This window comes from Dromiciops gliroides, chromosome 1 (genome assembly GCF_019393635.1).
Source record: "Dromiciops gliroides isolate mDroGli1 chromosome 1, mDroGli1.pri, whole genome shotgun sequence".
NCBI lineage: Eukaryota > Metazoa > Chordata > Mammalia > Microbiotheria > Microbiotheriidae > Dromiciops > Dromiciops gliroides.
In genome coordinates this window covers 237,275,732-237,419,910 of record NC_057861.1, presented here as the reverse complement: position 1 = coordinate 237,419,910, position 144,179 = coordinate 237,275,732, and the positions used below count along the sequence as shown (strand labels likewise).

General features: G+C 37.2%; 2 protein-coding genes across 3 annotated transcripts; one reads left to right on the top strand and one right to left on the bottom strand.

Moving 5' to 3' along the window:
* Positions 1–33,398: 33,398 nt before the first annotated feature.
* RBBP8 (RB binding protein 8, endonuclease) lies at positions 33,399–113,812 on the bottom strand. 2 transcript variants are annotated; one of them, XM_043978949.1, is made up of 19 exons: positions 113,502–113,812; positions 105,944–106,130; positions 97,452–97,494; positions 93,188–93,283; positions 73,934–74,046; positions 72,255–72,321; positions 67,888–68,057; positions 63,486–63,590; positions 60,687–60,784; positions 57,863–57,975; positions 55,666–56,554; positions 55,449–55,575; positions 54,275–54,366; positions 50,737–50,842; positions 47,206–47,367; positions 43,292–43,361; positions 41,304–41,400; positions 37,031–37,172; positions 33,399–33,816 (listed from the first exon to the last, which is right to left on the bottom strand). In XM_043978949.1, the coding sequence occupies exons 2-19, from the start codon at positions 106,050–106,052 to the stop codon at positions 33,719–33,721; spliced, it is 2,697 nt and encodes an 898-aa protein (XP_043834884.1). In that variant the 5' UTR covers positions 106,053–106,130; positions 113,502–113,812; the 3' UTR covers positions 33,399–33,718. The 2 variants fall into 2 exon arrangements, with proteins under 2 accessions (XP_043834884.1, XP_043834885.1); XM_043978950.1 differs by having other exon boundaries at positions 33,402–33,816; positions 55,945–56,554; positions 113,502–113,809.
* Positions 109,385–114,067, top strand: LOC122747710 (collagen alpha-1(I) chain-like). Its single transcript, XM_043993593.1, has 3 exons — positions 109,385–109,479; positions 113,064–113,183; positions 113,311–114,067. The coding sequence occupies exons 1-3, from the start codon at positions 109,385–109,387 to the stop codon at positions 114,065–114,067; spliced, it is 972 nt and encodes a 323-aa protein (XP_043849528.1).
* The last annotated feature ends 30,112 nt before the right edge of the window (positions 114,068–144,179 follow it).

The following is a 144,179-nucleotide window of genomic DNA, read 5'->3' as shown; positions in this document are numbered from 1 at the left end:
CTACATCCTTGGGTACTGAAACAACTAGCAGATATGATTTCTGGATTGCTGCAGAGCCAGTTCAAAGATGGTGGAGAACTCAGGAGGTACCTCAGGCGAAGTAAAGGAAATATATTCTGATTTTCAAAGACAGAGAGAGAGAGAGAGAGAGAGAGAGAGAGAGAGAGAGAGAGAGAGAGAGAGAGAATGAATGAGAAAGAGAATGAATGAGAGAGAGAGAATGAGAGACAGACATACACAGAGACAGAGAGACAGAGACAGACAGAGCAGGGGAACAGAGACAGAGACAGGGGGAGAGAGCAGAATCTATAAACTATAGGCCAGTGAACTTGATTTTGATTCCTGGGGAAATTGCAGAAAACTTTATTAAAGTAGTGTAGTGAAAAGGAAAAGTGATGGCTCCTAAAAACCATCATGGCTTCATCAAGAACAGTTAATGCTAGAGTAACCTTAGTTCCTTTTCTAACAGGGTTACTTAACTAGTTGATCAGACCATTATCTAGATTTTAGCAAAGCATTTGATAAATCGTCTCGTATAAAATTTGTGGAAACCATGAAAAGATTTGGGCTAGCTGATAATTTTTGTCGTTCAGTTGTTTCAGTCATGTCCAATTATCTTGGAACCCATTTGGAGTTTTCTTGATAAACATCCTAGAATGGTTTGCCATTTCCTTCTCCAGCTCATTTTACAGATAAAAAACCGAGGCAAAGGGTTAAGTGACTTGTCCAGCTTGACACAGCTAGTGAGTTTCTGAGGCCAGATTTGAACTCAGGAAGAGGAGTCTTCCTGACTCCAGGCCTGGCACTCTATCTACTGTACCATCTAGTTGCTCTAGATGATAATGCAATACATTTTAAAATACTTGAATGGTCCAACTCAAAGAGGAAGATCCTCCAGGGGATCTTTGTTTGGCCCTGTACTTTTTAACAGTTTTATCTGTGACTTGCATAATGTCACACAGGGCATCTCTATTGAGTCTATAGATGGCATGAAACTGGAAGGGATAGCTTACACATGGTGGATGAGAGTTGGAATAAAAAAAATCATGACAAAATTATCTTGAGCTGAATCTAATAAGATGAAATTTAGCGGGGGAAAAGTTTAAAATGTTATCTTTGGATTCACAACATTGACTTCAGAAGTATAAGATTAGGGGGCAGCTAGGATAAAGCAGAGACCCTGGATTCAGGAGGACCTAAGTTCAAATCTGGCCTCAGACACTTGACACTTAATAGCTGTGTGACCCTGGGCAAGTCACTTAACCCTCATTGCCCCACAAAAAAAGTATAAGGTTGTCTAGTCAATTTGTATGGAAAAAGATGTGCCTGTTTTAATGCACATTAAATAAACATTGGATGGATAGATGGATGGATAGATAAATTGACTGTTATTTCCAGATCTTTGACTATCATGCTACCATGTGGACAGATAGCATTGGCACCACAAAGTAGCCAGATGGTATAATGGATAGAGTGTTGAACCTGGAATAAGAAAAAAATTGAGTTTGAATCCCGCTTAGATAAGTATCTGTGTGATTTACTGTCTGACTCTGGACAAGTCACTTAATGTTTTCCCTCAGTTTCCTCATTTGTAAAATGAATAGCTCTTACTTCACAAGGTTGTGGTAAAGATCAAATGACATAAAAGATATGAAACACTTTGCAAACCTTAAAAGGTTTTATAAATGTTAGTTAATATTATGTCAACTGTGTGATATGGTAGTCCAAAACTAACCAATAGAATTATGGACTTCATTTAGAGAGGCATAGTTTCCTGAAATAGGTAGGTGATAGGCATCCTGCACTCTGCTCTGGTCAGACCACATCTAAAATATGATGTTCATGATGAATACTGAGTGCAGATTGAAGCATATTTTTATATTTTATTTTTCTTGCTTTTTTGTTTGCAATGTAGCAAAATATGTTTGCAACATGTAAATATGTTTTGCACAATTTCTCATGTATAATGGATATCATATTGTTTGCCTTCTCAATGGGTGGGAGAGGGCTTAAGGGAAGAAGAAAATTTGGAACTCAAAATAAATAATGAATGTTGAAAAAAGACAAAGGATTATGTTCAATTCTGGGCACTGCAGTTGATGACATATAATCATAAACTGGAAAGTGTCCAGAAACTAGAATAGTGAAGCACTTTGAGACCATGCCACATGAGGATTGGGTGAAGTAACTGGGGGGGGGGGTGATCTGGAGAAGAAAAGACTGGGAAGGGAGGGGAACATGACTGCTATGTTCAAGTATTTGAAGGGTCGGTCAACAAAGGGATGATTCAACTTGTTCTATTTCATCCCAGAGGACAGAACTGGAGCAATGGGAGAAGTTGTGAAGATTAGGCTGGATATCTAGAAAAACCCAAAGTGGTTTTTATCCCAAAGTGCCTTGGGAGAATAATAGGTTTCCCCTCAATGGGGTCTTTCTAGCAAGGTTGGATGGTCAGTCATTGAGCATGTTGTAGTGGGAGACCTTTGGGGGGCTTTGGGTGGGACTAGATAGATGCTGAAGTTCTCACACACACATACACACACACACACTCTTTAAACCATTCTGTATGATCTTGGGAGATGAATTCATTTGGAATAGGCTTCTAGCTAAGACTCTTCCAGCTTAATGTTAACTTCCCATCCATTCTTGTCAATCTAATAGGGGTTAAAAGACCACATACATAAAAAAGACCATACAAGATTGTGTTAGCCTCAATTGAGCTATGGAAATCTCTGCCTGCCTCCTACTCTGCAGGGCTCCACAATTTACCTTCTCTCTGTCTCCGTAATGTGAAGGATGGGCTGTAATTCTTAAGTTACTATTACAAAGGACATGCAAGGAATACCAATTTCTATGAGATTCTTGAAAAAAATAAGCTCTAAAATAAAATTTTCTGGTCTTAAGAAAGAAGAATTTTCTTCTCTTCCTTAGCCTTCTGAGTGATTAAAACTTTACCTGGGATTGAAGAAAAGGTGAAAAATCACTTGATGCAATCACCTACTTACTGTTTTAAATTCCTTGAAGTCAAATGAGTCTTTCCCCCAAGTGGCAGTCTATTGTGGTTAAAGGAAAGGAGGCTTGGATGTTGGTTTGGGAGACCTGAGTTCTAGTCAGAATTCTGCCACCAACCTGCTGTTGGTGAGCAAAGATTTAGCCTTTCTGCATATCAGTTTTCTCTCAGGTAGGCTAGACTGATAAATGCTGGTTGATTGACCAACTGACCATTCTGTGATTCCATGATTCTAACTTGATGATGAAATAAGGTAAGAGGCAGCTGAGTTCAACATTTATTACACACTTGATTTGTGCAGTACACTGTTAGTCAACTGGCATTTTTGAAGTACCTACTTTGTGCTGAACATTATGCTAAGTGTTGGGGATACAAGGAAAGACAAAAATCACTGCTCTCAAAGCGTTCATGGTCTGAGAGGGAAGCCAGCATCCAAACAGCTACAGACATCTAAAGTTTTTGCAGCGGGGCAGCTAGGTAGTGCAGTGGATAAAGCATCAGCTCTGGATTCAGAAGGAACTGAATTCAAATCTGGTCTCAGGCACTTGACACTAGCTGTGTGACCCTGGGCAAGTCACTTAACCCTCATTGCCAGACACAACCCCCCCCCAAAAAAAAGAAAAAAGAAAAACAAAAGAAAAAAGAAAACAATGAGTTCCATTTTAGACATGACTAGTTTAAGATTTCTATTGTACAAACAGATGTCAAAAGGCAGTTAGATATATAGGAATGAAGGCCAGAGTAGAGTTTAAGACTAGACATGTAGATCTAAGAATCATGGGCACAGAGATGATCATTTAAATCATGAGAACTGATGAGATCACCAAGTGAGATATTTTATAGAGAGAGACTCCCATGATTAATGAGTGTGATGTGGGTAAATAAGAGGGAAGGAGTCAAAGAAAGAGAAATCAGATAGGTAGGGGAAGAACCAGGAAAGAGCAGTGTCACAAAAATCTACAGAGAAGAGAGTATCAAGGGGAAAAAGGCAATTGACAAGGTCAGTGGGGATAAAAAGACAAATGTGAAAAGGACTGAATAGTGAAAGCTGACTACATCTCCTCCTCCCTCAACCTACTCTCTGGCAAACAGCTAGAAGCTCCCTTAACTTAGGCTTAAATACCCTGGAAATGACAACATATATTTTGCTAGAGTAGCCTCATGCAACATTGCAAAATAGTGGTCTATGAGTATAGGTGTGCGATGATTTAATTATTTAAAAGATTCAGGATTTCATCAGTGAGGCTATTCTCTTTAATAATAGGAAGGGATAGGGGAAGGTAGGTGGTGCAGTGGATAAAGCACCAGCCCTGGATTCTGGAGGACCTGAGTTCAAATCTGGCCTCAGACACTGGACACTTACTAGCTGTGTGACCCTGGGTAAGTCACTTAGCCTCAATTGCCTTACGAAAATAAAATAAAAGGAAGGGATAGGTATAGGGACTTCTTATGGCAGAGATAATAATCTCTTTATGTTGTGTCCCCTTCCCTAAATGATATCTCTTAGGTGACTAAGCCCCCTGTGATGACCTCTCTGAACTTAAGACTATTCACAGAATCCTGTTTTGGGAGCCAGAAAGAACCTCAGGAGTCATTAATTTCAATCAGTGCCTGACTAAGAATTCCTCTACAGTATAATCCCCAAAGTCGTTGTTCAGCTTCTCCTTGAAGTATATTGGTGAGGGGGACCTAATATCTCCTGTCAAACTGAAAATAAATGACCAAAGAGTCACGGAGGTTGTGCAACAACTTTTAACTCTGAAAATACCAGAGAGTTCAACAGAGGTTATATAGCTACTGTTAACTCTGAAAAATAAAACAAAACAAAGAGCTTATACAGTTATAAGCAAAAAGCATTCTTTATTCTGTTGGAGGAAGAAAACTAGACATGTGTACCAAGGTCTCCTCTAGGAGGAGAACCAAGGTGGTGAGGCTAAGCATTGATACATATAGTCGTGGCTAGACAAAGAGCCAGGCAGTAAGGTGTAGCCATCACAATGAGGGGGTAACAGCAACAATTGGACAAATTTGCCTAGTGAAAAAGTCTCTTCATAACAGGACTTCATGACCTGAATGTCATTCCTGCCAGTGCTTGTCTAAGCTCAGGGACCACCTGGGGCTGGCTTGAGCCAGTTTGGTGATTTAGCTGTAGCAAGTTCATCTAAAGAGTAAGCCCAAAGGATTGTTGTTATGCCAAGCTCAGGACACAGCTTGCTTGCTGGGCCTTGGCTTTGGAAAACAAGATGTCTTCTAATAGTAAGAAAAGAGAGGAATTGGGGGCAGCTAGGTGGTGCAGTGGATAAAGCACTGGCCCTGAATTCAGGAGGACCTGAGTTTAAATCCAGCCTCAGACACTTGACACTTACTAACTGTGTGACCCTGGGCAAGTCACTTAACCCTCATTGCTCTGCCCAAAAAGAGGGACGGGGGAGAGAGGAATAACAAGAGAAGTGGTCTTGGGGTGGGAGTCCTGACACTCCCAAAGCCCTTGGGAATTCAGTCCTAGAGCTCAGAAAAAAGATGATCTCAAATATACTTCTCTATGGAAGTGTTGTATCCCCATAGTGGAATATAAACTCCTTGAGTGCAGAGAATATTTTAACTTTGTCTCTATATCCCTATCACTGTGCTTTAAACATAGTAGGTATTTGTAGAACTGAACTAAATCTAGAAATCTGAAAGTTTTGCACAAATAAAAACAATGAAGCCAGAATATGAAGAGAAGGTACATAGTGGGGGCCGGGGTGTTGGGAAAAAAATTCTTTACATTAAAAATCTTTGGGTGGCAGTTTGGTGGCTCAGTGGATAAAGAGCAAGCCCTGGATTCAGGAGGACCTGAGTTCAAATCCAGCCTCAGGCACTTGACACTTATTAGCTGTGTGACCCTGGGCAAGGCGCTTAACCGTCATTGCCCTGCAAAAAAAATCTTTGGTAAAATCTGACATCCAGAATCTATAGAGAAATTGGTAAAATTAAAAGCCATTCCCCAATAGCTTCCCCAGAAATTAATGACTAATATGGAAATGTTTTACATCATTGCACATGTATAACCTATATTTGACTGCTTACCACTGCAAGGGAGGGAAGTAGGGATAGATTTGGAACTCAAAACTTTAAATAAAAATGTTTATTAAAAAATCATATATTAGTTTTCCCTTTAAGGTTCTGGAGGTAACTCTGAAGGGTTCTGGTTTCTAATACTATCATTCATAAACCTCCCCCCCCAATCTGGTGTATTCTACAATAGTCATCATCCAGTTGACGTGAATTGGCTTTTCCAAAGAAAGGAATATTCGCTGAGAAGGTATAGCTAGTTTGGAAGTTATAAAACATTCCCAGACTGCAAACTTACTCTCCCCTTGCAAGGTCCTTAGGGAGAATGGGATCAAGCTTAAAGTACAAAGGTAGTCAGGCACAGATGTAGAGAATATGTGGAGCTGAGAGACCCTGCCAAATTCACTTCTGTGTGTGGCATGGCTGATGGATGAGTTGTTCAGCTCACTCTCTAGGTCAGTTCAGCTGGCTCCTTGAAGACTGTGGTATTTCTGCTGATGGGCCAATCCACTATCGGGCTGGGTCAAACAGCCCATTTTGCCTGGAATATTCATTCACCTAAGAGCAAGAAATAAACCCAGAGAAAACAAAAGAGAGGCGCCATGTATTTGGAGACACATGAATACACGGAGGCCCTGTAGATTAAAAAGGGGTCAGTTGCTCTTCTCCTGAACCCTGCTCTCCTGACTCCCAGCAGTTCTTACCTTATAAAATGAGAGAGAAATAGGAGTTGGGGTATGTGGTAGAAATCTTTTTCTATGTGAACTCAGTTCTGGCTTGATCCATCCATGGAAATACCACATCCTGTAAGGAGAGAGCCCAGCCAAGCTCCCTCATCTATTGACCTCCTCAGTCATCAGTCCTTCTATAGACTGAAGAATCCTTGTCACCACACAGCACCAACCTCCCAGTCACTACCAAACTTGCATGTATTGGATTAGAACCAGGCAGGGAATACCACACATTCTCTGTATATCCCACCAGGAAGGGCAAATCTGAGCATGCCCATTGGCCGATCCTCTCATTACACTGTCCCAGAGCAAGAGTGACTCGCCTGAGCTCTCCCCCAAATCCCTCCAAATCCCTTCAAATAATGGCATAAGAATTCCTGGAGCAGCAGAACCCACAAAAAGACAGGGTGAGATAATTTTCCAGCTAAAGCAATGCAGAGCAAAGGAACAACAACAACAACAACAAAAGACCAATATGCAAACTAACTAAAACTACTTAGATGAAGACAGTTATATGGCAACAAAATTCAAGTTAAATACAATGGACAACAGCATTACTAGCTTGCTAAAGCACACAATCTACTTTTAACAAGTGACAAAACACACAGATTTGTATAAAGTCACAATCATAATTCTGTGGGGTTTTGTGCTTAACCTTTTTGGGATTCAAAAAAATATCTTTTGAATCTGTTCTTTTAAGACAAACTCTATTAGCAGTTGAAAGCAGTCTAGGCAGGAGCCAGAAGACAGAGAAGAGTCCTTCTCTTCACCTCTAGAGAAGGAAGGAGGGGATTATCTTTTCTTCCTAGTTAAGAAGCATTTGAGCCACAGTTGAGGGAGTAGAGAATCAGACTCCAGACAAAGATGTAGAAACTCTGGGCTGGAAGCAGCTTTAAGGAGTGAGCCTTCCAAAGGAGATTAGCCTTAGGGCAGTAAGTGGTCCAGTGGATAGAGAGCTGAGCCTGGAGTCAGCAAGACCCAAGTTCAAATCCAGCTATGCAACCTGGGGCACATCACTTAACCTCTATTTGCTTCAGTTTCCTTAACTGTAAATAGGGGAAATAGCCTGCCTTTCAAGGTTGTTGTGAAGACTAAATGAGATACTATTTGTAAAGCACTTAGCATAGTGGTCAGTTCTTAGTAGGTGCTATATAAATGCTTCTTTCTTATTCTTTCCTTGACAATTGAAAGTCATTCTATAAAGGCAGCTAGGTGGTACAGTGGATAAAGCACTGGCCCTGGATTCAGGAGGACCTGAGTTCAAATCCGACCTCAGACACTTGACACTTATTAGCTGTGTGACCCTGGGCAAGTCACTTAACTCTCATTGCACTGCAAAAAAGAAAAGAAAAAGAAAGTCACTCTATAAAAAGAAGCAGATTTTGGAAGTCCAGCTAAGCAACTCATCAAAGATGCTTTGCCTAGTGAGATGCTTCATGAGGGTTCCCCCAGAGAAAAAGTTCCTATAGTATAAGAATCATGAGTTACGTGGCCACATGTCTTCCATATGTATGTGCCTTACTACTATTGTGTGCTAAGTTTATGTCCACTCATTGAAAGGATGTCCTGTTTGTCTTTTCAGAGAGTTCCCTTTCCCTCCTTCCAAGTTTATGAATAACTGTGCTTACTATGTTTTCTAAGAGCTAATTTTGTCTTTTGGGTGACTGTTAATAGGAAGTACACCAATGAGGACTTGTGAACTAGAGGTTTAGGAGCAAATACATACTGGATACTTCTAGAACTCAAAGTAATAGTTATCCTGTAGGGACCTACCACTAATGTTAAGTACCAAAAATTGAGAGAATAGGCCAAAGATATAATAAGTCTAATACTTCTCAGAAGCTGATTAGGGTTAGGAGACTGGAAAATATTTTTTTGCCACAACTTTCAGGGTATAGGAGTCTTGGGCTTCTTTTCAGAGGTCTAGGGTCTCAATAAACTTGAGCAAAGAAACATTTGGGGGAAGAGAGAGATACAAACATACAGAGAGAGAGAGAGAGAGAGAGAGAGAGCTCTATCTCATCAATGAATATGGCTTCCAGAAGCTGCTAGTCCAATCACTCTATAATCTGTCTCTACTTCAGATTTGATGATCCTAATAAGGTCAATTTCACACAGTGCTGGAAAGCATCTGGTATTCCTGTCTCCTGTTCTTAGCATTCATGTTGTCCCAATCACAACAGCTAGAGGCCCAGGATTTGGCTATAGCAGCAGTTGTGCACATAGATATCATTTTGAGCAAATCCATGGATCTCTCTCTGTGCACTACATGGCCCCCTGAGTGTGTTACTTTCTCTTTCCTTCTCCATCCTATACCTTTAAATTTCCATTAAGAAGTCTTTTTAAGGGCAAAGGAAACAGATGCTGAAGGATGTCGGGGAAAAGGATGCCTGTATCCACTGTCTACCTTCCTCAAGGATGATCTATTATGCATAGTCAGTCATTAGTAACACTGGTCACAAAGGGTTCCTGAGTAGTTTAGATGTTGCTGGCCTCTTTCCTTTTTAAACTTTTAATCTATTCCATCCATATTGAAGTCACCAAGTCACAAAATCGACATTGGGTGGTGAATCATATTGAATCCTTCATGGAAGTTCTCCACTTATTCCTCCAAAGAGTATGAAACAGCAGTTATCTTGATGGTGGTCTTTTTGCTTATAATCACAATGAATTCTGCCAAAGTGAAATGATCAAATGTCCCAAATGCTTCTTGATGCCTTTTAATACAGGATTAGGCTATCTCCCATGTCTCACCGATTGACCTCTCCAGGCAGAAATTTATTTTCTTCTTTGTCTTCTGCTTTCATTTAATGCCCCTGTACAGTATATTGCAGCAACTTCTTGTTTACTGGAAAAGTCTCACTTATTTAGAGCACCAGCAATTAAAGAATGCTTGTAAACAGTCTGAAAATTGTGTGACTCTTGGTACTTTCTGCCTCATTTTTTGATTTTTCTGCCACCATTGTTATAAAAGCACAAAGAGACTGAAGGTCATTATATTCCTTTTTTTCTTCCTTCCCTTTCTAATTCCCTCTCTTCTTTGTCCTCTCTTTTCTTTCTTCATTCTTTTCTAGTGGGGCCTAATGAATAGAGTCCCAGACCTGGAGTCAGAAAGACTTAGATTCTAGTTCCACATCAGATACTTATTATGTGATCCTGGGATAGTCACATAATCTCTGTCTCAGTTTTTTCATCCTTAAAATGGGGGTAAGTCATAGCACCTACCTTACAGGTTTGTTGTGGAGATCAAATGAAGTAATATATGGAAAGCATTTTGCAAATATTAAGGTGCTGCATAAATGTGAGCTATTATTATTATTATGGTAAACAAAGAAATGCTGTAAAAAGTACAGCACATTAGATTGCAACCAAGTCCATTGATGCACAAAGAAAGGGAAAGGAAGGAGGGAAGTCTAAAAGATGGCAGGAGGCCATCCAATGTGACAGAAACTCCCTACTCTCTTTGTTCCTCATGGCTGTCTTTACAATAATGAATGCTTGGCTTGTTTAAATTGGTTCTGAAAAAAGAGAGGGAGAGAGAGAGAGAGAGAGAGAGGGAGAGAGAGTCAAATAGATTGGTCACTAATTACTGGCTTAATCAGCCATGCAATTTACAGAATCCTTTTTTAGAGAACTGGAAAGGGCAGAATCTTTACAATATCACACATATTTCCTTTGCTTCTAATGAGTGCCCCTGCCTTTGATCTGAGAGTTGCTGGATAACAGACAAGAGTTAGAAATGACAAAACAGGGCAACCAATGTTATATTAAGCATCAGTTTCTTCTAGTGCTCAACTGCAATTTGTGGTGCCCCTTTTTGAGTAAAAGTGGCATTGTGTGATGTGGGCAGTACCCACAGAAACACAGCTCAGATTTCAGTATCAGAACCATTCACTCACGTTGACACTATCCAGTCTGTTTACCAAACAGCTGGCAGAGTCCCAGCTGATGAGTTACTGCGTTCCCCTCAGTGGATGGATTACAAAGTCCTATTGATGATGGAGGGGTAAAGAACCGTTGACAGTGTTTGGCGAAGAGTGGGTGTTCTCAGAGGCCGAGAAGAGCAGCAGGGCTTGCTGGCCATCTTCCATAACCAGGAGTTCTTACCCTGAATCAGACTGGACCAATATGTGACATGGATCTAAATGAATCAATTTTTTAAAAAATGCTAGAAATAATCCATTCTGAGACCAAGTTCAGCCATTCCTCCAAGGAATGAATTATATGACATTATATTTTCATTTAAAATAATATTGCTCCTTGGTAATTCAGTGACAGCTTCTCCTTGCCAAAGAGTAAATAACAAAAGCACAGTACAAAAACAGAGAATAAAATGCATATACCAAAATTGTTCTTTCCCTGAAGGAAAAAATTGTAATAGTCAAATTCCATTGACCAGATCACTGAGTAATGGCCAAAGATACAAGGTCACCATGACCAAAGTCTCTTGTCAAAAAAAGATGTGCAGACAGAGCTAGTTTCTCTGCTGAGGGATGCATCTGGTATATATATTTAAATCCTCTGTTACCACAGACTATACTGCTATTTTAAGCACCTGGAGAAAAGTAGGAATGTAGGATTTACACATCATTATCTTTAGTGACCAGCTCAAATAGTCTTTCCTTTTTAAAGCAATTACCAGCTGTGTGACCTATTGGGTCCCCAATTCAATGGTATTTGCAGCTTTATTGCTAATTACCCAGCTCCTTCTTTGATGATGACATTAGATAACATTACAGAGAGATCTTGGTATTATAAGCTCCTTGAGTCTGGAATTTCAATTTCCCCACCTGTATGTCTCATGCTATATCGACTCCCCCAAAGTGAGAAATAGACCCTAAACAATCCTCTCTAATATGAGAATTGTGACTGGGTGCTCAAACAGCAAAGTGCTGACATTCCTGTTCATTTTCCCTGCAGCAAAGTTCCTACAGGGCTAGGTAACCTGCTGCAAAAGCAGACTCTAAATGTGGACAACTGGGGAGAAAAATCCCTGAGGTGCTTCCCCAGTAAGCTCAATTTATGCACTGATTGAGTATCTATCTTCTCTGACCTCTCCTCTATGGCTGCAGGTGTTACTTACACATCTGTAAAATAATCCAACTCATCTGAAATTTTTGCATTGGGAGAAAAAATGCTTCCATTAAATTTTTTTCTGCAAGTTTTTAGTTCAGAATATAGTCCAGGCTTTATGTGTTCAAAATGAGGGAAATGCCATTTTAGAAGACTCTGTTAAGTCAGTGTTAAAGGAGTTGTGGAAAGAGGAAGAGATTAATGATGGATATTATTGGAGTAGCTGTGAATTGGTTCAAACATTCCAGAAAGTATTTTGAAATTATACAGAGTGATGAAAATGTCCCTATCCTTTGACCTGGAGATCCCACTACTAGTCTTGTGTCTCAAGAAGGAAAATGAAAGGAAATCTTCATAGCTTTTACATAAAATGAAAGGAAGTTCTCATAGCTTTTATACCACTTATTTATACCACTTTTGTGGGGTAGTAAAGAACAGGAAACAAAGTCAATGCCCACTTATTGAGGAATGGATAAACAAAAATGTCACCTCTGGATGGAATATAATATTACTGATCCCAAGGAATTGTTTAAATGACCATCATCTGGTTACACCAGCATGTCTTTCTTGGCTACTGATACCATCATCTTGTTCATGTTGGTTAGTGTAACTGTTAAAAAATGATGAATGTGATGATGTAAAAATTGTATTTTGTTTTTATTTGCCTGTCTCCTACAAAAATAATAAACAGATCAGAGAAATTAATTTTATAATATCTCCTACAATTTGTTTTGTAAGAAAATAATGGGCTTTTGCCAACACCCAAAAGCCCCTGATAGATCTGAACTAATTAGATTGACTGAGAGTGATTGACTTCGCTGATTAACCCACTTAAAGTTAATTCAATTGAAGCCACACCTGCCTGATTCTGAAGAGAGTATTGTTCTCAGCTCACCTCAACGCAGGATCACCCTCAAGTCCAGTGAGCCAATGGATCTGGGTGATGCTAGCCAATTATCTTGAAGCAGTGTGTCAGGACTGTCTCTTCCAGGGATGAAGGAAGGGGCTTGGACACACAAAGTTCAGTGTTTGAATAGGCTGTTGGTGGGTGAAGTTGAGGACACTAGGTTAGATAGGTCTTTTCCTGGTTTTCTGACCCAGGTGTTCTCTTTTTCCACTAATAAATGCTTAATGCCAAAACTTGGTGCTAAAGCCTCTAATTTATAAGTAAACCCTAGCTAGTTTTCCCTACCCTTGGAACAGGAATAAGGTGACTACACATTTAGTTTTACTTGTCACAGTTTCCATACCTGTCATCCTACCAAAAAAAAAAAAAAACAGATCAGAGAATATATTTCCAACAGGAAAAACCGGATCAGAGACAGACAGGAGAAACATAGTCTAATTTATTTGTCCCAAGAAGAAAAAAGCATGATCCATGCTGGAGACCCCTTCCTAAGAAGGAGCTCAAAGACTCCCCCTTTCTGAGAGTATATAAAGGTTTCTTTTCATTCACCGGTTACAGGGTGTTGTCAGTTTCATCAGCATGTTACAGATCAACACAAAAGCAAATACTGGAACAAGAATGAATGTAATGCAAAGCAGTTTTAACAATTTCAGTTATAACAAGTATGTAGGAAATACAGAAACACTATGATAAGATTACATGATTCCAAAAAGGAGTTTGGCAAGGATGAGGATCCCCAGATGCCCCCCACAAGATAGGGGACTTACTATCCTGGGGAATGAAGTCAGTAGTGACTTATCTGCTAGCTATCTGAGTTCAGTTTGAAGTTTAGTCAAAGGGCATTTTGATCCTATTAATCCAGGGTTTCATAGAATACTCTTGGATAATAAGGCAGCTCCATCAAATCCAGGTGGTCCATACATTTATCTTAACAATGAATAAAGAAAAACACAGAAAGATTAATATGAACTGATACAAAGCAAAGCAAATAAGTCCAGGAAAACAATACTCATCATGATTACAGAAATGAAATGGAAAGAACAACAATTACAGAATTGAAATTGAATGCTACAAAATTACAATGACCAAGCTTGTTCCCAAAGAAGACATATAAGAAGATACATCCTCCTGCTTCTTTGTAGAGGTATAGGATGAGGGGTATAGAATACAGCATATAACATTATGTTTGTCCAATATGTTGGTTAATTTTTTATATGCTTCAAGAATGATAATATTTACTTTATCCCCTAGATCTAAGTCATTTGTACATTCAAAACTTCATGACCCATTGTACTCTGTACACAATAACATTGCTTATTTTTCTCATACATACACTGAGTATAAATAAACTACAAGAAAGCTTTTAAAACTGTATTAATATTATGCTGTGTAAAAAACTTTAACAACCTACATTCTATGTAAATATCCTGACTAAAATGTTATTAGTTGTGCTATGAGTCTATGTCTATGCAGAAAAATAGTTGCACAAAAGAAAGCTTTTTCTGTGTACCATGGTTAAAATTATTAATATTTTTTAGTACTTTTGTTTGCAGACTACCTTCTGCAAAGGAAAGACGAATACACTGCTGCCAATTAAACCCCAAACCCCAAATGACCCCAAAGCCATTCTAGTTTGATAGGAATAAAACTCAGCAGAAATGTATTACTTTGCTCCAGGACAACAGTGTTACCCAAAAGCTTTCTTCATGAGGGTAAACTGCATTTCAGGTCCTCATTTGGGGTTTAAACGGCACACAGAGAAGAGACTGGGAGGTTTGTCTTTTTGTTTGTTTGTTTTGTTTTTGTTAAGTCTCCATATCCTGCTAGCATTGCTCTTCCAGACAAGGGAGGGTGGCATCTGCTTCTATTTTAAATAGGAGTGATAATCTGGGCATTGAGGAATGGATAAACAGCTGCTTATCTGTAAATATAGCTTTTAGTTCAAGGGCCATACCCACAGGAGGGTCTTCGGAGTCATCAAATATCAAACTGATCCCCAAACTCTCAGGGTTGGGGTTTACAATCTCCATCATTAATACCTTCTTGCCTGGCCTCATCCCACCTTTAATATGCCCACAAAATGATACCATCAGTCTTTTGCTTGGACAGAAGATCCCAAAGTACTATTTAAATGCCCATACTCTAGTTACACCAGCATATCTTTCTTGGCCACCAGTCCTGTCATCTTGTTCATGTTGGTTAATACAGCTAATTTTCTTCCTTCTTAAATTTTTTTTCTTTTTTCCTTATTTGTTTCTTATAAGGGATAGTTATTTGGGAAGAAATGGAGAAAGGATAAAGTGGTGAATGGAGCTGATCTAAACACAAAAGCTGTCAATAAAATTTTATTTAAAAAAGAAAAGAAGCCTTTGATCATAAAAGCAATGTTAACTTAACTAAATATGAGTCTTGGAAACCAGAATGAATTTTTTGTTTTAGTTGGACAATGTTATAACACCATTTTTTATTGACTCTGACTATGTTATTGGGTGTCTGCATGGAACTATAATAATAGCCAATGTTTATACATCGTTTTAAGGTTTATAAAGGTCTTTATGTTTATTTTCTCCTTTGAGGGTCTATTCACCAGATAGCAGTTTACATCCAGTAATAACAATCTCTGCTTTAAAGTTTACAAAGCAATTTTCTCACAACAAACCTTTGAAATAGGTAGTAGTCTCATTTTTATAGGTGAAGAAACCATGATTCATAGAGAGGAAATGTCAGATTTGGGATTCAAATTCAGGGGTCCAGACTCAAGTTTCAATGCTCTTTCCACTACACTAATTTGGATTTTACACACCCAACTCTTTCTGACCATCCAAGTTTTAGGAACTTCTCTGAATAAGCACTTGCAGACACTTACAGGATGTTGTTGTTCAGTTGTTTCAGTAGTGTACAACTCTTCATGAGCCCATTTAGAGTTTTCTTGGTAAAGATACTGGAGTGGTTTACCATTTCCTTCTCCATCTCATTTTTCAAATGAGGAAATTGAGGTCAAAAGGTTTAAGTGACTTGCCCAGGGTCACACTGCTAGTAAGTGTCTGAGGTTGGATTTGAACCCAGGAAGATGAGTCTTCCTGACTTTAGTTCAAGCACTCTAGCCAAAGTGCCACGTTAGCTGTATTTTGTAAAACAAAAACATGTGGTGGAGATGGAACACTAGGCATTGCTGTAGAGCATGGGTCGGGAGAAGTTCACTTTCCCCTCTCCACCAGGACCATGTAAAGTTCTAAATTGTATCTTCTGAGCCATCTAGGGATCAAGTCTTTCTGCTTTAGTCTCCCCACCCCTTCCTGATCCTTTTAGTTAAAAAGGAACCTCTGATACTGGGCCATCCTCTTTGGTGGCTCCATGGCTCCAAATGGGTCATTCTTGTAGGGAAATCTGAATGAGCCTCAAATTCAGGTTTTAAGGTTCTGCTTAGGAGACTGTGACTGGATGGCCTGGGGAGAGGTTCTTAACTTCCTCCACCATAAGTGCAGGGTCCTAGCATAGATAGACTGTGAAACAGAAAACCTCTCAATGCCATCCCTCAGTCACATTCTGATCTCAGGTAACAATATATCTTTCTCAGCCTCAGTTTCCTAATCTATAAAATGAGTAGGCTGGACTTGGCCTCAGTTTTCTTATCTATGAGATGGGAACATATGAGATAATAGGTTGTAAATTCTTTGTAAATCTTCAAGCTGAATAAAAATGTCAATCGTTTGGGTTTTTTTTTTTTTGCTAGTGCCTTTTATTAACAGAGTGCCTTTCTCAGAGGACCTGAAAATGTCTTAAAGAAAGGATTGTGGGGGCAGCTAGGTGGCACAGTGGATAAAGCAGCAACCCTGGATTCAGGAGGACCCGAGTTCAAATCTGGCCTCAGACACATGACACTAGCTGTTTGACCCTGGGCAAGTCACTTAACCCTCATTCCCCCACAAAACCCCCCAAACAAAACAAAAAACAACAACAACAACAAAGAAAGGATTGCATTAACTCTCACAGTAGTAAAAGATTTTTTTTAGTACCCTTAATCTACTTGTATGATATAATTCTTCTATTCAATAGAAGATCAGGAAAGGTCTAGCTCTTCCTGGGATGGTGACAGGGGCTTCATTTTTCAGATTTAGTCTCAAATCTGTCTAGACTGGACTCAGCATCAAGCTGGTTTCTGCCAAGACCCAATTCTGATGTGCAGGATCTTCATTCCAGGGAAACACTCACCCCCTGCCTAAGCCTGGGTGATGAGTGTTGGACTATAATCTTGAATAGTACTAGAATGGCTAATGCCATCCAACAGGAAAAGTGCGCTTTAGTGCCCTCTTACCCAGGTGCCTGATGACCATCACTGTGGCATCTCACCTGGGCTTGCCCACCTTGGCAATTCTCCACAGTCCAGGCAACACACCACATACTTAGAAAAACCACTTAAAGTCAAGTCCTATCTCTGGCATTTTCTAGCTATGCCATTCATCACAACCTCCCTAAGACTCTCTTTGGTCAATTGTAAAATGGAGGCCATAATTCAACAAAGAAATTCAATTCTCCAAGTACTTATTGATCCCTAACAATGACAGGCAGTGTGGTATAGTAGAGCCAATCTCAGGAAGACCTGGGTTCAAGACCTGCCTCTGATACATCCTGGCTGTGTAACCAAATCACAAGCTTTTGGTGCTTCCAGGCAATTCTCTAAGACAACAAGTTGCAGGGAAGTTGACCATGTAAGTTGGTAGAGAATTTCCACACCTGTAATTCCTTCCACCAATGAAATCAGCAGCTAGTCTGGACTGCACACGCGTGCGCGCGCGCACACACACACACACACACACACACACACACACTCACACACACCCTGATTCAGCCCAAATTCCTGGAAAGCCATTGGCCATCTTCATGCCAGCAACACCTCCAACTGTACAGTCTGCTCCTCTGACAGGTGACTTCACCCTTGAACCTTCATTTGAGGAAGTACCTGGACCAGCCGGGTTTACTCCAAACCCGATTCATCCTATGGCTCTTGGGACTCCTTCCAGACCTTCTCCACATAAGTACCTCCTTCCTCTCCTTTTCAGTTCCCTTGTATGTGCTGTCTTTCCCCATTAGAATGTAAACTCCAAGAGGGCAGGGACTGTATTGCTTTTGTTTATTCTCAGCACTTAGCATAGTGCCTAGAACACAATAAGCACTTAATAAAATGCTCACTCTCAGGAGAGCCTATGCTTTCTCTCTCCCCCCCACTTCTCTCTCTCTCTTTCTCTCTCTCTCTTCTTCTTATTCTTCTTCTCTGTCTGCTGTCTGCTGTCTGTCTGTCTCCCTCTCTCCCTCTCTGTCTGTGTGTGTCTTACGTTACATGCTGGAAATGCTAAGATGAAAAAATGTCCCTGCCCCCTTGAAGTTTATGGTCTGATGGGGCCAGGGAGAGGGAAGACATGTACACAAATTAATATCCTGTAAAATACAATGGAATAAGGGCAAAAGGAGGTGGGCTTGGGTCTAGACCATCTAGAACAGAAGACCATAACTTTAACATGGGCACTTGGGGAAGTTGCCTTGAAGAGATGGCACCCAGAGGGACCTTGAAAAGGAAAAGAAAATTTTCAGCAAGCAAAAATGTCCTGAGAGAATGTTCTAGGCACTGGCAATAGCCTGCACATATCTGGAAGAGAAAGAAGGTATGATGGGATCCAGTAATCATCTTGTTTGGCTATAATGTAGGGCAAATAAAGAGGAATTGAGTGAAGTAAGGATAAAAATATAAAGCACTGACCTAAGGAAATTGTATTTTATCCTAGAGGTAATAGGTAACCAAGGCACCTGGGTGGTGCAATGGATAGAGCACTGGGCATGGAATCAAGAAGACTTATTTTCATTTCATATCTGGCCTCCCACTTGCTGGGGTATCTTGGGCAAGTCACTTAACCCTGTTTGCTTCGGTTTCCTCATCTTTAAAATGAGCTGGAGAAGGAAATGCCAAACCCCTCCAGTATCTTTGCTAAGAAAACCTCACATGGGGTCATGATTGAAACAGCTGAATAGCAACAATGACAACCCTGGGCAAGTCACTTAACTTCTGTTTGCCTCAGTTTTCTTTTTTTTGGGGGGGGGGATGTTTGTTGGGCAATGGAGGTCTCAGCCCAAAGGGTTTTTTGGCTCAGCTGAAGCAGAGGGGGAAGGGCACCAGCACCTCCCACACAGAAGAGACCCTGAGGGCCTAAGGCTTTCTAATCTCAGCCTAAAGGTAGGGTCCCCAAATCAAAATACATTTCCACAGCTCAAATCCCACACCCCCAAGCAAACTTTAACCAACCATCCTCTTTTTTCTCTTCAAAACTCATGTGGCACTTCACAGAATCTCAGAATTGGAAAATACCTCAGGAGGTGTTTAAATCTAACCCATACTTCAATGGGAGTCTCCTTTATAACATCCTTGACAAGTAGTCAGTATCTGAAGACATTGGGGTATGGGTGGGGAGAAGAACCCAGTACTTCCAGCTCATTCTTCTTTGGGAGGTTAGAAAGTGACTTGAAATCTGATTCTGCAACTTTCCCCTATTGCTATTTATTCTGCCATCAGGGGTCAAACAAAACATGTCTAATCTTTCTTTCCCATGATAACCCTCTTGAAGACAACCATCAAGCCCTCTTGAGTTTTCTCTTGTCCAGGTTAAACATATCTAAGTCCTTCAATGGATCCTCATATATCATGGTTTCCAATCTTTCCCCAGACTGGTTGCTTTGCTCTTATTATATAATCTCATATTGTGTTCTTTTTACACATGCATATAAATATACATAGGTGGCAGCTAGATGGCACAGTGGATAAGAGTGCCAGATTTAGAATCAGGAAGATCTGAGTTCAAATTCATCCTCATACACTTACTAGCTATATGACCTGGGCAAATCATTTCACCTCTGTCTACCTCAGTTTGTTCGTCTGTAAAATGAGTTAGAGAAGGAAATGGAAAACCAGTTCAGTATCTCTGCTGACAAAACTCCCAAACGCTAGCCGTACCGAATCTGAAGCTATACTATAAAGCGGCAGTCATCAAAACTATTTGATACTGCCTAAGAAATAGAGTTGTTGGGGCAACTGGGTGGCACAGTAGATAAAGCACTGGCCCTGGATTCAGGAGAACCTGAGTTCAAATCCAGCCTCAGATACTTGACACTTACTAGCTGTGTGACCCTGGGCAAGTCACTTAATCCTCATTGCCCTGCAAAAAAAAGAAAAAGAAAAAGAAAAGAAAAAGACAAAAAAAGAAATAGAATGGTCAATCAATGTAATAGGTTAGACCCAGGAGACACAGTAGTAAATGACTATAGTAATCTACTGTTTGATAAACCCAAAGACTCCAGCTTCTGGCATAGGTACTCATTATTTGACAAAAACTGCTGGGAAAACTGAAAGATAGTATGGCAAAAACTAGGTATAGACCAACATATTACACCATATACCAAAATAAAGTCAAAATGGGTACATGATTTAGACATAAAGGGTGACACCATAGGTAAATTAGGAGAGGAAGAAGTAGTTTACCTCTTTGATCTATGGAAAGGAAAACAATTTATGTCCAAAAAAGAGATAGAGAATATTATGAAATAAATGCAAAATGGATGATTTTGATTATATTTAATTAAAAAGATTTTTTACAAACAGAAGCAATGCAGCCAAAATTAGAAGGGAGGCAAAAATCTGGGAAACAATATTTACAGCCAATATTTCTGATAAAGGCCTCATTTCTAAAATATAAAGGGAACTAAATCAAATTTGTAAGAATGCAAATCATTCCCCAATTTAGAAATTGTCAAAGGATATGAACAGGCAGTTTTCAGATGAAGAAATCAAAGCTATCTATTGCCATATGAAAAAATGCTCTAAATCACTGCTGATTAGAGAAATGCAAATTAAAACAACTCTGAGGTACCACCTCACACCTATCAGATTGGTTAATATGACAAAAAAGGAAAATAATAAATGTTGGAGAAGCTGTGGAAAAATTGGAACATTAATGCATTGTTGGTGGAATTGTGAACTGATCCAACCATTCTGGAAAGCAATTTGGATCTATGTCCAAAGGGCTATGGGCATACACTTTGACCCAGTAATACCAGTACTAGGTCTGCATCCCAAAGAGATCATAGAAGAGGAAAAAGGACCCACATATACAAAATATTTATAGCAGCTCTCTTTGTGGCGGCAAAGAATTGGAAATCGAGGTAATGCCCATTGATTGGGGAATGGCTAAACAAGTTGTGGTATATGAATGTAATGGAATACTACTGTGCTGTAAGAAACAATGAGCAGGCAGATTTCAGAGAAACCTGGCAGGACTTACATGAACTGATGCTGAGTGAGATGAGCAGAACCAGGAGAACATTGTACACAGTAACAGCAACATTGTATGATGATCAACTGTGATAGACTTGGCTCTTCTCAGCAGTGCAATGATCCCAAACAATTTCAAAGAACTCATGATAGAAAATGTTCTCCACATTCAGAAAAAAGAACTGTGGATTCTGAATACAGATTGAGCCATACTGTTTCTACCTTTTGGCTGTTTATTTTTTTTTCTTTTTTGAGGTTTTCCCCTTGTGCCCTGATTCTTCTTTCACAATATGATTAACAGAAATATGTTTAATATTATTGTACATATATAACCTATATCAGATTGCTTTTTGTCTTGGGGAGGGGGAAGGGAAGGGAGGGGGGAAATTTTGGAAAATAATAAAATACTTTTATGATTAAAAAATAAATATCAGCAGAAAAGGAAGAAAAAAGAGAAAACGCCCAAAGGGGTCATGAAAAGTCAAACATAATTGAAAGGACTAAGTAATGATTATACATATATACACACATATATATGCATATATACATATACATATATATCCTGATTCTCCTCCCACCCATCTAACAATTCCTTTCCAGTGTTCTTTGCTAGATCTTTATCCATATTATGCCTATTAACCATAGGTTTGCCCAAAGCCTTTGTCTTGGAACCTATCATCTTTTCTCTCTGTACTCTTTCACTTGGTGACATCTTTAGTTTTGATGGGCTCAATTATCATATCTGTGCAAGTGATTCTCAGATCTATCCATCTATAATACATACACATATACGTACATACACAAAGATATATACACACACATATATAGTGGTTGTTATTCAGTCCTACTTTTTGTGACTTCATGATCCCATTTGGGGTTTTCCTGGCAGAGATACTGGAGTAGTTTGCCATTGTTCTCCAGATCATTTTACAAATGAAGAATAATACAAACAGTTAAGTAATTTACCCAGCTAGTAAGTATCTGAGGCTAGATTTGACTACAAAAGATGAGTCTTATTGACATCAGGGCCCACACTCTCTCCACTGTACCACTTAGTTGCCCCTTTGTTTATAGTAGGAACTCAGTAAATGTTTATCAATTCATTTTGACCTTGCAAACCTCTTCTTTTGGTTTCTGTGAAATAAGGTTGCATGGAGAAATGAATAGGAGAGGCATAGGAAGAATTAAGCTGAAGAAGAAGAATGATATGTGAAAGAATTCTGGAGGGTTTCAGAATTGTGATCATGAAGATCAGAGCTTTAATTTGTGGAGAAGAAATTTGGGAGGACTTTAGTAGCTGAAGAAAAGGATGGCTAGAGCGGAAGGAAGGAAAAACACTCAAGTTGAAGTAGGAAAAGGATTCTGAGCAGGAGAAAAATAAAGAAAATCTAGCATGTTAATGGAGTAAAAGGGAAAAAATCTAATTTGGAAAAAAATTAGAGACAAATGGAGGAAAATATAAACCTAACTCTCATAACTTTAAATGTAAATGGATTAAATAATTCAATGAAATGAAAAACAAAGTGATACATTGGATAATAAAATGAAACTCCAAAATCTGTTGCTTACACATGCAAAAAACAAAGACATTCTCAAAATAAAATGAGGCACTGAAGAATGATCAGAAAAAAGAACTGAAGGACCCAAGACAAGTAGAATAAAATGACTGAGTAACATAAGGCAAGGGTTTTAGTAGTACACAGGAAAGGAAGTTGGGTAAGGTGGTCAAAGTACTACAAGTGAAAAGATTCTAAGAAGGTGAGGAGAATGGCAGTTCAGGACTGGTGACCACCACAAGCAATTTGTTACAGCAGTGGTCCAGGAGAACTATTATCAAGAATGACAATGAATTGAGGATCTCATTTCTAGAAGAATAGAAAGCAAGGGGAATTCTCTTCATTTCCCAATTCACTTTTTTGGGGGGTGAGGCAATTGGGGTTAAGTGACTTGCCCCGGGGGGTCACACAGCTAGTGAGTGTCAAGTATCTGAAGCTGCATTTGAACTCAGGTCCTCCTGAATCCAGGGCCAGTGCTCTATCCACTGCACCACCTAGCTGCCCCTCCCAATTCGCTTTTTTTTCCTTTTTTTTTTTTTTCCTTTTTTGCTGGACAATGAGGGTTAAGTGACTTGCCCAGGGTCACACAGCTAGTAAGTGTCAAGTGTCTGAGGTCGGATTTGAACTCAGGTTCTCCTGAATCCAAGGCCTGTGCTTTATCCACTGCACTACCTAGCTGCCTCCAGCCCAATTCGCTTTTAATGGACAAATTCAATGGCTTATTCTTGGTCCTTATCTTTCTTGACCCCTGTGCAATATGTGGCATTATTGACCCTCTACTCTTGGCTATTCATGACTTTTCTGGGTTTTGCTGACACTGTTTTGTCTCCTGATTCTCCTCCCATCCATCTGACAATTCCCTTTCAGCGTTCTTTGCTAGACCATCATACATATTATGTCTACTAACTATGGGTTTGGCCAAAGCCTCTGTCTTGGACCCTATCATCTTTACTCTGTATACTCTCTCACTTGGTGACATCTATAGTTTTTCTGGGCTCAATGATCATATCTATAAAAGTGGTTCTCAGATCTATTCATCCATTTATTTATATCCCAGATACATTCATTCCTAGTATTTTTTTTGCAGGGCAATGGGGGTTAAGTGACTTGCCCAGGGTCACACAGCTAATAAGTGTCAAGTGTCTGAGGCCGGATTTGAACTCAGGTACTCCTGAATCCAGGGCCGGTGCTTTATCCACTGCACCACCTAGCTGCCCCCATCCCTAGTATTTTGCCTGAGCTTCAGTTGCATATTACCAACTGCCTGTTGGGCATTTCAACCCAGATGCCCTATAGGGATTACAAAACCAACATGTCCAAAACAGAATTCATTAATATTCCCACCCAAATCCTTTCCCAACCTTCCCAGTTACTGTTACTATGGAGATGGGGAGTGGGCATGGTATGTTGTATTTTTCATTTCTTAACATGAGTCATGTCATTTTAGAATAAGCCTCCATCTCATATACACAGAAAATCATTTCTAGTAAAAAAAATAAACCAAACAGGGGGCAGCTAAGTGTCACAGTGGATAAAGCACTGGCTCTGGATTCAGGAGGACCTGAGTTCAAATCCAGCCTCAGACATGACGCTGGGCAAGTCACTTAACCTTCATTGCCCCGCAAAAACCCCCAAACAAACAAACAAAACTAAACTAAAAAACTAAAAAAAAACTAAAAAATAATCCAAAACCCTCAAACAAACAGAATCTTCCATGTCTCAGGTTCTTAAGGCCAATGACAGACTAACAGATTAGGATGTTTCTGTCTTTTCCATAGGAACATAATAAACTACCCCCGAGGTCAGTGGCTGACTGGTTGTGAATATAACATAACTATATATTTTCTCTGTATTATAAATACGTGTGGGAGATGGCTCATATTCAGAAGCCTACTTCCCTCTTTGGAATTTCCCTTCTCTGTGAATTAACTGATGCTTAAACGTGCCTTGGTAGGTAACTATTGGTAGAATAAAACTTTTTATTGACTTGTTTCCTAAATTGTAAAGAGTACCCTAGAAATTCCAAGAGGTGGAAGTGAAGATGAGATGTACAGAAGATGGACCATCATGTGTGAGGTATAGCAAATAGAACAATAAAGCTAGAACATGAATGGAGGAATGTATAAGAAGAGTCAAATAACCTATGGACTTTTGAAAGACAAATAGAGGAGTTTATATTTATCCTAGATGTAATAGGGAGCCATTAGAATTTTTTGAGTATGGGGGTGACATGGTCAGACCTATGATTTAGGAAAATCATTTTGGCAGTTTTATGGAGAATGGACTAAAGTGGGGAGAGATGAGTTAAGAAGACCAAATAAGACTATTGCAATAGTCCAAGAAAGAGGTGATTAGAACCTGAACTCCGGTGGCAATGTGTGGGTGGAGAAAGGAGATATTTGAAGGATAGGTCATAGCAATTCAAATGACATGATTTGGCAACAGATTTGGATAGGAGTGAGTGAAAAAAAGGAGTTGAGGCTCACGGTGAGTTTGTAAACCTGGATGACTGAAAGAATAGTCGTGCCTTCTATGGTGTCATGGTAGGAAAATCTCTTCTTTATGATTTAGAGTATAAGTCCATAGGTACACTCTTTCCTGTATCACCTTGGTTCCTGAGGATAGTTGGTTCAGACTTAAGAAATTTCCTATATATAGCATTCACCCCACCAAGTTTACTTCCAAATGCAGAATGGCCAATGGATGGATGAGTTGACATTTCTGTTGCTGCTGGGCTAGATAAAGCAAGTCATTTGGGTTCTAGCTAGGAAATCCCAGCATGCACTCTAACTCCCAGACTCTGGGGGTTTGCTTCCCTGACTTTTTGAAGCTCACAAGGTTATAATCACTCCCAATCACCTTTACCTAAAAAAAGAAAGAACAAATGGGAAGAGGAAAAGAACAAAGGCCCATATATTCATGGGTCATAGGCAGGAAGGAGATAGAACAAAGAGAGGCCCAGGTATGGTGCACTGCTTTCTTTCTTTCTTTCTTTCTTTCTTGGCGGGGCAATTGGGGTTAAGTGACTTGCCCAGGGTCACACAGCTACTAAGTATCAAATGTCTGAATTCAGATTTGAACTCAGGTCCTTCTGAATCCAGGGCAGATGCTCTATCCACTGTGCCACCTAGCTGCCCCAGTGCACTGCTTTCTTTTAGTTTCCTTGTTCAAAGTCAAGAGGTCCATATATATCTGAACTTTTCTAATTTTCATGTGTTACGACTAGAGGCTGTAAGGGCTAAAATTTTAGCTATACTGTCTAAAATATCTAATAAGTGGTCGCCAATAAAATATAAGCTTTAGCAAGAGTATTTAAATGTTTAAGCATTTATTAAAGAGCAAAAGAGCATTAGGATCAGAGAGAAAGGTAAAAATCTAACTATTTCTAAGAGACCCTATCATCCGACCCACCATGACGAGGTCAGGAACCAAAAGAGAGAGAACCCCTCTGCCAGCTTCCATTTCCTACTTCGTGTCCTCCTCCCAGAAATGGGAGGCTCCTCAAGTTGATTGACTGGTAGCCTTGATAGACAGTACCCACGAGCAAACTTCACTTCCTGATGCTAAGGACCTTGATCACATGGCTTGTCCTCAGAGGCCTTCACCTAATGGCGGAGCTTTTCTACAGTAAGTTTCCAGCAGGTGGCATCATTCCAATTGTTATAAGGCAATGTGTATAGACTGCTACACTCAGATGCCATCATTATTGAATGATTCTTTTAGATGGTTTCTGAGATCTTCCTTCACAGATACAAGTATCTTCTGCAACTTCTTTCAAAAAGTTCCAGAGGCCATGTGGTGGATTTTGTGTATTGCTGCTCTGGCATCTCCCATATACCACTCTTTTTTTTTTTTTTTTTTTTTTGCTGGGCAATGAGGGTTAAGTGAATAGCCCAGGGTCTCAGCTAGTAAATGTCACGTGTCTGAGATCAGATTTGAACTCAAGTCCTCCTGTGCTTTATCCACAGTACCACCTAGCCGCCACCCCCTCCATATACCATGCTTGCAGAGATAACACATTTCTCCTCTTATTCTGCTATTTCTTCAACCAGTCCTTCCATTCTTTGAGTACTAGGGAGTCTCCAGAGTAAAATTCCTCTGGACCAGTCTTGGAGTAGGAGAAATCAGGGTGTTGGAGGCATTTTCTGCTCCTACTTGCTTCTATTCTCCTGTATCCTTCTTTACAAGCTTTATGAATGGTTAACATATCCATATGCTGATTCCCAGTTAACTGGCTATAATATAATGCCAGTATCTTGAATAAGCTGGAGTTGGTCCCAATCAATCAGTCAACATTTATTAAGCAACTACTCTGTACCAGGTACTGTGCTGGGCAGTGGGGATAAAGAAAGAAGCAAAAGACAGTTCCTGCTCTTACAGAGCCCAGGATCTAATGGCGGGGGGGGGGGGGGGGGGGGGGGGGGGAGGGGGGGGCGGAGATAATATGCAGAGAAATATATACAAAGCAGGCTACATAATGGATAAATATGAAATAACAGAGAGAAGACGCCAGAATTAAGAGAGATTAGGAAAGGCTTCCTGTAAAAGATAGGATTTTAGTTGGAACTTTAAGAATAACAGGGAAGTCAGTAGGTAGAGTTGAGAAGGGAGAGCATTGTAGTCATGGAAGACAGAGCTGAGAGATGGAGTGTCTTGTTCATCACACAGCCAGGAGGCCAGTGTCACTGAATCAAAGACTATGTGTTGGGGAGTAAGGCATAAGAAGACTGGAAAGGTAGGAGAATATGAGGTTATGAAAGGCTTTGAATGACAAATGGAGCATTTTGTATTGGATCCTGGAGGCTCTAGGGAGCATTGGAAGTTATTGAGTGGGAGTGTGACATGGTAAGACTGATGCTTTAGTAAAATCATTTTGGTGGCTGAATAGAGGATGGATTGGAGTGAGGAAAACTTGAGGGAGGCAGACCCACCAGCAGGCCATTGCATAACCAAGGTATGAGGTGATGAGGTCTTGTGCTGCTACAGTGGTGGCAGTGTCAGAGGAGTGAACAGGATAGCTATGAGATGTTACAGAAGTGAAAGTAAAAGGTTTTGGCAATAGATTGGATATGGGGGTGGGGGTGAGAGACAGTGAGGAATCAAGGATAACTCCCAGGTTGTAAGTCTGAGGGAATCGGAAGATAATGTAGCCCTCTACAGTAATGGGGAAGGTGGGGGTGGGGGAAAAGATTAAGGAGAAAAGCTAACGAGTTCTGCTTTAAATATATTTGTTTAAGACATCTACTGGACATGTAGTAAGAGAAATGTGAAAAGCAGTTGGATGTGAGAGATTGGGGCAGCCTGGGTAGATTTGAGAATGGTGGTAATGGCAATTAAATCCATAGAAGCATCTGATGAAATCCCCAAGTGAAATAGTATAGAAGGAGAAGAGACAAGGGTAAGGAGAGAACTCTGAGGGACACCTAAGGTCAGAGGGTGGGATCTGGAAGAGCATCTAGCAAAGGAGCTTGAAAAGGAGAAGTCAGGTTGGAGGAGAACCAGGAGGGAGTGAGGTCAGAAGCCAGATTGTAAGGGGTTAAAAAGAGAGTGAAAGGAGAGAGCACCTATAAGTAGTTGGCCTTTTTTTGTGGAGCAATGAGGGGTACGTGACTTGCCCAGTAGTTGGCCTTTTCAAGGACTTTAGCTATAAAAATAGAAGAAATAAAAGACAGAGTATGAGTCCTGGTTTTTCCACTTATTGCTTGAGTGACCTTGGGCAAGTCACCCACCTGTCTGGGCTTCAGAATCTTCAGAAAGATAAAATGAGGGGGTTGGACTAGAGAGACCTCTAAGGTCCATTTTAGCTCTCAGTTTTTGCTAATATGATCCTGTGTTGAACCTGTGATACCCGTGGGACCCTTCTCATTTTGCATATGTACTATTTTTCCTTTAAAGTATAGCTCAAAGTTGGACCTCCTCCTTGTATCCTTCTGATGTAGGTCTGTATACTCCCTTCTTAGGGCTCCTGTAGTCCTCAGTACCTACACCAGTATTAGATCCACTTCCTTGCTCTTTACCTTGTATTGTTTCATTAAATACTTTCTATCTTGAATTTGATATTTGAATTTTTTCTGGGTTAATCTAGTAGAGAGTTAATGGAAGTGAGAACTCAGAACTGTGAATCTGAATGGATGAGAGACCAGAAAACCTCCATTAATCAGGAGACAGGCAAAAGAGGTAGTAGACTTGATACTAGTTTTATGCATAGATGAGGCAAAATACTTTTTTCTCACTATGTGTTCACGTCCAACAGTGATTACATCAAAAGCTCATTTTCCCAGTTAATTTTTAATCATCTGGGCAAATAAAATAAAATAAAATCTTAACCACCTTTATCATTATAGTCATACAGACAGGGAAGTTTTCCAAAAATAGCTCTTTCCTGACCTCTGGTGGTGTGATGTATATCTTCCAGAAAAGTCAGGCCATTTATTTGATCAACATGTCAGGAATATCCGGATGAATAACCTACCTCAACAGATGGAGATGTATTTAAGAGCTCAGTTATAAATTGTAGCACGAGAGCACTTTGTGTATTTTGGAAACATAAGCCTAGATGAGGCAGGATGAATTTAAGAAATAGTCTTGGTAGGGGCAGCTAGGTGGCGCAGAGCACCGGCCCTGGAATCAGGAGGACCGGAGTTCAAATCTGGCCTCTGACACTTAACACTTACTAGCTGTGTGACCCTGGGCAAGTCACTTAACCCCAATTGCCTCACTAAAAAAAAAAAAAAAAAGAAATAGTCTTGGTGCTTGAATTTACTGTGCTGATGACAACCGCATAGTAAAATATTAATTAAGTAACAAACACTATATGAAATGTTAGCATTTTCCATAACTGCACTGACATTGTCTTTGGGCTACTATATTTGGGAAGGAAGGAAGCATGGAATAAGGATCAATGCCTGTCTTGGGTTTTTGTTTCTTCAAGACTTGGTTTCTGAGAGACTGCTTGACAGATTTGTCTCAATTCAGACATGGTTCTACTTGGCAGTGCTGAATTATTTAATTATTCATATGCTTTTTTTCCTCCACGGTTTTATTCACATCTTATGATGATTTAGATGTAATTCTGGGTTCTTGAAGGCTATGTGGGCCAAGCACAGACTGGCAGGATCTGCCATATTGGAAAGATTTTGAAGATGTTCCTAGCAACAGACTCTTTTCTCCCACCAAGGACCAACCTAGTTAAGAATGGAGAAGCTCATTACCCATAGGCTAGCCACTTGGTGATGAATTCTTTGGCTCATGTAGTCCATCTCACTGAAAAACCCCTGCTTCCCGTTAGATCCTTCATGTTGTTTACAAATCACTTCAGCCTCAAAATCATGGTTAAATAGTTTCATTAGATTTGGCAAAAGCATGGCAAAATCAAGAAGTGTTAGACCTGTACTATAATAAACAATAATCAAATCACCTTCCAGTACCAACCCACCTTTCATTTTCACTTTGTTCAGTCTCTTAAACTGAAAGAAAACCCCAAAGTTTAGTATCTTATGATAGATCTCAGTCCTTCCACTAAAATAGAAGCAGAACACAGGCAATTAACTCACACTGGTTTTCCTATAGCAGATTGAGAAGCACTGGAATGCATTGATTTTTTTTTTTTTTATCCCAGGCAAATGAATGAATGAATGAATATTATTAAGCAACTGCTATGTGTCAGGTACACTGGGAAGTGACAGATTGAAACAGACTGCAGGGTCCCTACTTCCATGCTGTCATAGCTTGTGGAAATTCTACATTGCATCCAGTTGGTCTGGAAGGCAGAGGATGAGGCACTGGCTTTGGAATCAGGAAGACATAGATTCAAATACCATCTCAGATACTTATTATCTTTGTGATCTTGTGCAAGTAGCTTAGCCTCTCTGTGCTTCAATCAATTCAAGTTAACACACATTTACTGTCTACCATGTGCCAGGCATTGGGTTAAGGGCTGGGTTCAGCTTCAATTTCCCCCTATGTAATATGAGCCGGTTGGCCTCAATGACTTCTAAGGTCCCTTTCAGTTCTAAATCTATGGTCCTATAAATTATGTACCTGTCTATCTCTAAATCCCTAGCACTGCAAGGAGTACTGCCTCAAATACCCCCAAGTCATCGCCTGACTGCAATGAATCTAATGAGACAAATTAGCTTGGAGGGGAGCAGGCATGGCTGTGCTGTGGCCGTTTCCATTTCTTTCTTCTTTGTTTCTCCTTTAAGCCCTATGATGTTTCTATAGCTTTCACTGAATCTGTAAGTCCATCCAGTCCAGGCTGTGGTAGTGTTGAAGCCAACAGATAAGTGTCCATTATAAGGGACTTATAGGGACTGGTAGTCCCTATGGAAACACTGTACCCTCACAGAAACATTCTTTGTATCTAAATTGAATCTCTGGTCCCATGACCAGTGAATGGACATGCAACTGGAAGAACTGAATCTTATCAATCTCATATCAATATTAGAAATATTCTTACTAAACCAGAAGACCAAAGGAAGTTGCAGCTAATTGGAAGGTTAGCTCATAGATTCTCCTTGGAGAAGCAAATAAAGGTGTTACAAGAACTGGTTTTATTGTATATCCTGGGCAATAAGAAATACTCACGGGACATTTGGCCATCTGGTCATGTAGAATTCAAGAACATTTGCAGAAAGATCACCATGAAAATTATGGCAGATTACATACATCTGCTGTACATGAGGAGATAAAGAAATTCAAAGGACCGAAATCTTCCAAATTTTATGTGTGCGTGTGTGTGTGTGTGTGTATGCATACATATACATACATATGTGTATAAATAGTAATTTTGGTGTAAAGATGGGAATAGGGAGGATGGTGAAAATGTGGAAATACATGATATGGGACAAATGATAGAGGCTAAAGGCTATAGACTCTACAGAGGTTTCATATTATTTATCACAAATATTTTATTTGAGAAAAGAATCAAGAGGCATTGGGCATAATGAACACTAAATAGCATCATGAAAAAAATGAAATGGTTTTTATTTTAAAAGTCAGAACTGACTAGTTACTGATGGAATTGTCATTTTCAATTAATTTTCAAATCAGAGGCGTGGAGTGAATAGAACCAGTAGAACAATTTATACATAGGCAACATAGGTAAAAGAAAACAAAAATTTTTAAAGCCATTAATGAAATGAAGGATTGACTGAGAAGACCCATGATGAAGCATGTTATCCATCTCCCTCCAGAGAGGCGATAGATTCAAAGTATAGAAAGGGCCATACTTTTTTTTTTTTTTAGTGAGGCAAGTGGGGTTAAGTGACTTGCCCAGGGTCACACAGCTAGTAAGTGTTAAGTGTCTGAGGCTGGATTTGAACTCAGGTACTCCTGACTCCAGGGCCGGTGCTCTATCCACTGCACCACCTAAGCTGCCCCAGGGCCATACATTTTTGAACATGTCCACTTTGTGGATTTGTTTTGTCTAATTCCGTTTATCATAAGAATTTTATTTTCTCTCTCCTTTTTTGATTTGGGGAAGGGTTTGGGAAAGGGAGGGAGGAGTTAGCAATAATGGCAAATATAGATGCCAAAAAATAGAGGGTCGTTGAAACCTTTTTCAAAATGTAGGGAAGACAATAGTTGAAAAAGAAGCATGTAGAAGCTGGACAATTGTGAAAATAACACATAGAATTTTATATACACACACACATATGCATATACACGCATGTATGCACACATACATGTTTATACACATATGTACATGCACCTGCACGTATACACACATCCATCTATCCATCCATCCATCCATCCATCTATAAGTAGAAGTTCATGGTTTTGAAACTCTTGCCCTTCTAAAAGCCCAGCCTTGGGTTATTCCCACTATCTGGTGCCTTCTCAAATACTGCTGCATGAAGCTGAAGAAACATTGCAAAACCATGCTAACTGGATCTACTACAGGTTTATGTTATATAATCTCAAATGGGTCTTCATTGTGACAAGGTAATCCTTTTTTGTATCTCCCTAATTAATTTACCATCCTCTCCACAATGACTTTTTCAAACCCTTTCAGCCCTCCTCAAACCTTTCATGGCTCCCTTTCCTTTTACCCTCTCAGCTGAGACCTTGTTTCATATTTTGCTGAAAAAATGGAGTCCATTCACCAAGAATTCCCTTTTCTCTTTTGTTTCTCAATTCAGCACTATTCAGACATTATTGGCCACTATCTCCTTTATGCTCTTTTCATGTTAAGAGGGTACCTTTCCAGCTTGGTGTATGTTACACAATTTGCTTAGCCATTTCCCAAATGACTGCTGGTGCCCCCTTAGCTTCCGGTTTTTTGCTACCACAAAGAGCTGCTGTGTTTTTACTGTTGTCATGTGAGTCTTTTTTTCCTCATACTTGGATCTTTGTGGTACAGAATTAGTTTAAGTATCATTGAGTCAAAGGGTCTAGTAATAGTCTAGTAATTTGGGGGGCATAGTTTCAAATCTAGGACCTATTTCTAAGCATGTTCTTTTATTCTATTAAAGACTCCACTTGATCTAATCTTATTTATCATAATTGGCTGTGGTTGTCACCCTCCACTCTGTCATCCCCCAACTTTTTTTGTTAATGTATAAGCCAGTTATCTGAGTGTAAGTGTTGCCTTTCCAGTCTTAGCTTAGATTGGGAAGGAGGAAGGAAACAAGCATTTATTATATGTGCCAGGCACTGTGCATAATTCCAAATTGAAACTGAAAATAGGAATGCACGCAGGAAACTTGAAGTCAAGCCTTCAAGAAGGCTATTTTGGAAAGTAACAAGTCAATAATGAAATCTATCACAATCTTTTTTATTATATTTAGATATTACAAAAAAACAAAGGATAAAATCCACCCCTTTAAGTTACACAGTGCAAAATGGAAGCACCCCTTTGTTTCAAAGGTGCAAAATCAAGAAAAAATGCGTAAGCACAATAAATGTACTTAAAATTATTTTAAATAATATTTCCTGATATATTGTATTTAAATGATATATAAATCAGGGTATTGCAGATTTGAGAGGGGAACAAATGAGTTTTTTATTCCAACTTTAACTATAAATAAATGATGAATTTTGTTCTGGCACCTTATACAATTTCCTCGATATCTATGTCTTCTGTTCTTTGCCTTTTGGAGAAAACATTGCATTGTAAGGCTGCCGCCTTTTGGGACGTGGACAAGGATCAAGATCTTCCTTAATGTACCCTGAGGGGAAAAAAAAAAATCAGGACTTTCAAAAAATAACTCATTGGGTTTTTTTTAAATTAATAAAGTATTTTATTTTTTTTTCTGTTACATGTCAAGCTAGTTCTCAACCTTTGTTTATACAAGCTTTACAATTTCAGATTTTTCTCCCTCCCTCCCCCTTCCCCTAGACAGCAGGTAATCTGATATAGGTTATTTATATATATATAAAATAACATTAATCCTATTTCTGCATTAGTCATGAAAATAACTCATTGTTAAGAAAGGTACAGGCTGCTAAAATCTTATATTATTTGCATTTTATTTTTCCTTTAGCAATTTAGTTCATAAACATTTCTTTTAATACATTCTGAAGTATATTCTATTGTGCCTAATCTTGATGTAGAGGTGGTGGTCTTGGTTTTCTGAGACTCTACTTATGGGAGAGAAATTCTGATAGGTCTTGAACCAAGCTGGAAAGGTTTTGAAAATGGGCCTTGTGACGATGTATATATTGAAGCTCAGCTTAAGTTCAGATTATTGCCAGGTTGACTCAGTTATACATTTTTTAGCTATAGAAACTCTCAAAGATCATGTAACAAGTCATAGACATCTGAAGTATTCTGAGGTATGAAATACTTCCTACTTATTAAAGCTACTATTTGAAATTGTCTATAAACAATAAATGAGAAAAAAGAGCCAACCAACAACAACCAAACAAAAAAACAACAATGAAGAACCTGGTCCAGTAGTGGGGAACCTCTGGTTGATGGGCTAGCCCAAGTGCTTGGCCTGCCTTTATTATCAGTGTCAAAGAATCTCAGAATTTAAAGAGACTTGAAAGGTCATCTAGTCCAACTAATTAATCAAAACCGAAATCTTTACAATATTCATTAGGCTTCTGCCTGAAAATTGCTCATTCTAATTGATAAGACATTTTTCAATACAGCCACTTCTCTACAATAGTCACCAGCTGGTTCTAGCTTGTTTACTCAGGGAACAAGCAAAGTAAATTTAATCCTTCCACACATAACCTCCTTCAGAATAGGGATTGTTTCATTCTTTGTACTTGTATCCTTAGCACCTTGGTCCCTAATAAAAACTTACTGATGAATAATTAAAATATGTGCAAACGACTTCCTTATCTTTTTGAAGTCTTTTCTTCTCTAGGATAAACAAACCTGGTTTCTTCAACTTATATTTGTTATGATTTGGTTTTATGACACCTCAATCAACATTCTGGTCACCTCCCACTGGTTGTCGATATCCTTTCTAAAATGTGGTGCCCAGAATGGAACTCACGATCACTGATTATACTGTGGTAAATTCTATATAAGGCAATGATACTGCTCTGGCCATGATGCCTAGAGAATGATTTCCTTCATGTGAAAATGTTATACCTTTTATCTTATAAAAACGAAGACGATATGGGCAAATAAAGAGCTATGAACAGCTGCCAATTACTGAAGAACTAACTTAGAATTTACAAGGGTATGTGATATGAGGATAGGTAATAACTTATCCAAAGCTACAGAAAAGGGCTGGGTCTGACAAAATATGTCTACTTAGAACTTACTCAGACTATCTTTGTTTCCTTGTAGATACTCTGTTTTCTTAAGGTCTCTTCTCCCCTTTACCTTTTCCTGTTTTTCTCTCCACTGCCTAAATTTCTAGACAGATCTATTTTAACTTTACTAGTTGGCTCCTAGTTCTTTGCATTTGTTTTTAGCTCAATCTACCTTTTATTCCCTCTGACATTAAAGAAATATTTGCATAGTCATTTATCAAATAAGTTGTGTAGCTATTTTGACTTAGAAAAGAAGATAGGAGGGTCCCACTTAACAAACTCAACCTAAGAATCACTTTATTAAACTCATGATGGAATTGAGAAGACTTTCAAGATCTTAAGTCTGTTGACCAGTATATTAAGCCAAAGTGACTGTAAAAATTACCTTTACTTCTTATCTTTATGCAGTTTTATTCTACTGTTTTGTGGACAATGCTCTTATATAATGAGTGATAGATAGACAGATAAATAGATAGACAGAGAGATAGTAGAAAGGTAGAGATAGACAGACAGACAGACAGAGACAGATAGATAGATAAAACTGCAAGGGCCATTAGAGGCCATTTAGTCCAATTATTTTATAGATGAGAAAACAGAATTCTCCAGAATTTAAGTGATTTATCAAAAGGCACACAGGTACCAAATTGTGGGCCTGAGATCTGAATCAAAGACTTCAAATCGTAGACTCACTTATATAAAAAGTAAGCTTTCTGTGCACAAAATCTTAAATGATGATTTCTCTATAAATGTGATTATAAAATAGGATACATATTTAATTGTATTTTGACAAAACATTTTATGCTGCTGTCCACAATGAAATCACACTACAGTTTATAGAAAAATAATGCAGAAGTCTTTCTAATCTCAGCAATTTGGAACAAAATCCCTGTTAGGTTTCAAGATCTCTTATGTTGGAAAAGCTGCACTTAATTTGAATTTTAGATATGTTCACTAAAGACATAAAGCTATATCAATTCCTAGATATTCTCTTCCTCCATTAACATCCTTTTTCCAGTGCCTTACTTCTATAGAAGGGGACTCCTTTTTTTAAAGGTGGTACTAGTAGATGAAAAGTTGACAATCTTGACCAAGCTGGAAAGGCTTCCAGTGTGGGCCTAGAGATAACCATGTCCTGGAGAACAACCTAGCTAAATTGAGAGCTTTACCACTGAAAGACTGGCACTAGATGGATATTTTTTTTTTTTTGGCTTAAATACACTGGTTAACAGACTTAAGACCTGAAAGTCTTCTCAATCCCCATCATGAGTTTAATAAAGTGATTCTTCGGTTGAGTTTGTAAAGTGGAACGTTCCTCCTATCTTCTTTCCAAGACAAAACTTGTGAAACTACAAAGTTATGGAACAGGTGTGACTGAATTCTAGTGGAGGACATCTAATGGCAAAGTAGACAGAGTGCTAAGCCTGGAGTTAGGAAGGCTCATCTTTCTGAGTTCAAAACAGGCTTCAGACACTTACTAGATGTGTGACCTTGGGCAAGTTACTTAACCCTGTTTACGTCAGTGCCGGAGGAAATGGCAAACCGTTCCAGTATCTTTGCCAAAAACATCCTAAATTAAGTCACAGTTGAACAACAATAGAGAGGAGGACACATTAATGTTGGGGAAATCAGATTTTTGAAGCTTGGAAGCAAGTAGTCATATGTTCTCACCTCTATCCACACAAGTTTGAGTTGAAGGAAACCCAACTTCCCAGAAATTTTCAGGTGTGTTAGGAGGAATATAGCGGAAACGGTGTCTTGAACAGGAGGCTAGTTTCTTTTCTCTTTCTTCTTCTGGAATATCTGCATAATACTAATAATAAAGATTAGTAAGTTTTTTCTCCACCCCTGAAGTGGGCATCAGTGTCCAAAAGCAAATGGCTCTTTAATATAGGAAATCAACATTAGGAGAACACTCTCAATGTTTTGTGTTCTTCAATGTTATTTTTTAAATTGTTCTGTTTTAGGGTTGAATGTTTGCAGTTACTAAGCCTTTCTCCAAAAGCTATATATAGTTTTCAATTACCAATGAACTCTATTCTTGACAAACTGCAATGATAAAAACCTCACATATGTGTATATATGAAAATCTTACGTAAAACACTCAAAAAACAGACTTAAAGATATTAATATTTTATTTTAGCAGTTTGAAGACTACATATGATCAAAAAAATGTATTGGGAAAGGGCCTTAATCATTTAGTTCAAGCCTTTCATTTTACAAAGGTGAAAATCAGAGGCAAGACTTGAAAAAGCAAGCCTCTGAACTCTCAGTATGGTGCTCTTTTCACAATCACAATGCGTTTGTGTGTGTGTGCATGTATTTTCATGTATATATTTTAAAAATTTGCACAGATGAGATTTTAATACACAACAATGTCAGTGTGCAGGAGAGAAAAAATTATGGGACGGACTGTAATCAGAGTGACATAAAAAGAAAAATTAAATGGAATGAGAGAGAAGCAATAATAGCATTGCAGAGAAAGTATGATACTGAAGTTTGCCAGAAACTTACTTGTCAGTTCTCCAAATTTTAAGTACTTGGGAAGCTGATGAAGAGTAGCTTAAATATATTCTTTAGGATTAAAATGTAATGCTGACAATTTCAACAAAATGACTTAAAAGATTAAGTCTCTTTAAGCTAGGAGGAGCTTAACCTGTTTATATTCCTGTTTATCCTGTATATATCTTGTTTGTACAAAGTTGTATGCATGTTGTCTCCCCTTTAGAGGGTAGGACAGGTTAAGTGGCGAAGTGCATAGTGCTGGTCCTGGATTAAAAAAAAAACTCATTTTCCTAGGTTCAAATCTGGCTTCAGACACTTACTAGCTATATGACTCTGGGCAAGTCACTTAACCCCACTTCAGTTTTCTCATCTGTAATATAAGCTGTAGAAAGAAATGCCAAACCACTCTAGTATCTCTGCCAAAAAAAAAAAAAAACCCACCCCAAATTGAATAAAAAAGAGTTGGACATGACAGAACAAATTAGATTGTGAGCTTCTTGTGAACAGGAACTGTCTTTTGTCTTTCTTTGTATTCCCAGAATGTACCACACTGCTGGACACATAGTACACTTTTAAAATGTTTATTTACTGTCTATGTCTTAGCTATTACAAAGCTGCAGAATTTTGAAAACTTTTTAAACATATAGCCAAATGCTCAACTATGGGCTAATGAAGAGAGATTACAAAGATAGAAAGAAATTGAACCCCAAGTCCCACACAATCCAATTATATGTAGTTTGTCTATGGAATTAGCCAGCTAAACTGGATCTTGCTGAGACCCCTATAGAAAACAATGAATATACTTCAAAACAGGGATGTCTAGAAGTCTACATTAAATCTTTGTTCTGACTCATGCCATGAGAAAATAATTGGATATAGCGTCATATTTATATTGACTCTTTAGTATTGTACAGAGATATGCTATGAGAAAAAAAAATACTAGGACAATGAAGATAAAGACTATTCACTGCTAATGACATTTTCTAAGCTGGCAAAAAAAAAAGTTAACAAAAACAAATGGGATGCAAAATGGGATGATCTATATGCCAAAATGAATTGGTGCTAGACAGTTAATCTAAAAGATAGCAACTTCTGGTTGATATAAAGTTTTAAAAGAAGAACCAAATCAATCCCAAATCAGCTGATGTGGGGTTCAAAAAGGGTATGTACTTTTACAAATTATTATTTCATTTCATCATCACTTTTTTCCCCAATAATGACTTTTGTAAACATTTTATTGTGTTTATTTTTACATTTCAAACCTTTACAGATTACTCCTGCTTAATAAGATATCTCTCGTAACTAAGTAAAAAAAAGTAGGTAAAACCAATAGTGACCTCATCTGAAAGTATACTTGACAGCTCATTTCTGTACCATCCCTCCCTCCTCTCTATTAAAAAAAAATGAACAGAAACCTATTTTCTCTTGTTCTCAATGAAAAGAAAAACAAGTTTCTTGTAACAAATATGCATAGTCCAGTAGAACAAATTCCCTCAAAAGCTGCATACAGAAATATATGTCTCATTCCAAATCCGAATCCTTTCTGTAATGGATAAAAAATGTGAATAATGGTTTATATAGTGCTTTCTATGAGCCTGGCACTGTGCTAAGCATTTTTTACAAATATTAGAACATTTGATCCTCACAACAACCCTGCAAGGTAGATGCTATTATTACATACAATTTACATTTGAGGAAACTGGGGCAATGGAAGTTAAGTGATTTGCTCAGGGTTACACAGCTACTAAGTGTCTGATGCTGAATCTGAACTTAGGTCTTTACTGATTCCAGGCCCAGGACTCTTCACTGCAGTTACTAGCTGCAGCCTTGTTTCATCATTGGTCCCCTGCAATCATGAATATTCATTGTATTGATCACAGTTTTTCAGTTGTTAAAGGTATTTGTAAACAACTATAGCAATATTCTTATTATTGTATAAACTGTTCTAGTTCTGCTCTTTTCATCTTTAATTGGTTTATAAAATCCCCAGAATTGTTCTTCTGTTTTTTCTCACTTCACTTTGTATTAGTTTGTAAAAGTCTTTCTGAAATCACTGATTTCCTCCTTTCTTATACTACAATACAACTTATTCAGCAGTTCCTCAATTGTTGGAAATTGTCTTAGTTTCCAGTTGCTATCACAAAATGAGCTTTTTGTGGTGGCAAAGAATCGAAAATTGAGAGGATGTCCATCAACTGGGGAATGGCTGAAAAAATTGTGGTAACTGATCGAGATGGAATACTACTATACTATAAGAAATGACAAGCAGGATGATTTCAGATGATCAACTGTAAAAGCCTTAGCTACTCTGATCAAGACAATTCCAAAGGACTTATGATGAAAAATGCTGTCCACCTTTAGGGAGAATTGACAAACTCTGCAGGTAGAAGTACACTTTTTTAAACTGTATTTTTCTTGGTGTGTGTGTGTGTGTGTGTGTGTGTGTGTTCTTTTGCAACATGGCTAATACAGAAATATGTATTGCATGACTGTATATTGAGTATATAGTATATTGCTTGCTTTCTTTGGTAGGTAAAAGATGAAATGACTCAGGAAATAAAGGTTTGCTCTAATGAGCATGTTGATTTTTTAAGCAATGCGTGGCAATTTCCGAACAAACTAGGTTCTTTCCATACTCAAACTTTCATCAAGATGTCCTCAAATCATATGTAGATGACTCTCATATAGATTTTGTATATCTGGGAGAGAAGGCATATAATATTGCTAATTTTTTGTGTCTCTTGGCAACTTTTTTTTTTTCGCATTAAAAATGTCTAACCTTTTTTCCCATGCCTTTGGTATCTTTCCTTCATTGCTTGGCATATAGTAGAGAGTTTAATAAATGTTTATTGTATTGAATTTTCCTATAATAAGATAGTGATACCTGCTTTAAGGTTTGTAAAATATATTATTACTTAGATCACCAGAATGTGAACAGGTGTTGTTTTCCCTGGTTTAGAAATGAGGACATTGAGGTTCAAAGTGACAAAGAGGCCTACCTGTGGTCATACAACCCTGAGAACCAGGTCTCTCCTTCCTCTAACTCTAGTTTTTGACTACAGGGCATTTGTTCTTCAATGTGACAGGATAAACAAACGTTACTAACTTGATGAAAATGATTCTCAGGATAAAATTCCCTATCAAGGCTCAGTAAGATTTAAATAAACATTTTAGTGGGTTTAAATCCTGCCTCAGATACTTACTAGCTATGCATCCTCAGCTAAATCACTTAAACTCTCTGGGCCTTACTTTCCTCATCTGTAAAATGAGGACTTTTTCAGTTGGGGAGAAAGTTGAAGGAAGAAAAAAATAAATATTTGTAAATTGTAAAAATAATCTATATTTTAAAATTCCACTAAAAATTGAGGGAGTTAGATGGAGATAAAGGTACTCTTCAGAAAAACAGAGCAGTGACCGGAAGTGTCAAAGAATTACTTACAATTTCACATTCTTTACATGTGTGTCCAAGCAATTTTCTCCTCTCTTCTTTTTTCCGTATCACCTCAATGTGAGGGAAATTTTGCAATGTGGTCTTTCTGAAAGAAACAAAAAAATCAGAAAGGAATTACAATCACAATACTCACTACAAATACCTTGGCATGTGGTGACTGACACCATAAAGACTTTTACTTAGGGGAAACATATAAATAAATAATAATGGACCTTTTTATAGCACTTGATGGTTTGCAAAATGTTTTACATATATTATGTTTACATATATTATTGTTTGTACAGCCTTTTACAGATGAGAATAAAAAAATAAAAGAATCCTAGCAAAATTCAGACACTCCTTTCATTTGTTCATTTTTCTTAAAAGGAAGAACTCATGTCTCCTTCCAGGTATTATAGTACTATAATGGAAAAAGATAATACTAATGCTGTCCCTTCATATTCATCCCTCAGAGTGAAGGCAATAATTGGTATACAAGGTAAAAAATCATTGACTATTAAAAAAGGAATATAAAACCTGGGATTGGAGTTCCCAGCCAAAGAAGAGAATGTTGTGTCTAAAGCAACGTATCCACACAAACTATATAAATTTAAGGCGTAACTATATGTTTTCTCTGAAGGAAATACTACCCTCTTCTAAATTCTTTAAGATAACAACTCAAATTTCAAAAGTATTATCTCTTGAAAAAAGTGTTCCACTTTGAGGAGCAATACTAGAGGATAAAAGCCACTGATGTGTACACAAAACAAGAAACAAGTAATTAAGTATTTGGGAGGAAGAAAAGCAATCCATAAACACAAAAGTGTGCATAACTAGTACAACTGTATCTCACTTGAAGAAACCAAAATATGAAAATCAAAAGATGAATGAGAGAGTGGCTTCACATTACAAAAGAATTATTCGTTTTAAGAAGTGAATTCCCAATAGCATTTTATTGTTTGATTTACAAAGAATCAATTTTCACACAACTCAGATATGTTATCTATTATCTATCTAAGTACTTAACTGTAAATTATTCTTACTCTTATTTCTTTCAAGGAACACAAAGTGATGCCTTACAGAGAGAACTCTGGGCTCCACTGGAAGGCTATTTGAAAGATATCCTTGAGTGAGGGAGCAAAAACTTAAACCCTAGTAGATTTTTAAGTTAGTAGCTGCCATCTTCCTACTGTCTCCTTCTACCTTCCAAGTGGGGTTTTCTGGCATATCTGGGCACAGAGCTAGTAGCAATACCTGCCTCCTCCAGCCCCACCCCTGGCACTTGGACTCCATATCCCTTTTAAGTTCTTGAAATTACAGAACCCAGTTGACTGAAATCCTTTGTTTACTAGAAAATTTGCCAATAATATAGATGATAAATTTGTTTTTAGCAGCACACATGCATCTTATATTTTAACACCGCTTATTTCCTTTTTAACAATGTATATCAATTTTTTTTCCACTCAAGAAAAATAGTGTATGAACTGAATGACAGAAAGAATGATTCAATATGCGTATTATGTGAATTGTGCAAAATTAATAGAATTTTAGATTTTTACCAAAAGATGGAATAGAGATATTAGAACACATAATCTGGTTACTGAAGGTTAAAAAGTAAAATTTTCAATTGAGAAAGACTACATTGCTGAAAATTCCAGGCAAATTTTCATACAATTTGATAATCTTACAAATAGCAGTATTTCAAATGAGAAAAACAATTGAATAAAAGATGCCTTGTACCATAATGAAATGGAGAACTACTGCTGATGCCAAAAGTAATAAACCCTCTCTCCTATAAAGTTGTTTCCTTTTCTCTGCTTGACTTTCCTTCTTTGTAATGCTGCCATGAAATGAACTGGATGTTTTCTGACATGCTTTTCTTCTTCCATAAATAATGACTTTCAGCAGTTGAAAACAACCTTCTTCCTAATAGAAATAGTTTTGCAATTCTTACATTTACCTTCTAACATTACCAATGTCCATCAAGATGAATTTACCTTTCGTCATCTTTAAAATAAGGCTCCACAAATGCTTTTTGTTTGACTTTATCAGGTATATCTTCATGACCTGTTTAAAAAAAAAACCAATGAATAAGTCATAAACTGTGAAAATTAGAAGAAATTAGTAGAATTCATAGCTATAGAGCTAGAAGGAACAGATGATGCTATCAAGTCCAATCTCTTCATTTTACAGATAAGGCTGAGAGATATTAAGTGACTTTCCCCAACTCATGAAGGTATTTAAATGACAGAATCAGGATTTGAATCCAGGCCTCTGCCTCCATTTGTCTACTTGATTGGGTGTCATGGTCTCATGCAAAGTACAAATGGATTCAAATTCTATAGCTTGGTTCTTTTTTTTTTTTAACTACAAAGCACTACTAGAACTACTTGTGCCTAAAATCAGAAAGTATATGTGAAAGGTTTTGAACCTTAACAAGAACTCTGTAAATTTAAGGTTATCATCATTTTCTAGTATTACCTATTTGGAAGAAGAAGAAACACTATCTCTTTTATTTCCCACTCCTGAATCCAAAAGTTTTTATAAGTAACATTTAAGATATGTTAGAACAGAAATATTCCTCTTAAAAGGAGAAAAAACATTTTCATCAGGTAAAAAGAAAAAAATTAGCCGACAGAATAAAGATCAAAGCTCATGGATCCTGTTGCATAACTGCACATGTATGACTTATACTGAATTGCCTTGATTTCATAGGGAGAGTCGAGGAGAGAGGGCGAAAGAAATTTTAGAACACAAAGTTTTTAAAAATCAATGTGAGGGGCGGCTAGGTGGTGCAGTGGATAAAGCACCGGCCTTGGATTCAGGAGTACCTGAGTTCAAATCCGGCCTCAGACACTTGACTTACTAGCTGTGTGACCCTGGGCAAGTCACTTAACCCCCATTGCCCAGCAAAAAAAAAAAAAATCAATGTGAAAATTAATGATAAGCAGAAGGAGTTCAGAGAAACCTGGAAGGACTTACATGAACTGATGCTGACTGAGAGGAGCAGAACCAGGAGAACATTGTACACAGTAACAGCAACGATTAGAGATGATAAAGCAGGAGTGAGGAGGGAAAATGAAGTTGACTAGAGGTAAGAATGTATATGTTAGGGAAGACTAGGAGGTAAGGGTCAAATGAACTAGATGGTAGAGAGCTTTGAATGCCAGTCTACAGAGTACGGACTTGCACCCTCTCCCAAAATAATAAAGAAATGACAGAACTCAGTGTAGATCACTCTTCAGAAGTATAGTGGTAAAAGGAAAAGACAAAAAAAATTCTTTTTGGTTTTTAGTGGTACCTGTTACCAGTGATATAGAAAGGTTTATAAACACACACACACACACACACACACACACACACACACACACACACACACACACACGCAATAACAAAAACCAAAAGCTTCCCTCAATTTTTTTTTTCCCCAAAAAAAGGCTTAAATTAAATACCATTCAGCAGGTAATAGGAAAAATGTTGAAACAAAGAGCTATGACACTGGTAATAGCCTGGAAGAAAAAGTGAGACGCCCATAGAAGCTTCAAAAGTATCAGAAATGAGAAATTAATATGGTTTAACTAAAATCAATCAGATGCTTATACTAAGGTATCATAGAGAGCATATATGTCATAAATACTAACACTTAAAGTACACGTTTGTTTGAAATATTAACATTTTTTATTTCCCTAGCTTTGCAGCATTTCCTAAGTATATTTTTACATGAATGAAAAAGTCAGATAACTTCTGTATTCCACTTCTTTGGGCAAATGCTCAGACTGATGGTTTTGCTTTTTATATCTCTATAAAACTAAGTATCCATTTGTGCCCATGGCATGCATGCAAAATGTCTATAGGAGGCATTTTTAATACAAATGAGAAGCGTAAAACATTATCAGTTAGGGCTCAGAGCTATGGTCCCTATTCCCTCTGCCTGACAGGCCAAAAGAGAATAAAGCTGTTTTTACTTGCTGCTCAAGTTAGAAATTCTGAATGACTTTTCCTATTAAAAAAAAAAAAAGGTTACACTTAGTGGTCAGGTTATTTAGTACTACCATGAAAAGGCTTTCGAGGGGCAGCATGGAATAGCAGACAGAGAGGCAGCCTTGAAGCAAGGCAGACCTGGGTCTGACCTTTGCCTCTGCCACATATGTTGGCTGTGACTCTGGACAAGCCATTTAGCTTTTCAGTGCTCTAGGTTAGAGGTACCAAACACATGGCTTATACCTGGTAGCTCAAACCAGCAGAAAATGTAATTGGGAAATATTTAACAAAATAAATAAAACATAATAAAGCACAGATAACATTAATATGGTTTTTCTAAGTTAATATGGGGTCCCCAGGGATCCCCCAGTACAATTTAATGGCTCCCATTTTGTATTGCATTTGTCACCAGGGAAGGTAATTCTCTAAAGCAAATGTCACAGGGGTGTGAATCTGGAATGGGGGAGAGAATTTCCTCCTCTAAGAGTTCCCTATACCAAAGAAATCATCAGGCCAGTCCCAATCCCTGTGAAAAGTCCTGGGCTAAGGTCCCAAACTTACTATATAGGTGAACTTGGAAGTCATCTCACCATTCTCTGGCCTTCATCAGTTAAATGAGGACAGTAACACTTGAACTGCCTGTCATGCAGTATCATAGTGTTGTTTTGAGGAAAGCATTTATAAATAATTATGGTTGTAAAGCCTGTGGACTTCTTATTGTCATTTTTTTTGTACTACAGAAATATGAGGGGGCAGCTAGATGGCGCAGTGGATAGAGCACCAGCCCTGGATTCAGGAGGACCTGAGTTCAAATCCAGCCTCAGACACTTAACACTTACTAGCTGTGTGACCCTGGGCAAGTCACGTAACCCCAGTTGCCTCACCAAAAAAAAAAAGAAAAGAAAAGAAAAGAAATATGAGTTATGTAAGCTTTTGTGGGATGCTCTAAAACCTGCCCTGTATTTCTATAGGAAAATGCTTTGAGTTCCACAGAAATTACTTAAAAATGAACTTCTGGAATGCAGCCTACTTGTAAATTTGATGTTACCTGCTGATTCACCAGCTTCTTTTAAAAAATTAAGCCTTTAGATGCCTTTAATTCTGTCTCCTCTTTTTCGATTTTCAAAATATATACCTGGGGCTTAAGTATGTTCTCAATGATTTAGAAAATTTATGCTAAAAGTGAGGTCTTAGTCTCATAGCCTGCTACAGGCTCCTTGTTGCTCACAGACAGGTTAGCATGTATCTCAGTGATTATGCTTGCTTTATTTTGGAGAGAAATCCTTTTGCAAAAGAAACCAGTAATTAACTCTGACTTGTGAAAGAACCTTTTCTTCAAAAAAGATGATCATGTTAGTACCCACACTACTTTCCAACTATTCTTGTTGGCTAAATAGCTTAACAAAGGTCTCGCCTGAATAGATGTAATCTTAAAATTGAGAAATGATTCAGCTTGGTCTCATCCCATATTAGATTGAAGCTGTACTGCCTTAGAAAATTCCAATTCAGATTACCTACCTATAATTTCATTTAAGTCTATAATATTCCCTTTTAACATCTACCCCATCTATGTAAATGTTTCCCCCCAAAAAAGATTCTAAGCCTACTTCTAGCCCTAATTACTTTAAGTAATAAGAGTTTCTGAAATGGGAGAAGACAGGTCTAAATGATTTATCTTTCTTTTTCAAAATCTCTCCCCATTCTCTTTCCTACTCTATAACTATTAATTTAGTTTTGACATGAAATTTTAATTTATTTTAAAAATCAATTCGAATGAGAAAAGTGATATCAACAGCTAAATGAGCTACTATACAAGTTTCTTAATTAGAAAGATCATTTAATTAGCACATTAGTTTCCAGCTTCTACTACAGTTTTCATGAACAATTGATTAAAAGACAAGCTACCACCTTAAAGCACCAACAGACTTACTGTTTAGTTTCTTTGCAGCAACTGATAATTCTTCATCTTCTACTTGGAGATTTTCTTCTTGCTCACACAATGGAGAACTATCTGCCAAATAGGATTCGTATTCTTCACGTGTTGACTGATCAAACAATTCTGATAGACTATCATTCACTTTTCTTTCTCGCTCTATGGAAAAGATAAGTTGTTTTTAGGCAATAAACAATTCATTAATACATAAGGGGTAAGGAACACAAACTCTGAATGCCATGGAGTTTCATCATAAAGTTGCCAAAGACATGAAGTTTTGAAATGTGACTATAAAATGTCTCACAGCCATACTAAAAGTATCTTCATTTTTTAAATAGGGATAGTTATAAAATTTTTGGATTTTAATTTTTTTTCTCTTTAAATTACTAGGCACACAGCTGGTTGGTGTGAGCTGGCTGTAACATATAACCAATGAACAACAGGAATAAGGAATAATCTAAGAACTGTCTAAGAGGTAGGTTGTTTGTGAAGGGTAAGAAATGATGGAAGGAGTGTCTAAGTATTCCAGTGGTACTCCTGTGATATCACATGAAAGAAATAAAGGACTCCTGTCCGTTAGGTGGACCCTTTATGGCAAACTTATGGAAGGTCATGGTCAAGAGTCACATAAGATAGGCAGGCCCAGATGTTTAACACTCTGCATCATTGGAGGGACCTTCCAAATGAAGGAGATCAAAGACCCATTCAAGTATTAAATGACTAGTTCATGTGTGATGCATGTTGGTAGATCAGATTTTCATGAGGCTAGGTACTCTCTTCAAGCCTTCTCGTTTTCCCAGAGATCTTTCATATAAAATAACTCCAAGGTATTAGAGGGTTTTCTCTTGTTCACTTATTTTCTTGAGTGTACAATGTACCAAAAAAGCTGCCCCTCTCTATTGTCTAAAATTCTTACTACATAAGCATTGTAACTCTTTTTCAACTCATAACATATTTTTATGCCAATTTTTGTACACAAAGCACTGTTGATAACATGCTAAAAACCAGCCTGTGCTCATCATGTAGCTTTCTATCACCCTCTGGCTTAATTATAAGGTTAATTCTTTTGAAACTGTGGTGATGATTCCATTATCTATACTCATTTAATATTAATGATGGTAATTTTTATCAGCAAACCATTTGGAATCACTGAAAGCACCATGTCCCAAAAGCAATGCAGTTTCATTTTTTTCAAAATTCTAACTCAGTTCTGGGCCTAGCTCATTGTCCCTGTTCAGCTCCATGCATGTTGACTGGGGGGGGAAAAAAGACCATTTGCTGCCCAGATGTTTGTCAGAGATGAGGCAACGTGCATCTTTTCAACCCCTTTATTTTTTTTCTTTTAATGTGGATGGTTAAACTTGATCTCATTTCCAAATTCTCTCCTCTCTTGCCCCTCTCCCACCAGATTGAGAAGGACAGACACACATTTTCACATTCTCATGTTATAAAAGAAAGAAAAAGCAAGAAAAACAAAGGGAAAGTAAATATGCTTCAATCTACATTCAGAGTTCAGCAGTTCTCACTCTGGAGGTGGAAAGCATTTTTCATTGAAAGTCTGCTGGAACTCTTGTGGATCACTGCATTGATTAGAGTAGCTAATCTGAACAACAAACTTCAAATAAATTGGATATATTTTTGTCCCAAAGATAAGTTTGATACATAAAATCATGAAGATTGCTATTATTTAAACATGCATTCATATTTTCACTGTCAAGTAACAGAATTATTAAATCATATTATTAGAAGAGACTTTTGAGTTTACTGAAGTCAATCTTTCACCAAATATAAGAATTTCTGGGCAGCTAAGTGGCACAGTGGATAGAGCACCAGCTCTAGAGTCAGAAGGACCTCAGTTCAGGTTCAGCCTCAAACACTTACTAGCTGTCTGATCCTGGGCAAGTCATTTAACCCTGACTGCTTCCTAAAAACCTCCCCCAAACCCCAAACTCAACAACAACAACAACACCCAATGTAAGAATTTCTTGTGTATATCTCATCCTTTACAGTCACTGCTTAAACATGTCCAGTGATGGAGAGTGAATATTTAAGACTTCTAGTTTTGGCTGCTTAACAACTTCAGCTGGAAAGTTCTTCCTTATATCACATCAGAATTTTCCTCCTTGAAGCTTCCATCTGCTAATGCTAGAATTCACCTTTTTGCAACTACATAGTAAATCTAGTGGTTTTTGTATGACAGAGCCAAAATGATCATTTAAAACCTGAACTGACATATTCTGAAAACTCTTTGCTTCTCTGATCATATAATCAGCCTTTAAATCAAAGATGTTAAACAGTCACTTGGCTGTCTGTTCCAAGCAGTTAGATACCAGATATCATATGTACTTGGCTATTCTCTAGCAGGAGATTTAGAGTTGTAGATAGATATAACCAAATGTTATACATTTACACATTTTGAATCACTCAGGTAGATGGTTTTGGAAAATAATTGGTGAGATATGAAATGAAGAAACAAGAAGTATGAGCAAGACTCTAGTTGCTTGGGGTTTTTTGCTTTACATATAAGGCAGAAATAGGCAATCATGTGGAAAGTGATTTAGTTTCAAAGCTCCTCAACAAGTTGATAACAGTTCAGTAGCTCTACTAATAGGTATCCCTTTCTATTCCTCAGTTTGAGATGTATGGGAGCCCTTGAGTGGGGAAGCTATGGTGGTGGTGGTAGCAGTGATTTGGGGCCATACTGTCCTATCAATGACTGACTTGCTGAAATAGCAGTGATGTAAAGGAAAGAGTGAAGTGATCACTACTCCATTCCAAAAGATTGAAAAGTTTCAGGTGAGGAGTTAGCTAGCTCTACATCAGAGTGGAGCCATTCTTCTTTTCTAAGTAGGGGAATGTAACTGGAAAAAGATAAAGCAATGCAGCACCTTCCTTAGAATACTGGCTTACTTGCAAATGCCACAGTGGATAGTGTTTGGCTTGGAGTGAGAAAGACTTTAGTCCTTAGGCCTTAGTTATTTACTAGTTTTTTAAGTTGCTTTGCCTCTACCTCACACAATAGATGTTTAATAAATGTTTGCTCCTTTCCCTTTCAGGCTTATTTAAAAAAAGAAATTTATAATAATGTTTTAATCCACAAAAAATATAAGCTTCTTATAGATGTTAAGAGTCAGTTTCACAGCTCTTTTTGAATTATTCAAAAGGCTCTGAGTATTTTTGAAAAATAATAAATATTTTTATTTCTGGTTTTGAGTTTCAATCTGAGTAATTTCTTAAAAAGCAATATAACAATTTTAGGTTTAAACATATTTCTTTGATGAAATCTTCCCCAAACTTTTTTTTAATATGACTAAGAGAATATGTAAATCAAAAAAAAAGAGTAAAAAAGATTTATAGTGGTCAATTTTTCTTCATTTGTAAAATATGCTGATTGGACACGATGATCTTTATGGTTCCTAAAATCCTATCATCAAATTAAATCCCATCATCCTGTGATCAAGCAACATGAATGCAACTGTACACTCTCTTTTACTTCTACCCCACCCCCACCCCCAAATCAAACCTTACTTGGACTTTTCTGCTCCTGCTTCTTGATTTTTAAAAGCACAGTTTCACTAATCAAGGTACAATCCATGTCCATAGTCTCGCCTGCTAATCTTGATTGACTACCATCCTGAATAAATATAAAAGAATTCACATTTTAATCAACCATCCCTTCAAAACTTGTGAAATATACACAGCTTACATTTATGATAGAGCTGTTGTTTATCAGCTCATAAGAGCATAAAGTCCCTCAGGGGTTTCATGAGAAATACGTACCTATTAATTTTAAAGGTGTCTTTCACTTGTAAAACCTAAGGTTCTCCTGCTTTACCTGTTCTCATTTTCCTCAAAATCTGGTAGCTGGGGGCAGCTAGGTGGGCACAGTGGATAGAGCACCGGCCCTGAAGTCAGGAGTACCTGAGTTCAAATCCGGCTTCAGAAACTTAACACTTACTAGCTGTGTGACCCTGGACAAGTCACTTAACCCCAACTGCCTCAAAATAAATAAATAAAAAAATAAAATCTGGTAGCTGTCAGGGGCAGCAAGAATCATATTAACAAACTAAAAATCAATAACTAACAAACTAAAAATAATTTCTTAAATGACACAAAACCCAAATATAAAACAAAATGATGAAGATTCTTCATTCCTGGTTTTTACTTTGAGCTTTTGTATTTGCAGCATTTAACACTGGTCAACTAAGAATTAAAATGTTATCCACAAACTTATCTTGTAAACTAATTAAAGTCATTTTTCTAAAATTGCTGCTTTGAGGGGGCAGCTAGGTGGTGCAATGGATAGAGCACCGGCCCTGGAGTCAGGAGTACCCGAGTTCAAATCCAGCCTCAGACACATAACACTTACTAGCTGTATGACCCTGGGCAAGTCACTTAACCCCAATTGCCTCACTAAAAATAAATAAATAAATAAAATTGCTGCTTTGTGACTTAATAATATGGTTCATTTATATGTCACTGTAGGTTTTACAGAGTACTTAACTTGCAAAAACCCTGTGAACTAGGTAATGGATATATTCTTTTCCCACATGGGAAACATTGGACTTGGGAGTCAGAAGACTGGGGTTCAGATGCCAATTCTCTAATACCTATGTAACCATGGATACTTCACAAACTCTCTGGGCTTTCATTTCCTCTTTTATAACATGAGGAGATTTGAACTCAATGACATCTGTTAGATCATCTTTGTCAGCTCTGAATCTGTAACCCTATGAAATGAGACAATGATAGCCCTGAAATGGTAGTGACTTTCTGAAGATGACACAGCTGGTTTCTTGGGTGTGATGTGAGCCCAGAGCTCTATGCCAATATTTCACTTGCAAAGCTACACTGATAGTTTTTCAACATAGGGATTTTATTTGGGGGGGAGGGGGTGTGAGAGGCAGGGCAATGAGGGTTAAGTGACTTTAAGTGACTTGCCCAGGGTCACAAAGCTAGTAAGTGTCAAGTGTCTAAGGCCAGATTTGAACTCAGATCCTCCGGAATCCAGGGCCAGTGCTTTATCCACTGTGCCACCTAGCTGCCCTCAACACAGGGATTCTTAACACACTGCAAACTGTTCTTTCACATGTTACCCAATTTAACTCATGAAAACAGCATGAATTAGGTCACATGGCTCTTATTTTTCCTATTTTAGAAATTCAATGAATAAATATTTAATAAATTCTTTTCTGGGTGTTAGATAAGGCTATAAAGACAAAAAATGAAAAATGATCCTTGCTTTCAAAGAGCATATACTCTAGTGGGGAAGAGAACATGTATTCAGATAAGTAGATAGAATTTGAGGAGGAATTAAAAATGAGGGTAGGGCTTTCAACTGTTCTGCCAAGGGCCCCTTCATCTGGTGAAACTGATGGAGTCATTCTCAGATTAATGTTTTCCAATGAATAAAATAAAATAGGATTTCCAAGTAATTATACCAAAAGGTAGTTATCAAAAAGTCTAAAAAAAAGTTCATGGACCCAAGTTAAGAACCCTTGAACTAGGGTAATCAGGACAGTTTTCCCAAGACCAAAAGTCTTGAAGATTCTAAGAAGCAGTTTAAGGGATGCATTCCAGGCATGAGGGACAGCTTGTACAAAAGAATGGCTGGTGGGGAGGGAGGGAGAAAAATTTTAAACTGGAAATCTTATATAAACAACTGTTAAAAACTATCTCTACAGGGGGCAGCTAGATAGCACAGTGGTAAAGCACCGGCCCTGGATTCAGGAGTACCTGAGTTCAAATCCGGCCTCAGACACTTGACACTTACTAGCTGTGTGACCCTGGGCAAGTCACTTAACCCTCATTGCCCTACAAAAAACAAAAACAAAACAAAAAAACCAAAAACTATCTCTACAAGTAACTGGAAAATAGTAAAATACTTTTATTTTAAAAAAAATTAAAAATTAAAAAAACCCAAAAGAATGACTGGAAGTTGGGGGAAAAAAATACCAAGTTTCAGCAACAGCATTTTGGAATATAGGAAGATGCTGGATTTGAAGTCAGAGGACCTGGGCTCAATTTTTAGCCCTTTAACCTTTCTGCGCCTCACTTCCAAGGTCCCAAAGTGTTAAGTAAACAAGTTTAGCTGGAACAGAGTACATGAAGGCCAGTGCAGCAAAAATAAGTCTTAGGATAAGCCATCTAATTCCATTTTACAGATAAGGAAGCAGGCCCAAGGATGTTAAGTGGTTTGTGCAAGGCGATACAGGTAATCATCAGAGACAGGATTTGAACCCAGGTACCCTGACTCCAGAGGCAGTACTCTTTCCATTATACCATACAGACTCCCTAAAGCTGAAACCAAAGGCTGGAATGAGATTACAAAGAACTTAAATGTCAAACAGAAGAGTTATTTATTTTAGAAAAGTTATTTTATCAAAGAGACATAGGCCATTGAAAATTCTTAAGCAGAATGATATTATCAGAAAATTATTTTGGCACTTGTATAAAAGATGGATGAAAAAAGCAAAAACCGGAAGCAAGGAATTCAGCTAGGAGGCTGTTAGAAGAGCATATGTAAGGTAATAATGAACTGAATTATGGAGAGAAGGGGATGGAGATTTGAGATACTGTAGGACTGTGTGAAAGAAGTAGAATTGGTGAGATCTGGCTTCTAACTAGATGGGGGCATGTGGGAGAAAGAGAAGAAGGAAAGAGTCAATTCCAAATTTGCAACAATTGGTGACTAGAAAGATGTTGGTGCCCTCCACAGAAACAAATAAATCAATTCCCTTTTAGAAATGTTTGTGGTAACAATATAGATATACATGTCTATCAGGTAGATATTAATATGGGACTGTAGCTCAAAAAACAGATTAGGACTGGATATATAAACAGAGAGATACTTATACATAGAGATGATAACTGAAGCCTTTGGAACTAATATAATCATGATGAGATTACAGAACAGGTACAGACAGAAAAGAAGAGCATCTGGAAATAAGGAACTGGGTTTACAGAGTCAATCAATCAGTAGAAGAATCAAAATTGTAGAGATAAGGATCCTTTCCAATAGAAATAAGCAAATAGAAGCAAATTTGCTTTCATTTTGTTAACTTACCTTTGTATCTATTACAGTAATGTCCATTTTATATTGAGAAAGATCTGCTGCTGGATCTATACTCCACTGGATATTTTCCAAGGATGATTTATCTTAGAGAAGAAAAAAATTATAATTAAAACCTGAATTATGAATTTGCTTCACTTTAAAATCAGCATATTTAACATATGTGTCTAAAGTTGGTAACATAGTAACTTTATTCTAAAGAACTAAACTGTAACTACAGATTAGAATCTGGTAAAGCTATAATCCATCTTAGTGTCCTAAATTTTTCACATTGGAGAATCTAGTTCAACCTCTCTCTTACTAGAAGAAATTACTAAAATTAGGTGTGGCAAAGGGAAACTTGGCATGGGTTAAATCACAGGTCTATTCATTTCTCGCTACTGCTCAAGAAGCTCCCACGTCTCCTTTTTGCCTCTAGAATAAAATACAAACTTGTGTTTGACTTTTTGGTTCTTCACAATTTGGCTCCAGTCTACCTCTACTTCATGCACATTCCAGCTGAACCAAATTTCTTGCTGTTTTCCCTAAACAACAGTCCATCCTCCCACTACCACGTCTTTGTGCAAGCTGTCTCCATGACTGGAATGCACTCCCCGTTCATCAAGTGCTAGCTCATAAAGGATTTCTAACTGAAACCCCCTCCCCCAAGTTGCTAGTGCTCCCCTCACCCCCCAAGTCTCTTTGTATATATTTTGCCTTTACTCAGTAGCATACATTCTCATTCTCTGAGCAGAATGTAAGTTCCCTCAGGTTGGGAACTCTTCTGTTCCTACTGAGGCACTTAGTAGTAGGTACTCAAAAACTGCTTGTTGCTCAATTGAAAAAGTACAAGAAAGGAACAGGAATATCATGGAAAGGATGACATTGGTGAAAATGAATAGGTATGCAAAGTAACATTTCATCAAACTATTGGGCGATTGTGCTTTAGTATTTCCAGGAAATGTACTTTGTGCTGGATCTTGTTAGGAAGTATCTTGCATTGAAACAAAATACCATTAAAAAACGAACATTTTTCAAATGTAGGAAATGAGATGAAAATGCAATTAATGCAAGTTCCTTGTAATTCAGCTAATTTAAGGAATGGGAACTACTATTTTTGTTGAAAGTAACATTTTAATGTTTTTTTTTAAAAGAAGCTGAAAATATACTTTAGACAATATCCACATACCTTGATTATCTTGTAGAGCTTGTGTTTTAGTTACTCTACAAGGATTTAACTGAAGAACTGAGGCAAGTTCACAATCTCCATGTCCCATCCTGCCTTTCATTTTTATTGGCTCATAACCACCAGTAACCTAAGAATAGATGACAGTATTAGGACCTGAAAGGAATCCACAAACATTCATTTAAAAACAAATCCCTACACACCTAGTACAACAATATACCTTCAGGCCATCAAAAAGACACTCTGACTCCAGACTTTTATGCGGAAGTAGAGGGATTTTGAAGGCAGGATTTTCTTCTCTTATTTGTAGCGGTGTTTTTTTATCTGGGGATGACTTATTGCGGGACAGGAAGATGTGTTCCTGGAAACAGGGGTCCTCTTGGGACTCTCTGCTTATTATGCAACTCCTGTTTAAGTTTGTGCGAATAGTGGAAGAGCCCTTTGGTGTGGGTTTCAAAGCATCATGAAGGGCCATTTGCCTAAATTGGTTTCTACAAACCTCATTTCCTTGGCTTTTCTCTTGACGGTGGATGGTTGAAAATCGATCTGATAGATCCAGGGGCTTGTCCATTACAGAGTCTCCATTGACGGAAGGATGAGTATCCCCTCGGAAAGGAAAAGCATTTTCTTTATCAAAAGAGGTTTGGGAACAGCGTCCACTTTCTTCTTCAGTCTTCTTCCTTTTGGCTCCTCTGCCTCCCAGTGGTTTCAATGGCACAAAAAGATCACTTTTCTCAATAGCTGCATCTTCTGGATTATCAGTCTCAACCTGTGCACTTACTGACTCATTTATATTCTTTCTCACAAGCATTTGCTTAATGGAAGAAGAATGATCAATAACAGTGCTTGCTTGAGAACCAAGATTAAGGCATGTAACAAGGCTGGTGTCTTCAGATTTGGATCTAGGTTTCTGTGGTCTAGAATTAGAAGTATTACTGAGGGAAATTGTTTTGAGATGGGACTTTTTTCCAGCCTCTAAAAGAGAAGGGGATAAGCTTGTATTCAAGCTTAAGCCATTTTTCACATTTGAAGTAGCCCCAAAAACAGGAGAAGATGCTCGAGCAGACCAGTCAAGTTCTGGTGGAGTCCTTGGAGGAGAATCTGAAAATCTGAACAAATAAAAAGGAGTGAAATGTTCTGCCTATTACTTAGGAAATAAGCAATGATCCAGAGAGTGAAACAAATGCTAAAATCATGATTAAAAGACACTGACTGGGGTAGCTAGGTGGTGCAGTGGATAAAGGACCGGCCCTGGATTCAGGAGGACCTGAGTGCAAATCCGGCCTCAGACAGTTGACACTTACTAGCTTGTGTGACCCTGGGCAAGTCGCTTAACCCTCATTGCTCTGCCAAAAAAACCAAAACCAAAACCAAAAACCAAGGGAAAAAAGAAAAAAACAACAAAAATAATAATACATTTATTGAGAGCTTTGAGGCTTGCAAAGTATTTAAAAAATTTTTTTGCAAAGCATTTTACATATATTTATCTCATCCAATTCCCAGAAAAACCCAGAAGGCGATTGCCATTATAATTGTCTCATTCTGCAGATGAGTGAACTGAGGTTTAAGAGAGTAAGCTGCTTGCCCATGATCATAAAGCTAGCAAATCCAAGATGTGGGATTCCAGGAATCCCTCACTCCATCCTGCTTTCTCTACTATACCTTGGTAACATTCATTTATCTAACAAACATCTAAGTACTTTCTAGATGCAAAGCAGATACTGTAGGGGATAATAAGAAGCACAAAATATAGTCTCTGTCCTCACTAAAGTTAGGGTCTAGCAGGGAAGATAAAACATGTATACATATAACAACAATAAAAGGTATCATTGAAAGTGCACTTATAAAGTGATATGGTAAAATTTGAGGTGGAAGATTATCCATTTTTGGCACATTATTTGAAAGTATAGATTGGTTTTCAGATAGGAAAGACCAGATCCTTTAAAAGAAGGTAAAAGCTACTTGGGAATAGTGAATTCTAAGTACTGATGGAAATAAATACCTTACTTAAACTACTCTCTCTTTGTATAATGCAAAAAACGCAGTATAAAAAACTAGAGAAAATATCCATTGTAAAAACTTTTTTGTTTTTTTTTGGCAGGGCAATGAGGGCTAGGTGACTTGGCCAGGGTCACACAGCTAGTAAGTGTCGAGTGTCTGAAGCTGGATTTGAATTTAGGTCCTCCTGAATCCAGGGCTAGTGCTTTATCCACTGCGCCACCTAGTGCCCCCCACCATAAAAACATGTTTTAACAAAATCTACAAACCACTGCTGCGCTGACCATCTCATATCTATGAAATGAAGGGGTCCCACCAGATGATCAATAAGAACCATTTTAGCTCTAAATCAATGATTCTGTAACTTGTTTTAAAGACATTTTATTTCTGGATCATTTTCAAAATCCCCCCAAAATTACCTCAAACCATCTTCATTATTTTTTGTAGATTCCTGAAAGGATTGTTTCTTTGGCTCTGCTTCCTGTTGATGGTGCAGTTCTTCACTGAGAGGATTCAGAGTACTTTGAGAGTCCTTCAATAGTAAAATGCATATGTGATACATATGTATATTTATCTCATATATAACATGTTATGTATAATGAAAGAAAATAACAATCCAAAAAAAGAAACTCAAAGTTGACAACAATTCTATAGATATATTTTAATATAAGACAATATACAAAAATCCAAATTTAAATATCAACTCCCTTAATAAAATTTAGGTTAGGTACAACTACCACTTTAAGATTAAAAGCTAAGTAAGATAGAGCTAATTATATTTGTGGAGTGAAAATAAACTTAAAGCTAAATTTAGGATTAATTTAAAGTATAATGAAAAAATATTTCAATAGGAAAATGTCACTCTGTTTTGAAAAAATTTAATCTGCATACAACTGTCCAGGGACACTAGTCTATTATATAAAATAATATAATATCATCCTACAATAATCCTGAAAGAAAATTCTTCACTCAGTATGAAGAACCAAAATTTTTGTACTCCCATGGAAAACAATATTGGGACAGGGCAGAGGGAGAAACCTACTTGAAAAAAGAAATGAAGTTAAGGCAAATTCTACCTCCTTCTCTCAAACCCCACCCACCCAGTGACCAAAAGAATGGTTTGGTCAAATCTTGAAGGTTTGGATCTGGTAAGATGAGTAGTAGCGCTTACTGGGACCAGAGAAGTTGTAGTGGACATTGCTGTCTATAGCAGCTCAAAGCAATGAAGGACTAAGTTATTCTCATTCTGAAGAATATTGAAAAGACCCACTAAGCTACATAGGGGTTGTCCTGCCTTCACCTGCCTCACAGAAAAACCATTCTTTGCATTCTAGGCATTCTCTCTGGCCTCCTACAACTCCTATGAACAGTGATAACCTACCTGAACTTCATTCCTTAAGTTAATAACATACCTATCCAACCTCCCCATTCCAGTGATTCTGAACTCCTAAATTCCACTGTTCAAACCCTATTCTTCATCCTTCGCTGTCCACTCCCCTATGCTTATTATAGCCACATAAAAACAAAACCACCTTCTCCCCAACATCCTACTCTAAAACTGCTCACTTCTTCCACCGTGCTCTCTGAAATGCCTGCTTCATAGGAAACAAATGAACTTTCCTCTGACACCTTTTCTTTCTCATTCACTTATCTTCTTGTACTCATGGAGACCTGGCTCTGTCCTGATGACACAGCTTCTCTGGCTACTCTTTCAGCACAGAGTCTTCCAGACTCTCCCTCCACAACTCAGTAATCCCTCCTTCTTTGAAGTTTATGCAATCCAGATTAATCACTCAGTCAAAATTTTGACTGCTGTTGTCTAGGATACTCTCCTTCCATCCTCAATATGTTCAATCTCTCTCCTCAATTTCTGTTTCTCATATAAAAAGTCTTTAATGAACATATTGATACTTTTCTCAAAACACGCTAAACTCCCAATTCCTCAACTTCTTTTCTGTGACCTACTCCTCTACTCCATTACAGCTACACACAAAGATGGTCATACCTGCTGTCATCTACTAGTTTTCTACTTCCATGTTCAAGAAGAACTATGAAATTTCTTTATCTGTTGTTAATCTGTCTATAAATCTTTCTTGCTCCAACTCCTGTTTTTTGACTTCACTGTCACCTCCAAATCCCTCTACCCTTTAGTCCTTTCCTAGGCCACTGATGACCCCTGCCTTGGCTACCCTATCCTTGTACATCTTAACCCACTGGTGAAATAGTTCAACTATAATCTGTCCTCTTCTTTCTGATGGATCCTGTGCCCCTTCATCCTATTTAATATCTTGCACTGCCAATCTATAGCCTTGGATTATTCTCACCATCAGCTGCCTTCAACTCCTACTCACATGCTACTGAACAAAAGTGGAGAAAATCATGAAATTAAGCTGACTGGATCCACTAAAAATCTATGTTACATAATCTCAATGCCTTCTGATATTATCTCCTCCATCACCCCTGTGAATGACTCCATCACATGAAGAGGTGGCCCATCTCATTATCAAGGCTCTACATGCCCAAGTGATCCCATTCCATTCCATCTTCTTCAGTAGATTGCCCCCCCTCTCATTCCTACTCTCTCACTAATCTCCAATCTCTCCCTGTCTACTGCCTATTTCTCTGTCTACAAAAAATGCTTGTGTTTCCCCTATTTTCAAAAATATCCTCACTTGATCCATCCATCCCTGCTATCATCCTTTAACCTTCACTATCATCCTTTATCTTATCTCCGTTTTGTGACTGAACTCCTTGAGGAAGCCATCTACAAAAAGTGCCTCCACTTACCTTCCTCTCATTCGCTTCTTCACTCTCTGCAGTCTGGTTTCTAACCTCATAATTCAACTGAAACTGTGCTCTAAAAAGTAACCAATGATCAAGAGATAAATGTCCCAAATTCAATGGTCTTTTCTCAATCATCACCCTTCTTGACCTCTTTTTGCATCCTTGGACATGTCAATCACCCTGATATTCAATTGGCTGTCAAGTCCCATCAATTTTATATTAGTAAAGATTTCACTTTCCTTCTTTTTCTCCTGGCATTTCATTGTGGTGTAGGTTCTCATCACTTCATATTACCTCATCAAAACCAAAGGTTTTGGTCCACTCTTGCTTAAGCCTGGATGATGGTTGAGTCCTTTGACAAATTACTGGCCTAGATATGAAAATCTTAGGACTTGGAAAAATATTTTTCTTTAAGCTCAATTTAGTCATCATACTTATCAAGACAGATATATTACTTACAGATTCTTCTTGAACACCAAGTCCAAGTGTTTCAGCAACAACTGCAGCTAAGTTAAAAGATGATTTCTCAATGGGATAACTGTTGGCATCTTGGATATCTAAGTTTTAAAAAAGCATATACAAGTGAATATATAGTTATGGTTTTATAAAAACAGAGCACATTCTAGTAGAGAGGTTAAGATTCGGATTAATATTCACAAGATGGGTATTGATAAAAGGGCATATAGTTTATTTTTTTAAAGTAGTGGGGAGGGGGGAGAGTTGATACCTAATGTAAATTTATCCTAAAATGAGACTATATAGCTTATACTAGATAAGCTTATCTTATTCATCAAATACGATTGCTATCAATTATAACTTAAAGTCTTTTAAGTAAAGCCCTTAAATTCTTCAAAATAATACATTCTTTCTTCCTTTTGCAACTAGAAGTGTTAACTAAAATTAATCTACTTCCTTCCACTGCTAATTGAGCAATTTCAATTCATATCAATATGACCATTTAATTCAATTGAAGAAAAATATTTATTGCCCAGAATGTGAAATTTTATTGGATAGGCAGCTCGCTGAATGAATCTTTAAGTAGATTTTAGATGCTATAGGTGGGCAATGAATTACATATAGAACAGAAGAGAAGGAAGAAAGCAAGCTGAGGAATTGTCAGAACTTTCAAGCATTCAAGTTGTTTCCTGAAATAAAAAGTTTAAAAATACACAAATATTTTCCTAGTAATTTCCAAAGAATCAAAACTGAGGCTAACCCACAGGGCAATGAAGAAATGAATGTTGGATATAGGCAAACTGCAGCATATTATCAATGGTGACTTGCACAAAGCAGTGGTGATCTGAGAAGGAGGTGAGTATCAAGAGGGCAAAGGATAACAGATGGACAGTCCCAGTGCTGCACTGGTAAAATCATGCATATTTTAAAAACTCCTCCAGGGGGCAGCTAGGTGGCGCAGTGGATAAAGCACTGGCCCTCAATTCAGGAGGACCCGAGTTCAAATCTGGCTTAAGACACTTGACATGTACTTGCTGTGTGAACCTGGGCAAGTCACTTAAACCTCATTTCCCTGCCAAAAAACAAACAAACAAAAAAACTGCTCTTAGTATATTATATTAACCTCTTGCTCAAGAAAGGCTTTCAACCTTCTGGAGCAAATCCATGATGATAATGAGGTCAAGGGAATAGAGAACAAACGGAAATCTTTTTATGATCAGCTATTGTGGAATGTATCTAGAATACAGTGTAAAGGATATCCAAATAATTTAGCTGCCTTACACTACATACTGGCATATTTTATAAGTCATTATTCAAAAGTCCTTAACAACAATAGAGGTTTGGAAGACCTGTAGGTTTGGGAGGAAAAAATGTAAATCTATCTGCTCATCCTGGGTGACTTACTCTGTCCTGCTCTCAAAATGAAGAGGAGGAAAGGGTCTTACTGGTTATCGTCCCAAAGAGCAGAGACTGCCCTCTAAGGGATTCCTGCCTCGGCCATGAGGTGATTTGAAGGGTAGAGGATAGATCCAAATTTCCCAGTGATACCTTAAGAGGTACCTAATTAGTTTAGGTTATAATTTCTCCATGGAGCCAATAACCTGATCAAGGAGAGACTTTAGATGGTTGCATAGAAGAAGGAAGAGGAAGTATGCAGGGATAGGGTGGGCATGGTCAAACTGAAGATAAGCTTCATAGTAGGCTATCACAGCAAGGATGGGGTAATGATTTGTCTTTCCATCTTCTACCAGGTTGACCCTTCAAATCAGGCCATGGTTCCATATTCTTCCTCCCCTACCTCCTGCCAAGGAGTAGGTACCCACTTTAAAGAACACTAGAGAGAGTCAAGACTCATTAATTTGAAATGATTTAGAAATCAGTTGGTCTGAAGATTGTTTTTGTTATTTTAAAAAGTTGGCTAAGTAAACTGAGCAGGAGAACGTATAAACATATGCTGGCATATTTTAACAACAGCTAGAAAAGAAAGGGTTATAGTGCTTAAAAGGTCAAATTTCAATTCATCAGAAAAGTATAAAACACCCCCTTTTCTAAACATTTCACTTAATTGAATATTTCCTATATAGTTAGACAATATGTGAAATAGACATGCCTTCTCCTAATTTAACGAAGTTTCTTTAAAAACAAACAAAAAAAACAACACAAAGGGATTTGGAATCAGAGGAGCCAAGTTCAAATCTGACCTCAGCCACTTACTATATATGGATCATGGGCAAGATGGGAAATGCCTGGAGCAGCAAAACCCACAGAAGAATGTGCTGAAATCATCTTCTAACCAAGAATGGCTGGGAAGGTCAGAAGGAGGGAGCTGCTGTGTTGAGACAGGAGTGGAGCCCCACCCCACAGTCACCCTGACACAGATCCAGTCCCAGGAAGGCCTCACCAGAGGAGGCCCCCAGAGCCTCTGAATCAGCTGAAGTGCCAGTGTAGTCTGGAACTAAGCTCACAGTCTGGTGAGAGGGCTGAGCCCTTGGCAGGGGGGAGATTATAGGGGTCTTTGCTGATGCTGAGGCAGAACTTGGGTTTTTCACCCCTGCTGGGAACCAAGAGGTAGGCTTGAGTAGCAGTGGCCCAGGTGGGGGAGGGGAACAGGCGCTCTGGAGCTGACAACCACAAAATACAAAGCTGGTTGATTAGCAAGTTGGTCAGGGGTCATCTACAGAACAGGACCAGGGAACAGGCCAGGTGAATGAAGAACCTGATCCTCCTTGAATCATACTGCCTGGGACTGAAAAACAAAACCCCAACAAACTGTATTATTAAATAATCCAATGTTATTCTTACTGGTCATAGGTGATAATGCTTGATCACAAGTGTCTGCTACAAGAATTTCAGTTTCATAGTGGTTTTGCTGCAGCTGAGTTGAAGACTTTAGACCTTTTGCTAATTCTGGAAAAACAAAACATATACAAAACTGTTTTTTATAAAAGATTAAAGAAAACATGAGAAAGAAATCAAAAGCATTAAAAATGTGGTTTCATTACAGAAATTTTAATAAGCCTGTAAAAATTCATTATCTTAATTTCATAAGTGATAATAACAAAAACTGTGAGGTAGCACAGCAAAAGCACAAATCATTGCTTGAATTCAAATTACCTGAGACTGAGATGAGTATTTCATCTGTATGACTAGCTTTGTCTTGAATCTTTCCATTTTTTTGTCTTATCAAAAGTATTTATTGTGATAATATTTTACACATTGCTATCTGGAAGGGGACCTAAATCAATCCTACTTCATTTACTAGAATACATAGTCTAGGAAATAGGAAGACCTGAAGTAATTTCTCAAGGGATTGGGGGAACTTTAGTTATAATTAGAAAGCATCTTTAAAATGATACCTGGTCCTGTAAAAATTCAGCTGATGATATTTTTGGCCAAAGTAACTCCTTAAATGATTTATTAAGGGGTTATGGGACTGATCTGTTTGTGTAAAAGGCACACCTATACAGGTGAAATCACAATGCCTTGTAATAGTGTAGGATAGTGATTTGTCTGTCTTCCACTAGATGGTGACATAAGTGCATACTGTGGAAAAAATTCCAGCAACGAAAGATTCATGTTCTTTTCTGCATAGTTACTGAAGAAAAGCCTATTGAAATGGACTATTATCCAATGTGTGTTCTTGATACCCTGATTCATAATTCTTTAAAGACAACTACAATTAAATTTGTTTATTTGCACAAGTGGAGACTAAGTCATGATGTGAATAAAAAATAAATTATATATAACTCTGAAATGCATTACTATATATTTTACCCAAAAGATCTTCCTGGTTATCCTGGGTTTCAGCCTAATAGTAAAATTCACACTCACATCCTCCTTTAGAGTTTGCAAAGCACTTTTCCTATCTGTAATCTTCTTTGATGCTGACAAGAACTCAAAGAAAAGAGAAGTGGAAGCTCAGAGAGGTTGGCTTGCCCAATGTCAAATAGCTGTTGCAGAACTGGAGTTTGAAACCAAGTTGTTTTATTCCAAATCCATTGCTCTTTTAACTACACCACAAAGCAGCTTCCTATAGCATATGCTGAAGAGCAGAGACAACCCCATGGAGCATACTAGAGAGGGTAAAGAGCCAGGTATTGAAAATCATATGAACAATATCTAAAGCAGATAATGAAGGGTGAGATTTTAGTATCACTTGCTATGATATGAACAGTAATGCAGTTTTAATAAGATGTGGAGCTCATACACACGCATAAATGAACCAATCACATTATGAAATGTCCAGTGTGTACAAATGCACATTTAGCAGATTAAATATGCACATCCAAATACAGCACAACTAAATGAATGAATCTGTTAATTTTACTAGTGTGGATCATTTCCTTCCTTCTTAAACTACAGAACTTAGTCCCTTAAATTGTTTTTACACAAATCATTTAGAGAAGATTAATCCAATGTACTGATGATCTTCTTGTGGATCATTTCATACTCTGGTGGTAACAATACAGCATCTGGACTTTCCATTTATTACCTCTCATTCTCAATAGATGATTCAAATGCCTCCTATATCGTCAAACAATGTATTTTCTATTCTACCTTTCACAATGAAGTCATCACTGGGAATGAGTTGGTCTACTTATGCCTACCATGGACTGCCCCATTGATGTTTGGGTCACACATAGTTTTGATTCTTCAGAGATTGTGGTGTCCCAGGACTCAAAGTTATATAACTTCACTTGAAAAAGCTAGGTCACACAGTGCATAGAACACTGGGCCTGGGATCAAGAAGATCTGAGTTCAAGTACAGCTTCAGATATTAGCTATGTGACCCTAGGCAAGTCACCATTTGTCTCAGTTTTTTCAACCATAAAATAGGGGTGATAATTATAGCACCAACTTCACAGGATTCTTCTGGGAATCAAATGAGATCTCTGTAAAGCTATCTGCACATGGAGGAGGCACTTTATTAATTAATCCATGTTTCCTCCTTTCTGCATAGTCACTGAAGAAAGCCTACTGAAATTGACATTCCAGAAAAGCTCCTCCCAAGAACTGAGGCAGAGATGAAGTGAATTTTCCAGGGTCACACAGCTAAGAAGTGTCTGTGGCTGGATTTGAACTCAAATCTTCCTGACTCCAGGTCTAGTGGTCTCTCTACTACACTACCTAGCTACCTAACCAATCAAACAACAAGATGACCAATGAAAAAACAATTTTTGTTGCCTTTGGCCACATGATTAAATGAACTCTGCCAGTTTCCTGATTTGCCACTTGGAGAACCTACAAGTCGCCCTTCCAAATAACTGTAACTTCTTAGGTCTTTTTTCATTTATATGAAGAATTTGTAAATGGATATCAATAACAAGTATGTATTTAGCACTTACTATGTGCCAAGCACTGTACTAAGCACTGGGACTATAAAGAAAGGCAAAACTGCAGCACTTGCCCCACCTTCTGATGAAAGAGACAGACAACAGGCATACAACTATGTACATATAAGACATATAAAGAATAGATGGAAGATCATCTCAAAGGGAAGGGACTAGTATTGATTTGGGACTAAGAAAAGTCCTTTGCAGAAGGTGGAATTTAGAGTGACACTTAGAGGAAGCCAGAGTTGTGGATTAGTATCAACTATGGTATCAACTCACTGGTTATTTGATAAAGAAGACACTAAGAGTTCCAACAGTTAGATTAGTATTATTATAGACAGTCGGGGCAGCTAGGTGGTGCAGTGGACCCAGCACTGGTCCTGGAGTCAGGAGGACCTGAGTTCAAATCTGGCCTCAGACACTTGATTACCTGTGTGACCCTGGGCAAGTCACTTAACCCCAATTGCCTCACCAAAAGCAAAACAAAACAAAAAAAACCCCAGTATTATTAGACAGTCTACACACAGTATTATTCTTAGTATTCTCTGTCCTCTTTTCCACCATTTAACCACCATCACTAATAGACCTAAATGGGTCACTCTGGACTGAAAATCAATATGTATTTTCCCCCCTGGATCATCTAAGTTAAAAAATTAATCATGTGATGACCAACCTTCTGATAATGAGCTTTTTAAATAACAGTAGGTTTGAAACCAAAGCTCACAGCTTTTCTATGTACTAACTTTATGACTTTAAATCAGTACATTAGAGGGGTAGTTTTGATGTAGTGGCAAGAGTCAAACTTGGGGTGTTAGACCTTTCTTTAAATCTTGCTGCCAAAACGTACCAGCTATGAGACTATGAGCAAACAAGTCACTTCAACCAAGCCTTAATTTCCTTATCTATAAGTGGAGATGCTTGTAGTACCTAGTTCCCTGGGTTGTTGTAAGACTTAAATAAGATAATCCACACAAAGAAATTGTATAAACCTTAATGTATCATAAAAATGTCAGCTATTCTAAGTCCTTTTATGTCTCAATGCCTCCGTTTCCTGATCTGTAAAATGAGGAAACTGGTCTAGATGATTTCTAAGGTTCTTTCTAGATATAAATCATCTTCCTGGGTTCTCAAGCACCAGCCTCCTGGGATGTCACTGGGAATCTAGCTGAAGTTTCGTCAGTTTAGTAGAACCTTCTAGTAAGTAGGAAAGCTGGTTACACTGGCACAGCCTTCAAGAGCTCCCATTTTAGTTCCATATCAGGAAGCAGTATCAGAATAGCACTTTTGTGGAGAGTGTTATATATAATACATTTTAAGATCATTTTCCAAGGTCACAAGTAGAACTATGAGGAAAATCCTAGACTTAACATATCTGACTTCAAATCTAAAAAACTAACAATTTCAGCTTCAGTAGAAGTATCAAACTTGTAGACCAGAAAACTCCAGGTGCTGCTCAAACCACATTAAAATGTAATTGGGAGGGCAGCTAGGTGGCGCAGTGGATAAAGCACCGGCCCTGGATTCAGGAGTACCTGAGTTCAAATCCGGCCTCAGACACTTAACACTTACTAGCTGTGTGACCCTGGGCAAGTCACTTAACCCCAATTGCCTCACTAAAAAAAAAAAAACAACAACAACAAAATGTAATTGGGAAACCTTTAAATAAAAATACAACATAGATAATGTTAATGTGTGGTTTTCTAAGTCAATATGTGGCCTATAGGGATCCACTTCTATTTGAATCTGACATCAGTGAGCTACAACATAGGTTAAATGAATAATGAAGACATTCTATTGTTCCAACATAAAATATTCTACATGATTTATGACTTAAGTGTCTCAATTCCACAAAATTCTCTATAGATCCTTACCATTTGTACATAGGGGGTGCTCCATATCAGTATGTGTTTGCTCTATATAGCGAACATGTAGGTTCTCCTTCTTTCTTCGTAGTCGGTTAAGTCCAGGAAATGAGAAAGTCAATATAGGTGAATCTGGGATAATTTCCTCCTCAGGCTCAGCTGCTTTATGCTGTTTCTTCCTAATGGAGTCAGGGACAGTGATTGTCAAGGCATGCAGTCAACATAAAGAAACCTATTTCAAAATATCTAATAATGCCTTCTCCCTGCTTAACCTACCCCACTTACCTGCTTTCACACCTCAATTTCTGTTGTTAACACTATGAGCCAGCCAATCATTTCTTACTTTTTCCCTCTCATTCTTCTTCATACCTTCTTCCTCCAATCATTTGTCAAACAACCATTTCAGGCCCTCACCTTTTCACATAGAGCATATTGTAACAGAATCCTGATTTGTCTTCCTCTCTTCAATCTATCCTTTCCCTAATTCATTCCTTACCCTGTACCTCAGTAATCTTCCCTGGACCCATCATTCCCATTACTCATAAATCTTCAAGAGACCCCCAAATGCCTACTGAACAGCAGAAAATTCTAATTCTAGCACTTGAACCCTTCCTCAGTCTAGCTCATCTATCTTTATCTTTCTAACCATATCTCATATTACTCCTCTTCATGTAATCTACTTCCTAGTCAACCTGAACTATTCTTCATGACTGTTTTAATCTTGTCATGACCTGCCTCTGTCCCTATGTACATATTATCTGATCTACTACGTCCATTATTTTCCCTCAAACAGCAGAGAAGAGTGCTATACTTGGGAGTAAGGAGGACCAGAGTAAAAATGACACCTTAGACACTTACTAGCTGTGTGATCCTGGGCAAATCTGCCTCAGTTTCCTCATCCAATAAATGGGGAATAATAACAGCACCTCCCTCACAGGGCTGCTGTGAGGATCAAAAGAGATAACACGTGTACAAATCTTAAATATTATATAAATGACAGATATATTAGAAGCAGCCAGGTGGCACAATGGATAAAGTGTCAGACCTGGATTCAGGAAGATTTGAGTTCAAATTCTAGCTGTATGACCCTGGGCAAATCACTTAATTTCAGCCTCAGTTTCCTTATCTGAAAAAGGGGGGGGGAGAATAATAGCACCTCCCTCACAGGGTTGTTTTGAGGATCAAATGAGAAGATAGTATATAGAAAGTGCTATGCACTTAAAGTGATACACATGCTAAAGATTATTATCACATCTCTACGCCCTGGGCTGTTCCCCATACTAGCAACACTCTTTCCTTACCTCTGCATCTCGGATCTCCTAGTTTCCTTCAAGTTTTAATTCACATGCTATCGTCTATGACACCATTCCTGATTCTTTTAACTGTTCATGGTCTATCATTCCCTCCCCATGCCCCATCTCTATGCTTTTATTTTCTAAATATCTTTTATTTACTTATTTGCATACATGTCATATTTTCCTAGTGTCTCTTCCTCAAGTTCTTTAAAACAAGTGCAAAGGAGAGGACCAAGAAAAATACTTTAAGATATTTAAAAAGAAAGATATCACTTTCATTTAGAGATTAGTTAGGAAAGCTACACTGAAGAGGAAGGAAGTCTATTCTAGGCATGAGGTAATAGATTGAACCTTGTAGCCTTACCACAGAGCCTTGTCTATAGTAAGTGCTTAATAAATGAACAAAGATAATTAAGATTTAGCCCCTTCCCTTATAAAGTTTATAATCTAGTAGATGATACAGTGTCCTAAATGAAGAAAAAATTCCTAGGGCTCATCTCACCCTCTTAGATTTTCTGGTAACAGGATTTATGCTGATCCAATTAAACATACATAGATGACTAATGACAAGCAATTGAATGATGGTAGACCAGGGTTCAGATTGAAGCCTGAGTCCATAGAACTGAAAGGAGATAGCTAGGCTCACAAGTGGATCTAACCTTAATTTCTAAAGAACTAAGACTCGCTTTGCTTATTCAGGTTTAATAATAACATAACTAATCTCTATTTTAGCTCAGATGAAGGTTAATATTTTTCTAAAAAGAACACTGAGAATTCTCATTTCTTCATATACTACTAACATAGTTTCATATGACTGTGTTTAAATCTCATTTCACTACTCTAAGAAGTCTAAGTTTTTAAAACTATATTAAAGTATATAAGAGATATACTAAAGCTGCCTAAAAAGGGTTTCTTTCCTTTAGTAAAGAATTCACACCTTAATTCTACAAAGGATTCTGTTTTTCTGAGTTCTGAGCCTTCTGGGAATTATTTTAAATGTAAACATCTTTAAATCTCTCTAATTTTTATCTTTTCTGCATAATTATATTGTTTTAGTATACTTATATCCCCCCACCCCCTCATAAGACAAATCACATGAGAAAGGCTTATAGATTACTGGAGCATGAAGTCTACCTGATCTAGCTTTTAACTGATCACATCACAGGCTACTTGCCTGTTAGTCATAAAATTCTACCTGAATCATGAATGAGTCACGAGGAAAAACTGATTCCCTGACAAGGCCAGTCTAGAAGTGGTAGGGTTCTCAGAAGGAAAAAGCTAGCTCTAACCAGAGATTTCTAAACCAAACAAACAACTTGCTAGCTTTGTCCTTCTTTGTCCTTCTGACACAAAGTGAATAAAAAGTGAAGGGGAAAAGACAACTAACTTTGATAAATGACTACTCTGTTTACAAAAAACTTAGTTCTCATTTTATTTGAGACAAATCCTGCTGTAAGCCTCTGCACTTGCCATTTTCTAACTTGCCAAATAAAAGGAAATTGCTTTGAGAGAAGGTAAAGAAAGGCAGGCTCATTAAGAGACTCAAAAACTGAAAGAGAGGGATTAGATTAATCTCCTACACTGCTGATATCCTAGGTTTAAAAGAGAGATACTTGCATTGAGCTTATTCAATTTACATTGATCATAAATCCAAATTCCCAGTGTCTTTATTACTTTTCTATAGTCAATCAATTTTTAAAGGATAAAAAAAATCACTTGTGAATTGAGGGTGAAGAGAAAGGATACACTTTCAAACTAAACTGTATGTACATTTCTACAGAGAAAACAGCATCAGACATTTTCAATGCATTCACTCAGATATCTATGGCATTTATAAGTTTAATTTTAGTTTTTTTTCGTCAACACCAATTATCACACTTTTTACACGTTGGTTCCATTTATCCCTTATATTACTTAACACTAACTACAAGTTGTAAAATAGTCACAAACATGGGAAATAATGCTCCCTACCAAATTCCAAAAAATCTGTGGAAAGGGAATCATAAAGTGCTAATGGCAATATCCACACCAAGATGAAGAGCAGCTAAGTGGCATAGTGGATAAGATGTGGGGCCTTAAGTCAGGAAGATTCATCTTCCTGAGTTCAATTCTGGCTGCAGATACTTAATAGTTATAAGACCATGGGCAAGTCACTTAACCCTGCTTGCCTCAGTTTCCTCATCTGTAAAATGAGCTGGAGGAAATGGCAAACCAGTCCAGTATCTTTGCCAAGAAAAACCCAAATGGAGTCACTAAGAGTCAGATACAAATGAAAATTACTGAATAGCACACACCTCCATAACAAATTTAGCCCTCACTCTAATACCCTGTCTCTCCCCTACTACCTCCTTCATTTGACATTAACGTATCCCCATCTTTAATTTCCATTCAATATTTTCAGTTAGATAATGACATAGCAAATAAAATGGCTTAATCAATAAAATTGGGAAGATTCAAAATTCTACTGTTATTACTGATCTAAGAGAAAACTGGTAGGGACTTTAATAAAAGCCATGAGACCTAGAGCACAGAAACTGCCAACATATCTAATAACTAAGAAATTCTGTCTCCATGAATCACCTGAAAGCATTAAGAGTAACTTCTTTTACTGCAAGAATGCATACTCACAAAAGAAATCTCTTTTAAGACCATGAAAAACTGATTTGGACCCCAAGACTAATGATTATTACTATATGTTTTATGGAAACTAGGTTCTAAAAGAAGGAACACTTAAATGTTTCAAGAATGATAAACCAGATGTCTTCAGTCAGTAAAGCATTACAAGGCTTGTTTTTAATCTCTCCACTAGAATAATATAAATATATTGTCTGATTTAGGGAAATCAAAATTAGACAAATTATATACAACTGTAATCAGAAAAAAAATCTTTTAAGTAGTTTAATAAGTCAAATGACTATATCCTGGATAAACTCCCTACAAGTACTACCCCAAATAAGCATACATATTCACAGTGTGCGTATAGATAAAAAGATAAATAGAAAGATAGATATAGATACAAATATGTAGATCTATTCCAAAATGAAAAAGATATTGTAAAAGAAATTTAGCACAACTACTTACTCAATTTTCTGATGTAGTTGTTCTGAAAGTTTTTTGTTTTCTTCTTGTAAGGCATTCTTATCATTCACTGAAATATTTTGGGAAAAGAAGACATATAAGAAATTGAAATCTGACAAAATAAACTGGCACTCATGGGAAAATATGCATTACTAGATAACTGCTGACTTACTGATTTATGATAGACTTTTCCTAACACTTAAGCCAGGACAATGTCAGTTAAGCTTATTAATTATACTGTGTAAAATTAATTTGTTACTAGGCACTGATAATTACATCTAAAGTTTCATGACTGCTATGTAACTGATTAACTGATGATTTTATGTAATGCTTGTGGACCAAAAAGAAAAAGTACTTAATGTGCAAAGGAGTACATCATTATTCATGCTGAGGATAAGAAGGAAGTGGAAACCATTCCATTTGGTTACTCATTCCATCTAATTTCCAAGTGCCTTACCTCCTCAGCTAGAATACATTATGGGCATAAATCTTAGCATTATATATTGTAGATTAAATTAGAGCCATAATTTCACTTGTGAGGGCTAAAGTAAAGGAAGTTTGTTTAGGTGCCTCTGAGGTCCTCCAGTTCTGAGGTTCTAGGATGAAAACTGTCAAGACTAAATCTGATCACAGAAAGTAACACAAAGTAAACACAATTGAAATAAAAAGTGACATAGAAACAAGGTAAATGTTATTTCTTGAAAATAATCTCTGTATTTATGAATGTAAATAATAATTGTAAATAAATAGTATATACACCAAAGAACTAACTACTTTTTAGAAATCTGGCTCATTAAATTTACTTAGCAACCCAAAACCCAATGCTGAAACACTGATCTATATTGGGGCTACAAATCTCTGCTATCTTCAGCAAGACTAAGTTATCAACACTTACCTCTGTTTTGTTATGAAGCTGCTAATATGGAAAAAGTTATATTACAGTAAATGCCAATAATACAGGCTTTAAGAATAGACTATTTCAAAAGTTTATTGGTAAACCAATGGTTTGAAGCTTGGATTATAGTTTCCTATCAATAAAATAATAATATAAAGGATGGTTAAATTCCTAGGCTAGGCCATAAAGGCCAATTTTAACCCACTGTACACTGAAGTGAACGTAGGGGAAGTATATAATATTAGTGTTATTTCAACTGCTGCATTTAATACTATCTCTATGGGAAAATACATTTGAATGACTACACATCCCCCCCGCTTTGCCGGCCAGATTGATTTCTCCCACATAGGAAAAGAGTTAATAATGTTGGGGGTAGAGCCAGGTAATCAGGTAACTCTCCATACAAAGTTCATTCAGTTTTTATGGAACAATCACAATGTACAAGAAAGGATAGTGCTTTGGGGCATTCAACTCTCAGGTATTTGGAATGGAGAGGAAAGGACAGCTTGCCTCACCAACATCTGAATCTCTGTCTCTCTGTCTCTGTCTCTGTCTCTGTGTCTCTCTCTCTCTCTCTCTCTCTCTCTCTCTCTCTCTCTCACACACACACACACATACACACACTTCTATGTAAAGGATTCCCTCCTCCCACTTGATTTATATATGCAGACTCTCATAAATGTAATTAAGTAGGCGATGGTTAAATAACATTATTACCAAATTACCAAAAGTATCATACTGTATCATCTTACATGGATATTAAAATTTTAAACAAAGAAAAACTCACTAAGTTCAGTGATAAGTTTAAGATTTTGTTGCCGGATATTTTCAAACTCCTGTTGTTTTTTCCTCATGTGTTCTTCAGTCACTGCACAACGGTCACATAACCCTGCTCTTAACCTATGGAACAGAAATAAAATTTCCCTGTGTAAAAAAATTTCCATTTCAACTTTAAGATTTTTTTCACATCATAAGCTGTAAGTATTCACAAGTGAGTTAAGTACAAAGTGAAATACACCAGATAAATTGAAAGTATTTAATAGTTTCATATTCATTTGAAAGGCACCGTTACTAAAGGGCCTGCCTCTTAACTCATACTAGCAGTTGTGAATATGGGCAAGTCACTTAATCTCACAATTTCCCAAGCAACTCTACAAGGCTCTAAATTACAGATTAGCTGAGTTCTACAGAGGAAGTAGTTTGCCACACCAAGGTGTAGAACACTAACAAAAAAAGATCTTTGAACATCTTCCATATATGTTACATTAGAATCTTGAATTTTGAGTGAATTGTGTTTAATAAACCTAATCTATTTCAGATTTTACCAAGAGATTTTATTTGATGAAAAGCATTTTATTTTACCAGTGGAGAGTGTTTCCATGGCAAATTCCAAGCCCAGCATTACAGAAAGACTAGACTATATAATACTAAATTTTAAGAATTTAAAGAGAGCTTTACCCTTATGTTTTTGGTACCCATCATGTCACCAAGTATCAGCTGCTTTAAAACCAAACCTTGGGGGCAGCTAGGTGGTGCAGGGGATAAAGCACCGGCCCTGGATTCAGAAAGACCTGAGTTCAAATCCGGCCTCAGACACTTGACACTTACTAGCTGTGTGACCTTGGACAAGTCACTTAACCCCCATTGCCCTGCCCCCACCAACCCAAACTTTTATTATCAAGTAAATCTTTATTATGAAGAATAAGTATAAGCCTTTGCCACAGAAAAGCACCTGGGTTCTGGTCCTCATATTCTGCATTGCTCACTAAGTCTGGGCTCCTAAAGAACATACCTTCCATAATTCCAGTGGCCTCATACTGAACTACCATGATAAACTCTTCTAATTTCTATATAAACAAATCATGACTGGTCATTTCCTTGATGCTTCTTTGCTGAATAAATGAATAAGCCTGTGCCAAGAACTATGCTAAGTGCTGGGGATACTTTTAAGCAGCTCCAACTCTGAGGGAGACAACACAGAAAATAAGGTTTAGCTGTAAGGGTGGACATTCATGTAAATGTTATCCTTAGAGAAACTTTTGGTTTCATTTTTAGATCTTAGCCACTTCATAGGCTCCATCTGGAAAGAACTATTTTTGGCTATATTGGACAAATGTAGAGGCAAGTACCTATTAGCCTTTATTAACTGCTCAGAAGTATTTTCAAAAGTTCTAAAGATATTTTTATGTGCTCTGATAATCAATCCTCCATGTCTTAGTTCCATGACCTTTTCACTACTTATACAGACAACACCAAATTCAGGCCCTCGAATCTCTCACAATGCCATCCCTACTTAGAAGTCTCCTACCCTGTCTTTTTCCATTCCAATCCATCCTTCATACATATCTGACTGCACGCTCCCTTACAGTGTAAAACTCACTGGTTCCTGTAGCCTCTATGATCAAATATAAAAATCTGATTTAGCTGTTAACGCTCTTCTCAACCTGATCCTAATTACTTTTCTAGCCCCCCTGCTCACTTTATAGTACAGCTAAATCCAGATTACTGCAAATAATGAATCCACTGGAGTGGTCACATGCATTCATGTATTTAAATTTATATTATTTGAAATTAGTTGTGTAAAATAATTGGTTCCAGTTTGATGGAAATATGTAATGCAAATCTGAATAATGCAACTACTTGAAAGGATTCATTATTTGTACTAATTGGAACTTTCTGATCTTCATAAATGGGCTTTTATCTCTACGTCAAAATTCAATTCAAACACTAACCTCTACATGAAATATCTTCTGATCCTCCCAAGTAGTACTAAGGCTCCCTAAACTACTTTATTTTTATTTTATGTTTATTCTTTATAGTTATTTATGCAAATGTTGCTTTTCCCTTTGGAAATTAAGTTCCTGTTGTTTTTAAATCTCCTGCACCTAGCACAGAGCAGGAACTTAATGTCAGCTGCTTGATTTAATCCTCTTCCTTTTTATGATAACATATTAATCTTTCTATAATAGCTGTAGGGTGAAAGGACTATGCTCATTAATATTTTATTGGTTTTTTTAGAATACTTTCAAAATGTAGTTTTCCATTTTAAAGTTCCAAAAGTGTACTAAGACTGTTATTACATAGGTGTTGATTGCTTTAAATGTTTTTACTTTTGAGTTTTGGTTTAAGGACATACATAGGAACAACTTTCTCCTTAAGCATACTTATGCTTAATGTGTCTTGCCTCAAGGAGATTAAGGTATTTGTAAATATTACCTTCATCAGTTGGTTCAATTTAATCTTGTGATTCAAACTACAAGGCTTCAGGGTTTTTTTTCTTGGCATACATTAAAAATGTTATACTTCAAGTCCAAATAACAATTTTATACCACTGGAGAAAGATTCCATGAGATGAAGGATCTGTTTAATGTATTTTGCAGTCATGTAATATGACTTCATATATGTACACCAAGTGATCAGTCTGGATGTCATTCAGGTATATTTAGAACACAGGAGAATGGATTTAAGCAAGGTAATACCAGAGGCAAACAGATGGCTCAGTGGATAGAATGATGGTTCTGAAGTCAGGAAAATCTGAGTTCAAATTTAATGTCACACACTTACTAGCTATGCGACAACCCTGGGCAAGTCACTTAACCCTGTTTGCCTCAGTTTCTTCATCTGCAAAATGAGCTGGAGAAGGAAATGGTAAACCACTCCAGTATCTTTGCCAAGAAAATCCTATGGACAGTACTGGGGTGCTATAGTGCATGGGGGTAGACAAGGCTTAACAACTGAACAAAACCAGAATGGGTTTAAACTGCCTCCCTAAAAGCTACTAGGCTTTATATTAATTTTTCTTAACATCATTGTATTATTGGCCTATTTCAAATAGAAAACAGCTTTCTATGTGTACTTTAACCACTCTAAAGTTCCATTATAACTTGAATCTATTACAGAGATTCTTAATTTCTTTTTAATGTCACAGATCCCTTTAGAACTCCAGTGAAGGCTATGAACCTCTTCTAAGAATATTTTTAAATGCATATAAAAGAGATAAATTATATTGGAATAACTGTCAAAATGTGGGGGAGGGAAAAGCTTATAAACCCTATTTCATATATTTTGACATGAATAAGCCATGAAGGCAAGAGTTGAGTGAAGAGCTTTGAATCATCAACACATTCACTATAAAAATCATAAAGACACTGTTTTTAGGTGGCTTGTTCAATAATTACTGAATTGATAAGTTGTTCTTTCTTACTCTGGGACTTTTTTGCGGATCCTTTTTGTTCTTGAGCCAACATACTGTTTTCCTGTACATTTATAGATGGGGGCAGGAGGGAGTGATGTAAGATGCGAATCCTTTATATAAAGTACATAAACACATAACTGGCCTGTACTTGGAGGAGTCATTTGGGTTCTTGTCTTTTGGCCAGTCAAAAAGCATTTACCAAAGTGCTTACTATGTTCCAAGCACTACGCTAAGTCCTGGAGATACAAGAGGTGAAAAAAGGGTCCCTGTCTTCAAAGAACTAACATTCTACTAGGAGAAGATAACTTGCAAATAACTAGGTACATACAAGATGACAGTAGATGAAAGGAAAGGCAGCTCAGAAAGATTGGGAAAAGATACCTGGAGAGGTGGGATTTAAGCTGAAATCTTAAAAAAAAACTAAACAGAAACTAAGAGGTGGAAATGAAAAATAGCATTCCAGATCAGGGAACAGCTAATGCAAAGGCAGAGAGAAGAGATGGCTAGTGTAGCTGGATTGTAAAGTGTATAGAGAGGAGTAGATAAAAGAAGACTGAAAAGATAGAAAGAGATCATGTTATTAAAAGTTTTAAATGCCAAACACAGAAAACCAAAGAAATTTACTAAAAGGGGAGGTAGATGGGGTAGAGTGACATAGGCAAACCAATTTTTTATATAAATTCATTTAGGCAGCTGAATGGAAGATGGATTGGAAAGGGAAAGATTAAAAGTAGGAAGAATAGTTAGAAGCCTACTGCAATAGTCCATGCAAAAAGGTGATAAGGGTCTAAACTAAGGTAGGAGCTGTGTAAGTAGAGAGAAGGGGATATACACAAGTGATACTGTGATTTGGCAATGGACTGGATATCTGTGGGGTAAGTGAGAAAGTGAGCTGTCATCCTCTATTTCATTAAATAGTTCCCAATCACATTTTCAAAAAAATTTAGCGTTCATTTAAAAAAAATTTTGAGTTCCAAATTTTGTCCCTCTCTCCTATCCTTCCCCCACTCCTTGAGAAGGCAAGCAGTATTGTGTCAATTATACATATGAAGTTATGCAAAACATATTTCTATATTAGTCATGATGCAAAAGAACACACACACAGGCACATGAAAAATAAAGTGAAAAAAGTATGCTTCAATCTGCAATCTGTTCATTAGTTCTCTCTCTAGAGGTAGATAGCATTTTTTATGATGGGTCCTATGCAATTGTCTTGGATTACCTTAATCAGAGTAGCTAAATCTTTCACAGGTGATCATTATTATAATATTGCTGTTACTCTAGTCAACATTTTCCTGGTTCTGCTCACTTTACTTTTCATCAGTTCATAGAAGGTTTCTTAGGTTTTTCTAAAACCATCCTACTCAACATTTCTTATAGCACAATAGTTTTCTGTTATAATTATATATCACAACTTGTTCAGCCATTCCCCATTCTTCACCACCACAAAAAGGTTGGGGAAAAGAGAATCAGCATCTTGGAATAAGTAGTATAAAACCTTACCCAAGAAAATAATTTCCTGAAAATAAGAATGGATCAAACAAGCTTATAACTTCGCAAGATTTCATGAAATATTAAAAACAAATTCAAATAACTGAAAAAATAGGAAAGAAAATGTGAGGTAGCTTATAGCAAAAACTGCCCAAGAAAGCAGATTAAGGTCAGAGAATTTAAGAATCATTGGACTATCTCAAAGCCATAACCAAAAAATAAGCCTAAACATCTTATTTTTTTTTTAGACATCACAAAAGAAAACTGCCCATATCTCTATAGAAAAAATGAAAGAATCCACTGATTACCACCTGAAAGAAAATTTCTATATCATAGTCAAAATCCAGAGCCCACCTGTCAAAGTACCAGAAAGACAGACAGATGGAAACAAAGAAAGAAATCAGCCAGAAAGAATTCAAGTGCCAAGAAGCCACAACTGGCATGATTAAATTTATCCCCTCTCCAATCCATTCTCTCCACAGCTGCTAATTAGGTTTTCCTAAAATGCAGATTTGACCATGTCACTCCCCTACTTAGATAAGCCAAGAATTCATTTGAATTTAAACTAATTTCAGGAGGTAACTAATTTATGGCAGGAACTATTCTTGCTTTTTCTTTATATCCCAAGGGCATAGCACAAATCCTTGGCACAAAGTAAGCACCAGATAAATGCTTGTTGATTAATTACTTGTGCTTGCTTAATTTGGAGGGGTGCGGTGGGTATCTTAGTGAGGATATTGCAAATAAAGATAATGTAATTTCTGGTCTAAGATCATGGTAGAATAGAAAGAATGTAAGACACAGGGATCTCATCTGGGCTGCAAATCCTGCTTTTGAAAGTAGGCATGAGACTTTAGGCAATTCAACTAACGTCTCTGAATCTGTATCCTAGTCTGCAAAATGGGGAATAATAGTTATAATAGTAACTACAAGATTGTTTTGAAGATTGAATGAGATAGTAGGTAAAGTTCTTTGGAAGCCTTAAAGTACTTTGTAAATGTTGGTTATCATAATTCTCCCATACTAAAGAAATCTAATTCCAATAGTCAAACAATCAGAAGAAAACTGACCATAGAGCAGTTTTTTCAACACATCAAAAATAAGACAGGAATAAAATGATTGCTAAATTCAAGATAACAGCACTACTGGGGGAAAGCTGATGCATGACTGAACCCAGCAGTCAATCAATGCTAAAAATAGTGTGGGTCCCTTCCTTTTGAAGGGAGTAATACACAATGTAATAAATAAGATAGAAGAGTCTAGAAGCCAAAGGGAATAAAAGTATATTTTCAGTTTTGAAGCTAGCATATCCCACAAAATGCTGCCAAAATAAAATGCTTCTAAAATTTTTAAATATTTAAGTTTTTAAAATTGCTTTTCCTATTTAAGCTTCTGAGGTGTATCCTAATTTATCTTTGAGTCAACTAAGTCTTTATGTATGTTTTTTTGTTTTGTTTTGGTGAGGCAGTTGGGGTTAAGTGACTCGCCCAGGGTCACACAGCTAGTAAGTGTTAAGTGTCTGAGGCCGGATTTGAACTCAGGTACTCCTGACTCCGGGGCCGGTGCTCCATCCACTGCGCCACCTAGCTGCCCCCCTTTATGTATGTTTTAAAAAAGCATTGCTTGGGCAGCTAGAATTCTGGGGATAAATGGTAGCTGCTGTTTTTATTTGCTCCTGCCCCAAGGATCTGTTTCTTACATGTGGCTTTCTGTCTGTCTGTCTGTCTCTCCCTCTCTCTGGTGAAACAGTGCTTTGGCTAAAATGGCTTGCTTGCCAGTTGGTAGCAGCTGATGTTGGCTGCAGCAATGTCCATCTCCCCTAGGCAATGGCTTTGGGGACCAGGCTACAAACAAGGCCAAAATATAATAGATTGGAAATGTTTGTTTTGCAATCATTTTAATACAAGGTACTTGAGGTAAGAAAATAATAAAGTCTCTGTCTTTCAGATCAGTGTGGACTTATGTTCTTTTAAAATGGTGTAGAAAAAAAATGCCCACGCCATACAGAGTCTTCATCTCAATATGGTACCAAACTAAAATTACATATAGGCAAGTTAAATACAACATAACATAGGCCTTAACCTGCCAAAAAGGACATGCATGTTCTTATCTCTCAAGCAAACCATTTCTTCCTTTTAGCTACATAAAATATTTGTGGTATTCTTTATGTTAATACTTACATTTAAAATTCCAAAATAAGTATAAAGTTACAGTATCTCTTTACTAATCTCCAACCAAGATACTGTTAAACTTTTGCTGAGAGATGAACAATTTGAACCATTTTTCTAATAAACTTGGTATTTTCATTAAATCTTCAGCATCAGAATTTTTGCAACAGTTGATAATTTGGGATTAATGCAATAAGAGTAATAGACTTGGGGGCAGCTAGGGATAAAGCACTGGCCCTGGATTCAGGACAACCTGAGTTCAAATCCGGCCTCAGGCACTTGACACTTAACTAGCTGTGTGACCCTGGGCAAGTCATTTAACCCCCATTGCCCCTCGCAAAAAACAACAAAACAAAACAAAAAAAGAGTAACAGACTTCATCTGAGTGAATAAAAGCTAAAGCTAGAAGTAAACTAACAGACAAAGAAGCCTTGGAGACATTCAACAAAAACTTCACTAAATGTTATAATTCTGGGTATTAAACATTATTCTGTTGTCTGGTTAACTGACTCTGAAAAAAGTGAGTATTTTGTGTTTTTAATAGAATTCCACTGATTTTCCAAAATATCTTCCATCAAAAGGAATAGTGTGGTTTAAAAGAATAGGAAAATACCATGTGTTAATGTGAAGTAAACCTGTGGAACTCCTTGTTTCTGTACCAGTGATCAATAAAAATGCATTTGGTGTGTATATACATATATATGTGTATACAAATATATTAAGAAACTATTGTTCATTCAGGCTAAATGGTTTACTAAAATAAATACTGGCATGAAAGTGAAGGCATACCTACCAAGTTGGAAAGACTTCAGGGACAGGCATCATAACATTCTCCATCTCTGTCACTGAAGAGACAGTCTAGCTAAATTCAGAAAGGCTTATCAATTGAAATTGGGCCATTAGTAATTAATACTTTCCAACCACAACAAATTGCAAAAAACCATCTACCCATGGCATAGATGGATTGTTATCTGCACTATTGCAGGGAGTATCCTATTGTGAGAATATTACCAGGGGCCCCCTGCTGAGTGAACATGAGACCACTCTCAACCAATCAGCTTGAAGCAGTGTGTAAGGCAGTTGGTTTTGTCAGTGGGTGGTTGGAACCTGGAAGGAGGTTAAGCTCTGGTCCCTCCTGGAGGTAGTTAGGGTTTTCCTATTCTTTCAGAGACACTTGTTCTCTCTTTACAGGAAACCACGAGGCTGCGAGGCGCACACATTTAGTTTTACCTGTCACACTATCTTCAATGAGATCATAGACCCTTGAAGGTTCAAACTTTAAATAGTTTATTGGTACTGTATTTTCATTTTCCATTTTTTAAGATTTAGTAAAATACTTGGGAGTTCTTTGATGGAAATACCAATGGTGATCAGAGAGCTACAACAGCTGATCTTCTATAGACTTTCAAAATGTTATTTGATGTGATCCTCAAACAGCAAAGACACTATAGTTATGATTATCCTCATTATACGGAAGATTCTGATTAGTTTAGTGACTTGCCTTTCAGTCAAAGATTTCAATAAAAAAACATAGAATTTTAGAGCTGACCTTTAGAGGTCACTTTATTCATCTCCTCCTCCTCTTTTTAAGTTAATTATAACCCAAGAAGTTAAGTGACATGTCCAAAGTCACAAAGATAGCAATGGCAGAGCTAAGACAAAGATCTTTGATTTTCTGTCTAATGCTGAAGTCCTTGCAAAATATTATCACAAGAATAGGAAGCCTTTTAAAGAGTGGGTAACAAATTTCAGAATAAATATTTAGACATTTAGCAAAACTACACATAACCTTTTAAAGACCTTGGCAGAATCATTTTATAGCTTTTATAAGCTTACTTTATTATACTCTTAAACACTCCATAAAACTTTAATGACTTATGCTTACTCTAAAGGATTAAATAAGTTAACTAAAAATTTAACTAAATGTTAAATCATCAACTCTAAAGTTTTTGAAGATCTTTCTTTGAGTGAGAAATACTTTTTTTTCCTCTAACAAATACAAGACAGTTGAACCTAATAACTTAATAGAGTTACCAACCATTATATTATATAACAAAGTTTTGTGATTTTTGTCAAATAGGGGAAATCCTTCCCCCGAGGCAGAACAACTCATCTTTAACATAATAGAGGTCTTAGAGAACAATCTGAGGATCAGAGAGGTTAAATCAATCATTTTACAAGTATTGATTAGGCACCAACTATGTGCTTGGTATGAGCAGCTAAGTACAGGTAGGTAGATGATGTACCAGGCCTGGAGTCAGGAAAACTCATCTTCCTGAGTTCAAATTCGGCCTTGGACACCTAGTAGCTATGTGACCTTGGGCAAGTCATTTAATGGGCCTCAGTTTCCTCATCTATAAAATAAGCTGGAGAAGGAAATGACAAACTACTCCAGTATCTTTGCTAAGAAAACCCTCAGGAGGGTGATGAAGAATCAGACATGACTGAAAAACAACTAAACGACAAAATGTGCTAGGTGCTGGCAACACAAAGAAATTAATCACTTCCTGCATCAAAGGACTGGACCTTCTATTGGTGAAGACAACATGTAAATATATATGTACTCCCCAAATCATACACAGGCATATATTATTTTTTTGGATTGTACTTATGATTTCTTTAATACAAGGAGCTCCCAATAAGAAACTTACTCCCCAATATTTGTTTAAAGCATTGCCTAGGGTGCTAAGAAGCTAAGTTGCTTGCCCATACTGGATGCATCAGAGGTGGGAACTGAACTAAGTCTTTCTGACTCCAAGGCCAGCTTGCCACTGTTTCATGCTGCCTCATATAAACTATATACATAACAGATGCAATATTTTTTTAGGGGGGGAGGACTGGGAGGGGAATTAGTAAGTGGAGAAATAAAGTCTTCCTGTAGTAAGTGGTGCTTGAGCTGAGCTTTGAAGGAAACTAAGGATTCTAAAAGGGGAAATGAGAAAGGAGTGCATGTTAGGCATGGAAGACAGTCGGGTCAAAAGCTCTCCATCTATCCTATCTAGTGGTGACTCCCATAGTAGGTTTGAATAAAGTTTTGTGAGAAAATGTTTTCTCAACAATAATTTCATATTATCCTTTCTTTAAAGCTAATCTTATTCATTCAACAAGTATTTAAGTGTCTACTATCATATACAAAACATAGTCAAATGCTAAAGTCAGAATCACAAAATTTCAGTCCTTCACTAAGGGAAATGACAGTCAAGTTGAATAGGCACAAAATAGATAAAACAACTATTGAGCAGTCCTGATGTAACATCTGAGGAAACATTGGACAAGTTAGTACAAACTATAAATACAAAGTGTAGAGAGAACACAGCAGGGTATAGTGGAAAAATCACTAGAATGAGAAGATTCCTGAATTCAATCTCAGGTCTCACACTTACTTGACAGCTGTGTGATCCTGGATATGCTACTTACTTTATCTAAGCCTCAGTTTCCTCATCTGTAAAATGGTGATAACACCAATTACACTATCTACCTCAGAATCATGAGGGATTTTCTTTGTAAACCTTAAAGCACTATACAGAAAGTTAGTATTACTTAAGGAAAGCTTAACTAATATAATATAAAAGTAAAAACATAGGATTTGGGGGTGGAGGTGGTTCTGACAACTGAGAAGTACAGGAAAAGTCCTCTTGAAGAAGGAGGCACTAACAAACTGAGTCTGGAGGGGGAACAGGGACTCTAAGAGGCAGAGGGGAGAAGCGAGAGAATTCAGGACATGAGAGAATGCAACTTGGTGGGAGGGACAATGGTGTATTATGTACATGGAATATAAAGTAGCCAGTTTGGTTAGAACATAGTATAAGTGATGGGAAGTAACATGTAATTAAACTGTGGAAAGATAAACTGGAGTTAAATTGTGGCTAGCTTTAAATCTTAAATAAAAAAATTTGTATTTTATTCTAAAAACAATAAGGAGAAACGGAAAAGTGGATTTTGTAAGTATAAAAACTAATAAAACAAAGAGTCTCTGTTTGGGGCTTTTGGGTCAAGGAAAGTCAATGAGATGAATAAGGCATTCATGTGAAGTGGAATTATGATGGTAGAGTGAGAATCAACATTTTGCTTAGTTCTCCCAAAACACCTCCAAAATAACCTAGAAAACTGACCACTCCAAATTCTCATTGGGAAAGCCAAGAAAAAGTCACAGTGAGTCATTTTTTTTCAGGGCAGGACAGCTTAGTGAGATAGACATAGAGGTCTGGAGACAGTGTAGTGGGGCTGGGCAGGAGCATGGCACAGTGGCAGCAGTGGTACAACCAAAATCATTCATACATCCAGGAATTGAAAGGGACTCCATAAAGATCACCAGAGTAGGAAGTACCAGGACAGAAAGAGATGGCAGGGAACCCCTGGACTAGCACTGGGCATAGGAAAAAGTACCATCTGGAAGCTTTGTGACCTAATACTAAGTTTCCAGGGGCAGACTGGGGAAGAACACAGTGTCTTAGCATACTGAACACAAAACAAATTCCTGAAACTTGGGCGTGTGACTGAACACAGCAGCAGAGAGATGACTCAGTTCTAACCTTATGCCCAGCACATAAGCCTGCAGTGGAATAACAAGGGCAGAAGACCAAGACCAAAAGGGGCCCAAGCAGTTCAGTCACTCTGAAGCTACAGAACCTCCCTGCAGGCTAACAGTGATTAAAACCCAACAAGGCAACAGACTGAAACCTGTGGGGAACCTGAAGAACTCAAGACCAGGAGGGCAGTGAACAGACTTCCCCCCACTTTGGAAACACTGAAAACTTACAGGCCCCCAGACTGAACTGTGAAAATAGCAGAAGCTCATTAAGTCCAAAGTTGAGAAGTAGACTGGAAGAATGAACAAACAAAAAAGAACCCAGCTTTAAAGAGCTAAACTCAAGTGACAAACAGAAGAAAACAATGAAGTGAAAACTTCAAAAATAGGCTTAAAGGAAAATGCAGATTGGATACAAGCACAATAAGAATTACTAGAGAAAAAAAAAGAATTACTAGACAAAACAAACACTAAAGAGCTAAGAAAGAGCAAAAAAAATTTTTAAAAAGAATTAAGAGCAGTTGAGGAAAAAACTGGAAAAGGAATGAAAGCTATCCAAGAAAGATATGAAAAGAGAATTAAAGCTTGTTAAAATACATGCCTACTGAAGAAATTAATTCCTTAATAATTAGAACTGGACAAAGGGAAGCTGACAATTTCAGATGTCAAGAAATAATCAAAGAAACACAAGACTGAAAAAAATCAAGAAAATACAAAATATCTGACAGGAAAAACTGACTTGGAAAACAAACTGAGGAGAGCTAATTTAAGAATCTTTGGTCTACCTGAAAGCAACAAACTAAAAAAGAGCCTTGACACTATTTTAAGAAATCACTTTAAAGAAAAACTGCCCAGATATCTTAGAATCAGAAGGCAAAGTAGAAACTGAAAAATCTACCAGTCATCTCCTGAAAAAAAAAAACTCATAATGAAAGCTCCCAGGAATATTGTAGCCAAAATTCATAAGTCCTAAGTCAAGCAGAAGATATTGCAAGCACCCAGAAAGAATTCAAGTACTGTGAAGCCACAATCAGGATCACAAAAGATTTAACAGACAACAATCTAAAGGAATGGAGAACTTGGAATCTGATATTCCAGAAGGCAAAGGATCTAGGATTTCAACCAAGAATAACCTACCAGGGGCAGCAGTGGATAGAGCACTGGCCCTGGGTTCAGGAGGACCTGAGTTCAAATCCGGTCTCAGACCCTTGACACTTAGCTGTGTGACCCTGGGCAAGTCACTTAACCCCAACTGCCTCACTCCCCCCCCCAAAAAGGAATAACCTACCGGCAAAACTAAGCATAATCTTACAAATGAAAAAATAGACACTTGATTAAATAGAAGACTTTTAAGCATGCCTGATGAAAAGACCAATGCCGAATAAAAAATGTATCAATTAGTATAGCCTTTAATTCTTTAAAAAAAGTTAAACTGTAAGAGCCGGGGATCTGAGTTTAACCCTCTCAAACCTAGATAAAGTTAATCATAAAATAAACAAGAAAGTAAAAGAGATGAATAGAATCTTAGAGAAATGAGACACAACAGACTTCTGGAGAATAACAACAATGTGACAACATACCAAAATTTGTGGGATAAAGCTAAAGCAGTACTTAAGGGGAAATGTATCACTCGAAACAAGTCAATAAAAGAAAGAGCAAATTGATGAATTGGGCATGCAATTAAAAAAATTAGAAAACCAACCAATCAACCTCCCCTACCAAAACAGAAATCCTGATGTTCCAAGGAGAGATTAACAAAATGCCAAGGGGAAAAAAAACACCAAACAAAAAATAAAACTAGGAGCTGTTTTTTTAAAGATAATTACTAGTTAATTGTTTTTTTTAAATGAAAGTAAACATAATTGCCAGTATCAAAAAATGAAAAAGGTAAATTCATAACTAATGATGGGGAAATAAAAGCAATTATTAGGAGCTATTTTACCCACCTATACACACCAATAAAACTGACAATAAAAAGAAGAATATTTACAAAAATATAAATTGCCTAGATTAACAGGATAAAATAGAATACTTAAAATACTTAATCTTATTTTAGAAAGAAATTAAACAAATCCTAAGTGAACTCCCTAAGGAAAAAAAAACAACCACAGGACTAGATGGATTTACAAGTGAATTCTACCAAACATTTAAAAACAATTCCAATATGACATAAATTTTTTGAAAAAACAGGTAAAGAAGGAATACTACCAAATTCCTTCTATGACACAGATACAATCTTGACACCTACAACAGGGAGAGACAAAACAGAGAAAGATAACTTTTGGCCAATTTTCCTGATTGGTACAAAAATTTTGAATGAAATATTAGCAAGGAGAATAACACAAAACAACAAAAAAGAACTGCATACTATTACCAAGGTGGATTTATTTGAAGAAGACAGAGCTGGTTCAATATTACAAAAATTATTAGCAAAATTGACCACATTAACAACAAAACCAACAGAAATCATATAATTATAATAATAGATGCATAAAAAACTTGATGAAATGCAACACCCAGTCTTGCTAAAAACCTTAGAATATATAGGAATAAATGGATCTTTCCTAAAAATGGTAAGTTATTATTCATCTATAACCAAGAACAAGCATTATCTGTAATAGGGAAAAGCCAGAAGCCTTTTGTATTAGGATCAGGTCTGAATTATTATTAGTCAATATTGTATTACTAATGCTGGCTATAACAGACAAGAAAGGAACATAAACAATAAAAAAATGATCACTTTTTGTAGATGATATTATGATTTACATAAAGAACCCTAAAGAGTAAACTAAAAAACTAATCAAAATAATTAACAACCTCAGCAAAGTTGCAGGATACAAAATAAACTCAAACAAAATCATCAGCGTTTCTCGATATTATCAACAAAACCTAGAAGGAATAGCTAGAAAATTACCTTTAAAATAACTACAGAGAGGGGGCAGCTAGGTGGCACAGTGAATAAAAGCATCGGCCCTGGATTCAGGAGGACCCGAGTTCAAATCCGGCCTCAAACACTTGACACCTACTACCTGTGTGACCTTGGGCAAGTCACTTAACCCTCACTGCCCCGAAAAAACAAAACAAAACAAAAAACTAAAGACAGTACAAAACACTTGGACGTTTACCTGCCAAGACCCACAGGAACTATATGAACACAATTACAAAACTCTTTACATACATAACGACAGATCTAAATAACTACAAGAAATAGTAACTGCTCATGGGTAGGTGAAGCCAATATAAGAAAAATGACAATACTACTTTTTTTCTTGTATGGCTAATGTGGAAATTTCTTTTCCATGTTTATACATATTTTTTATAATTTTCCTTGTCTTCTCAGTGGATGAAGGAGGAGGAGGAGAAGGTATTTGGAACTGAAAATAAAATTTTAAAAAGATATGGTATTGGGGCAGCTAGGTGGCACAGTGGATAGAGCACTGTCCCTGGAGTCAGGAGGATGTGAGTTCAAATCCAGCCTCAGACACTTAACACTTACTAGCTGTGAGACTCTGGGCAAGTCACTTAACCCCAATTGCCTCACTTAAGAAAAAAAAAAAAGATATGGTATTCATGTAAGCAAAGGAGTAGAAGTGGGGTAGAAGAAAAAAAAAGGATGCTGTTTAGTATCTTCTGTTTCCATAACAGAAGTAGGTAAGTGCTAAGAGAAGTGTACAAACAATGTGAAAACAAAGAGATTTCTAGCCTGGTGGAAAGGAGGAATTAGGGAATAACCTCTTGATCCTTGGTACTATGGCAATGGTTATTATTTCCTCATCTGGGGGTAATTCTTTTTCAGTGTAACGATTGGAATAACGCCACCTGCTGGATACTTACTGTAGAAGAGTTCTACCCATGAAGCGAAGGTCTTTGAGGGCAAGACCAGGAGTCTTTTCTTTGGCAGGAGGAAGTGACGCGGACTAGTGGGAGGAGGAAGGAAGAGACTGGCGTTGACTCTGGGGCTCTTGCCTTTGGACTCTGGTGGAGAGCGGAGCTAGAAATGTGCTCTCCCTTTAATAGATAGGACTCTAGGCCTTTCTCTCTCTTTACCAAATTCTTATTCTCCTTAATAAATGCTTAAAAGTTTAACTCTTGCTAAAGCTTATAATTTATTGGCGACCACTCATTAGATATTTTAGACAGACTAGCTAGAATTTTAACCCTTAACAGATGGCTGACCACGAAGAGGAAAGCTAAACCTCAGTCTTCTGATCTGCTGGTTGGGTAAGAAATTTCCCCTCCCTCTCCCTTTAACTGCTAAGTACTGGTGTACTGGCTGTGTTTTCCTTTAAATTTTTTCGAATGGACCTTTTAAACTCCCTAATTACCCTATTTTTGATTTTAGTCTGTTTAACCAGACAAATGGGAGATAAGATCATGTTAATGCTTTGTTTTTGTGGATTTTCTATTTTTCTTTTTATTTTTGTTAGAAGAGCCAGCAACTTACTCACACAAGGAAATATCTCTCCCTCTCCCAACCATGCTTTTTCAGAGAAACCTGAAGAGATTCCTGCAGCTTTTCCCAGTTCTAACACTAATTGTTGCTTTAATTTTGCATGCCTGGAGGCAATGACCCACCCTCTAGAAGCTTTTAATCCCCTAGCACCTGGAGGCCAAGTGGGGGAAGAGGAATCCAGGCCTGAGTTCAAAATCAAGTCTGATTCTAATTGCTCTGGTCCCTCCCCTCCTCTCCAAACCCCACCCTCTACTCCTCCCATGGCCAAGCCCATTGCTTCCCTGGCCCGGGAAGTCCAAAGATCTAATGCGCATGCTCAACTTTCTCTAACTGCATTTGCAGCTTCAGGCTCACCCCTTCCCCAGCCTGGCTGTGCTTCTGAGACAACTTTAGAAAACCCTTTAAATTCCAGATATGCTCGTTTTGTTCATAATTTTGCTAACCTGCTTTTGTCTTTAATTAGTAATCTTATAAAGCATTTGTATGGTGAAAAGGCTGACAGACAATATAGAGGGGTTAAAGAAGAAAAACTTAAGCCGAATAAGAATGACAATCATCAACATAGTTCAAGACTCCGATTCTTTTGCCATGGAAGGGTATATATTTTACAGAAATGTAGAAGTAAGCAGCAAGGTATTGATATGAGTATTGGGGATTTTAGATATCGGAATCAAAAGTGTTCTGAATTCACTCAGAGTAATAGTATCAGTTCAGAGGTTACATAGGATTTCTATGCTATTATATATACATTTTGAAATTAATGGTATAGGTTTATTTTCGTAGAGGTTTTCATGCATTTGAGATTGTGTTTTATACTTAGTTTCTAAAACAAAGAGAATATTTGTAAAAGCTTTTTATAGTCATGTGGTCCAGTTTATATTTTATAATACTCTTATTGATATTAAGTTCATATTCATTTAGATTTCCCTAGTTTGAATTTCATTGTCTTTTATTGTTCCACGTGTATCTTCTATTCATTCATCTATCTAATTTTGAAACATGGTTTTGATTTCATAATACAATGTTAATTCTAGGAGTATTGTGCTCCCATATTCTGAGTTGTTTGTTTTTGTTATTTTTTCTCAACTGATTATTTGATCAAACTCTTTAAAGCATTTCCCTAGCAAATTGTTTGCCATGGCAAGTGTAAATTGATTCTAGAAGTATTATTTTTGATAAGCATATTCAAAAAAAAAAAAAAAAAAGAGGGGAACATTTGTAAAAGTTGTCTTTGAGATTGTGTTGTGCTTTAACTTGTATTTAAATATGTTCAGATTTTCAAAAAAGTAATTGTATGCTAAGTAAAAAAAAGGTATTATTTGAAATTGTTGCATAATTATATATTATATTCTGAGTCAAGATGTATTCACATTTTTTGCAATCATTTATTATCCTCAATTTTTAAATCCATATGAGACTTGGATTATGGGAACTTATCATTTAAGACATTAATTGCCTTTATTCTGAGTTATCAGATGCCAGTTGGCCAAGATGCCATCCAATCACAAGAGGAATACATGCAAGAGCAGACACTGAACTGTTACATGAGGGGAGACATGCATGAAGTCAAGGTATGGCCAAGGGAACGGCTTTTGACAAATGTTGAGGTTGGATTCTCTTGGTTTAATATTTTATTTTATTTTTCCCCACAATATTGTACAGATGGCTGGAAGTATTGATCCCACCCATCTCACTTCTACACCTGGCTTCTATGCTCCCTCCTATATGCCTGATGCCATGGACCATCTCAATCCCATGCATCTGATTAAGTCTGACTCAGTTTCCTCCAATATGTTCGGTGGCATGGACGTATATTCCATCCACCTATTTTAAGCCTGGCATACTGTATGGGCAGCACATATTGCTCAAGTGTGGGAATGCTCATATCCCATCATTTCTCTGTTCTTTTATGGTAACCCCCATAATTATCTCAGGTGTCATGATAAATAACAGTGTTGAATTTGGCCTTGACATCTGTTACTAATTATATTAGATTTTAAAATTTCTCATAATGGCATGAGGATAATTAGGCAGATGATGCAAAAAGTGATGAAACAGATAAAAATTATTTTTAATAATTAATATTGCAGCAATTGTCTTCTCAATTACCCTCCATAAGGGGGGGGGACTATAGTAATATTATAATTTTAAAGAATGTTTCAATTTTTGTTTTATTATATGTTTCATGTGTAACAACTAAGATTCTGTATTCCCTTAGACATGTTTTTGAGAACTTTCATTGTTTGATTTTATTATTGACAAAGCTATTTTAAAGTTGTGTTAAGCTCAATTTTGTAGGAAATTTCCTGGCTGATTACCAGCATCCATACCTCAACCCCTGAAAAGACTTCCATTCCACGACTACACCTAGAGGACATCTGAGAAAAGACTTTCAGAGACTTTAAATGAACAGTTTTGATTTGTTTTTGTTGTTTTTTTTTTCTCTTTCTGTTATAATATACACCATCTGTAACATGTATTCTCTGCAGAGGCCCTCCCTTTGCAAGACCAATGTCAAAGCGTCGGTTCATGAGGACAAAAAAATCGCCCCTCTGGACAAAACTTTCCTCTCTTCCTTTTCTATATTGTTGTTCACATATTATTAGTTAGCAATAGTTATTATATTGTTTTTACTGTTCCGTCAAGGAAACATTTTGTTTCTTGAGGAACAACGGGGGGGACTGTAACGATTGGAATAACGCCACCTGCTGGATACTTACTGTAGAAGAGTTCTACCCATGAAGCGAAGGTCTTTGAGGGCAAGACCAGGAGTCTTTTCTTTGGCAGGAGGAAGTGACGCGGACTAGTGGGAGGAGGAAGGAAGAGACTGGCGCTGACTCTGGGGCTCTTGCCTTTGGACTCTGGTGGAGAGCGGAGCTAGAAATGTGCTCTCCCTTTAATAGATAGGACTCTAGGCCTTTCTCTCTCTTTACCAAATTCTTATTCTCCTTAATAAATGCTTAAAAGTTTAACTCTTGCTAAAGCTTATAATTTATTGGCGACCACTCATTAGATATTTTAGACAGACTAGCTAGAATTTTAACCCTTAACATCAGAATTTATAAGAGGGAAAGGGGTAGGAGAGAGGTGGTGATGGAAATATCTGCTTTTAATTCCAAATGTGATTAAAAACTACACTTAATGTATTTACATAAAAAACATTATCTCTATTTCAAAATAAACTTCATAATTATTTGTAAACTTACCGATCTTCCAAAACTTTAATAGTGTCATGAAGGGCTTTCTGTTGCTCTCTCAGTTGTTGATTTTTGGTAAAAAATTCTTCCAATCTTTGTGCATCTCTTGAGGGGGGAAAAAAGTATTTTTATGAAACAAACAGCCCTCAGAGGTCAAATAGTATTACTATCAGACTACAAGGAATTGTTTCAATCCCCTCTCATTTTATTAGAATTTTGCTACTTTAAAACATCTGAAAAAAATTAATCATAAAACAGAGCTTGGAAAGAAAATTGTAAAGGGTTTTTTAATTGTACTGGATAAGAATAAGAACTAACTTAAATTCCAATGCCTTCTTATTGGTTTTCCCCAAAAGGTTATGGGTTGAGAAATATCTATTTATTAAGATTAAGGGCATGAACCATATGAATGGCTTTCAGATACTAAAAAAAAAAAAATTCAAGAATGATACCTTTTCATTACTTATAATAACTACTATAAGGTTTCAATCATAAGCAATCATAGTGTACCTTTTAAAATACAGTCATGGGGCAGCTAGGTGGCGCAGTGGATAAAGCACCAGCCCTGGATTCAGGAGTACCTGAGTTCAAATCCGGCCTCAGACACTTGACACTTACTAGCTGTGTGACCTTGGGAAAGTCACTTAACCCCCATTGCCCCACAAAAAAAAATACAGTCATAATATAGTTGATTCTTTTCAATTTAAACTCTTTTAAATTTAAAATCCAGTTCAGCAAAATAATCAGTTTTTCTAATTTTTCAAAAACTATATTTATGCATACTCAAAAATTTAGCTCATGAACAATAGATAAATTCAGACCACAATTTGTAATTTTAGGTATATCCTATAAAAATCAAACAACTTAATCAAGGTTTTAGAACATAATAAAATTCATATTTAGGACTATCTTTTAGCTTCTGTGCTAGTTAAGATTATCTCCTTAAGTAAAGCATTAAATCTAAATGGCCTTAAAAATGCTATTATATACACACAAACTATATATATAGGGTGGGCCAAAAGTCATGAATATTTAATAACTCATTTTTTAAATTTTACTTTACAACATCATAGCATCATATACAGTATACGTAGGAAATGTATTTACATTGTGTGTGAAAAATTAAGTCTCGTAAATGGTGAAAAATAATTTTCAAATCTTAGACCCCTTCATGACTTTTGGTTCATCCTATGTGTGTGTATACATAGACAGACAGATAGATAAATAGATAGTCAAATTACAAGTCTATGTATTTTATAAGGATTTCTATATTCTGAGTGAAAAGTATATATTAAAGGTATTTTTATAACTATTTACATAATGAAATATACTTTACATTACTGTTTGACTTTCTGGCAGCTAAATATTCTATTATAACTCAAAACAAAGAATCAAAAAATATTTTTCTTAAAATTAAACCATGTTATGAAAGATAAAGAAGACAGCTTTAAAAGTATAAAACTAGTATCTCAATTATTTGATAACATGATTTTCCTCAACCCAATCATTTTGCAAATTCAAATACTGCTTGAGCAAAATGACTGACATTTTTGGCTCTGAAGGTAGTATTCCTAATGAATGGTCTATGACCCAGCATTTACAAGATCATTAGTTTCAATGTTGAATGAAGCTACAGTATAAGGGACTTATTGTCCAACTAGTTATCAACTCTGAAATATTAAACCTTAGGTATTCAAAGGGGTCAAAAGGAACAAGAACTCCTATATAAGGCTATTATACATACAATGAGAGGCTTGTAGAATGATTCCAGCAAACAATAATTTAGCTATTTAGTTTGGTATGTATTAAGTCACAAACAGTATGCCACTGATAATACTCATCTTCTAGAGATGATTAAAAAACTGGTAGCAACTATATCAAATGTATTCACTATTCAGGCTATTTCAAGTATGAAATTAATAACATAAGTAAGCTTCATAATTCTAAAACTAAAACCTTTTCTCTTTAAAAACACTTCAGAAAAAAAATTCTTCACCATTAACAAAAATACCTATCTTTTTCTGAAAACAAAACATACATTTTACCTTATGATTTTCAATGGACAAAATAATTATAAACCTCATAAAGCCAGAGAATAAACAGGTAGTAAGAAATTTTAATGATGCAATCAAGAACGAATACTACTTGATTTTATCCTCTGACTTTTGAGGAAATCCAAACCCTATAATCATGAAAATAAGTCTAAAGTATGAAGACAGCTAGGAGGTGCAGTGGGTAGAGAGCTGGGCCTAGAGTCAGGATGACTCATCTTCATTGGTTCAAATCTAGTCTCACATGCTTACTATCTGTGTGTCCCTGGGCAAGTCACTTAACCCCCTTTGCCTCAGTTTCCTCTTCTGTAAAAATAAGCTGAAGAAGGAAATGGCAAACCATTCCATTATCTTTGCCAAAAAAACCCTAAATGGGGTCATGAAGAGTTGGATACTATTGAAAACAACTTAACAACAACAACACAAAGACAAGATCTGGCTACTGATTTAAGTTCACTGCAGCTCCTTGCCATTAGAGGCATCAGGAAAATACTAACATAAAAGGAGCAGGAAATTTATGATCTTTCCCTATACTGATGTTTCTTAAACTTTTTCCACTTACAATTCCTTTTTGCCCAAGACATTTTTCTGTAACCCTAGGTATATAGGTATATAAAATAGGTATACGTAACCTTTTACTATTGCCAAATTTTTCACAACCCCCACACATTCAGTTATGTGATCCCATATTGGGTCAGACCCACAGTTTAAGAAGCCAAGCCCTATACTGTGAACATGTTGAGAATTCAGTACTACGGAACCATTTTATAAGAACTACAATGGGTATTCACTGAGGTATCCCAAAACTCAGGGTTGCAAAAAGGTGGCTTATGTACCCCCTCTTTGAGTCTTTTCTTCAGAAGAAACCTGTTGGAAGCTTCACTTATAAGTGAAGGAATTGAGAAGTAGTGGTTCTCTCCTATAATAAAACTTCATAAAGAAATAAGATATACAAGTTAAATAAGTGTTCTATAGCAAATATAAAAGCTGTTTTTTCCATACTGTAATAAAAGCTGATTTGAAATACCCAACTGTAAGTTTAAGTTAACCAATACTGCTTCCATACTGCTTCAGCTTTGACTCCCATAATAGACTATATTTGACTTTATAGAATTTCAACTTTGTCATGTTACAAATAAATTCCAGGGGGCTAGTCAAAAATTTAACACACCACGTGAGAAGCTATACCAAATTACTTTTTCTTTGCATTCATTTTCAGATCAGAATAGAGAAAAAAGGTAAAGCTTAAGTACTCCCAGGTATACATCTAACTATTCTAGCTTTTTATCACATCCTTGGTTTTTTGAAAGGAAAAGGAGGAGTTGAAGCCACCTGACACAAAATATAGTACAGAACTAATATCCACAGGACCAATGAAGAGACTGACCTCATCTTTAGGATATAGTGTAAGCGCTGGTAATAAACCTACACTTCCCCATAACATGATTATAATGTGTCTTAAGATATTAGATGACAGCAGGGGCATTCAATTCAAACAGGGCAAAAATGTAAAGCATTTATGCAGTTGTTATTGTTCAGTTGTATCTGTCTCTTCAGGAGTCCATGGACCATGGTCCATGGAGTTTTCTTGGCAAAGATACTAATGTGGTTTGCCATTTCCTTCTCCAGTGGATTAAGGCAAACAGAAGTTAAGTGACTTGCCCAGGGTCACACAACTAGTAAGTATCTGAGGCCTGATTTGAACTTCAGTCTTCCTGACTCCAGGCCCAATGCTCTATTCACTGAACCACTTAGCTGCCTCCATTTATACATTAGCTGCTTATAATTTAAAGAACTGGATAATTAGAATATGATCTAAAATGATTAGTAAGGAAACAAAATTTGAAAAGGCAAAAAATTTCACCTTCCAAAAAAATTAATTATTACATTTGTAACTACTAAGTTTTATTTGAATAAATTTTTATAAATCAATGTTTCTCTCCACTCTTCAATGCTAGAGGTCCATGCTAGCATGGTAAAGTGGAAAGAACAATGGAACAAAAGTCAGGAGACAAGCCTCTAATGCCACCTCTGCTACTAACTAGTCATATGATCACGGGCAGGCAATACTCTGTGCCTAAGTTTCCTTATATGTAAGATGAGGGAATTGGATCAGATGTTTGGTTTTTTTCCAGCTTAAAAATTATAGGTGACTATATGAAAAATAAAATACCATTTTCTTTTTTAGCAAAAAGTATTGATGTTACATTAGAGATACTTACAAAATCCGATCCTTTTTCAGCTTGGTTACTTTGATCTGTAAGGCTGAAAAGTGGGGGAAAAAAGAACAGCTGTGATTTACTGATGCATTTCACAACTTCAGTCTGGTTTTTTAATAAGGATAGCATTAATAAGAAAGAAACACATTCTCCTAAAGTCTATTATGTTTGTTTTTTAAAGGGAATAATGTTTTCTTTTTTCCCAATTACATGTAAAAACTATTTCAAAATTTTTTAAAATTTTGAGTTTCAAATTCTCTCCCTTACTCTTCTCCCCTCTCATTGAGAAGGCAAACCATTTGATATAGGTTATACTAATATCTATGATGCTGAGGTCACTAGAGTTCACTAAGTAAAATATTCCTTTCAGTATAAGACATGATAGCCACATGTTTTTTTAAAAAAAAGTCCCCTTAAGCAAGTAATTTACTCTCTTAACAGAAGTTTCAGCCTTAATGTTTTTAAAGTTTTGTGAGTGTACATACACATACATACATGTACATGTTATATGAATGAATACTACTTGCGTTATAACATGATTTCTCTGACAGCATCAATTCTGGGACCAATGAATTCTATCTTTCATTTTTTCAACACATAAGTTACTTAACCAAGTACTTTATTTTACCTAATACTCATATCTGAATAAGCTTCTTTTTATGTATTTATAATTTTGTTAATGAGAACTGAAATGGATATATACTTTAGCATATGAAACACAACAGAGATCCTAGGAATCTTATGTCTTTATCTTTAGCCTAATCTCCTGACAGGGAAAGTCACAAAGCTGATAAAAAGCCTTGAACAGCTTTTAAGAAGGATGTTGATGGGGAGAGGAATCACAGGGAAAGACAAAGCTATGGTTTCCTGACTCCAACTTTGTAACTTTTTGTTTAATTTTCCTATTTAAAAAAATGGTTTCTGTATACTCTGTATGGCCTCTAAAGTAGTACCAATTAGTACCAATGGAAGGAAATGTAAGGAAGTAGTTTTCCTTTATTACATAAGGAAACACTTTCTAACAGCTACAGCTATTAAAAAAAAATGAAACAAATTGCCTCAGGCGATAGTGAGTTTGCCCTCATTAAAGGTCTTCACAAAGAAGCTGGACAACTAGGCATAGATTATGGATGCTGTAAAAAGGTCACCATTTAGTTATATATGGATAGGGGTCAGACTAAATGATCTCTCAGGTCCCTTCTACACCTTTATGATTCTATTTAATTTATTACTTTAGAAAAGCTTTTCTGTGGTATGAATGGGAATTTAGAATAGCATCATTAACAGTTGTTTAACAAAAAATTAGCCACTCAATCTTTTAAAGACTCCACCTTAGATTTAAGGTTTCCCACTGCCATCTCCATACTATCTGCTAAAATAGTAACATAACCTAAGTGGTTGGTTGGTTGGTTGGTTGGTTGGTTGGTTGGTTGGTTTTGGCAGGGGAGGGGGTGGGTTGATTAGTTAAATTTTTTGGAGACTTGATCTCCTTTTCATCCAGGCTTGAAGCACAGTGGTCACAGGCCAATCCCACTGCTGACTTGTTCTGTTCTTGACCCTGGCTAGTTCAACACTCCTTGGACAGTATGGAAGTTTCCTGCTCCAGGGAGCACACTCTATTGGTGGCCGACTCAGTGTGGACACCTGATCAACCTTAGCTTTACTGAAACTCAGAACTCCCAAATTACCAGCCTCCCTCCACCAATTGAGGGATTACCAGTGTTCAAAACCACACCCAGTTGATCCCAACCTTTTGTTTGCATCCAAACTCTTCCTTTTTTCTTGCCTTAGTATTTTTTTAACCCTTAACCTATTTTTCTTCCTGGTAGTAGTATGGAAATGAAGTATATTTCACACAGATACTGATACAGTGGTCACATTTCTCTGGTGCTACAGAATATGAACAATTATTAAACCATGAAACTCAATCTTGGGAAAAAATAACATCCTTGGAAAGAAGATTAATATTATACTCTTGGCTATAACACTCTCTCAGAGGGTAGAGACTGTGATGCCACTTAGAGATAACATACATTTCTTTCGCATTTTTCTTGTTCATTCTCTATGAGGAAATAAAACTTTATGAACTAAAACATTTTTTTTCCATTTTTCTTGGATAATAGTAAGAAATTCTTAAGCCCTTTAAATTAGGGGCTTTACAACTAACATACTAACTCATTTAATCTTGAAGAACCATCACTAACACATGACCTTGTTAGGGCAGTATTTGGAGTTAGCAATTTTTCTTCTCACTCTTTTTTCCTTCCAAAGAATGATTACATGAAAATTTACTTGTTGACAAGATTTCCTTGGCTTTTTGTTTTGGCCGACCCTCTGAAATTCAGACTTGCATTTAAAAAAGGAAGGTGGAGCCAAAGATAAAATGGATTCATGCCATGGACCATTTCAAAAAGGAAGGTAACAATGAGATACAAAAATCTGTATAGACTTCAAAAGAATATTCTTGGGAAATATGGAAAGACTACTCTTTTATCTTATAAGCACTCAACACCTGTGAGACATTTGTTCTGTCATGCAGATCAGTCCAGAAACAGAGGTTTGTGTTTTTTTTTTTTTAAGTGCTTGCTATTCATCAAGTCAATTAGGCATCTGCAATTAGAACCCCTATAAAGTGTACTTTAATCCTGCTCCACACCCATCGGAAGGAATGAGGCTGTACAACAATGCAGCTCTTGTATGAACAGGCATTCTGTTCAGCCAAGTATTTGGAATTGTAACAGTGGCAACCTGAACCACCAGTTCAAGAGGCACTGCTCAAAAGGCCAAACAGCATGTTACAAGTAACATTATCCCCACTTGCATCTGAATTTAGAAGAAACTGAACTGATTGTTAGGTGAATATATGTATGCTTAAAACACAAGCAAATTATATTTAAATAAGAATACAGCAATGTAGCAGGAATCATTTGTTATTCAAAAAAATAGTGGGGCAGCTAGGTGGCTAAAGCACCGGCTCTGGATTCAGGAGTACCTGAGTTCAAATCCAGCCTCAGACACTTGACACTTACCAGCTGTGTGACCCTGGGCAAGTCACTTAACCCCCATTGCCCCACAAAAACAAAACAAAAAAAATAGTATTAAGAATTTGACCCTAATTCCCATTTTCATGCCCCCAACCTCCCTCAAAATATTTTAAGTGGACTGAATGATCCAAATCACTTGAATACAAAATCAAATTAGATACACCTGGGACATTTTAAAAGATTTATGATTCCCCAAATATCAAGTATGTGCATAAAATCACTCTTCCCTCTTAACGATTGATTAATTTGGGCCTAATCATCTCATTGGACTTTGAAGATTAACGTTGCTAATGTCCCTTTGGTGGATAGAAATTTCCAAGTTAAAATTTAAAAATCCATATTATTTGCCCATATTTAAGGCATCAATATATATCTTAGACACATTATTATGTGTATTCAGTTTCATCTATGTAAATTTGAAACTTTTAAATTTACTGTTATCCATTAACAGAATGAAAAAAAATAAGGTCATAATCTTGTCACTGTGGAAATACTGACATCCTATGGGAAGCTACAATGAATTACCCTTGAAATTTACCTATCATTCAGCTTAGAAACTACACTAAAAACATAATACCTCTCTTTTAAGAGTAAGTACACCCAGTGTTCATAAAAATCTCTAGAAAGCTGTTCTGTACTTTGGCAAATCCTAGTGAAATCACAGAAAGTTACAGAAGACCAAAACAGTAGATTCTGAAGTTATGGACAGAAACTGTATGCTATTCTCTTTATTTTTAGTTCTCATCTCACCATATTATTGTTCATTAATATTAATGTGATTGATAAAATAAATGTGGATATTCTTAAGAAACTAAGTGTATCATGTCTATTCTTTTAGGAGCAATATAAAACTGAAAAGGAAACATGTTTCTTCTGTTAATACGAGAGTCCCATTTCCATTTGAAAGCCAATAGGCTCAAAAACATGATGTAACTCTAATTTTATAAGAATGATATTTGTGGGGCAGCTAGATGGCGCAGTGGATAGAGCACCGGCCCTGGGTTCAGGAGGACCTGAGTTCAAATCTGAATTCAGACATTTGACACTTACTAGCTGTGTGACCCTGGGCAAGTCACTTAACCCCAACTGCCTCACAAACCCCCCCCCCCCAAACAAACAATAAACAAGAATGATATTTGTTCAGTTTTCTATGAGCTCCTAAGCATACTTAAAAGCTGTGGAAAATACCTTTACTGAGGTGTAAGGACACAACTGAACTGAACATCCACAAGTTATATATTTGTAACAATAATAAATCTGGGAAATAAAATTTTCTAAATTCTAATTCATCATTAATGCATCTTGCATCTGAAAGTAATTAGACAACTAAGAATAAATCTAGAAAGTGACATGGGACTTAGGACAGGACAGATATATCAAGAAGTTAAGGGCCTATTAAAGTTTAAACTGGCCAACTAGGTAGCAGGACAGACACACCTAAGAAGTAAGGGATTCTATAGAAAATCAGTTAGGCGTGGCTACTACCAGAGCTAAGAGACAAGAGATAACTCCAAAGGTCAGGACTATCATTCCAAATGAAAAATCCACCCCACTCCCAGCAATCTTTCCCCACTCCTACCCCAAAAGGAACTTTCCATTGTCAGGTGGTCACCCCATCTATCCTCTATAAAAGCATTTGCCTTTCTTCCATTCAAGGAGAAAGGTGTTTCCAAACCATATCTCCTCCTCTAGAGGAAAGTCTTGGTCACTTTCTCTAGCACCCAAATAAAAGACCATTTTATCTAATTGGACTGTGTGCAAGAGTATAATTCTTTACAGAGGAATACCTAAGGACCCCCAACCACTCAATTCCTTGTGACAAAAGGAAGAGGAATCCAAGACTATCTGAAAGGTTATTCATAAAGAAAAATAAGAAATTCAAAACATAATTTCTAATAATTGAACAAATTAAAATCTTTATGTGACACTTCTAAAATATAAAAGCTAAATAAATAATATTCTGTTTGGTGTTTATATTTATATAATATTTGGTACAATAAAATTATAAAACACATTATGGTAAGTACATGCATATGAAATAATTATTATATGAAATAATTATATGAAATAATTTATCTGAAGGTCCTAAAGCAAAAACTTCATTTATGAAAACCTGTTTTCATGTCTTATGAACATATATGGGATGTAAATAATCTTTAAGAAAAAACTCGAGGAGGTGGAGCCAAGATGGCGGAGAGAAGCCAATGAGTTGCCTGAGCTCTCCTTTGGTTCCCTCAAAAAAGATAAAACTCTCCAACTCTAATTATACTGTGAAATGGCACACTAAAACAACATATATACATTTTACCAAACTTTGCCTTGAGATGCATATGATAAGGTGTTTGGGTGCATGTAAATATTTATCTGTGGATAGAATATTCAAGTAAAAATGTCGTTTTCTTCAGTTACCACCATTCATAAAAACTAGCTTTTTTGCTGACACCTAGATTTAAAAGAAATGAGTCAATTTTCATCTCTATTTATAAACTTCAAAACAAATATAGTCCAGGCAAGTCCATGTTTGATGTTTCTCAAATAGCCTCTTATACTAGTTCTATAAGAGGATCCCCACCTTCTTAAAAAATTAACTATCCTTCAGGCATGTCTTTGATGTTATCACATAGTTAGAGGATCTAATTTTACACAAAAGTTGAACGGGAAATACAGACAAAACGCTGAGCATAAAAAAGTCTGCCTACTGGCAAATTTGCCTGAACCCACCCAAAGTATGTTTTTAAATGCCCTTTAAATTAGAATTTTAAAAATGTAAAAGCTAGGGGCAGCTAGGTGGCGCAGTGGATAGAACACCGGCCCTGGAGTCAGGAGTACCTGGGTTCAAATCCGGCCTCAGACACTTAACACTTACTAGCTGTGTGACCCTGGGCAAGTCACTTAACCCCAATTGCCTCACTAAAAAAAAAAAAAATGTAAAAGCTTTAGGAATCTACAAAATGCCGCCAAATAAATGAGGAAGGAAGGACATTTTGTACATTAAACTACAGTTTTCCCCTTCTCTTTATTATCCATGGTAGGCAAACAAGCTTTAGTTGCCGGATTGCTCTCCCATGGGGATTTTTTGTATGAATTCAACTAATGATGGCACTATGACTGATTAGAAAGTGTTTGTAGTAATTATATAATTTAATATATTACCTATAGGATACAAAAAGGCTGAATTATAAGGAATTATACTGCTTTTTCCCCACCATGAAACTGTCATATTGCTTAAAAGGGGAGTTCTTGGAAGTCAAGACTTCTCAAATAAAGAATGTGATTAGAATGTTATTGAAAAATTATCACTATCAAGTTAAGAATCTGAAAAGTCTTAGTTTTAAACAGAGTTTTTAATAAAAGTTGCCTTGAGTCTATCTGGATAAAGAATTCTTAAGTTTGCTGGTTTCTGATGGGCATTAAAAACAACAACTAGCATTCAACAAAATCTACCAAATGTCACAGGATCCCTAATAGGTAATGCAAACAAATTTCTTAAAGCTAGTTAGTTATAAAGAAAAGATTAATTGATGAATATTTTTAAACATACCATTGTCTGGTAAAATGTTCATTTTTCTTTAACAGATGTTTTATGGAAACATGCCGTTACTTAAACATTTGGTCCCATTAAGGAAGGAAAAAAGGAAACAAGCATTTGTTAAGCACCTATGTGCCAGGCACTGTGCTTTACAAATATTATCTCATTTGATTTTTACAGCAACCCTAAGAGGTAGGTGTAATTATTATTCCCATTTTACAGTAGAGGAAACTGGGGCAGGCAGAAATTAAATAATTTGCTCAGGGTCACCCAGCTAGTGTCTGAGGTTGGATATAAACTCAGGTCTTTTTGACTCTTTCTGACTATTCTAACCCAAACTATATTAATTTAAAAGGTTACTTTTTGTTTCACTTCCAGATCACAAAGGAACATAAAGTGTTTATATATATATATGTGTGTGTGTGTGTGTGTGTGTGTGTGTATGTATGTATGTAAATTAACACTACTGTAGTTAAAACTTGATGCTGCTCTATTCGATTTAACCCATACTGTGGCCACAATTAAATATACTCCAGAAAAGCTCCTTCTATGAATAGAAGGGAGGTGAGAGGTGAGGTGGTGGTGAGTACAATTGTTTGGTAGGCTATGGAAATCAATTCCTTATGTTAATGACTTTACCTAAATGTCAGTTAAACTTAAAGAGAAAAATATTTTCATAAAGAAATAATAAATATTGCAGATGGGACAATTGGAGATTCTCCATAATTTTCCTTCATTAATCTTCTAGATCTAGCTCTAAGATCTCTTAACTAATGTTTACCCCAACTAAAGTATCTTACATCGTTTCTCCACCAAGGCAAAGGGACACATGCTATGACTTTCATTTTAGATGCAGAAAAACTATTTAAAGCTAATTCATTAACTGTCCTAAGGTAATATGGCAAGTCAATTAAAAAAAAAGCAAAACACAGAGTAGCAATGCAGCTCTTCAGCTTTCTTTAGTGTGTTGTCAATCGCATTACCTAAAATTTCAAAGGAATAATGAAGTCTCCTAAAGTACAGAACTCTAATTATATGACTCTGTGAGCATATATTCATCTGGGAGGTAAAAAAGTGAAATTTAACTTTAAAAGCCAAATTAATCATTTAAAAAATCACTACCTGACTAGAGTAATAAGAAATTTTATATGTAACATTTTCCACTAAAAAGTAATTCTAATGAAGATAAAAATTCTAGAAAAATCCAAGTTTTTAAAAAAGTATCTGACAAGTAATGCTAAAGCTTGCAGTAACAGTATCCTTAGGGTCTCTCCAAGTTATTTTATGATTGAGGATATGCCATCAAAAAATCCTTTAAATAACTAAATTGCCTTGGACAGGCTCTAAAACTGATAGATTTTTTTTTTAATTTTTTTTTTTTTAGTGAGGCAATTGGGGTTAAGTGACTTGCCCAGGGTCACATAGCTAGTAAGTGTTAAGTGTCTGAGGCCAGATTTGAACTCAGGTACTCCTGACTCCACGGCTGGTGCTCTATCCACTGCGCCACCTAGCTGCCCCCAACTGATAGATTTTTATAATGAATCCCATATTACATTGGCTCAGGTTTTAGTGACATTCCAGCAATAAATGTATTACAATCTAAGAATTTGAGAGCCAGAAGGAATAATCTAGTCTATTCATACCACTAATAAACCATAGAGAGAAGAGAGTATTTAACATGTAATTATTCATGAATTACAAATGTGGTTATTTGTAGACTGAAGCTAACTACAACTTCAATCAAAATGAAGTACAATGGTCAACTGAAAATAATTAGCCTTAACAAAGCAATCAGATCTTTGTGGCATTCAGAAAGAAAGGACTTTTTCCAGAAAGCCAACATTCATTTTTTAATCTGATATGTATCTTTATAATCATATTACTTAAGAAAGGTAAGACAAGACTGAATAAAAATAATTTACCTTGTACTTCTTTGTCATGACATTCCTTCAGTTTTGTCCAGAGATCTTTAAAATCACTGACTGTTTCTGCAGAATTGGGACTACCGCAACTACTTGCAGGAACACTCATCTTGCTTTCTCCAATCTTCTGCTTACCTGATGTTATCTCCTCACCTTGATGTCACATTATATGGTTATGAAGTTGTCTCTGTGAAGAAGACAGTTGGGACTGTGATGAGAGATGACAACACTTTGTTAATGTGTGACTTGCAGTCGTGGATGAAAAATAATCACATAGGTTTTGTTTATTTTTTAATTTATGTGCAATCACCACCTTAAAAGTGGGGAGAAGTGGATATAGGTGGGATGACACCACAACTCCAGGAATTTGGTTTTGAGTTAAATTAAAATTTAGGTAATCATCCATTTCATTTCACAAGAAAAGAACTTTTGTAGAAGTTTTGCTATATTAATGACATTTTGAATGAAAGATTCTAAGTCATATATAGCCAATATTCATTTGACTCTCTTCTTTTACTTCTATCATATCCAGTCAACTTTTCCTTAGTACAGAGGAAGTGGCTATTTTATATTCAGCCTTGATATATGAACTAACAAAAAGTACCGGACAGAAACCTAGACAGTCTATGAAAATACTAAATTATGGGGACAAAAATCTTAACATAAAGATATATATAGGGCAGCTAGGTGGCGCAGTGGATAACACACTGGCCTTGGATTCAGGAGGACCTGAGTTCAAATCTGGCCTCAGACACTTGACATTTACTAGTTGTGTGACCCTGGGCAAGTCACTTAGCTCTCACTGCCCCACCAAAAAAAAAAAAAAAGATATATACATACATACATATATATATATATATATATGTATACATATACACACACACATACAAAGAAAGAGTGCTAACTTTTTAAAATATTGCTTTAAGGTTTACGAAGAGCTTTGTGTATATTATCTCATTTGATCCTCACAACAGTTGGAGAGGAAGATTCCTATACTATTTTCAATTTACAGATAAGGAAACTGTTCAGATAGAGAGATTTCCCAGTGTCACAGCTAGTGAGTGTCAGAAGGAGCTTTTACATTCAAGTCTTCCTGACTTTAAATACTCAACTGACTACTAATACATAAACTCTCTAAGTTAAAGTTATGTAGCCATTTAAATTATCTGACTGCCTTTTCATCAAATGGGAGAAGATGAGACAAGGATCAAACACATATGAAACTATAAAAGGCTATACATGTAAGTATATTAACCAAGAATTACAAAGATGGTTAATATTTAGTGTTTCTCTATTTGTGTACCTGCTGAAAGAAGTAGTTTACAGAAGTTTCTAAAGACTAATAAATATTTTGAATTATGAGTTACCAAAGAGAAAAGGTCATCAAATAAATACTATGAACTAGTCACTGGCAGAACATTACACACATAACAAACCTATTGATAATTTGCCAAATCACATTTCAGAGAGTTGACATCGTCCCCTAAAAGAAACCCCTTACTGTAGGTGAACAAGAAACTGATTTGAATCTTCCATTAACTGAGATTAAATCTTCTAGTAAAAGGTGATGTCCAATCAAGTAATCCATAGGTATTTATTAAGCAAAGTTTATAATTCTAATGTGGAAGACAAGTATATCTACAAATACATATGGCCTAAGCAGAAAGTGAATAAATGTAAATATACACAAAAGAGTTTGGGAGGAAAGGCACAAGAAATTGGGATAATTAGAAAAGGAGTCATGCAGAAGATGATGCTTGAGCAGCAAGCACTTCTCTTTAAAGAGAAGTACTTTATTAGGACAAGGTGCATTCCAGACATGTAGGCCAAGAGGTAAGGGGGGGCCTAAACTAAGGTGGATGCTGTTTGAGTGGTGAGAAGGGGTTGGATGTGTTGGGTGATGGAAAATTGTTTTGTCCTTCATTCTCAAAGAGGACCATGGCATTGGGAGGTGATGTCATGATTTGCACTGAAATGGATTTAAGTGAGGCAGGGCTGTGCAAAGTCACTCTCCTCCAGAGCCATCTGGGTCCAGTGGCAGGATATAGATCAGAACTGGATAGCCCCAGATGTTTGAGATAACCAGGGTTAACTGACTTGCCCAGGGTCACAAAGTCAGTGTCAAGCATCAGAGGCAGGATTTGGACTCAGATCCTCCTGATTCCAAGGCCAATGTTTTATCCACTGCAACACCTACCTGCCCTGACAGAGAGTGAGATGTTCAAGGTAATGCCAAAGTTCTGAATCTCTGAGACTGGAAGGCCTTGGATATAGGGAAATTTGGAAGAGGGGGGGGGGGGTTAAGAGGAAAGATGAATTCAGTTTTAGACATGCTGAATTTAAGATGCCTCTGGGGCATTCAGTTTGAAATATCCAAAAGGCAATTGGTGACATGGGCCTAAAAGTCAGGAGAAAGACAAGGACTGATTCTCTACAAATATGGGAGTCATGTGCTGAGAAATGATAATTAAACTCGTGGAATTTTATGGGGTTACTGAGAATGTAGAGAAAGAAAACAAAGGAATCTAGGACAGAACCTTGGGATACATCCACAGTTAAAGGAACATGATAAGGATTATGATCCAGCAAAAGAGATGGAGGAATGGTCAGACAAGTCAGTTAATAAGCTTACTATGTGGTCCTAACCACTATGCTAAGCAATGAGGACACAAAGAAAGGCTAAAAAAAGAAAAAGTAAACATCAAAGCCCTGGTCAGGAAGTTCATCAGTGTCAAATGCAGCAGAGGTCAAGAAGGATAAGCAATGAGAAAGGGCCACCAGATTCAGCAATTGTGAGATCAATGAAAACTTCAGAGAGAGTGATTTCAGTAGAGTGAAGGGTCATGAAGTAAAGGGTTGAGGAATGAGAGGAGAAAAAAGTAGAGTGTATGGATAGTTTTTTATAAGGAGTTTGGATGAAAATGGAAGGCGAGGTACAGAACAAAAGCTTGAGGGGAATGGAAGAATATGGTGATGGTTTTTTCAGTATGAGATGAGACTGGCATGTTTGAAGGTAGTAGGGTTGAAATCAGAATAGAGGAGAGACTGGAGAGAGGAGAGGATCAAGGATATCTACTGGAAGAGAGGGGATGGGGTCAAGTGCACATGTAGAGTAAGTAGTTGGTTTTAGTAATAAGAAGGGCCACCACTCTGCTAGAGACTGGGGGAAAGGAAAGGAGAATGGGAGGTGATATCAAGGGATTTTAAGATTAAGTAAATGGGAGAAATAGGAGTTCAAGTTGAATAGTTTCTATTTTCTTATTTAAAAAGAAAGGCCCTCAGTTAAGAAAGAGGGGAAAGTATAGGAGGCTTGAGGTTTGCAACAGTTTCTGTGTGGAGTGAAAATGGTAATCAATTTGGGAGGAATAAAAGTACTGCCCTGTCAAAGTGAGGGACCAGTTGAGGTTAGATATATGAAAATGTAATACATAGTCAGTCGACATGGCTGAGAATTTCTATAGCAGTGTTCAGCAGCCCTCAATAGTAGCAGGAGAGCTAGATGATAGAAGGAATCCAAGGCTAAGGTGTGGCAAGAGGTGAGTGGCAATAGAAGAAGGGAAAGGCAAGGATCAGTGGCAATAGCACAAGGTAATGGGGAAAGGCCAATCAAGAGAAAACAGTGTATAGATGAAATGGTTATCTATTGGATAGAGATTACAAAGGAAGGAAAATGAAATCAGAGCCGGGTTAACAGCCAGAGAAAATACTGAGGGATGGAGGTAATGAAGGATAATAATTTCCCGGGATCTTAAAGGAGAATACATTCAGGAAGGATAGAGGTATATGGATTTATGGTCAGAGATGGGAATATCAAAGGTTCTAATTCAGGAAGTAAAGTATGTGAAGATAATAGTGAGTTCTACCTTGTAATCCATCCCTATATGTGGCTGAGGTAAAGAAGTGGGTCATAGGACTTGAGACTGAAGAATATAGAAGATGGAACATTTATAGATATTCGAGTGCCCTAGTCTAAGAACAGAAGTTGGGAAAGAAATGAACATTGTAAACCAGGCACCAAATTAGCCAAGAAAGTAGGGGAGTATGACCTAGGGATCAGTATAACACAAGTGACTAAAATGTGCATTCTGTGAAATGTTTTAAAGAGAAGCAAAAATAGAAAAGAAACTGATAGTCCCAAACAGAAAAAAACAAAACCCTAAATAGGTTGTTAGATCTAGCTCTCTACAACAAAATGTCTGTACATGGCAATGAATAGAAATTAATATTTATAAGGTATTTCTAAAAGACGCAACATACTTTTAAAGGTAACAGAATGGAAATGATAAATTGTGAAACAATGCACTACTTTAATACAGCCTTTGGCTTTCAAAAAAGAACAACTCATGAGTGAAAACTTTAGGATCTCCTACCTATCCCTTAGGCCTACTACAGTTTATTAAAAGGAGCTATTTATTTTATAGGAATCATCCGGGGCAGCTAGGTGGTATAGTGGATAGAGCACCAGCCCTGGAGTCAGGAGTACCTGAGTTCAAATCCAGCCTCAGACACTTAACACTTACTAGCTGTGTGACCCTGGGCAAGTCACTTAACTCCAATTGCCTCACTTAAAAAAAAAAAAAAGGGAATCATCCTACAGAGAATGCCAGATCATGTACTCTTCTTTGCATTAGTCTATTTCCATAAAATTCTAAAATCCTTTATCAGTATGCCCCCTATGCTTCCTTCCAGCTCTAAAGATCTATGATATTATGAACTTTGGACTTGGAAATCCTAATTTGCAGTGATCCATTCCTATCCTGAATTTCTACAGCATTTATCTTATCAAATGCTTTTAGGTATTTAACATGTGCTGCCTCCTCAACTAAATTTTAAGTTCCTCATGGGATAAATATTGTGTGTTATACTTTTGTATTCCCTACAACTGTGCTAATCTGTTACCTTGAGTATAAAATTAATTATGAGATTTATCAATTTAGCCAACATGGTAATGAAGCCCTACGTGGCAAGACAGTGATGTTAAGGATACAAACTTACAATCTAACAGGATAATAAGATATACACAATAACAATCTGTGTACATGAAACTTAACCCCCTTACCCTGCACTCTAGAAGTAGCTTGATGTGATGAAAAGGGCTAACTAAGGCTTGTAGTTAAGAGAGCCTGTGTTCCATTCCAGCTCCAACATTTTACTAGCTGTGTGACCACATTTAAATCACTCGCACTTCTTGTCAGTTTACTTATCTGTAAAATGGGATCAGAGTTTCATAGATTTTGGGTTGGGTGGGATCTTTGAGTCTAACACCATCATCTAATTACGGAGAACAATAAGGCTCAAAGAAGTTCAATGATCTACTCAAGATCACACAGGTAGTAAGTTTAAGAGCCAGGATTTGATTTCAAGTCTTCTGACTGATCTAGTACTGTTTCTACTATAAAGAGTTGGATTACCTTGCAGAGTTGTTTTCAGTAAAAAAAAACTTTATAAATCATATGTATGTGTGTATATATACATTAACATACACATATAGTACTTGATAAACCCTGTATACATATACAAAGCATACACAGACACACATGTTTTATAAAGTACTAAATTTGGGGTCAGCACATCTGGGTTTAAATTCCAGCTCTGCTGATTAGTAATTTCCTTCTCTAAGCCTAGGCTTTATTGGTTTGGTGTTTTGGTTTTTTTTTGGTAGGGCAATGAGGGTTAAGTGACTTGCCCAGGGTCACACAGCTAGTGTCAAGTGTCTGAGGCCAGATTTGAACTCAGGTCCTCCTGAATCCAGGGCTGATGCTTTATCCACTGCTCCAGCCAGCTGCCCCTAGACTTTATCATTTTTAAAATGAAGACTGAACTAAATCTCTAAGATCTCTTTTTTTTTTTGCAGGGCAATGAGGGTCAAGTGACTTGCCCAAGGTCACACAGCTAATAAGTATCAAGTGTCTGAGGCCACATTTGAACTTAGGTCCTCCTGAATCCAGGGCCAGTGCTCCATCCACTGCGCCACCTAGCCGCCCCCTCTAAGATCTCTTTTAACACTAAATCTTATATGAAAGATCTAGAGAAAGTGCTAAGAAAATTGTAGACATTACTTTTGAGGCTTGGGTCATGTAGGTAAGGAAAACTTCACAAAGGTGGAACCTAAGCTGAGTGAACCTTGAAAGAAGAGCATGTGAAAAAGAAATCTATAGATTCTTGTATTCTAGACATGAGGTTGTGGGGGTGGGGAGGTGGCAGTCTATGCATCTAGCTGGCTGGACCATATAAATGTGAGTAAACAAGAGTTGAATGAAATAAGGTAGGAAAGGTAGTTTGGAATCTAGAAAGAGGTCCTTAAATAATAGGTAAATGAGTTTTGTCTTTTATCCTACAGGCAAAGAGGAATGACAAAATCAGAACAATGCATCAAGAGGGTCATTTTAGCAAATGTATAAAAGACGTATTATAGAGGTGAGAAATTGAAGGCAGGGAGACAGACTAGTTAGGAAACTTACTCCAACAGTCCATGAGAAAGGTAAAGGGCAGTAGGGGTTGTCAAACAAAGGCAGTAGCAATTTGCGTGGTTAGGGAGAGGAACTGTTTCTAGAGATACTGCTAAAGCAGAAATCTATAGGACTTGGCGACTAATTAGACAAAGCACTTGGAAGAGCAGTCAGGGTTTGGAGCTCAATTTAGGTCATATTGAAATTCAGGCACTAAATGTCCACCAGAATTGGGAACACAAGATTTTGCAAAAGTCTTTTTAGTTTAGTTTAAAACGGCATTAAGGCGAGAACTCGGGGCACAGATAAAAGGCTAGATCTAGAGATATGGGAATTATCCCATTCTATTCAAACTGTGCTAGGCGAAAAGACAGAAAACAGAAGAGGGAAGAAAAGGGGGAAGGAGAAGAGAAAGAGAAACGGAGAGAGAAGGGAATGGAAGAGGAGAAAAAGAGAGGGAAGAGAAGAGATGGGAGGAGAAAAGAAGAGGGCAGATTTAGAAAAGAAGAGGGAAGTGCAGAGAAAGAGAAGAGACAAACTTTGAACTGGAAAACCAGTCCAAAAGAAAAGGAAAAGAGGGGGAAAAAAACCACCCCCGTACAGGAAACAACACTGATGGGAGATTATCTTTTATCTTCACTGTGTATCTTCCCAACTCCACCCGGCCCCAGGCGCCGCGGGCTCGCAGGGACGCGGGGCGGAATGAGGGCGCCAGGCCCGGCTTCACGCTTTGGGTCACACTTCACAGCTAGCTCTGGAGAAGTCGCTCCATTCATCGAGGGGGTGACCAGGTAGCGACCAGTCCCCCTGGGGCCTTAGCGGGGTCCGGCGCCCCCAGCGCTCAGCGAGTGTGGGAGGGAGTTGGGGGTGGGGGGGAGTGTTGAGGAAGTCCCCGTGATAAGAAGCTGGCAGGGCCAGGGGGCGGGGTCAGGCTCTGCCCATCGCTGGGCCTCAGTTTCCTAGTCTGGAAAACGAACCAGAGGGTGCACTCTCTGTGGTGGCTCCGAACCCTAAGCCCCGGAGAAGCTTGCAGAAGCCCGGCTGCTCGCCCGCCCCCTGCACCCCCCCCGCACGCTCCAGTTCACTCTCAACACCGACTCACAACTTACCCCAGCGCGCGCTTGTCGGGGGGAGGAGGGGGGTGGCCTCTCACCGCCCGGCCGGAAGTAGGGGGAACTCCAGGCAAGAGGGACCGAAAGACCCGGGGAAACGCGGGGCAGGCGGACTCCACGAAAAGGTCTCTGGGCGCCAGCGAGACCGAGGAGCGGTCCGGGTAAAGGAGACCCCTCCGGGCCCTGGAGTGAGGCGTTCACTCTCTCCACCCCCCACCCCCCCCTCCCCCGACGTCCGAGCCCGGCCAGCGGAACCTCGGCCCTGGGGCCAGCCCGCGCTTTTAGGGGGGGAGGGGAAAGGGAGAGGAGGGGAGGGGAAGAGGCGGAGGAAAAGACAGCTGGTGCGAGCTGCAAAGAGCCGGCTTGAGTCGGCCCCGCCCCCTCATGGGGACGCCGCGAGACGTCACGAGGTTGGGCTTCCCCTGTCTTCCCCCCCAATGGCTTGGTTCCCGGGGCTCGAGCCAGGCCACGCCCCTTCGCCCCTCTATAAAAGGGCGGGCGGGGCGGACGGGGGCTTCCAGACGGGCGAGCCCGCGGGCTGTAGTAGTTCGACTTATTGCTAACGGTTTGGGTGAGGGAGTTACGAGTTCACACGGAAGCAGGGGATGGCAAAGGCATTTGGGTGATGCCTTCGAAGGAGCAGAAACCCCCCAAAGCAGGAGTATTTCACGTGGAATCTGTGGAAAGTTCTCAGGGCATATGTGAACTTGGATGGGTTAAAATAAAAACCCTAACAAAACTTTTTAATCTTTCGCTTTCACTAACCGCTAACTGAAATTTAGCATTTCCTACAGTTATGAATTAAACTTTTTGGTGGCTTTTTTTTAAACCCAAAACATTCTGAGAAGGGATGCATGGGCTTCATCAAACCGCCGTAAGAGGCCTATGGCACAAAAAACCCCAAGAACCCCTCCAGTACTAGAATCGTAGGATCTTTGAGATGAAAAAGTTTTTAAAGTTTATTTACAAGAATTACATTTTAATATAAGATTTAGGATTTGTGAAATGTTTTATGCACATACATTATCTTATTTGATACCCCATAATAACCCTGTGCAGTAAATGCTTTTACAGCAGAGGAAACTGAGGCCTTAGAATCAGATTGTGATCCCAGGTCTTTTGATTCCAAATTAAACAGATCAATGAGCATTTCTTAGGTATCAGGTACCCTGCTAAGCCCTGAGGCTAACAAATTTCAAAATAACAAAAAAACACCCCAGTCTCTGCCCTAGAGGAACTTCATGCGAATGTCTGTATTTATAGACATATACAGGGTGGGCCAAAAGTCATGAAGGGGTCTGATGTCTTAATAACTTTTTTTTCCCGAGGTAATGGGGGTTAAGTGACTTGCCCTGGGTCACACAGCTAGTAAGTGTCAAGTGTCTGAGATCAAATTTGAACTCAGGTCCTTCTGAATCCAGGGCCGGTGCTTTATCTACTGCGCCACCTAGCTGCCCCTTTAATAACTTTTTGAAAATTATTTTTTCTTTAATTTTTACCATTTGTGAGATTTGATTTTTCACACAAAATCTAAGTTTGTTTCCTATATATACTGTATTTGATGCTATGGTATTGTAAATTTAAAACAAAAAATAAATGTTATAAAATATTAGTGACCTTTGGCCCACCCTGTAAATGTACATATATAATTATAAAATATATTTGCATATGCTAATACATTATCACAAAATATTTACAAACTATAAGGTAATTTATTGGGGTGGTTGAGGTGAGGAAAAACTTCTTGCTGAAATGATCTGGGGTGAGCATGGGAAGAAACTAGGAAAAGGTGAAGAGGGAATACACTCCAGGCTTGAGGGGACAATTTGTGGAAAGGCTCTCTCTGAGTATACTGTCTGAGGAAGAACAAGATGGCCAATTTGGCTCTGGATGGTAGTGTGTGTGAAAGGGATTACTAGATAAAATCTGGAAAAGCCAGTTTGGAGCCTGATTTGGAAGGGCTTTAAATTCATTGATTTTGTTTCCCACTAATGTGTACTGTCTTCCTTGAGCTTTAGCCCTAAAGATGTTGGAGTTATTTTTAGAAAGTAATCTAACTAAATTCAGTATATTGTTTTGCATAAAACATGGAGAAAATCAGCCCAATACCAAATAGAAAATTAAGAGGAAATAATCTTTATGTGGTACTGGACACAGTTGTTTTGACAATTTTGAGTTGGATTTTTATCTTCTATAATAACTATTACACTTATAGACCAGTGAACTATTAAGGTGTTTGATATAATAGAAGTTAGTTAAGAAAGGAAAGCCTGTATTAATTGAGTGGTTGTATATTACATAGCAGAGTTGAGTCTTTTTCTCTTGTGGGAAGGGGTTATACTTTCTTTCCTCTCAGCTTATACAGTAACATAGGAAGCTATGAGGTTACATCTAGGAGGTACTCTAGCAGAGTTGCTAATGCATCTTTAAGTCAGGTGGCTTGTAATGCCATCATCTAACTAGAACTAAATTCTATATGATTAGTTTCACAATAAAAAGGTGGGGGGTTGTTTGAGAATTCATTGTAAGAAGCAGTTTCTTAACTTTTCTTCAACAGAGAAGGTAGCTTACAGGCCCACACAAGGTCTAGGGAAAGCAAATGCAATTTCTAAGCCCTTTTTTTCTGACCTCTCCAGAAGCAAAGTACAAGAGAAAATGCAAACTAGAATCCTGAAGTCCCCACTATTAAAGACTTCTTGGACTATTTATACCCATTAGAGTCCAAATCACCAGACTGTAAATTCTCTTAGAACCTTCTATCCAGTTGCATTTATATCCTCCATAGCTTCTAGCACAATACTGTTCTCATAATAATAGCTAACATTTATATAGTGTTTACTAGGTGCCAGGCACTGTGCTAAGTGCTTTCCAATTATTAATTCATTTGATACAACAGCCCTAGGAGGTAGATGCTATTATTATTTCCATTTTACAGATAATGAAACTGAAGCAAACAAAGGTTATTTGCACAAGGTCACACAGCTAAGTAAGGATCTAAGGCCAACTTTGAAGTCAGGTCTTCTGATTCCAAACCCAGTGCTCACATATCCTTATAATAAGTTAATTTTGAATGTTCACTGTTTACCACACTCTACTGGTCATTTACTTAATTTCTTTTGTGTGTGCGTGCATGTGTGTGTGTGGGGGGGGGGGTGTGAGTATGTGAGTGAGGCAGTTGGGGTTAAGTGACTTGCCCAAGGTCACACAGCTAGTAAGTGTTAAGAGTCTGAGGCCAGATTTGAACTCAGGTACTCCTCACTCCAGGGCCTGTGCTATATCCACTGCGCCACCTAGCCGCCCCTACTTAATTTCTTATGGAATTTATGACTTCACTGCTGTGGATTTTATCCCATCCCACTCTCCACCCTCCACTCCTCCCCCCAAAGCAGACTGAGGCATTGAGGGGGTACAGTGTATACAGCATTAGATTTTAGGAAGACTTCAAATATGGCCTCAGACACTTACTAGCTTGGTGACCCTAGGTAAATCATAATCTTTGTTTGCCTCAGTTTCCACAAATGTAAATTGGGAATAATAATATCACCTACCTCAGTATTTTTGCAAAGAAAATCACAAATGGTGGCACAAAGAGTCAGATGTGATTGAATTAACTAAACAACAACTCAGGATTCGTTGTGAGGATCAAATGAGCTAGTATTTATAAAAAGCTTAGTATGGTGTCTAGCACATAGTAGGTACTATAGAAATGCTAGCTATTATCATCATTATGATTATTAGACTGCATCTCTCGAATAGATGGTCTTAAAGGATTGTCGAAGTAAAAAAACGTATCACCTTGTGGCCTGCCTGGTAAATAGCTTCCCTTCAAACTTGGCCTGGGTAGTTGATCCACAATAGATTATCGTCTGTCACCTGCCAGACTCAGAGCTTTTCCAGTTTGGAGGAACCTGCTGGAACTTGTACTCTGCTTGCATAGCCTTTGAGAACTCAAGATCACATCCAGAACAAGTTGAAGCACCAGAGTAGGACTTCAGTGGAGGAACTACTAGACACTATAGGGGTTTTGTTTCATATTGTTTTAAACCAGGTATGAAGAAGACTGTGACCTAAGGGCAAGATAAGAGAAACTAATGAGTGCTTTTATCTCCAGACAAAACTAACGGTCCTAAAGTGAGTTATTCATTAGGGCAATTTGCACTATTGCAGACAGAAAGAAAGTAAAAATAATATAAGAGGATGGATAACTTCTTGAGGCAGTGGGAAGGAACCGGAAATGAGTTCCAGGATCATGAATCTAGACCTGATAGAGGTCAGCTAGACTAACTCCTTATTTTACAGAGGAAGAAATTGAGGTTCATTGTCACATAACTGCCATATAACAGGTGAAGATTCAGACTCAGTTTTTCTGACTCTCAGTTCTGCATTTCCCCCCACTATACTCTTACGCGCTGTCTCTCAGGATTTAATGAAAACATAACAGAAGCTGTAGAAACAATTTTTGCAGTAGTGTATAGAGGGTGAGGAGTGGAGTGTTCAAGGATGAACTGGAGGAACAAATTGCTGACGCTTGAATTTTAGTATAATTTGAGCTGTACAAAAGCGGAATGGCTTGCCTCAAGAAGTACTGGATTCCCTGTCTTTAAAGGTCTTCAAGCAGAGGCAGGACAATCACATAGGGGTGGAAATAACAAATAATGGCAGCTCAGAGTGGGGCTACATCCTGGACTCATTCAGGGCCTCCTGTACATCTCACTTCCAGTGTTTCTGGAAGATATGGCAACTCAAGAATAGGGGTCAAGTTGGTTTCAGGGCAACAACTTGTTGGGAAAATAGACAGGATTCCTTCATGTCTCTTCCACCTCTCACATTCTGTGATTCTGTTACTGAAATTGTCAGTCACTAGAACACATTACTTCAGGGTTCACTGCTTTCTTTAAAGCAGTTTAAAAAAAAAAGATGGATAATCTCTTATACTTCACTAATGTCCTAGTTGAATACTTTTATTGTGGCATGGAAGTGATCATGAGTTCTCAAAAGCCATGCCATCACAGCATGAGCTCTAGCAAGTTCCACTAAGCTCAAAAGGCTTTTTAAGAATTTGAACTCTGTGATAAACTATTTTCTGAGGACCAGCACAGCTGCCTAGTTAAGTGTGGAGGGGTTCATCATCATTGGATTAATCACAAGAGGAGATTAATTTGTAAGCCCCAGCAGTGTATTTCTGAAGGTACAGAATGGTTGTAATCTTTGATGGTGGGATGAGAACAATCACAGGTCCTTAAAATCACAGGTCCTAAAAATATTGAAGCAATATTTTTAAAAAGCAATGTGGGGGCAGCTAGGTGGCGAAGTGGATAGAGCACCGGCCCTGGATTCAGTAGTATCTGAGTTCAAATCCGGCCTCAGACACTTAACACTTACTAGCTGTGTGACCCTGGGCAAGTCACTTAACCCCAACTGCCTCACCTCAACTGGCTACTTGTTAATTAATATTTTTCATTGTTGGTCTAGAGCTAAAGCTTTTCAGCTAATTATATTTCATATACACTTACAAAACAGGAGAAAAATTTGTATTCCACATGCACTGTTGGAAATATTCACAGATTTCTTGCTCTCTCAACCTATTCTAACACAGTTTAAGAAAAATTATACCCTGGTTTCAGAAATTGGCCCTTTTGCTTTTCCTGATTAAATTATTCAGGCCAAAAGGTTAAGGAAACAATGTGGTGTTGTCATTCCTAACATATTTGGGGATCAGAATTCAAGCAAAACACTTCCTGGGTTTTATTTACTTCTTGTTTCAATTCTTAGTTACAATGTCTGTGGAATTGTTCAACCCTGAATGGTGAAATGAAATCATATTCCCATTCACAACTTTCTTACATGTGTACCTTACCTTTTGTGGGCTCTTAAATTGATCCAGACTAAAAATAACATTATGTTACCTTGATTTTATAGTGGAAAAAAAAACACACTAGCCTTGAAAAACCAGAAAAAAAATTAATACAAATCAATTTTTTAAAGAAAACCAACTTCAAAGGACTTGAGAACTCTAATTGATGGAATGACAAACCATGATACCAGAGGACAGATAATGAGGTAAGTAATGGTACAGAATGAAGCAAATTTTTTTGATGTGGAGAATGTTGGAATTTGGTTTGCTTGACAATGCTCATTTGTTACAAGGTATTTTTCCCCTTCATTTAAACAGGTTTGTGTGTGTGTGTGTGTGTGTGTGTGTGTGTATGTGTGTACACATGTGTACTTGGGGAGAGATGGGAAAAAGAGAAAATAAATGCTTGTTAATTAAAAAAAAATTAATGATATTTAAGATGCCTTGCAGCCCTAAATCCTCCTCTCTTTCTGGAAGATACTAGAGTAACAAAGAACTCTTCCTTTGTACCCTGAAATATTTGTCCCCTTAACAGTTACGTAGACTTGGGCAAAATTCTCTGGATTCAATTATCATCTCTACAGATAATTCTCATATTTATTTATCCAGCCTAAACCATTCTCCTGACCTCCAGTCTTGAATCTCCAACTGCCTAATGAACACCTTAAATTCAACAAATCTAAAATTGACCTCATTGTTTTTCCTTAAATCCCTTCTTCCTAACTTGTTTATTACTGTGTAGATCTTGCAACCTAAGTGTTATCCTCTATTTCTCACTCTCAGTCCACATATCAATCTGTTACCAAATCCTGTTGGTTATATACACTCCCTTCTGTCCTCTGACACCACCATCACCATCCTGGTGTGGGCCCTTATCACCTCACACCAGGACTATTGACAGAGACTTCCCAATGGTCTCCCTGCCTTGAGTCTTTCCTCACTCCAGTCTATCATCCTTCACTGCTTTCAAAGTAATATTTATATCATAAACAGCAGGTTTGACTATGTCACCTTCACACCAGTGAACACCAGTGGCTCCCAGTTATCTCTAGAATCACAATATATAACATCTTCTATTTAGCTTTAAAGCCCTTTATAACTTGGTCTCTCCTTATCTTTCTAATCTTATATTTTACTTCCTTCCACATACTGTACAAGCCAATCCTTCTTTAAAGTTCCTAAAACAAGACCTTCCATTTGCTGGCTGTGCTTTTCCTTGGCTGTTCCTGTGCCTAGGATATTTTATTCATGTCCACCTCCTGAATTTCCTTGCTTCTTTCAAATCAGCTAAAATCTGACTTTTTGCAAGAGGCCTGTCCAGCTCCCCTCAAGGCACTAGCCTTCTCTCTATTGATTATGTGCAATGTACCATTGTAAATCTTGTTTGTACTGAATTATTGACATATTGCCACCCTCGCTAGACTCTGAGGTCCTTGAAACCAAGGACTGTTTTTGCCTTTCTTTATATAAAGGCAGGAGACTGGAGGCAGTTGGTGGTACAATGTGCTGGTCTTCGACTCAGGAAGACCTAACTTTAAATCTGGCTTCAGCTACTTAGCTGTGTGAACCCAGGCAAATCACTTAACTTTTGTCTGTCTGAGTTTCCTCAACTGTAAAATGAGTCTTATAATAACACCTTCCTTGTGGAGTTGTGAGTCTCACATGAGATAATAGTGCTTATAACAATGCCTGGCACGTAGTAGGCACTCTATAAATACTTATTACCTTTCATTCCCTATTAAGCACTTAGCACAATGCCTGGCACATAATAGGTGCTTAAAATGCTTGTTTCCTAACTGTTGTATATCCCAGATAGAGATAATACAGCAAGCCCTGAACTAGTTGTATACTGTGCTGCTTTTATTCATAGTATCAAGCACAGTGTCTTTAATATTGTTGGTAAACAGTAAATATCTGATGACTGAGCAAATGTGAAATGTTTATGAAACAAAGATATGTTTCCTCTAGCTGTCCCATTTGGACACTTAAAGTGGAACACCCTTCATGCTTGATTTTTATAGGAGACAGCTCTCACAAATATGAAAAGAAGCCATTTTGCAAACTTAGTCTGCTTTTTCAGTGTTTCTTTTTCATTTTAATAAGTGGTTTGAGATGTATAATCAGGTAGAATCTCTTGTAAGTAGCTGAGTAATGAATGACTAAAAGTGATTACTAACCAAAAGCATGCTAATCAGTGGTCCCTATCTTTTTTTTTTTAAAGTAGATGCTGACTTTATTAAAAATAAAATAAAATAGGGGCAGCTAGGTGGCGCAGTGAATAGAGCACCGGCCCTGGATTCAGGAGGACCTGAGTTCAAATCCGGCCTCAGACACTTAACACTTAACTAGCTGTGTGACCCTGGGCAAGTCACTTAACCCCAATTGCGTCACTTAAAAAAAATTAAATTAAAAAAATACATAAAATAGATAAACCAATGGTTAATTTTGTTTAAAAAAGGAGAAAACCAAATAACCAGTATCAAAAATAAAAACAGTGAATGCAACAATGAAGAGGAAATTAAACATTAAGAGTTATTTTGCAGGGCAGCTAGGAGGCGCAGTAGATAGAGTACCGGCCCTAGAGTCAGGAGTACCTGAGTTCAAATCCGGCCTCAGACACTTAACACTTACTAGCTGTGTGACCTTAGGCAAGTCACTTAACCCCAATTGCCTCGCTAAAAAAAAAAAAAAGTTATTTTGCCCAACTGTAAGTGAATAAATCTAATTATATATATATATATATACATATACAGACACATACACACACATAGATAGATACACACAGACACACACACATATATATAATGCCCACATCCTAGAAAAAGAAACTGGACCAGCCATCATTGAACACTCCAAGAAAAATTCCCCAGGGCCAGATGAATTCACAAGGAAACTCCACCAAACTTTTTTTTTTTTGCAGGTCAATGAGGGTTAAGTGACTTGCCCAAAGTCACACAGCTAGTGTCAAGTGTCTGGGGCTGGATTTGAACTCAGGTCCTCCTGAATCCAGGGCTGGTGCTTTATCCACTGCGCCACCTAGCTGCTCCCTTCTACCAAACATTTAAAGAACAATTTGTTCCAATATTATATAGACTATTTGGTAAAATAGGTGGAGAAATATGCCTACAAAATTATTATTATTTTTTGGTTTTGGTCCCTGTATTCTTACACACTACCAAAATGTTTACATAGTAAGACATAATTAATCAGCCCCTTGGATATCAGTCTGATTTCAGAGGCCTGGTATTGAGTAGGTATGAAACTGAATGGGGGTAGCTAGGTGGTGCAGTGGATAAAGCACTGGCCCTGGATTCAGAAGTACCTGAGTTCAAATCCGGCCTCAGACACTTGACACTTACTAGCTGTGTGACCCTGGGCAAGTCACTTAACCCTCATTGCCCTGGAAAAAAAAAAGAAAAGAAAAAAAAAGAAACTGAATGAAGCTCTCTTAGTTTGACTGGGGACATTAATAGAATTGTAGGGGGATTCTTCCATTGGTGCCCCTGTATGTTATTTTAACTAATCCTAGATACTCACTCTACTGGCTTGCTCATATAAAAAGTTAAGTGTATGCTGGTATAGATACGTATGTATAGACCCTAATAATGGTAAAAAGGGGAAAAAAGAAGCTGGGTTTTCCCCTGAACTTGTTTTCCCTCAAAGGAATACAAGCAGTATTTTTGATAACTGAATACAAACTAACAACAAACACTAGTGTTTCTATAACTAGACTTGTTTTTAAGTCAGTTCAAGTCAACAAGTATGAAATGCAGTCACTGTGCTAAGCTCTGGGGATACAAAGAAGGACAGAAAAGAGCCCTTTGCTCAAAGAGATCACATTCTAATAGGAAAGACAATGTGCCAGACAAATAATTATGCATGAACTACATATACAGGATAAACTGGAAATTTTGTCATTCATTTGTTTTAGTCATGCCCTACTCTTCATGACCCCATTTGGCATTTTCTTGGCAAAGGTACTGGAGTAGTGTGCGATTTCCTTTTCTAGCTCATTTTACAGATGAGGAAACTGAGGTAAACACAGTTTAAGTGACTTGATTAGGGTCACACAGCTAGTCTGTGTTTGACTCTTCCTGACTCCAGGCCTGGCAACTCTATCCACTGGGACACCTAGCTACCCTGAAATTGTAAGAAGGCACTAATGCTAGTCTTTCCATAAAAGGTAAGGCAGTAGGGACAGCTAGGTGGCACAGTGGATAGAGCACCGGCCCTGGACTCAGGAGGACCTGAGTTCAAATCCAGCCTCAGACACTTAAAACTTACTAGTTGTGTGACCCTGGGCAAGTCATTAACCCTCATTGCCCTGCAAAAAACAAACAAAAAATGCAAGGCAGTAGCACTGAGGGAAAGGCCTCTTGCAAGAAATTGTACTCCAAAGAAGTCAAGAAAGCTGGGAGGTGAAAATGAGGAGGGAGTGTATTTTAGACTGGGTGGGGACATCCTGTGAGAATGCTTTGGAGCAAGGAAATGGAATGTTTTGAGTGAATTATAGTAGAGACCAGTAGAATACACAAGAGGAAGTAAAAGAAGAATGAACAAGGCCTTCTCTTCTACTTCAAGTTGTTGATTCTACCAAACAATGAGTTCTGAGCTCAGTGGATTGGTAGATTTGCTAGTATTATTAAAGTAGAAGCCTTCCAAGGAATGGAATTGTGATTTGTTTTGGGATCTAGAATCCTCAATCCCATCTGGCCCAGTTTAGAGACACTCTCTGGAGGCTGCCAGTGTGGTCCACTGCCAAGAATACTGATCTGGATTTTAGGTTCTATGTTCTTGTGTGGGTTTAGCCCCTGTGACCTGGCTGACCCTCAGGACTTTGAGAGGCTCTCCAATCCAAGCTCTTCGCCTTCAAGATGAGAGAAACTCATATATGAATTTGTCAGATTGTTCTAAGTAGTTGAAAATCATTTGTATAACTTTATTTTCTGATATACTTGGCTTCCAGTGTGAAAGAGAAGGCATATATTAGCAGAATCCTGATCTGGATCTTAAAATGTATATGGAAAATTGGTGAAAACATGATTTTTATTTCTTTCTTTGAGTGGGTTCTAGATGTCTAGGGCTGCACAATGAAATGTGCCTTACCATTTGTAGTAGTCCTTTACCCTGTGTCCTGTCCCTTATCCATTCATAAGCATTTACAAGAGATTAAGATATTTACAGAACTTATTTTAACATCACTTCAAGCACCTAAAGACATTGTGACTCTTTTATAGATTTTCCCAACCATCTTTTAAAAAGTTGCATCAATTTTGTAAACAAATGTGATTGTTACTTAAATCAAAAAGAACATCTATATCAATGTTCAAGTTTTCTATTTTTTGTATAACTACTTGGGCTTTGTTTATAATATAGTCATACTAGGCTATTTCACTCATGGTATAAATAAGTTTTAAGAGATAGTAACTAATGTCCTTAGACTGTTTCCAAGAGGCTTCAGTGTGGTCAATTTATTTTCATTTAGTTGTAAGATAAAACCGTAGAGACCAGTGTTAGAAATAACAGTACTTTCCGAGTACATGTTAACTAATATAATGTACTATGGTTTAGCACCACATGTTAACTAATGTAATGTACTATGGCTTAGCACCTTAACAATCAGCAAACAAGCTTAAGAGGTGATCATTTACTGTGAATTGTAGAACACATCAGAAAATAACTTTCTCACAGAAGATCAAGTTTCAGTGCGTCTCAAGTTTTGTGGGAATGTATCAGAAAGCAAGCAAAGCCAGGTTTTTTGACTTTTAACTTGTACACAAAAAACCTTTAAAAACTGAGTTTATTAAAATTGCCTAGTAAATTTCTTGACAAATCTATTTTGATAATATAGCTAATAAATTATAATTCAGAAAGTAATTGTTGAGTAGAAAATAGATAAAAGTAATTGATGATATTAATGCCACATGAAATGAAAAGAAACTCAGATGATATCCAAAGTCACTGTTTTAGAGTCATTCCTAGAAAACTAAACTCTTGAAGTTTCTTTTGCATGGACTGAAAAGTTATATTATTAATATGATATCACTTGTAAATTAAAAAAATGACTTTACTAACACTGTCAGTAGAACTATGCTTTAAGTTGTTTTCCAGTGGTAATGATTGATTTGCATTAGGGCACCCACCAATTCAGTTTCTCAGTTTATTTTCTGATCAAGAAAATTATACCCTAGATTAAGGAGACAGCCTGTGGTTGTAGAATGGATTGAAACTAGCTAAGCCACCTATGGACTAAATCTTGGTTTTAGTAACACTGAGTTCTTAACATAATGAAATGACATGCCACAGTCAAGAGCATCTGTTAAAAAGCAAATCTTCCTCTGACCCCCACTTTTCTTTTCATAGTCGTTTGACTCTGGCTAAGGAGATGTGGCTTGGGATTACTCATTTGGAACTAGTTCCATTATTAATATCTAAGTTATGATTCCAGGGAATCATACTGCTGAGAACTTCGTTAATCTTTCCCATGTAAGCTTTACTGGTGGAACTAGAACAACATGTCATTCACGTCAAAGATGGAAACATCCACCACACCTAGACAAGTAAAACTGCCTCATTGACCAGGAATTGACTAAAGAACTTCTTTAACATTTGTCCTATTAGCTAAGTTCTAGGATAGTCTTTCATGTGACATGAAATAGTCAAATGAAATGCAAGTACATTGTTTAAATAGCTTTCTGACAAGAAAGCAGAATCTACACAATCCAAATTCAATTCAGTACTGTTTAGATATTTCTTTTCTTTTTTTTTTTTTTTTAGTGAGGCAGTTGGGGTTAAGTGACTTGCCCAGGGTCACACAGCTAGTAGGTGTCAAGTGTCTGAGGCTGGATTTTGAACTCAGGCACTCCTGATTCCAGGGCCCGTGCTCTATATAGAACTGTGTGACCCTGGGCAAGTCACTTAACCCCCCCCCCAAACAAAAAACACACAAAAAATTGTCCGACCTCAGCCACTTGACACTAGCCGTGTGACCCTGGGCAAGTCATTCAACCCTCATTGCCCCACAGAAAAAAATGTGTCACCCATGCCCATATTTTACAAGATTTTTAAAAAACATAAATGAGTGTTCTATTTTGTCAAAGACTTTTTTTTCCTGAATATTGATATTATGTTGTTTGAGGTTGTTAAGGAATTCTCTCAGTTTCTCCTATTTTTTTTGTTTGTTTTTGTTGCAGGGTAATGAGGGTTAAATGACTTGCCCAGGGTCACACAACTAGTAAGTGTCAAGTGTCTGAGGCCAAGTTTGAACCTCAGGTCCTCCTGAATCTAGGGCCAGTGCTTTATCCACTGCGCCACATAGCTGCCCAAAGAATTCTCTCAGTTGAAAAGGAGGTCTCTTGGAAGAAGGGGTCCAATGTTTTTGGATCAAAGATAGGAGGTCACACTGAAAGCACTGTATTAGCATGCTAAGGAAAACTGCTGATAGCAGCTTATAACTTTCCAGGGTACAGATATGGTTTTTATAACTTTTCAGGTTCACTTAGAGTACATAGTCAATCAGCAGCATTATGCATCAACCTTTCAAAGGAAAAAGAGTGGTAGAGAAAGGGAGAATCGTTTAAGGGAGAAAAGAGGGACCTCTGGGTTCCTTCATCTTTTCTTTGCAGCTGGCAGGATTTGTTATCATAATAAGACATTCTCTGTTCAAGGGCAAGAGATTAGATGAGGTGACCAAATATTTTTACAAGTGTGAAAGAAGTCCTTTTAGACAAAACTGCAGGGTAAAACTGCAAGGCTACAGGTGTCTCTTATCCAAGGACGACAACAAATAGTTTTTAGAACAATGGATGAGATTATTCACTTTACATAGTTTGTTACATTTTATTTTTACTAACTTTCCACTATTAGGCCAACAGGTGGGTGGGGGATTTCTATGCTCTTAGTCCATTAAGATGTCATAAAGTGATTGTTTTGCTGTTCTTATCCCCCCCCCCAGATCTTTTTAGTTTTGACATAATTAATTAAATTATTTTCCTAATGTTGAACCCTTCTTGTTTTGTATGTGTGTGTGTGTGTGTGTGTGTGTGTGTGTGTGTGTATTCAGTCATTTCAGTCATGCCCAATTCTTCATGACCCTATTTAGGATTTTCTAGGCAAAAATACTGGAGCAGTTTGCCATTTCCTTCTTCAGCTCATTTTACAGATAAGGAACTGAGGCAAACAGAGTTAAGTGACTTGCCCAGGGTCACACACCTAGTAATTGTCCAAGGTTATATTTGGACACAGGAAGATGAGTCCTTCCTGTCCTCAGGCTAGGCACTCTATCCAGTGTGCCACCTAGCTGCCCCTGAACCCTCCTTACATCCCTGATATAAATCTCACATGGCCATACTGAACAATTGTTTTTAGATAGGTCTGTTACCATAGTCCTTTTACAAGGATTTTATTTAAAATTTTTGAATTTCTGCTCATTAACGATGTTGGTCTATAGTTCTCTGAATATTACCTTTCCCTGGTTTAGCTAGTAAGACCTATAAAAGGTGATGGGTGATGTGTTTTTTTTTTCTCAACTTATGAGAATACTTTGTGTGGTACATGTATTAGTGGTTCTTGGAAAGTTTGATAGAATTCTTTTGTAAATCTATAAAATATAATATATATATATATATATATATATATATATAAAATTCTCCTGTGAGTCTGTCTAGACCAGTGGTGTTTTTCCTTGGTAGTTCCTTTATGGCTAGTTCCATTTCCTTTTTTGAAACTGGGTGGTTTAAGATCTCTATTTAGTGTTCTTCTAATTGGAATACATTACTTGTTGTAAACAATCTTCCAATGCTCTTTTAAATTCTATTTTGATGGCATATAATTGTATACTTGGTCCTGATATTTCTTTTTATTTCTTCTATGTTATAATTTTGTCTTGTTTATTTTTACTTTTGTTAATTTGATTTTCTTGTCTCTTCTGTTTGACTAGCTAAAGCTTTTTTTCATTTTAGCTATTTCTTTTCTAATTTTCAAGAATTCTATTGTGCTTTTGTGGGGGGTTATCTGTTGATTTTCTAGTTTTTAAATTGTATTCTTAGTTTAATAATCATCTCTTTTTCTATTTTCTTCATGTATGTAATCAGACATACTTTTTCTTCCAAGGCATGCATTAGCTGCATCCCCCAAATTTTGGAATATTCTCTAATCATTATCATTCTTTGTCTTGCAGTATTTTTCTATGATTTATTCTTTGATCCCATCATTAATTAGTATGTTACTATGAAATCTCCATTAAGTCGGTGCATTTTGTTTTTGTTCCCTGGATTATCATTTTAATTGTGTCAAGGCTTATAAAATGTGTTTAGTACTTATGATTTCTTATATTTATTTATCATTTCTTTGAGCGTGCTCTGTTTTTGGAAAAGTGCCAAGTGGTGCTGAAAAAAAAATATTCCTTAATGTTCCTATTTAAAAGATGCCATTAAGTCTTTCAACTTTAATATTTTACTTTTTCTTTTTCTTTCTGTTATCTTCCCAGCTTTGAGAAAGATATTTAAAGGTCTCCTATAATTATAGTTACTATCTACATCTTTTAAAAATTCAGTCAATTTTCCCTTATCAATTTAAATGGTCTTCCATTTAATGGCAGTTCTAGCTAATATTCCTATAGCATTTTCAGGTTTATAAAGCATTTTCTATGTAGGATCACAACATTGGAGAATTAGAAGGTACCTCAAGGGCCATCTAGTCCAAACCATGAATGAGAAGACTCTCCACCATGATGTACTTGGCAAGTTGTCAACAAATCTCTGCTTTAAGTCCTCCAAGGAATGGAAATGCACACCCTCTGGAGGCAGCCTATTCCACTTTTACATGACTCTTCATTACTGAATCTAATATCTAATTATTAAAATTTTTCTTAACATCAAGTCTAATTTGCCTTTTTGCAACTTCTGCCTATTGCTTCTGGTTCTGCTTCTTGAGGCCAAACAGTACAAATGTAGTTCCTGCCCAAAGAGAGTTTTTTAAATACATGAAAATAGCTATCACATCCCTTCCTGCTCTTCTCCAGGCTAAACATGTTCAGTTCTTCAACTAATTTTCTTATGACAAGAGCTCAAGCCCTTCACCAACCTTGTTGCCCTTTTCTGGTCCAACTTCTTAGTGCCCTTAAATTGTGGTGTCAGGGAATGAGCACAGTCCTTTAGATGAGGTCTGATGGGGAAAGAGTACAATGGCACTAACAATTACATTGGGGCCAGATGACTTGAATTCATCATTAGAGCCACGTGCCCTCCTATTATATCTCATTACTTATCTTCAGTATCAACTTCCTCTTAGACATTTTTCTTCTGTCATTTCCAGTGTAAGGTCCTTCTCCTTTGTAGAGAAAACAAAAACCAAGTGAAAAATGAGCAGCTCTGTCTTCTCTCTTTTGTCAGTTATCATTGTTCCATCTACCCTAAACAAAGCTCCTATCCTTTCTTTGATCCTTCTTTTTCTCCCAATGTAGCTTTAAAGAAAATCTTTCTCTTCTTTAATTTCTTTAGCATTCCTGATACTATTTTTACAGGATCAGGATGCACTCATATTCATTCTTTGTTTCCAGGCCTTACTTTTCTGCTGTATACATTTGTAGAGATACCTTTTGTTTTTGCAATTATAATCTAAACTCCTTGCAAGTAGGGATTGTTACATTCTTTATATTTGTATCTCCATTGCCTAGCATACTGGCTGATACTGGGTTGGCACTTAATGGTAGATCAAAGTTAATGGTTGATCAAGTGAATCCAAAAAACACGAGGAGAAAGAGTGATCTATAGGTTGGTAGATCATCAAGCATCTACATACAGGGATACAGTCAGAATGAACCTGAAAGGAAAAAAGACCCTCCTTGCCTAGTATTCTGGTGGGTATAAGAAAAGCATGCAGTACTGGAGGATGATCAAGTATGTGGTACTTTCCTGAGTGAATCAGGTTTCTGTAAAGGTAGTAAGATGAACAAAATATGAAAGGAAATAGCCTACTATAAAGGAAAGTTTGTTAATGATAGATATCACAAGGTGTACGCTATGAAGAATGGCCTCCCTGAAAGTGATTTCTAGGTAACATCTTTTTACCAAGTCTCATTCAATACCAAAAGCCTTTAAGGATTTCAGAATAAAAAGATTCTGACTTTAATGCATGCATACCTTTTAAAAAAAGAAAAGTCAAGTGTTGCTTTTAGACTTACATTTGCATTAAGCTGTCTCTATATGATGCAAAATGAAATAGAAGTTTGACAGCTGGTACTTTGTTAATTGGATGACTATCATTAAATAAATATTATCCTTAACACTTTAGGGATCCATACTTCTATAAGTGTTGTACTCCCTTCATTGAGGTAGACATAAACTTCTCAATTATTGTTGTTGTTCCTCCTTTCTTCTTGAAGAGGACCAATGACCTCACAAGCCTCACTCTTTCCTCCAGAGTCATTGAAGTCCAATGCTATTGTTGCCCATTCAAGGAAAGCCAGTATCTCCATTTGAAACACAATGGGCCCTGAGGATTCAGTAGGACCTGAGTTCAAATCCAGCCTCAGACACTTGACACTTACTAGCTATATGACCCTAGGCAAGTCACTTAACCCTCATTGCCCCGCAAAAGAAAAAAAAATGATCAGTAGAAACACAGCGGGCCTTTTTAAAGCCTGTTTTTTCAGAGCTGTATTTCAAGAAATCACAAATGAAAACTGCATGGGGCAAAAGTAAACTCTTCCAGCTTTTGAAAAAAAATTTTTTTTGACTGCTTTAAAAATGTTTTAAAATCTAACCACCACCACCACCCACCCCAAACCCTAGAGTTACCTCTAGAACCCTGAAAGTAGTTAGTAGCTGCCCTCTGGGGAACTAAATTGCCAAATCTAGCAGAAGTTTGGTAATGCTGCTGCTCCTCCTCTTCCTCCTTTTCCACTTCTTTCTTCTTCTTCTTCTTCTTCTTCTTCTTCTTCTTCTTCTTCTTCTTCTTCTTCTTCTTCTTCTTCTTCTTCTTCTTCTTCTTCTTCTTCCCTCACTACATATGGTCCCTCTCTCTACATGGGGCACCATATCCTTACATGTGGGTGCTCTCTCCATAGAAATACAATATTTGGTCACTTACATTATTTGTAATTTATTTGCATACAATCTAAATGTGTGGGGCCTTTGCCTCCAAAAAGTCACCAAGTGGCCAACCTTTTCAACCTTCTTGTGATAATCTTTTTCATAGTGGAACCAGGCAGGTTTCTAAATAGTAGACATATAGTCTAATGCCAGTCCATATCCAAAGATTTTCCAGTTTGATAATCAAGACCTTGCATTTTACTGGCATACATTCGAGAAACTAGGGTCACATCACACCATGTTGAGACATGAGAATAGGACATTATAGCAATATAGACTGCCAAATAATACAATTCATGCCTTAAAATGAAAATTTTATTTATCCTGAATTTATATATCCTTAGTACTCAAATTGAAAGTATGTATTTATTGCCTCTAGAAGCATAGAATATTATGGTATGGAGTCTTAGAAATCATTCAGTCCAATCCCCTCTCAAAAGTATTTTCCAGTTCCAAATATATATGAGTCTATGAAAGTAAAGCCTAAAAAAATTGAAACTTGCATGTAGTAAGTTAGGGACATAAATGAGAAACTGAGTTTTGTGTTTCCTCTTTGTAGTGTACTGTGATATATATATATACACACACACATATACATATATGTGTGTATGTATGTATATATAAATATGGCTCTGGATTTAAAATGCAAAAGATTATTTTAGGATAGATTGTCATTTTCTTTGAGATATATCTAAATTTGTTTTAAAATTATTTAGCTCCATGTTAAAAGGTTGTACTTCTATCTATTAATTTTGAATACATGTTTTTTCTTTAATGGGACAAATATCCAAACACCTCAAAAAGGTAGCTCTTTAAGAATATTTCTTAAACTTGGAAATAATAAATTAGAAAATAGCACTTCTTTAAAATAATGATTTCTAGATTGTTTCTAAACCTATAAAATTCTAGACCTTGGGTATAAATTTAGTTTAGCAAGGGATTCTTTGATTTAAATCTTATTTGGGGACATGAAAAAGAGATTTAGATTTTTTTTCCAGTTACAAAATTGTTGAAGTCAAAGATGCTTTCCATATTGAAATCCTTTAATGCTTTGTTATTAGTTAAGCAGACATCCAATTTCATTACTAAGTACATAATGAAATAGTCAGTTGTTTTAATACAGCTAGGTCCAGGATTAGTGCAGATAATGAATCTCTTGAAGTGGTTATATTACTTGAATTTGTCCTGCATATTTCTATTGGATTGGAACCAATTACCATAGTGAAAATTAGAATGCATGCAACTACTTCAGGGGGATTCATTATTTGTACTAATAGGGACCCAACTATCCTTATATTTCTATGAAAAATGCAGAAATCAAAGTTTAAGTCATTTTAATGTTTGACTTTTTTATTGCAAACTATCAGTTGGGTAGCAGTGAGGTGTGATAGAAAAATCAGTGGCTTGTTAGTCAGGAGTCTTTGGTATTTGTTCTATTTTCCACCAACCAACATGAGTTTGGACAAGTCACATCGTCTTTCTGGGCCTCAATCTCTTTAAAAGTGATGGTTGAATTATGTGACCTCTAAGGTCTTTTCAAATTTTAAGTCCATGATCTATGTAAATAAAGTAGGTCAAACTAAATTTACTACTGTTTAAAGATATTTTGAGTGTTTGCTTAGAATAAGCCTAGACATCATGCCTACACAAAGCACTCAGGCATATAATAAACAATTAATTAGTGAGCACTTATTAAGATCTTACTATGTGCTAGGCACTGTACTAAGCTCTGGTAATGCAAAGACAATAGCAAAGCAAAACAGCCTCTGTCATCAAGAAGTTTAGGTTTCCACAGGAAGACAACATGAACACACACATACATACGCATATGTAAAAATACATGTGCAAAACACAAACAAAATAGATACAAGATGAGGGAGAAGCACTAGCAGTTGGACAGCAGGAAGAGCCTTATGTAAATGGTGGCACTTGAACCATTTTGAAGGAAATCAGAGATTCCAAGAGGCAGAGATTTTCACTCCCTGTGTGAGAGACAGCCAATGCAAAGGCATGGAGACAGAAGATGAAATGTGAGAATAATGGCAAGAAAAACAATCTGGCTGAAACATAAAATGTGTGGAGGGGACCAATGTATAATAATGCTGTAAAGATAAAAGGGTGCCGAGTTTTGACTGCTTTAAATGTCAGGAGTTTATGTTTGTTGTTCATCCTTTGTTTTTGAAGAGAACCAATGACATCCCAGGTTGATGTCTTAACTTGCTCATGAATTGGATTTAAGTAAGGTAAAACTGTACAAAGTCATCAGCCTCACTCTCTCCTCCAGTCATCAAAGACCAGTGGCATGACAGAAGTCCAGAAGACTGGCGATGGCCTGGGATGCGGTGGATGACCTTGGCATCTTCAATGTCTGCCCAAGCTCTACGCACTCCACAGTGCTTGCTTCAGCTGCCTTCATGGCCACTGGAACAAATTGTTCTCATCTCCTCTATTCTGCCAGGGAAAAATCTTCACATGCTTGGGGTAGACATCCCTCTTCCTCACCAAGGGGTTTGAGGCCTGCTGGTTCCCCTCAGCCTGGTTTTACCCATCTGCTGAGATAGTTTATTTGGGGGTTGCCTATGCACATGCTATAGGGAGCTGCTGAATTTTATTAGGGATCGATAATAGCCAGAACTGTGTATTCGGTAAATCACTTTAGTGACTATTTAGAGGAGGAATTGGAATAAGGAGAGACCTGAGGCTGGAAGACCAACTGGGAGCAGAGGGTAAAGGGCTGCACTAAGGCTGTGGCCTGGGAATAGAGAAAAAACAACGTATGCAAACAATGTTATAAAAGTAGAAATTGGTAAGAATTGACAACTGATTGTATGTGTGGGATGAGTGAGAGCAAGGAGTTAAGGATGACTATCAACCTGCATTAATAAAAGGAGTCCTCTGTACTAATAACATCACAGGTCTAGTCCCTATCTCTACCCCCCATCTCTATCGCTGTCCCTGTTATAATGAGAGCAAACATGTCTCTTGACCTGCAGAACAGAGGGCTCACTTCCAATGGCCCAGGGTCTCACAGATCATGGGGAACTCACTTCTTTAACCCTATTACATAAGCAAGAAAAAGGACAACAGGTAGACTTTGCTGTTGTGGCAAAATCCTACGATGGTATTAGAAATTTAGATTATAAAAAGTAAAAGGCCCTGAGGAAGTTAACTGAAGCCATTATACAAAGAAAACAGGGGCCAAGGAGGTATAGAAGAGTAGAAAGTACCTTCAACCTGGAGTGAGAAAACATGGTTTCCAGTCCACACTCTGCTACTTACTATCTAGCTCTGTGTCCTTGGCAAGTCTCATGATCTCTCTCAGCTTCCATTTTCTTATATTTATAATGGAGAACCTGTGGTATTTCATAGGGCTCTTTTGAAGATCAAATGAGGATACATGCTGGAGCAGCTAGGTGGTGCAGTAGATGCAGTCAAGGGCCTATAGTCAGGAAGATCTGAGTTCAAATTTGTTTCAGACATTTACATAGCTGTGTGACCCTGGGCAAATCACTTCACCCTCTTTGTCCCGGGTTCCTCACCTGTGAAATGAGCTGGAGAAGGAAGTGACAAACCATTCCACTATCTTTGCCAAGAAAACCCCAAGGGGAATCACAAAAAGTTGAACACAACTGAAAAATTACTCAACAACAATAACAGTTATACGTGCTATATAATTCTTTCTTTCTTTTTTGTGGGGCAATGAGGGTTAAGTGACTTGCCCAAGGTCACACAGCTAGTAAGTGTCAAGTGTTTGATACCAGATTTGAACTCAGGTCCTCCTGAATCCAGGGCTGGTGCTCTATCCACTGTGCCACCTAGCTGCCCCTGTGCTATATAATTATAAAGCACTATGTTTAAAATCTAATTTTATACCACCGATAGAAATAAAATAGCACTTATAACTATGAGCTGATAACGTACTGATCCACTATCCTACGAAGTGCAATGAACATAATATGTTTTACTCTTATGGCTATATCCTAAATGACAAGCTTAAGTTAAACTTCCAATATAACAATTAGTTTAGAGGCAGGAAGCTCTCTAGGAGCTTGCTTGATAATGTTGAGAAAATACTGGACTGTGAATTGAAGAATCTTGGGTTACAAGACTACTTTTGCATCCCTTAGTTTCTTTTTATGTAAATTGGGGATAATCATACTTGCACTACCCACTTGACAATGCTATTGGGAAAGAAGTACTTTGTAAACTATAGACCCTTATATAAATCAGTCATTATTATCATGTAAGGGTGTTGAAATAGAGGTTAATCTCTAAAGTCTCTTCCAGCATTGCACTGCTTAAATTCTAAGTCCTCTTGGAAGAAAAATTAATAAGCTAATCATGAGTTAGGGAGAATGCAGCTTTCAAGATATGGAGAACTGTTGAAGAAAAAAAATACTTCCATCTGTAGGCAGAGACATTTTGGAATATATATGTGTATATGTACATATATGTACATATACACACATATATACACAAACATACACAGCTATACATAAGATTCATTCAGAGATCTTATGTCTTTAAGTATTTTTAAAAGATTACATCATCAATTTTATTTTAAATGCTCCAAATAACTAATAAAAGGATCATTCAACAAGCTATGATTAATACATTTTAATAGCCTAGTTTCTCTCATTTGAAATATACCACAAAAATTTAAAATAACTATAGAGAATTTAGAATTATGAGATTTAGATTTGAAATTAGGGCTCTAAATTAAACCTGAGATACAACATAAACCAAAACTAGTTCCCAAATATCCTTTGGACCTTAAACACGAAAAATGGAATAAAATGTTAGTCCTGAACAAGGAAGGCAGTTATTTGGGGCCAGAGAACCCAGGTTCAATTCCCAGCTCTGGTATTTATTTTGTATTCTTGGGTAAATCACTACCTCCCTGGGCCTCAGTTTCCCTTTCTGGAAGATAAAGGAGTTAAACTAAATGACCTCCAAGATCTTAGCCAGCTTGAATTCTATTATCCTAATAGACACCAGGTCACTGTATTGCTTAAAAGACATATTCTAAGGAATCAAGTTACTTTATATAAGAAGCACCCAACCAGGGTACCCTCTGTTGATCCACACATTCTGGACAAGTGTTATTATAGCAAATTGAAAAGTGAAAAATTCCATCAACTAGAGATTTTCATCCTCAGGACCAAAATTTCAATGAGGAAATATTTTCATTTCATTTGGCATTTTGTAGACAAAACAATGTCTTTTGAGAAGTTAGTTTCTCAAAAGTCACATATAGAATTAATAGACTAAAAGGTAACCAAAGGTTTTCTCTCCAGAAATGGAACTATCTCACACCTAAACATGTTCATTTTTCATACTTTACAAATGAGACCTCTTTGTGGTCCTCTAATAGTAGAGAACATCCTTTCCACACAGGGAGAACAAGAGCGGTTTAATGATTTTCAGTTTGAGTCAAGGTCCTGCAAAGACATACTAAAGGCTCATTTCACGTCTAGATACTACATGTCGTAGGACTTCAAATTCTCTGATCAGTACATAAGCCATTGAAGATACTCCTGTCTCATCTAAATGACCAGAAAGGGAAAGAGCTCCACAATTCACTAAATCAAAATAAAGCATGGTGGTTGTTGTGACATCTATTAAACTGACTGCTATAAAAGGGACGAAAGAACGGGATAAGTTTTAACTATAATACAGTTGACAGATTTTTTTTTTTAATCTAAAGAGTTTTTCAAACCAACAGGCATGACAAAACCTGTCTTCATTCCTTTCTATTCAGCTCAGCAAGTGCTTTTGAGTTCTAATAGTTAATCAGTTACCAGATTCCACAGCCTTTGTTTTTCACACTCTTTAATTTGTCTAACTAGGAACAACTGATCTTCTAGGTGTGCTTATGATTTGCAAGTAAATTATAACATTTTTTCTGCTGTAAACTTTTTGAAATTATTGCTATAATAGCTTGGATTAAATAGAAACATATCTATGCATATATCCTGTGGACATACTTAAAGTTACATACCCTTATCAGAGATATGGGTAACTTCTTAAGGTTAATCATTAAGATGAATATTAATGAATTTATTCTCTCCAGAGTAATTAAAATGACAGCTATGCAAGATTATAGCAAAAAAACAAAAAGCCCATTCTATAGCAAATAGTCTTAATTTAAGCTAATTAATAAATAAAGACCTAGTATTTTTCTAATAAAAATGTTAATATTTAGCCTGCTTAAACTTAAGGGAAAAAATTAGTGCATTATATCAAACCCTATTTAAATATAATTATGTAAGCTTTTTTTTCAGAATGCACAGAAAATAGAGAAATATATAAAATAAATTAACTTACCCTTCAGTTTTTATTTAGAAAATTTCTGCTCTTGGTCAGGGGTAGAGAATGCTTTACTGTTGACTTTCCCCGAAGCTATAAACTTCAAACATAAAATCAGTGGAGGAAGCCACCACTCTGGACCACACTACAGAATACTGAGAAACTACTGCTGTGCACAGGAGGTCTCCTGCATCTAAGATATATTCAGTTGCAATGGATAACCTAATATGCCTTTCATTTAACTGGCTGGGCAGGTTTCTACAGTCTGTGGAACATGGACTCATACCAGAATTTGTTGGCATAACAGGCCAGTCAAACTGGTTCTTCAGTAGACCCGGAACCTGTTCAACCAGTCTGCATCAAAGGCTAGCCCAACATGCTGCAGCGGCTCAGCTCAGCTCAGCTTCATAGATGGTGAATTATTCACGCCTCCCAGTCCACTCCCAACAAACTCCTCAGCTAGAATGTTGTAGCCTCCAGCAAAATAATTCACAGAGTGAAGGGGGGAGTGGGAGAGAGAGAGAGAGAGAGAGAGAGAGAGAGAGAGCAAGCGAGCTGTGTCAAGTATGGCAATATCCCATTGTTGTAAACTACTTTTAGTTAAAGCCAGTGGTCTACAGTCTCTGGGGTAGATGACATTTTAAAATAATCTACAGCTTTCAGGTGATTAGGGTTCCCAGAAATAGGTAGTCCACAATTTAGAGAGAAAAAAAAAACCCATTCAGTAAAATGAATGACTATTAATTCCCTGCCTCCCTCCTCATCCCCCATATGCTGTATATGTTTCTAGCCCACCCTTGTGGGGAGGAATCTAGACTGGTTTTTAAGGACTCTGAGAGATCTGGTCCAGCCCAAGAGTTGTCAGTCTTCCCCACTGGCTTCTACTTGGGTTCCTTTGTGATAGGAATTTGAGGTTTACAAATCAAATCAATCCCACTCCCTACCCAATAGATATGAGAAAACCCAAATCTATTTAATTCCTAAATTTCCACTATTCAAATGGCCTACAAGAAGAAGGTATGGAAATGGTGTTCCAAGTGATCAACCTTTTGCATATATGTGTAATCTTCATGGTTTTCTCATATAGTCTCCAGGTCTTATCAGATCCATACTTCCAAAATTTTTGCATACTAGGCAAGTATTTATAGCTTACAACTGCAGAAATTTTGGGACACCCTTTGTGTGTGTGTGTGTGTGTGTGTGTGTGTGTGTGTGTGTGTGTGTGTGAGAGAGAGAGAGAGAGAGAGAGAGAGAGAGAGAGATGGTGGTAGTGTCATATAGTTATATGTATCCGGAGGCCTTCACCCACACCCTATCCCATAGGATACATAAAACTATATAAAACATATACAGGATATCCCAAAAGTGTTCACTACCTGGTGACCAGCTTTCGGATGATGAGCCTCTGAAAATTTAGTTAGGCTGAAAATTACCAAGGTCGCCTACTTGAAAAGATTCTGTTTGCCATTCACCTACTTGAAGTTGTCCCAGCTTGACAGGTCATGCTAGACTGTTCCCTCCTGACATAGCTATCAAGAAGCCCTCTAGGTCTGAGGTTCCTAATCTTTTTTTATGTTGGGAACCCTTAGGTCAGTTTGGTGAAGATAGGAGTGTGCTGGAGCTTAATTAAACTGGTAGAGAGCCAGTTATTACATTTTCAGTTAAGTATATACACCTCTGAAATTAAAGTTTGATTTATTGTTTTTGTTGCTTTCTAGATTTTTAGAAAGTGAAAGAAATGTTAATAATGCTGATGAAACTTAAAAGTGAATTTTACATCTCCTCCGCCAGGTTTTTTTATTTTCCCCCATGAAAGTTGGGGTTGTCTTTCTTCTTAAGTTGGAAGGACCTGAGTTCAAATCTCACCTCAGACACTTACTAGCTGTGTGACCCTGGGCAAGTCACTTAACTCTAATTGCCTTAAAACATGGGGGAGGGAGGGTATCTCCAGTCATCCTGATGTGTATCTTGTCACTGGACCCAGATAGCTTTGGAAGAGAGAGTGAGGTTGGTGACCTTACACAGCCCTCCCTCACTTAGATGCAACTCATTGCAAGTCGTGACATCACCCTGGTGTCACAGTCCTCTTTGAGAACAAAGGACAAAAGGCAAGCAAACATCTACCAGTATACCCTGTCTATGGACTGCTCTTCATAAAAATGTTTTTAAATGCATGAAATAAAATACATAGAATTATAAAACAAACCAATATATTGAAATATAGTTATCAAAATATTTTAAATAAAAAACATTCATGGCTCCACATTAATAACCTCTACTCTAGGTCATCTTCATGATTAGGCATTTCATTAGTGGAGAGTTCAGAAGAATATAACTAGAGAATGTTCCTTCTACAAGAAGAATTCAATGTAAAAAAATCTCACTTTCATTCATGAGTTCCAAAAGTTTTGGTGTCCCTGACTTAAAACAACTTCATAGTGAGGTGCTTATACAGGAAGAGCTTCTGGGTTGATATACATTTCATGAATCCTTTTTAACCTGTTACGCTCAGAGGAACTGCCCTGCTGACCTCACTAGTGATGCATGTGGATACTGAAAAACAGAAACAGGAAGAGTGGGGTGTTAGAACTTCCTTTTTTAAGCTTTATACATCAGAAATCAAGAATTTAAAAATGTCCTCACCAATACTCATGATAAAAAATATGGTTTATTGGAGAAAGTCGACTTTAAGTCTAGCTTTTTTCCTGGTATATTACCCTGGTAATACATGTATAAGGAGGCAACATAACACCATGGATAGCAAATTGACCTTGAAGCCAGAAACAACTGGGCTCAAATTGAGCTAATGGCAAATACTAACTGTGTGACAGTGTATACTTTGCTTAACCCTTCAGTGTGTGTTCTGGGCAACTCTCTAAGATTCTATAATGATTCCTTCCACATTGTATGGATTAGGGACGCAGCACTCATCTGGAAAAGCCATATAAAATTTTTTGGCCCTTGCTTGGTAACAGAGAAAAAGTTTGAATTTTTTCTTTTTCTTTTGTGGAGTGTTTACAATACCTTAAAAGTTAAAATATGTTGATATACAATACTATAATATACTTTATGCATATCTGAGTTTCTAAACTTCTGTGTCATCTTCTGGCCTTTGCATGTCATCTGCGGCTTCTACAAAGCTCCCCCCAAATTCCCAATTAATTTCTTATGCCAACCTGCTATATATTGAAACCATGATGGGAAAAGTTGAGATGTGGAAGGGATAACTATATTTTGCAGAGAAGGTGCTACCCTGTATTGGCTTGGAACTTTCCTTACATGAGAGTTTCCTATGCCAATGAAATTACAGGTCTAATTTCAATCCCTATTGCATTTATACTCCTTCCTCTTCCTATTGCCAAACCATTGTTCCTTTAACTATTTGATTTTCATTCTTCTTTACATCTTTTTTCATCTCTTACATTCTCCCAAGAAATAAAATTACAAACATCCAATAAATCATATCTACAAATTTATGCCCTTATGTTTTGTTTCTTTAAACTCTAGTGGAGCAGGGACAATCATGAAGACATATATTTATAGCTGGAAGTAAAACTTTTAGCCGCTTAGTCCTAACCTTTATTTTAGACTCAAGAAATAAGCCTTGGGTGCCCATCTAGTCAAATCCCTCCCCCCCTCATTTTATAGATGAAGAAACTAAAGCCCAAGGAGGCCAAGTAATTTGCCCAAAGTGATGCAGAGTAAATGACAGAGGTGGAATACACACCCAGGTACCAGCTGCCTCCAATATTTCATCTTAAATATTTATTAAAGTGAATGGAATTGCATTTATATATAGTTCCCACAATTAAAGTTAGTCCAATAGCAGGGTTTCAAAAATCACCATACTTGTGTTTTGTTTGGGATCAGAGTCAATAGAAACAAGTCTGAAATCTGAGAACTTGTCTTACAAAGAACCATATATGTTACATGTGAACGGGGTTATAATTAAAACTACCAGAGTGAGAACATATTGAATTGATTAGGTCAATAAAAAATACTTCTCTGAAGAATAAAAAACTATAGAAACTGTCTTACAAAATTATCCTTAATGCTGTTTGGATTCCAGGTACAGAAAGACTTAGAAAACAGGAGGTAACTTGAAGAAGGAAAACCAGTCCTGTGGTAATGCTTAGTGACTCCTCCCTTTGCCTGCAGACATCAATTCTGGATGATATCATTATTACCAGACTGATAGCATTTAACTGGGCTGGGCTGAACTACTAAAGTTGACCGAAAGAAAAGTTGCCCTAGGAAGTGTTTTGGTGATTCAAAAGCAAGGGTCTGTCCTCTGATTAGCAACATTAGGAGGCTCTGGATGAAGGAGAATTGACATCCTTTTCCATACAGCCTACCCATCAAATTTCTATTCTGATAAATTTTTTAAATGAGCTTTATATTTATAATATATAATATATTTATAATACTTGTATTCGATACCTGATTGCTGATTACTCTTAGCTTACCTTTAATAAGTGCTGAATGAAAAATCTAGGATGTGTATTTGACAACTGTAATTGTTCTTTGTAGAAAGAAACAATTTAGTGAGTCCTCAGGTAGCTCATTACATTTCTTGTTGTTCGTCCTTCTTGAGGAGGACCATGACATTGGGGTGATGTCATGACTTTCAATGAATTGAATTTAAGTGAGGGAGAGCAGTGCATGCTAATCAACCTCACTCTCTCCTCCAGAGTCATTTGGGTCCAGTGGCAAGATACATATCAGAACAACTGGAGATGGCCCAGAATGTTTTAAGGCAATTGGGGTTAAGTGACTTTCCCACAGTCACACAACTAATAAGTGTTTGAGGTGTGATTTGAACTCAGGTCCTCCTGACTTCAGGGACAGTGCTCTATCTACTGTGCCACCTACCTACTTAGCTTAGAAACAATGAAAGATAGAAATGAGATATCTATAATTAAAATAGAAAAATATATGAGTGTAACCATGTGACACCCCTGTTCAGTAAACTCCAGTGGTTCCCTATTACTTCTAGGATCAAATATAAACTCCTTTTGACATTTAAAGCTCTTCACAAAGTGACTCAAAACTACCTTTCCCACCAAATTAGACAATGCAGTACTTTCCTTCAGATACTCTATATACAAATAAGGTTTGGTTTTTGTTTGTTTGCTGTTCCTTACACATGACTTCCATCTCCTACCTTCATATAGGTCACAGAGCCTATCTCCCTAGAAGGTATGCCTCATGAAATCTGCCTCTTAAGATCTTGAGTTTATTTCAGTGTACAGCCTAAATATCACCTTTAACATAAAGTCTTTCATGATTCTCCTACTTGCAACTACCTCCTTCTAGAAATTACATTGTATATATATATATATATACATATATATATACATACATATACATATATATACACATACATACATACATACATACATATATATATATATATATATATATATTGTGTCATAGTGAATCAAGGGCTGAAAAACCTAGGATTAGGTTTCACTTCTGATATATATTGACTGTATGACCCTGGGCAAGTCTCCTAACCTCTTAATATTTTCTAAGCTGACAAGAACCTGCAAACCTATTTTGCTACAAAGAATTTCCTCATCCCAGAGCCAGTGAAATCCCAGGTCTAGTAACATACACACACATACACACTATATATATATGTGTGTGTGTGTGTGTGTGTTTTATATAATATACACATGCATACATGTACATATATACACAAAGTATATATATATATACACACACACATATATTTATAAAACATATATAAACTATTTTATATACAAACATGTATGGAGGAGGGCTGTTTCATACCCCTGCCTGACTAATTGCAGACAGTCTGGACAAACAGAATAAAGTAGGTGAGAATAAGATCTAGTTTAATCCTATTCATTCCATCAACAACATTATGTAGGAAAAACCTAGTTATTCACTAGTGGAGGGAAGAAATGAATGCTATTAGTTGATGTAGAATGTTGCATCAAAGGGGGCATATGGGAAATGATTGAAGAGACGCAAATTGGGAAGCTGACTGAAGTCAGGAACTGGCGCTATGGTGGAGACAGACCCCCAAATTATACTAATATGGTTCATACACTTTTTCAGCAGATTCAGGACAATTTTCAGATGATGTCAGATCAGATTTAATTGGGTGAATTCATGATATGAGTAGTCACATAGATGATCTGAAGAAAAACATTGATCTTATGACCCAAGCAGGGGTAGAAAAAATAGAAGGAGAAAACAGAACTTTGCCACACATAATAGTTAAAGGTTTTGCTAATCATTTAAAGTAAATTCTGGGGGGAAAATTTTACAAGCCAAGAGATAAATGAATAGATTTTCTCAACTAACTACTGGGTACAAACATTTTTTAAAAATTATAAAGCTTGTATTCCTAGACAATGCAGTTTACTTAGGTTTCAAAGAGATTTATTT

Bases quoted from the DNA above. Each gene is read 5' to 3' on its own strand.
- RBBP8 (XM_043978949.1), bottom strand. From the start codon at position 106,052: ATGAGTGTTCCTGCAAGTAGTTGCGGTAGTCCCAATTCTGCAGAAACA. The intron at 74,047-93,187 runs GTAAGTTTACAA...TCTGTTCCATAG, and splicing joins ATTAAAGTTTTGGAAGATCG to GTTAAGAGCAGGGTTATGTG. The intron at 60,785-63,485 runs GTAAGAATAACA...TTTAAAACTTAG, and splicing joins AGCATTATCACCTATGACCA to ATATCCAAGATGCCAACAGT.
- LOC122747710 (XM_043993593.1), top strand. From the start codon at position 109,385: ATGGCTGAGAATTTCTATAGCAGTGTTCAGCAGCCCTCAATAGTAGCA. The intron at 109,480-113,063 runs GTGAGTGGCAAT...ACCCGGCCCCAG, and splicing joins AGGCTAAGGTGTGGCAAGAG to GCGCCGCGGGCTCGCAGGGA. The intron at 113,184-113,310 runs GTAGCGACCAGT...TGGCAGGGCCAG, and splicing joins TTCATCGAGGGGGTGACCAG to GGGGCGGGGTCAGGCTCTGC.